This window comes from Coenobita brevimanus, chromosome 107, assembly GCF_032717465.1.
Source record: "Coenobita brevimanus isolate Jiangsu-jjx chromosome 107, ASM3271746v2, whole genome shotgun sequence".
Classification (NCBI taxonomy): domain Eukaryota; kingdom Metazoa; phylum Arthropoda; class Malacostraca; order Decapoda; family Coenobitidae; genus Coenobita; species Coenobita brevimanus.
The window spans coordinates 26,073,599-26,196,098 of NC_137060.1; the positions used below are offsets into that span (position 1 = coordinate 26,073,599).

Sequence of the window (122,500 nt, forward strand, 5' to 3'; positions counted from 1 at the left end):
GATGAGTGAAGGACGGAAACAAAGGGATGGAAGATATATAAAAAAAAAAAAAAAAGTGAAAAATGCAAGAGAGATGAGAACATGCAACTGAAGAGGAAATGGAGAGAGAGAGAGAGAGAGAGAGAGAGAGAGAGAGAGAGAGAGAGAGAGAGAGAAGGGGGGAATAAATCATGAATGGGAAAAGGAGGGCAGAAAAGGGACAAAATGGGAGCTGAGAAAGAAAAAGAAAATAAAAAAGAAATGATGACAAAAGAAAAACTGAAGTAAAAATTGAAAAAGAAAAACGAGAAACAAAAGGAAGCAAAGGAGAAAGAGAAAAGGGACAGGGAAGAGGAAGTAGAAAAAGAGCTAAAAATGGGAGAGAAGAAAAAGAGAAAGAAGAAAAAAAGGAGGAAGGCGAAGAAAGAAAGAAGATGACGAAGAAAGAAGACGACGACGAAGAAAGAATTAGAAGAAAGAAGGAAGAAGACGAAGAAACAGGAAGAAGAAAGGATATGGAAAAGGTGAAAAAGAAGAAAAAAGTAGAAGAAAGGACAAAGATGAAGAAGAAGAAAGGAGAAAGAAGATGAAAAAGAAAGAGAAAGATGAAGATAAAAGGAGAAAGAAGAAAGAAAGAACAAGAAGACGAAAGGAGAAAGACGAAGAGAAAAAACTAGGAAAATGAGAGTAAAGATAAAAAGTGTAGAATGAGAGAGGAGGAAGGGGAGTATGGAGGGCATTGCAATATAATACACAGAGGGGGCAAGGCTGGTACGTACACACACACACACACACACACATCCTTCTCTCCCTCCCTCTCGCTTTTTCTCTCCTTTCCCCGTTCCCACTACATTTTCTTCCTTCTCTCTCAAACTCCCTCTCTGTCCTCTCTTACCATTTCTTACCGTCTCTCTCCCTCTCTCTTCTTTCAGTACCTCCTTCCTTCTCTCCTCCTCTGGTACCCTCCTCCTTTCCATCCCTCCCTCCTTCCCTCTCCACTACTTTCACCCTCTCCATCTCTTCCTCCTTCTTCTCCTCAGTCACTATCCATTTTTCGCTTCCTTTTCTTTATTACTAAACCTCTAAGTACGAAAGATATGAAACTGAATAAAATCGTCTGGTGGTAACTTGAACGAGGCGGAAAAAAAAAAGAAAAAGTCAATGCAGCGAAGGAGTTGACGGAGACGCCTTGTAAAAATCTTCACCACGAGACAACTCCTTGAAGATGGATGAAATCGTCTGACGGCGGTAGGAATACAATTAATAAAGAAAAGAATTAAATACTCAGAAGATGAATAAAATCGCCATACTATACTGATGAGGTAGAGGGAGATTCTTTCTAAACCCTTCCCGTATGAGGTTTCCCATAAATAAATAAAATAAATCGTCTGACAGTAGGATGAAATGAAATAATATGTAATCGTAGTGGAAGGGTTACCAAATGCAGTGAGGCGGGGGGAAGGGGGGGTGCAGTATGTGAGGGAGGGAAGGCGTGACATGGGGGAGAGGGGATGTGGTGTCATGAGCCTTGAGAATCATTTGTCGAGTCAACCCTCTCACAGGATGCGACGTAAGGTATCAGATAGACAGACAGACAGATACATGGATGGATGGATGGGTAGATAGACAGATAGATAAGTAGGTAAGCAGGCAGACAGAGACAGACAAAGTTAGACAGATAGGTATACAAATGAATGGATGGATGGACGAACAGAAAAAGACAGACACACAGATGGACACAATGCTAGCTATCTACCAAGACTGACAGATAAACAGACAGACAGATGGATGGATGGATAGGCAGAGATCGATGCATGTGGAGATTGTGACACGTGGATGATTTGATAGTGACAAATGTATGGACATAAAGAGAAATATAGAAACAGATGAACATACAGATAATGAGACACACAGACGAACAACATTACCCCGTCTCTTCCTCCACCTCAGTACATTATCGTTTCAGCCGGTAACGGACTGGCAAGAAGACTAATGTTAGAGGGAAATATACCTAACCACACGATTTCCTGGTATTCCGCTGACCTTACTCTACTTCGTGACTATCCCAGCCGAGGTCAGGGTCACAAGGTCACTGTATTCTTGACCTTTGACCTCAGAACTGGAAATTGACGAGTATATATGCCACTGAAAAGGATTAAACTGAACTTACTGAGCGAAGACTTTTTTTCTTGATATCTCATGACGATTTTCTTCAGCCTGGGATAGATTTTTCGAACTCGAGGGGTTAAATGGCCTTGGTAAACCCCTTCAGAACGAGCTTTACTTATGTTGAATAAAATCACGTGGTAAGAGAAAAAGTAAACTACAATGGAAGTCACTTGGATTGAAGGGTGGCTTTCTTTTGTAGGGCACAACAGTAATAATGACAATAATTAAAAAAATGATGATAAAAATAATAATTATAATAATAACAATAACGACGACAACGATGATGATAATGATGACGATGATAAATATAATGATAAATAAAGCTCTTCACCTATCCATCCTCCTTGCTTCCTTTACTACCCCACCCAGGGAAATTCCCCCGCCACCCCGGTTTTCTGGTAAGGAAGGCGAAGGGCGGGAAATACGGTGCAAGGATACCATCAGATCACTTTACACCGACAAGAGTATAATCCTGCTTTCATTCGCTGACTGACAGAGAGACGCCCAGTAAATAAAATTAAATAAATAACTAAATAAAAATCATCAACAAAATACACAAGATAATCAGTGTTGTGCTATAATTATTTTTTCAGGATATATTTATAGAAGTCTTCAAAAAACACTATACTCTTTTCACCTTAGCTTGGCCCAAAACCTTATCTCTTCATCTTGAATTCTGAGCTGTAGCAACAAGAGATTAACACTAGAATAAGATGCTCGTCATGAAGAGGTTCTATGGATGAGACACGGTGCCTCAGTGTTGCCTTATTCTGCCAGTGAGATACGTGAAATAAGCAGCAAAAGGACGAAAATCTGTGCCAAGTTAATGTGAAAGAAGTACAGTCTCTGGCATGCAGTGTGAGTTACGAGGCTGCTTGCACCACACGTGATGGATGGCAGGGTGTGCACGTCCCTAAGGAGGGGGGGGGTTAAGTTCTCCACTCCCTCAGAGTCTATGCTTATCTGTCTTATGTGACATACTGAGAATATCATAGTTGACTTAGTAGTATCTGTTTTCTCCTCCGGATATAGAATTTGTAAAAATAACAGTAATATTCATAAGACACCCACACCCACCACACTCTCTCACCCAATCCCAACACTCTCTCCCACACCCACACTCACAACTCTCTCTCTCTCTCTCTCTCTCTCTCTCTCACACCCACACACGCACACACCACTCTCCCACACCCACACCCACACTCACACCCACGATTCTCATACACCCACACCCGCTACTCTCACACACTACCCATAAACCTTATTTTCCAGTTTCTCAATATACTGTACAGTGGCAACTATGAAGAAAATAAAAATATATACAAATAAAAATTGTAATTTTTTACCTAACAAAGACCCTAACTGAGGTCATTTGAAGACCAAGTATAGTCAGACTCGAGGGTGGATTTGACTAGTGATCAAGGAGACGCATTCATACCTCATAATGAAAGCCCATAGGAATATTATCCGAAAAGGTAGCTAAATCCTGAGGTGACCCGCAAATGTCTATCCACCTATCTATCTATCAGACGCTGAGGGAGCAAGGTGTCTTGAGGTGGTAGGGCCGACAGGTGTGGCAGACCAGGTGTTGTGTGGTCAAGGGCAAGACGATGCTATGGAGGGGCAGTGTTAGTAAAGTCCCCTTAAATCGGTACTCTATTATTATTATTATTATTATTACTAGCTACTACTACAATTATTATTATTAATTTATTTATTTATTACACAGGATGAACAGAAGGAAAAACAAATTTTAAAAAAGTAATAATTCCACACAACCAGCCAAAACAGTGCTTCTTGATTTCTAAGCAATTCGTAAGATGTTGTCATGGATCTTAAGACACACCTTGGCACTGATGGTGAGGAGAGCGAGGCGTGTGGTATACCAAGGTCCCCTAACACCTATTCCTTAGCGATTTATTTTTGGGTATGGGTGGTTAACATGCTTCTGTACGTCATCCATGCAAATATAGCGACACAGAAAAGATTTTACGTAACACGGAGAGGGACAACAAGGTGTAAGAAGCAAAATAAATGGCTTAGGAAAAGGTGTTAGGTAACTTCTTTAACCAAGCAATAAAATTCGTATACCTTGGCCTGGGCAGCGCCGGTATGAAGGTACGGACGAAGGATATTATTTACCATACCACTTTCAATCTAACCTGGCAAAACTCTGTCAGCTTAACTAATCACCAAGTGTAGTCAAACTGGATGGACGGAGCTGACTAGTAACCAAGGAGAATTCATGTGTCACTATGTGAAATGTACGTTTGCAGACTGACAGATAAACAGGTAGAGAAACTGATATTGTGTGTGTGTGTGTGTGTGTGTGTGTGTGTGTGTGTGTGTGTGTGTGTGTGTGTGTGTGTGTGTGTGTGTGTGTGTGTGTGTGTGTGTGTGTGTGTGTGTGTGTGTTCGTACTCTTAAGATGAAAGTTGCACAGGGTCCATTCATTCTCTCTCGCTGTGTGTGTGTGTGTGTGTGTGTGTGTGTGTGTGTGTGTGTGTGTGTGTGTGTGTGTGTGTGTGTGTGTGAAAGAGGGCAAACTGAAATAACTCAGACTAAACCAGAGAAAGAGAGAGAGAGAGAGAAAGCGAGAGCGAGAGAGAGAGAAAGGGAGACAGGTGTGCGTCTAGGGGTTTGCGCGCGCGCGTGTATTGGGCAGGTGGCAAGGTGAGGGGAGGGGAGGGGAAGGGAGAGAAAGGGAGGGAGGTTAGGCGGCCAGAAGGGATGGGAGGGGGAGGAGAAAGGAAGAGAGGCCAAGGGGAGGGGGAGGGAGGAGGGCAGAGGGAGGAGGGGGAAGTCTAGCGGCCTTGTGTGAGTTAAGGAGTGGTAGAGAGAGAGGGATGGAGGTAAATAAGGAGGAACAGAGGCAAAGGGAGAGAGGAAGGAAGGGAAGGGAAGAGATGGGAGGGAGGAAGGAAGGGAAGAAATGGGAGGGCTGGAAAAAAGAAGAGAAAGGGAGAAGAAAGGATGAAAGAAAAAATAAGGGGAAGAAAAGAAGAGCGAGGGAAGGGGAAGACTAGAATATGGAAAAGGGAGAGAGAGGGAGAGAGGGAGGGAGGGAGGGAGGGAAGGAAATGAAGGAAGGGGTGAATAAGTGAGAATGAAGTTCAAAGTGAGTAGGACACACACACACACACACACACACACACACACACACACACACACACACACACGAGGTAATGCCTTCAATATTAACGGTCTTACACTCTCACTATCTACCGCCTCACTCAACTCAAAAAAAGTAGTAATAGTACGGTAGTAATAGTTGTAGTGGTGGTATGGTGGTAGTAGTAATGGTAGAAGTAGTAGTAATTGTAGTAGCAGCTGCAGTGGTGGTAGAGGTAGTAATGGTAGTAATATTAGTGATAGTAGTAGTAGTGGTTTTCCATCTTCCTCTCCCTATCACTCTCTTTTCATCTTTCTTCCCTGCTCATTCTTTCTGTACCATGCCGGATCTTACCTCTTCTCTTCTTCCCTGATCACCTTGTCTGGTATTGTAATCTCTCTCTCTCTCTCTCTCTCTCATTCGGTGATGATGATGAAGATAAAAGGGACAATAAAAATAACAGCAATATTTCGTACTTACTAATTAACGTTTCACACCTACGAGAGAGAGAGAGAGAGAGAGAGAGAGAGAGAGAGAGAGAGAGAGAGAGAAGGTGGAGGGACAAGGCGGGGAAGTGTATGGAGGAGGGTGGAGTGTCGTGGGAGGAGTAGGTCGTTGCTGAGTAAGGAAAGTAATGTCTGGAGGGCATTCTGTGGAAGCGTCGTATTCGCAACACCTCTTCCTTGGCGACTTATTCAGTATATTACGCCTTAACTTTGTCTTCTGTGTTTACATCTTGTCTTCGTAACTGATGTCGCTTTAATATCGACACATTTATAATCAGTAATATACAAAGGGAAACTGAGTTGTAGTAGTAGTAGTAATAATAATAATAGTACTAGCTGTAGTAGTAGTAACAGTTGTAGTAGCACCAACAATAATATAGTAGTAGTAGTAGTAGTAGCAGAAGCAGTTATAACCTCAGGTTCATCTGAAACGTGAACTCAGTGGACTGCAGGCTGATGCTTCCCTCCTGCAGTTCACCATCCTCATCAGGGGGATAGGGAAGCAGTGGAGGGACGTTTGTGTAACCAGGCATATCGGTGCCACCACGTGAAGGCATCCCTCTCCTACACCACACTGAGCTGGAATGTGTAGAATTCTCCATGGCCACTTATATATATATGATTAAAGCTATGGTCTGTTGCAGATAAGAAAAACAGATCTCATTTATAACAAATACATATAAAAATAAATAAATAAGATGACAGGAAGACACAGCAGAGAAAAAATATCTACCTATCTATCTTATCTACTGCCGGATGCCTTAATCCCGTAAAGGTGGCCACAAACAAATCGCCGCCACGTCGTCCTGTCTTCTGCCATTTGTCTGCCCTTTCTCCAGTTCATCCCCATCTCTCATCTCTCCACTCCATCCCTTCATCTCATCCTTGGTCTCTCCCCCTCCACCCAACTCAAATTCACTCTCGTAGTCAGTCTCTCATTCTCCACCCTCTGCACAAGCAACAGGAAGTCAGTCTAATACTTCATCGAAATTAGCTACTTCAACCGTTACTTTCTTACATTCAAATACTTGGCAATACAACTTCGTCCTCTCTCTCTCTCTCTCCTCCACATAATTTTCTTTTAATTAATGTCTGCCAACTATATCACTCGACGTCTGGGGAAAAATAGAATTCTTGTTAATTAATATTTTTATCGGGCTATTTATAACCACCGCAGTTTGGCGAATCCGTCTCACCTTCACGAACGTAAACAATGCGTTCGGATTCCGGCCGAGGCTTTCTCTTCACCTCGCCACAGAGCCAAGGTCGGGCGACGAAATTACGGACAATAGGATGAACAAAAACGCACCTAAAGCCCTCTAGAAGCAGAATGTGCACACGGGACTCGCGTACATGTACACACGAATGCAAAATGATCGAAAATTTGTACACATTTACACAAGTCACGAACGCCAAAACGGACGACTGCTGCCATACCAAAATACCTACACGCCCGTAAAAAAAAAGATGCTGCGACGCACACACGTACGTACAGCATCACGTACGCACATACCACGCACGTGCAGACACAGGACGACACGCACACGGCCACGCACACGCACAAGGACACTGGGGTGCACACGGAGGGGCTATAATGACGCACATCCGGGGAACTGCCTGGCTTCAACCTCACACACACACACACACACACACACACACACACATACATGTACATACACACACTAGCATGCAATGGTTGGCACACGTACCCGTATACAGGTACACACAAAAGTAATGACATACACAGACACGGTCATATGCATGCACAGGTATGTACACTCATAAATAATAGACACACACCTCCACATGCATGCAAGGTAATGAACACGCGTATGTACTGTGCACACATACCCACATATACTACTGTACGTGCACATATACTTTTTTCCCAAGGTATATACACAATACATACACCATTCGCACACAAAAACATTCCAGATACGCACACACATACATAAGGTCACACACACACACACACACATACACACACACACACACACACACACACACACACACACACACACGCACATGAAAAGAGAACAAGTACACACAATACAAACACTTGTTTAAAAAGTACAAGCAAACATACACGGTAAAACTTAAAATTAAGAAGTTATGAAAAGATACATAATACGTTAATAAAGAGAAAAATAAAAGGAAATTAATAATAATAATAATAGTAATAATAATAATAATAATAACAATAATAATAATAATAATAACAATAATAATAATAATAATAACAATAATAATAATAATAATAATAATAATAATAATAATATCTGTTAAAAATAATAAAAATAACCAAGATAATTAGAGCACTGGTGTAGGTAATTTTAAAAGAGCAATCTAATGATAACGAAAAAATTAACGAAGGCAATATTAAAGTAATTAAAAATATGAATCAAATGATAAAATATTATTATTATTATTATGAGAGAGAGAGAGAGAGAGAGAGAGAGAGAGAGGAAAAACGCGTAAAATGGAGGAAGGGGAGACGACGGGAAGACATAAGAAGAAACCAAGGAAAAAAGGAGAGAAAAAGAGGTAGAGGAAAAAAAAGTGTGGGGGGGAGGGAGAAGAGAAGGGAGGAAGGAAGAGGGAGGAAGATGAGGAAGGAGAGAGAAGGAGGAAGAGAAAAGACGAGAGGAAGAAGAGGAGGGAAAATACAAAATGGGAGAAGGAAGGAAGAGACGAGGGGGAGAAGGAACAAGAGAGGTAAGAGTAAAACAGTGAGGAGGAAGATGATGGAGGGAGGAGAGAAAGGGAGAGTGGACGAAGAGGGAGAGAAAAGAAGTGGAGGAGGAAGACAGGAAGAGGGAGGTAGATAGTGGGGAAGGCAAAAGAGAGAGAGAGAGAGAGAGAGAGAGAATAAGAGTAAAGGAAGGGGAAGAGAAAAAGATGAGAAGAGGAGGGGATGGGAGTAGGGAAATATGTAGGAGGAGATGGGGGGAAGGGGTAAGGAGTAAAAAAATAAAATGGGAAGAAAAACGGAAGGAAGGGGAAGAGAGAGAGGGGGGGGAGAAGGGAAGGAGGAAAAGGAGAGTTAGGGAGAAACCGACAGGAATAGCCGAAGGGAGGGAGAGGAGGGGATGTAGAGATGGAGAGAAAAAAAAATAGTGTTGGAGGAAGAAGAGAAGGAGGGAGGAAAGAAGAGAGGGAGGAAGAGAGGAGGGGGGGGGATAAGAAGCAGCTGTGTAATGACTCGGATGTCGGGGGGGAGGGGGAGGGAAGAATGGGGTGGCTCATGTTTAGGAGAGAGAGAGAGAGAGAGAGAGAGAGAGAGAGAGAGAGAGAGAGAGAGAGGGGGGGGGAGAACCGGAAAATGGTGGAAAGGATGGGAAAAGGAAAAAAAGACGAAATAAAGAATAAAAGAAAAGGAACGAGAGAGAAGATGAAGAAGGAAGATGAGAAAGCAAGGAAGACGAAGAAAAATGGAAGAAAATAAGTGTAAAGATACGGAAAAAAAAAAAATCACTGCAATAAGCCATCTGCCCCAAACTACACTCTGTTCACTTTATCTTGGTCTAAAATAGCCATCTCTCTATATTGAATGCTAAGCTGTAGCAGGAGATCAACACTAGAATATGGCGCTAGTCACGAAGAAGTGCAATGGAGAGGATGCTGAGACGAAAATATAAGGTGGAGGAACTATATGCTAATCCTGATATAAATATTCGTTATCTTTATTATTATTATTATTATTATCATCATCATCACCAGCTTTCATTTTCCCATTATTATCATCACCATCTTTCATTCTGGCATTATTATCATCATCTTTCATTTTGCCATTATCATCATCATCCCGCCTCCTCCCGCCTTTCCAACAGAATTTTCATGTCTGATTTTCTATACTGCATGTAAATAAGTCTGAGGGTTTGGTGGGTGGGGGAGAGCCTTATTTGCTACCCTGAACCCCTTCCCTTTGATGACGTACTATACAAAATTATACTAAAATTCTGATATGTATCGAACTAGAGGGGTCTGATATAGCATTCATTAACTCCATCACTAAAACTGCTTTTTCGTACGTTAATTAAAATCGTCTGGTGGTATTACTAAATATATGAAGTAATTAAGTTATGGAAGGAGTGAGTGAAATCCACGTGCCAGCTAGCAAAGATCATATGGCACTATGTTTTGATGTGAAGGTAAAACAAGGAATAGGGAGGACACGACAAAGGATAATGAAAAACTAAAGGAGGGATTTTAGATTTGGTGAAGTCAGTTGGATGAAAGGCTTGTCTCAGGAAGAGTTGAAGGGTGGACGTCAATGGATATCTTTACACTGTTCCTGCTCTGAAACTAAATATCTAACTTGACAGTAAACAGAAAATAATAGGCCGGAAAAAACAGGGAATTATCAAGAAGAGAGGTAGGACAGAAGAGAAGAGAGGACAGTAAGGATAGGAAGGCCGGAAGAAGCATGGAATCATCAAGAAGAGTGGTAGGACAGAAGAGAAGAGAGGACAGTAAGGAAAGGGGGTCCGGAAGAAGCACGGAATTATCAAGGAGAGGTAGGAGAGAAAAGACAATAGGGAGAGAAAGGCCGGAAGAAACACGGAGTCAAGAGGTAGGACAGAAGAGAGGAGGACACTAAGGAAAGAAAGACTGGAGACACAAAGGCCCCTTTTAGTCGCCTCTTACGACAAGCAGGGATAAAGGGGAAGAAAGCTCCCCCCCCCCCTGCCCAGTGTGGTTAGATGCAGAGTTAGAAGTATTCCGTGATCTAGTACGCTTAGGCCGGAGCTGCTTACTATGGGCATACCAGCGTTCTTCCGCTATCGTTATTTTTTTTTTTTTATTATCATTTTATTAACACAATAAGAAGGATTTCGTAAAAGGGACAATAGGAAAGGCAAAGAAGGTTGTCCTACACCCACTAATCCGTCCAACCGAAACCGACAATAATAATAAATAATAATAATAATAGTGAAAATGAACACCATCCAGTACAATACATCAAACCCTCCATCCGAAACTAAATAATGATGATAATAATAATAATAATAATAATAATGTGAGAAGGAACGCTATGCAGTACAAAAAACTGATAGAAACTTGACAAGGACGAGAAGAAATAACGTCCCGGAATGAAAAAAAAAAAAGTCCCGCGCGTTTTCGTGACTCGTGACTTCCTAGCACTTTTTCCCTAGTACCCTTTTGCTAGCACTTTTTCCCTAGTACCCTTTTGCTAGCACTTTCTCCCTAGTACCCTGTTCCTAGTACTTTTTCCCTAGTACCCTTTTGCTAGCACTTTTTCCCTAGTACCCTTTTGCTAGCACTTTTTCCCTAGTACCCTTTTGCTAGCACTTTTTCCCTAGTACCCTTTTCCTAGCACTTTTTCCCTAGTACCCTTTTCCTAGCACTTTTTCCCTAGTACCCTTTTCCTAGCACTTTTTCCCTAGTACCCTGTTCCTAGTACTTTTTCCCTAGTACCCTGTTCCTAACACTTTTTCCCTAGTACCCTTTTCCTAGCACTTTTTCCCTAGTACCCTTTTGCTAGCACTTTTTCCCTAGTACCCTTTTGCTAGCACTTTTTCCCTAGTACCCTGTTCCTAGTACTTTTTCCCTAGTACCCTTTTGCTAGCACTTTTTCCCTAGTACCCTGTTCCTAGTACTTTTTCCCTAGTACCCTGTTCCTAGCACTTTTTCCCTAGTACCCTGTTCCTAGCACTTTTTCCCTAGTACCCTTTTGCTAGCACTTTTTCCCTAGTACCCTTTTGCTAGCACTTTTTCCCTAGTACCCTGTTCCTAGTACTTTTTCCCTAGTACCCTTTTCCTAGCATTTTCCCTAGTACCCTTTTCCAAGCACTTTTTCCCTAGCACCCTTTTGCTAGCACTTTTTCCCTAGTACCCTGTTCCTAGCATTTTCCCTAGTACCCTTTTGCTAGCACTTTTTCCCTAGCACCCTTTTGCTAGCACTTTTTCCCTAGTACCATGTTCCTAGTACTTTTTCCCTAGTACCCTTTTCCTAGCACTTTTTCCCTAGTACCCTGTTCCTAGTATTTTCCCTAGTACCCTTTTCCTAGCACTTTCTCCCTAGTACCCTTTTCCTAGCATTTTTTCCCTAGTACCCTTTTCCTAGCATTTTCCCTAGTACCCTTTTCCAAGCACTTTTTCCCTAGCACCCTTTTCCTAGCACTTTTTCCCTAGCACCCTGTTCCTAGTACTTTTTCCCTGGTACCCTTTTCCTAGCACCCTTTTCCTAGCACTTTTTCCCTAGTACCCTGTTCCTAGTACTTTTTCCCTGGTACCCTTTTCCTAGCACTTTTTTCCAAGTACCCTGTTCCTAGTACTTTTTCCCTAGTACCCTTTTCCAAGCACTTTTTCCCTAGTACCCTGTTCCTAGTACTTTTTCCCTAGTACCCTTTTCCAAGCACTTTTTCCCTAGCACCCTTTTCCTAGCACTTTTTCCCTAGTGCCCTGTTCCTAGTACTTTTTCCCTGGTACCCTTTTCCTAGCACTTTTTTCCAAGTACCCTTTTCCAAGCACTTTTTCCCTAGCGACTTAGTTTGCGTAATAAACCTTGTATGTAATTTATACCTTCTTAATATCAACACAGTATACATAAAAGGTGTAATAAGCTGAATAAGTCGCTATGGAAGAGGTATTACCGCACGTAAACTGTCACAATTATAACAATCTGGCGTTAAGGCACCAAGTAGATATCGCAACATAGTTTCTTTGCGATTCTTTCTGTCAATTTCACCTGAACATCCTTTCGTGTTATTAGTGAAAAATATCCGTATTAAGACAATGAAGGTGACACACGTGAATAAATCGCCCAGGAAAAGGTGCTACAGACTCCCATGCCTCCTAGAGTACATACCTCATATCCGCCATCCACTGCACTTATTATCCTAACCAGTTTCTACCAATCGCACTGAGAGGGGGGTAGTGGTGGTGGGGGGTGAGATGATGCATAGGAGAGATGACTGCATTGAGAGAGAGAGAGAGAGAGAGAGAGAGAGAGAGAGAAATGACACATAAAGATAACGAGAGAGAGAGAGAGAGAGAGAGAGAGAGAGAGAGAGAGAGAGTCGAAAAATCATCCCATTACATAACCAACACAGGAAGATGGGTCAAGGAAACAAGCATTAAGAAAAATAAAAAAGACGCAGTAGCCCTAAGCTGGTACAGAAAAATGCTTCAATACCTGAACTCTCATAATAAGCGGAGCAACAAGTTATCCCAGGCGTTATTAGATAATTATTAAGACCCGATTAAGCGGCTTCTCCCAGACACTAGGCCACCACGATCAAAATTACCGGACCTCCTCTTTTTCAAACATACAAATGCAAAGTCCGTCTGTCTATCTGTTTATCTATCTGTGTTGAGGGTGTAGTGTTGATTGGGAGTATTTATGCTGTATCTCCACCTCTCATTCATTGCTTCATCCCTTATCTCTAACAATCCTTACCCCCTTTCATCTTTTTCAAATGTCCGGCAAAAATTCGAACTATCTGTCTCTCTATGCTGGGGGTGTTGTACTCATTTGGTGTATTATTTTAGTCTGTATCTACAGTACACCTCTCATTCATTGCTTCATCCGTTCCCTCCATCCCCCTTCCCCAATCCCTCCCTCTCCTCCCCTCTTCCCTCCCCCCCTTTCATTCATTCTCTGAACTGTCGCGTTGGTCGATGTGGAAACGATGCCGGGAGTCGCTGGATAGGTCATTGGGTAAAAGACGGCACAAATCCATAAATTATCCATATTCTAGGGTACCCAGCTGGATTTTGGCAGTGGGGACTTGATCTTATGGCGTCTAACTACTATGGTTGAGACTGAGGTGAAGGAAGAAGGTTTCAATTGGCATTTTTTAAGGAGATATGTAGGAGGAGTGAAGGCTGGGATGCTCGCTAGATGGCAATACTGGCACTTCCCCCCTCTGCGCCTCCTCCCCCCCATCACCCCCAACATCCGCTCGCTCTCTCTCTCTCTCTCTCTCTCTCTCTCTCTCAGCGAGACAAGTGGCTGAGAGCATGGTGGGGGTTGGGGGATGGAGAGATCACACCCACCCAATTTTTCTCTCCATCACAGTCATGAAGAAGACTAGGGAAAAATAGTGTTGCAAGCGAGACTACGGCATCTGGCAACTCCAATGTGGCAATTTTAAAACGATAATATTCTCGTCTTGGTATATGGCACTCCCTTCCTCCCCTTCTCTCTCTCTCGATCTTTCCCCTCCCTCACTCTTTCTCTCCCTCCCTCGCTCTTACCCTCCTCCTCCCACCCTCCCTCTTTTCGCCGTATGTTAGTGCCACGCCAATTATATTTGCATACTTCTTTTAATATCTGTCTCCTCGTAGGGTTGATGAGAGAGAGAGAGAGAGAGAGAGAGGGAGGGAGAGACGTGAAGGGAGATAGTGGTTAGAGAAGACTACAGAAAATCTCTCTCTCTCGTAGTTAGAGACCACGTGGCCAGCCTAGTCACGTGATAACAAACAACCACCATCCCTACCACACTGCCACCACCTGTCAACCACATCTACCACAATCTCTACAACCACAACTACCACCACCCTCACCACACTACCACGACCTTTCACCCACAACTACCACCTCCCGACCACCACTATCACACCACCTGTCAGCCACAACTACCATCATCCCTACCACTATCACATTACCTGTCAACCACAACTACCACTATTCCTACCACCACTATCACCACCTGTCATCCACAACTACCACTATTCCTACCACCACCTGTCATCCACAACTACCACTATTCCTACCACCACTATCACCACCTGTCAACCACAACTACCACTATTCCTACCACCACTCACCACCTGTCAACCACAACTACTACCATCCTTACCACCATTATCACACCACCTGTCAACCACAACTACCACCATCCCTACCACTATCACACCACCCATGAACCACAACTACCACAATCACAACTACCAACAGCCCTACCACACCACCTTTCACAGTCACATCCACTACCATTCCAACCACCACACCCTTTCACAATCGCACCTACCACTATCCCTACTACCACAATCACCAATCATAGCCACAGCTACCACCAGTACAACAGAATAAGCACCACCACCGCCACGACCACAACTACCACCACTACCTCAGCTACCATAACTACCACAACAAAACTTTTCACTGCTACCACAACCAGGCTCTCTACCACAACTACCAACATGGCCTCACGTTCACTTCAGCTGCCGAGTTACGCGTTTGCCTTCAGGGTAGGGGGGGAGGGAGAAAGGGAGGAGTGGGAGGGAGGGAGAGAGAGAGAGGCAATGGAGAGGGGATAAGGGAAGAAGGGAGGAGAAATGGGAGAATATTATAGGTATACTCAGTACAAAGAGAGAGAGAGAGAGAGAGAGAGAGAGAGAGAGAGAGAGAGAGAGAGACGATATAAGAATAGCTACTACAAGTGTGGTGGTGTGACAGGTGTGGTAGTGTGTGATGGTATGACAGGTGTGGTGGTGTACGAGGTGTGGTGGTATGACAGGTGGTGGTGTATGAGGTGTGTAGATGACAGGTGTGGTGGTGTGTGACAGGTGTGGTGGTTTGACAGGTCGTGGTGGTGTGACAAGAGTGTCAGTGTGGTGGTGTGAAAGGTGTGGTGATGTGACAAGTGTGGTGGTGTGGAACGGGTATGGTGGTGTGTGACAGTTGTGGTTGTGTATGACAGGTGTGGTGGTATGAATTAATGCATAAGACAGTTGTTCTGGCATGATATATATGGGACAGGTGTGGAATATAATTGTCCAGGTGTGGTGTTGTGGGACAGGTGGTGTGGGGGCGCCGCGATGGTATAAAACAGGCACAGTGGCATGACTCAGGTGTGCTGGTATGGAACGTGTGTAGGACAGGTGTAATCAGACGACTCCGGGGTCAGGTCGGGGTTAGTCGGGGCGGGTCGGGTAAGGTCGACTTGGGACGGATGTTACTCTACCTCTCCCCCCCGTCCCCCTCCTCCTTCCCCCTCCTCCCATCCCCTACCCCCACTCCCCACCCCGGCCCCCCATCTCCCCCACCCATTTCCGCCCCGGGGAAGGCTTTGGTGGGGCGGGGCGGGGGCTGAGGGGCAGGTGTGCGGGGCAGGACGGGGCAGGTGTAGCAGGTGTGGGTTGCCGCCTTGCCCCGCCCCGACGAGTTCGAACACCTCCACTCTGTTCATACCTCTCCCTCTTTGCTCCCTCCTGCCTCCCTCTCCTCACCTCCCCTGCCTCCCCCACCACCTCCCCCCTTTCCTTTACCCCCACTAGATTCTAATGAGGGGAATAAAGGGAGGGGAAGGGATGAAGAGGGACAAGGGGAGGGGGAAGACACAGCCAAGGAATGGGATGGGAGGAGGGGGTGTCTCGCTGCCTAGCCAGACGCCGCCACCCGCCCTGCCTCACCCTGCCTAACCCTTCTCTGCCTCACCCTATCTTCTTATACCATGCCCTGCCTCACCCTACCTTCTTCTTCCTTGCTCTGCCTCACCCTGTCTTTATTCCATGCCCATCCTCACTCTGTCTTCTTATACGATGCCTTACTTTCTTATTCTTCTCTGCCTCATCCTGTCTTCTTATTCTATGCCCTGCCTCACCTTGTCTTCTTCTTCCATGCCCTGCCTCATTCTTTTCTGCCTCACCCTGTCTTCGTAGCCGCTGCCATACTTTTGACTTACTACAGCTTACAGTATCTCACACTTGTACACCAGCCAAACCCAATAATGCCTCTGTTCACCCTGCCTCACCCTATGCTTACTAAGTTCTGCCATTCCCCTGTAAACAATTCCACACTGTCCTAACCCTGCCTCGTCACCCAATTCCTCCACTGCCTCACCCTGTCATGTCCTACACTCCCCTACTCTTACCTTGTCACCCTATTCCTTCTAATTTCACCCTGCACTACCCTGTTCTGTCCTGTTGTGCGCTTCCCTTTCTAATCCATGCCATTCTCACCCTACCGACCCGTGCCCTACCCTACTTTGCATATCCCCACCCTGTCTCATTGTAAAGCACCTGACTCACCTACGCAACTTCAGTCTCTTGTGCCTTAACCAACCTTGCCTTATTCTGTCCTACCTCACCCTTCCCTGCCTCACCCTAGCCTGCTTCACTTTTCCTTGAGTCCTGTGTTACCTCACCCTTCCCAGCCTCACTCTACTCCGTTACCTGCCTTACCCTACGCTGCTTTATCCAGCTTTCTCACTTCTACCTGAACACTGTCTGCCTTACTCTTGCCTCACCTTATCCTTCACTGCCTTCCACCTTCTCACTCTATCTCCCTTAACTCTTTCTTGACTCTCCCCTCTTTCTCACCCTCACTGTTTCACTCTTCCTCGTCATACCATACTTCACTCTCCCTCATTCTATCCTTAGTCACTCTTCCCTACCTCACCCTCCTCTTCTCCATTTTACTCTGCCTATTCTTCTCTTAATTTCCCTCTTCCTCACCCTTCCTGCCTACCCCACTATTCCTCATTCTACCTTCCTAACCCCTCCATACCTCACCATCTAGGGTATGGTGGTGGCAGGGTGGGTAAGATGTGGGTTAGGCAGGGTGGGGAAAATGCAGGCAGGGTGAGGCAGGGTAGAAAAGATGAAAACAGGGTGATGAAAAGAGGTACGAAAGGGTGAGGCAGGGCATGGAATAAGCAGACAGGGTGAGACAGGGCAGGGAAGAAGCAGACAGGGTGAGGCAGGGCAGGGAATAAGCAGACAGGGTAAGACAGGCCATGGAATAAGCAGACACGGCGAGGCAGGGCAGGGAATAAGCAGACAGGATGTGGCAGGGCAGGGAAGAAGCAGACAGGGTGAGGCAGGGCAGGGAAGAAGCAGACACGGCGAGGCAGGGCAGGGAAGAAGCAGACAGGTTAAGGCAGGGCAAGGAATAAGCAGACAGGGTAAGGCAGGGCAGAGAATAAGCAGACAGGGTGAGGCAGGGCAGGGAATAAGCAGACAGGGTTAGGGAAATAAGAGTAAGGCAGAGTGAGGCAGGGCAGGGTAGCAGGTTAGCATCATAGGCAGGTTTGAATCCCTAGAGTGCCACAGTGTTGACCCACACACACACACACACACCTGCCTCACTTTGCTGCCACCCTGCCTCAGTTTGTCCTGCCTCTCACCTCGCTAGTGTTACCTGCCTCACCACGTTCTGCCTAACCATGCACCACCACCCTGCCTTCACTGACCCCTCACCCACCGTTAGCCTGGGGGGGAGGGGGTGCTTCGTGGGTGGAATGTGTGTGTGTGTGTGTGTGTGTGTGTGTGTGTGTGTGTGTGTGTGTGTGTGTGTGTGTGTGTGGTGGATGGGTGGAGCAGGTGCAGTGATTTTGGTGTGGGTATGTCAGTGGGAGTTGCAACTGGTGTGTGTGTGTGTGTGTGTGTGTGTGTGTGTGTGTGTGTGTGTGTGTGTGTGTGTGTGTGTGTGTGTGTGTGTGTGTGTGTGTGTGTGTAGGGGGACGGGGTGTGGGTGTGGGTGGGTGGGTCACATTACAAGAGACCATCCTTCCCTCTCCCTCCCTCCTTCTCTCCTCTTCTCCTTCCATTCTTCTCTCCTTTCCTTCTCCCCTCCTCCTCATATTCCTCCTTCCTCTCGCCCCTTCCTCCCTCCTACTTCATCTCTCCACTTCTCTTCCATCTCATCTATCCCTTCTCCTATCCCTCTCCTTTTCCTCCCTTCTCTCCCCATTCCTCTCATTTTCTCATATCCCTCTCTTCTTCTTTTCCTCCACCTTTTTTAGAATTTTCCTTCCCTCCTCATTTTCTCTCCTCCCTTTCAGTCTCTCATGCCTCTCCCTTCCCCTCCCCATACGCTTCCTTTTTTCTATCTTGTTTCCTTTCTCATATTGTTTCCTTTCCTCCCTTCCTTTAAAATTTTCCCTCTTCACATTTTTTTACTTTTCTTCTCCCCTCTTTCTCTACCTCGGTCTCTTTCCCTCCTCCTAATGCTTCTCTTCTTCTCTCCTCCCCACTTCATTGTCCTTCCTTCTTTCCTTCTATTCTATTTCCTTTCCTTCCTCATACTCTCATTCTTCCCCTTGTATACTTCCTCACTTCCATCTCTCTCTCTCTCTCTCTCTCTCTCTCCTCTCTGATAAAATATTCCTGACATGACATTTCACATCCAAGACTAACATTTCTGATAAAACGGGGATATTTACAGTCAGGTAAATGAATCACACACACACACAGACATAGAGAGAGAGAGAGAGAGAGAGAGACAGACAGACAGACAGACAGAGAGACAGACAGAGACAGAGTACATGTTTTCCAACTTAAACGAATCCCTTAGAAAAAACATTTTAAACTGAATGAAATCGTCTGTAAGCAAAAAAGAAACGTCATCATGGCGAAGGGGTGAATTTCGAAGCAGAATAAACAGAAACAAAGAATAAAAGGAAGTGTGATATAAGAAGAACAAAGAAGAAAGCAGAAAGAAGAAGAAGAAGAAAAAGAAGAAGAAGAAGGAAGAAAAAGAAGAAGAAGGAAGAAGAAGAAGAAGGAAGAAGAAGAAGAACAAGAACAAGAAGAAGAATACAAAACTTTGGGAATGAAGAAGGAAGCAGATGAGGAAGTGAGTTTTATAAAAAGCTGTAATCTGTGGTTTGATAATATTCTGGCAATAAAACAACAGCTTACAAAAGAGGGAAGAGAACATAAGAACAATAGCAAGAGAAAGAGTTTTTGGTTTAACAAGAAAAAAAGAAAGGAAAACGTAAAGAATAAAGTGAAAATTTTAGAAGCTGTAATTTGTGGTTTGGTAAATTGTGGGTATAAAACAAAGGCATAACAAAAGAAGGAAGAAGAAATAAAAACAATAGCAAGAGGAAGAATGTTTTAGGCATAACAAGAAAAAAAGGAAGAAATCGGTAAAAAATAAGATAAAGACGAAAACTTGAGGAAACTGAAATTTATGGTTTGGTAATACTGTGGCTATATAACAAAGGCATAACAAAAGCAAGAAGAGAATATAAATAAAAACAGCAAGAGGAGGAGCGTCTTAGGCATAACAAAGAAGAAAGGAAGAAAATGTATAAAGAATATATTAAGTTTTTAGATGTCGAAACTACAATTTAAGGTCTGCTCAATTATGCACATACACCTTTACACTTCCAGGATTCTGCACTCCTTCATTCACGTACATCCATTCATTCATTCACTGGTTAATCGCAGTCCTTCATTCATTCATTCCTTGGTTAATCTGTCATTCACTCACATTTATTCAATCATTTCTTACATTTATTCAATCATTTCTTACTTAATCTCAGTCAATCACTCATTCATTCATTGGTTAATCTCAGTCATTCACTCGTTCATTCATTCATTGGTTAATTGCAGTCATTCACTAACATTCACTCATTCATTCACTGGTTAATTGAAGTTCTTCATCCACATTCATTCATTTCTTGGTCAGATACTGTCCTCTCATTCATTCCTTGGTTAATCGTTGTACTTCACTCACATTCATTCATTCAGTCCTTCATTTCTCAGCCCTGTCATGCCGCCTTGCTGATATAGATTTAATAGCTAGTAGCACAAAATAGATACCAAGAGTACTGTAAATTAAAAGGCACTGATAAAAAACAGAATAAATACTTCCCAACCGATGACGTCTTTTTCATCCTTACCCTCCCTACCGTATTATCATTAAAAAAAAACACACACACACACACGGACATAAAACTACATACACACATACATAAAGAAACAGACACACACACAGGTCCCTCCACACTCTGATTCACACGGTCCACACACACAACCATATCCAACCTCCCCCTCCTCCTCCTCTATACACACAGAGCCAACACACAGACACGTATACACACCAGTCAAAACACAACACACATACACACACACGCGCATATCCAGGGCCAACCCCTTCCCACACACATTCTCATACAACCGTAGCCAAATCCTTCCTTCAGCGCACACACACACACACACACACACACACACACACAATCTCTCTCTCTTTCAGTCTCATCCAAACACAGCCAAACCCTCCCCCACCTCTCTCTCTCTCTCTCTCTCTCTCTCTCTCACACACACACACACACACACACACACACACACACACAATCCCCCTCTCTTTCAAAGTCTCATACAACCACAGCCAAACCCTCCCCAACCTTACACTCACACACCTTCACATAACCCCCTTCCCTCTCTCCCCACCTTTCTTTCTCTTCCCCTACCTTCCCCTCTCTCCCCACCTTTCTCTGTCTCCCCCTACCTTCCCTCTCTCCCCACCTTTCTCTCTCTCTCCCCCTACCTTCCCCTCTCTCCCCACCTTTCTCTCTCTCTCCCCCTACCTTCCCCGTCTCCAAATGTCAATGGTGTGTAAAGATCCACGAAGCATGTACGGGGCGAGTGAAGCAGAAATATACAATGGTTCTGAAAGGTCGTGCGAAATACTGAATCAATGTGCAAGACGAGATTGGCTTACCTGGCATCGATTGTGGGGGGCTGGAGTGCTGGGGGAGGTGCCGGGGGTGAAGTGGTGAGAGGGAGAAGAAGAGAGGTGGGAGGCTGGAGTGGGGAGGACAGAGGGAGATGGGGGTTAAAGTGGGAGGAGGGGAGAGAGAGAGAGAGAGAGAGAGAGAGAGAGAGCGGAGGTTGGAGGGGTAATGGAGGGAGGGAGGAAAGGGGGTGAAGAGGAGAGTGAGAGGGAGGTTCGAGAGGAGATGATAGAGGGAGAAAAATGTGGGAGGCTTTGAGGAAAGGGGGTAGTGGCATTTTAGTGTTTGGTGAGGAGGTGTTGTGTTTGTTAATGTTAGGTTAGGTTGGATTAAGTTTTTTTTTTTTTTTTAAATAACAGAACGGAGGAAGGAAAAACAAATGAATAAAACAAAAATAAGTGAGGTTAGATGGGTTAAATATTACAGTTGGAGGTTAGATGGGATCGTGGGTAAGAAGAGGGATGATGGTATGTGGTATTTGGCGTGGGATGAGTTAGGATGAGGTCGGATTAGGTTTGGTTTGGCTGGTTTAAGATTCAGTTAGGTAGTTCTAGTGTTTAGTCTGGTTGGGTTGGGATGGTGATGATGGGTTGAGGAATGAAAGGGAGTGACATTTTAGTGCGGAGTGAGTTAGTCTGAGGTTTGGTTTGGATTAAGTAAAGTTAGAAAAGTTAATTTTAGGTTTGTAAGTTTGGTGGAAGTGGAGGTGATCGGGAAGAAAAGGGATGCTGTTTTAGTGAGAGATGAATTAATGTTTAGTTAAGCTCGTTAGACTGATTAGGTAAGGGAAGGGAAGGAGAGGAAAGGTATGGAAAGGGAAGGAGAGGAAAGGTATGGAAAGGGAAGGAGAGGGAAAGGAAGTGAAGGGAAGGAGGGGAAAGGTATGGCAAGGTAAGGTAGGGTATGGGAAGGGATGGGAAGGGAAGAGAAGGGAAGGGAAGGTAAAGTAGGCTAAGGTAAGGCAATGTAACTTACTTCTCCCTTATTCCTTCCTTTCTCACACTCTCCTCTTTTTCATCTCTCTCTCCTCCCTTTAATAAGTTCTAGTATGAGGTAAAAACACACACCGTGAGGCAAAAGTTTGGACGCACCACAGGGGGTTTCTCAGCCGACTAAAATCGTCTGACGGCAGCAAGAGTAACAAAAAGACGTCATCGCACTGAAGGGGTTAATGGACGCTGCTTTCAACCCATTCATAGCAAGGGATTTTGTTTATCTATCAACCCCTATACCTATCTATCTCTCTACCTCAATCTATCACTGTCTACCTCTATCTATCAATCAATCCATCTGTCTATTTATAACAAGACACGTTAATCATTTATCTACCTCAATCTACCGCTCAATCAACCTCTATCTATCTATCCATCCATCCATCCACCTATCTATGTATTTATAACCTGACACGTTAATCAAGGATGGGGTGGCCACAAACAAATCGCCTCCATGTTACCCTGTCCTCCGCCATCAAGCTGCCCTCTCTCAAGCTCGCAAACCCTCACTCACAAACCTCTACACCCAGCTTGGAAAAGAAAAAAAAATCGTACAGGTGCAGTTAATGGCGGCTACATTAACCCCTCTCGTAGGGGAAAAAAATAATCACCCAAAAATAAAATCGTCTGGCAGCAGCAATTATAAACCCCCCCAAAAAAATCTTTAAAAATCATGTCACCAGCGATTATAAGCCAAAAAGAAAAACTCCCACAGAAAAAAAAGTAAATAATTAAAAAAGTCTGACAGGGACATAAGTTATAAACCCTCAATGACGTCACTCGGATGCAGGGGGTTGACAGGTGTACCGGAAACGAGAATAATCCACATATAAATTAGCCTAAAGGTAAAGGTAAACCCGGGGAGGCAAATTATATCACGTGGATAAGATAAAGAGGCCCATCTCGACTATCTTCCCCTTGCTGATAACAGGGACCCAGCACTGATTTACTGGCCCAAGATCACGTCCAGGTACCTTCTAGATTTTGTTGGTTAGACTGGGGAGTTGATTTGACTAGAAACCAGACTGGAGATGATTTGACTAGTATCCAAGGAGACTTTTTCCTGCCTCATACGTAAGGCCTATGGAAATTCACGCAACCACGACTTAGTATTAAAAATTAGGGAAATGGGCCAGTTCTAGCAAGCAAAAAAAAAAAAAATCTAGCTTTCCTAATCCTCCTCAGATTCTAGCTCTTCTAACAACTCTACTACAACTACCGTATTTACTTGTGACGTTCTTGTGGCTGTCACTCCACCTCTCTCTCTACTTTGTCTCTACACTTCATAGTCTCTCCACCCAAGTATCTCTTCACTTTCTTACTATTGTCTCTCCACCTCTTAACTATCTCTTCATTTTCTTACTATTCTCTCTCCACCCGTTTCTCCACCTCATGACCCTCTCTTCACTTTCTTACTCTCTCCACCCACTCAGACTGCTTTTTCTGTCTCTCCATCTCTTCACATCTCTTCACTCTCTTACTGTCTCTCCACCCATTCAGACTTTGCTTTCTCTGTCTCTCCACCTGACTATCTCTTCACTTTCCTACCACTGTCTCTCCACCTCTTGGCTATCTCTTAACTTTCATACTGTCTCCCCAGCTGACTCTCTCCACCTCTTGACTATCTCTTCACTTTCTTACTATCTCTTCACCAATTCAGACTGTGCGTCTTCTTGCAGCTGGACAAAACAACCTCCCGCAAACTAATATAACAAACTAAACATCATAGTCTGAATCAAATATACTGTCTCGATTAAACCCTTCCTTGTGGATGAACTTTTATTTCTTTTTTTTGCCAGACGATTTTATTCAGCAGAGCATATCCATAACACTCGAAAGATCAATCAACGTCTTGGTAGCAGGTTTAGGTTCCATCTGACTGTCAATTCTGTGGACTGCAGGATGAAGTTGCCCCGTTCCTGCAACCCACCACCCTCCTTTCGGGGGATAGGTAGGGAGATGAGGAAGGAACGTTTGCATAACCAGGCACTGGAGCCGCCAGGTTACATCAGTGCCACCACATGAAGGCACCCATCTCCAGCACCTAATCAACGCAACACAAATGGTATCATATTTCCCCCCCCAATTTTCACCACCGTCACAAAAATCACGCGACTACTGTTGTCTTCCTGGTGATATCAGTTCCACCACGTGAAGGCGTCCAGCTCCACCACCTAATTAACGTTGCACAAAGATCAAATATTCCCCCCCCCCAACATTTTCACCATGAGGGCACAAAATCACTCCACTTCTGTTATCTTCCTCGTGATATCAGTGCCACCACGTGAAGGCACCCATCTCCACCACCTACTCTACGCTGCACAAAGGGTATCACAATATTTTCTCCGCCAATTTTCAACACGAGGGCACAAAATCGCGCCATTGTTCCCCGCCATTGAGCCGGCCGCGCTAATAACACGTATGACAGGATATTAACACTTAGACACGAGAGCAGCGCCGGAAGTCGGAGGCGATATGGAGGAGTGGGAGGATGACTGGGGTACTTCAGGGGAACAAGGACGTCTCAGTTGGCATTACAGTTAGAGAGAGAGGGAGGGGGGGAAGAGAGGGAGTTTAGAGAGAAGTGGGTGGTGGGGAAGTGGGTATATCTGTTTTTCCCGTCTAATTATGTCTTTATCTATCTATCCATCCATCCACCCTTCTATCTATCTGTCTGCTTATCTATCTATCTACCGTCTACCTGCCAACACTAACTAATGCAACACATCATCATCGCAATCCCTAGCCTGATTTCCACCTGCAAGATGGGGTGAGGTAGATAGGGAAGTCTGTCTAGCTGTTCTGTAGATAGGGAAGTCTGTCTAGCTGTTCTTTTACCTATCTATCTATCAACCTACCTCTATCTATCTATCTACCTACCTACCTACCTATCTATCTGCCAACACCGATTAACTACTGACTTACCATCATCACGGGAAGTAGAAACTGATAAGAGCCGTACCCACAACACGCGAGAACTAAGATGTGCAATATATGAACCAACCTGTCTTGCCTAGTATACCTTAACACTGACATTCCTTTAACTTATTCTCAAATAAAAAAAGAAAAATCTGGTGCTAGGTGGATTTGAGCACCAGAGTTGTTCCGACCATGAGGGAGTTAATATCCTTAGCATCGGAATTATTCGTCTGACTCACTGTGGCTAGATGATGCTCGCTCTCTCTCTCTCTCTCTCTCTCTCTCTCTCTCTCTCTCTCATCTCTGCAGGAAGCGGGACAGACGAGGACGGCTGTAATAAAATACAATAAAAAACACACACACGCATGCGCAGTGGCCGGATGCTGCCTCTCGAACCCGGAAAAAAGGAGGAAGAAGAATATGAAAAGACAAGAAAAGGAAAAGAAAAAAGAAAAGGGAAAAACAAGTAAAAAAAAAAAAAAAAACAGGAAAAAAGAAAAAGAAAGAAAATAATAATAATGAAAAAAGAAAAAAACTATATATATTTTACTTTCAACTCCTTCACTTCGATAACATTTTTTTATTCTCGCTGCCACCAGATTTTTTTTTTTTTTGTGGGGGGGGGGCCTCCGAAGACGGCACTCCCCCCCCCCCCGGGCTGGAGAGGTCAGATACAGCCTTCATTCACCTCTTTCATTGACTTATTCTCGTCTGGTAAATGATCCGTAACCCATTCTCTCTTAATAGTAGGGATGTAGGAAAAATTTTGACTAGTAACCAAGGAGACTCAGTCCTACGTCACAACTACGAAGTTCATCTGTAACTCATATTCTCTTAGTTGACGGGATGCGGGAAGTTTTAATTGGAAGGGATGATGAACTGGCACTGAAAAACGTGCAAATCTAGATCAATGTGCGTATCAATATGCACACGCACACACATATGCACACGCACACACAAATGCACGTACACGCTAAGTCTATAAACGGTAACCTGTTGATATGCGCACATGCCGGCATACACATGTGGGCGTGTGGACCGTCACTGGCGTATATACTTACGTGGAATGAAGAGAGAGAGAGAGAGAGAGAGGGGGGGATCCAACCAGACCGGAAGAGGGATAATTCCGCTGTCATCTATGCATATTACTGTAATTTAAGGGGGGGAGGGGAAGGGTTGTTGGGAGGGGGGAAAGGGTGATAGGGAGGGGGAGAGAAGGGAGGGAATGGGGAAGAGATGGAGGGAAAGAACAGGGCGAGGAAAGGGTGGTGGGGAGGGAAGAGGGAGAAGGTGGATGAATGATGAGGATGGATGATATGGAGGAAGGGTGGATGGGATGTGGGAGGGAGGGAGTTAGGGAGAGGGGAAGCAATAGGTGGTAGGAAGGAGGGCGGGGTGGGGGAGGATGGGGAGGGACATGGGGGTGTGGAAGAGAGAGGGGGTGGGGGAGATGGAGGGGTGGGGAGGGGAAGGGGGAAGCAGAGAGGGGGTCGCGTGTAATACATGGAGAAGAAGAGGAGGAGGGAGAAAAGAGGAAGGGGATGGGGAACAGGAGGGGGTACGGTGAGGAGGGAGAAAAGAGGAAGGGGATGGGGAACAGGAGGGGGTACGGTGAGGAGGGGGGCAAGTGAAGGAATGTGGAGGGGAAAGGAAGAGGCAGGTGGAAGGAAGAAAAGAGTTGAAGGGCAGGAACTGGAGGGATGGGAGGGGAGGGAAGGAGTGAGGAAGATAAGGAAGAAAGGGAAAGGGATGGAGAGGAGAAAAAAAGGAGAGTACAGAGAACAGCAAACAGCAACAGACCTAATAGTCCTCTGAGGGTTGTTTGTTGTAGAGAAGACTATGGCCGGTATTCTCGTAGGTAAAGGAAGATCCCTAGCACCTCTTCCTTAGCTATTTATTTGATTACATACTGCCGTCCTTTTCTGTGTTATTTAAATCACTCTAGTATCATCTCACTCTGAATGAATAGCGTACAAAATGAGAGCCAGACCCATCCAGAAATAAATCGTTAAGGAAGAGGTGTTAGGGAGCTTCCTTAACCACCCAGAATACCTAGACTATGATAACCTCCAGTCGATGCCGGCAGGAAAAAATGATGAAGGATCACCATGCAACACAGAAAAATGACATGTAAAATTTTATACGAAAGAGAAAAGGATTGGATGGGAAGGGAGGGAGGGGGGAGGATGAGGAGGAATGGAGAGGTCAGTGAAGGAGGGAGGAGGAGCAAAGAGGGAGGGAGAAAAACGGAGGAAGGAGGAGAGGGGGAAGGAAGAGAAGCAGGAGTGGGGAAGAGAAGGAATGTGGATGAAGGGATGACAGGAAGGGGAGGGGAGGGAAGAGGGGCCTGTGGAGGGAGGAAAGAGAGAGGAAGGAAGGAGAGGATGGGATGGGGAAGAGGGAGCCAGGAGGGGGAACAGTGGAGAAAGGGGAGAGGAGAGAGAAATCAAGAGGGAGAGGAAGAGGAAGAAGGGGGAGAGAAGGCTGAGAGAGGGGAAAAGGGAGGAAGAATACAGCAGACCAAAGGAATGAGGAAAAGGGGAGGGAAAGCTACAGAAGAAGGGGACAGGGAGGAAAGAATAGGTGAAGAGAGGGGGAGAGGGGACAGGGAGGAAAGAATAGGTAAAGAGAGGAGGAGTGGGAACAGGAGGAGAAGGGAGGAGTCAAGGCGAGGGGGAGGATGACGGAAAGAAGGATGAGGAGATGAAGGAGGGAAGGCGGGAGGCCGGTGGAGGGAGGAAAGGATAGTTTAGGGAAGGGAGAAGGAAGGGGAGTGGAAGAGAAAGGGAGAGGGGAAAGGGAGAGGAGGGATAGTGGAAGAGGTAGGGAGGGAAGGAGGGAAAGGGAGGGGGAGACAGGGAAGGGAAAGGCCGATGGGTGGGGGAGTGAGAGATGAGGATGGAGATCAAGAGGGATGATGAAGGAAAGGGGAGGGTAGAGAAGAGGTGGAAGGGGTTATGAAAGGGGAGGGGAGAGGAGTACAGACAGAGGAAGAATGTGATGATACAGGAATGCAGGAGGTTGGAAGGAAGTGGGGAAGGAGTGAAGAAGGGAGAAGGGAAGGGGTAGGGCGGGAGAGAGGATGGGTAGCAGTAGAAAGGAAAAGGGGAAGTAATGAAGGAGAAGGGAAGCGGGGGGAAGCGAGGTGTTTGAGGAGGAGGAGGAGGAGAAAGGATGAGGGGGAGGAACAAGAGAGAATGGGAAGAGAAAGGAGGGGAAGGGAGACGGGAGGAAGGAAAATGATGGTGCGGTGGGGGAGGGAGGAGAAATGAGAGGAAGGGAAAGAAAGAAAAGAGAAGGGAGAAGGGAGGTAAGCGGAATGGAGAGGGGAGGAAAGGGAATGGTAAAATGGAATGTAAGGGGAAGGAGAACAGACGAAGGGGGAGGGAAGGGAGGAGTATGATAAGAGTGACAAAGAAAGAAACTAGGGAGGAAGAAGGAAGAAGAGGGAAGGACGATGACGAAAAGGAGAGTGAGAGGAAAATGGGAGGGAGGGGTAGAGAAGGAAGAGATGAAAGGAAGAAAGACTGGGAGGGAGGAGGGGAAAAAGGAGGAAGAAGGGGGGAGGAAGTGGAGAGGCTATTTGTTGAAGGAACGAGGAGGAAAGAGAATATGAAGGTGGGGAGAGGGAAGAGAAGATATGAAGGAAGACGAGAGAGAGAGAGAGAGAGAGAGAGAGAGAGAGGGGGGGGGAAGAAAGTAATGAAGTACAAACTGAGAAAACAAAGGAAGGAAGGGAGGTAAGGTAAAGAAAGAGAAATCAAGAGAACTGAATGAAGAAGGGGAAAGGAGGAAAAAGATTAAGGAGAGGAAGTGGAGGAAACGATAAAATATGAAAGGTGAAAGTTAATGAAATCAGGAAAGGAAAAGAAAAGGGGAAGTGAAAGAAGGGAAGAAGGAAGAGGCGGTGATAGATAATGATGAGAAGAACAGAGGAAACAAGAGATGAAAATGATACAGTAAATGAAAGGGTAGGAGGGAGGGAGGAATGATGATGACGAGAGAGAGAGAGAGAGAGAGAGAGAGAGAGAGAGACAGAGACAGAGAGAGAGGAAGCAGTGAAGATGGTGGTGATAAGGAAGGAAGGGAGGGAGTTAGCAAGGAGGCCACCCACACGCCCTCCCTCCCTCCCTCTCTATCCAGCGTACAGTCGCGGTAAATAATCCCTATCCACGTTTGGGGTTCGAAACTGATGAAGCGGAGTTCGAACCCTCTGAACCCACTACAAAATATAGGCACACTTTTTTCAGTCTAACTTGGTCCAAATTTCGCCCTTCTTGCAGTCAATTTTTCCGTAGCTGTGGCCAAAAGGTAAATAAAAAAATAAAATACTGCGACTCGACAACTTTCTCGCAGCACTTCTTCGTGACTGGCATCGAAGTCAAAGAATAAGGGGCTAAGTAATCTAACCTCGACGATTTTACAAATTTACTAAAAACCCCTATCCGACCCAGCTTAGAAAACTGCTTAGGTAGTAAAGGGGAATAAAGAATCTATATTAATCTTTTCAGTACGATGATATCCAACTCAGTGTATATTCATCCTGCCTTCAGACGATTTTTCAATGTTTAGCCTATTCGTTACCTCCAGACGATTTTACTCATCTTAAAGGGCGTATCTCGTGGTGGAAGACTAAATGTATAAAGAACAAGCATCTCTTAAACCAAAAACGCAGGGTGGAGGGTGAGGGGAGGTGAACTGAGGTGGAGGTGAGAATGGGTAAGATAAGGTGGGGTGAGGAAGGGTGATGGATAGGGAGAAGGGTGATGCTGGGTTGGGTGAAGGTGAGGTTGGTGAGGTAACGAGAGGTGGGGTGGTGGGGCAATGGAGTGGGGTAGGAGAGTGTGATGTAGGGATGGGTGGGGTGGTGATGTGTCAGGTTGACTGAAGATGGGGTAAAGGGGTATGGGTAGGTTGGGGGGGCTAGGGTGTCAGGGTTAGGTAGGGGTGAGTGTGGAGGCTGCTTTGTATATAGTAATCCAGTTATTTTGGGTTGTTCCGACGCCTGGCAGTCCACTCCAGACCAACTCCGCATCCACAAGTACTCCAATCCTTTAACATCCCTTACACTTTCACTCGCATCACCACTTACTTATATTTATCCTTGTCTTTATATTTTTTTATTTTTTTACTTATATATATTTTCTTTTCTTTTATATACTTTAATTTTTCCTATATTTTTTTGTTTTTTTTTTTCTTAATTTCCTTCTTACACTTTTTAATATGTATTTTATTTTATTTTTTCCTAATATTTTTTCTCCCCCGAACACCTTCAACTCTTTCTCATTCATTATCATTTCCTAATTTTATACTTCGTGTGTGTGTGTGTGTGTGTGTGTGTGTGTGTGTGTAATATATTTTCCTTTACTTCTTCAACACCTCACACTTTACCATGCATACTTTCTAATACCCACTTTTTCAAATTTCCTCACACCTTTACTTGATTATAATTCTCCTATTTTAACACCTCACACTTTCTCTAAGATGCCTATTACTTTCTTACGCCGCACATATTTTAAAACCCCTTTGGTCCGACGCCGTAATTTCTGTTCTCACTACCAGACGATTTTATTCAGCTTAGGAAGGAGATGTTGCAGTGAAGGAGTGAATTAAGGCTGTAGCTAACCCCTCCAGTTTGAAAGTCTCCCTTAGGCTAAATGAAATCGTCTAGGCCTAGGGAGAACTGGTGAATAATAATAATAATAATAATAATAATAATCTGTAGTTGTAGCAAGGGCAGTAGTAGTAGCAGTGGTAGTAATACTAATAAATTTTAATTGGTTTCAACTGGTTAAAATTTCAGAAAGGTCATCCACTCCATCCTTTTAAAAAATATAAAAAGATACGAACAATTATGCAAAAAAAAGCCAAAAACAGAAGAAAAACCTAATTGGCAATTATGTTGAACGAAGATTTATGCTTCCTGGGGTGAAAAATAACACTTGCTTCTGGCTCACGTCCACAAACTGGTCGAAAAGGAAAAACCAAATACTAAAATAAATAAAAAAATAAAATAAAATAAAAATAATGACAGGAAGAGCATTTTTCTGTACTATTTTTATTTCTTTTTGCTTTTCTGTACTTTTTTTTTGTACGGTCAATAGCGGGAGGAGTTGCAAGGTGTCGCCGGATGTACTTAGTTTTTTTTTTTTTTCCCCGTTTTTGGTTGGTGAGGGGTGTCAGAGAGAGAGAGAGAGAGAGAGAGAGAGAGAGAGAGAGAGAGAGAGAGAGAGGTCGTTAAGCCAAACAAAACCTTCAGGAGGCAGCAAGAATTAGGTTACGAAGGGGTTAAGGAGTACAAGTATAGGGAGTTACAAGGACAAGTAGTGGCTCAAAAGGTGCTACGACCCATGCCGAAGCCTTTTTTTTTTTTCGATGGAGGTAATTACAGATGGTGGTTGCGATTGTGGTTAGTACGACTGAGATTGTGGTGGTAGTGGTGGTGGATGGGTGGGTGATTGTGGTAGTAGTGTTGCCTAAGGGGGTGGTTGGTGGGTAAATTCTCTCTCTCTCTCTCTGTATGTATGTGTGTGTATGCAAGTATGTCTGTATGTATGGGTATGCAAGTATTTGTACGTGTGTGTGAATATGTATGTGTGCGCTTTGCCTTCCGCCAGACGATTTTAGTCAGCCGGGGAGAATATTAACCCACTGAATCCACTAATATCCTCTTCACTAACTCATCTTCAGACGATTTTATGCAGTCTGTTTTCATTCCTTTTATATTCAGACGGTTTCATTCGGCTCAGGATTTTTTCCCCGCAATACTGGTGTCTGATTTAGCGTTTATTAATCCCTTCACTGCTACCCTGTGGTCCTTCCTAAACTGAATAAAATCGTCTGGAGGCAGCAAGGACACACACACACACACACACACAAACACACACACACACATCGAATCAAAGCGTTAGCCGTTGCGATAGTGGGAAAACAAATTGGGGAATACGCATGAAGAGGACTACAGATACAAAAACAGGACGGAAATGCGTAGGAAAAAATGAGTCTAGGGTAAAATGGAGGAAAACGGAGACAGGAAATACGCAAAGAAAATGACGCAGGAGGCATACGGAACAGGAAGGAAATACATGAGACACATTAAAGAGGATGCACGATACAGGATTGCAATATTAGACCCGAATCAATGCGCAAAGGATTTAAAATTTACTAATACAAATAGGTTTCTCTCTCTCTCTCTCTCTCTTTGTAGCCGGGTCCTTTCATGGTTGTTTGGTATAAGGAAGGTTGTAACTATCAAAACTATTCAATCAGCTGAAGACAAGGACATAAAAGCAGGAAGGAATAAGTAGAAGGAATTTCGATGGATCAACTGAAGCCAACTTGCAACCTGGATATACAGCAGGAAAGGCACAGATATGACAGACTGAAAGTATACATGTGTCCGGGGAAAATATTGCACCCTCCCTCCCTCAGTGAAGGAACAATTAGACACAAAATAGAGCTCCAGAGTGCTTCATTCCTCCCTCAGTGAAGGAACAATTAGACACAAATTAGAGCTCTAACTTGCTGTAACCCTCCCTCAGTGTATGAACAAGAGGACACAACTTACATCTCCAGGTAGCCAAAGGAGTCTGAGAAAGCAACAAACTGCACGAGTCAGACTGGAACACCCTGCAAAGTCAACAGTTCAAGCACTCACCATAAACCACTTCAAAGGGGATCAGAGGCGCGAATGGAAAGACATCCCAGACCTATATGTGTATAAATTTTACAAATTTGCCTATTATAACTTTTTTTTCCTTTCCCCGCTTAACTTAGCCCAATTTTCATCCTTTTGCGGCCGATTTCCTATAACTCAGGGGCAAAATTATACAAAAGCCCTTCATCCTTTCCACTTCTTCGTGACAAGCAGCATATTCTAGTGTTAAGCTCTTGTTACAACTCGGTATTCAGTACAGAGCAATGGCAATTTTAGACAAGTTAGGGTAAAAAGGACAAAAATTCAGCCACACTCAACACTCTTGAGGGATGAATAGTTGGTGTCCGAGATGATTTACTGAGGAGATATGTCTTTTCATTCTTTATATTTAGCTGCTATCTTCTACGTGTGCTTATCATATTCTGTTCATTCTTGGTTGGCCTTCATCAATATTGTTTAACAGACTAGGGGGGTTGTGCTGAATGGAAAATAATAATAATAATCATCATCATCATCATCATCATCAATCATCATCATCATCATCCATACCTCTTTCACCCACCACAGGATGAGGTGCGGCAGGATCCATAAAGCAAGAAGAGATAAACATGGCCTGAACATTAAATAATCAAAATAACAAATAATGAAACAATTAACCATACGTTCAACAAAATGGATAACGAAAATGGAGGACGGAAGAAAACGAGATCTGGATAACGTTCACCTTTTTCATTAATATTTACATACATACATACAACTGCCAATATAACATACAGTAGCAGTCACGGGAAATTATACAGCAATAATATTTTTCTCTTTCTCTCCATAGACAAAAAAGAAGAAAAAAAAAATCTGTACAAGTTTGCTTTACAAAGAAACATTTACTTTTCTTTTAATCTATCATAAAATCCTATAAACACATTTGGCGAAAAGTAGGTCCAGTCCTGTGGGGGTAAAAGGGGGGGTAGGGGAGGGGGGAGTGTGTTTAGGGGGGCAAGATGTGAAAATGGGGCAAACCGACCCCCCCTTTATTTTGTATTTAAACTGGGATAAGGGGGTTTATGGGAAGGGGGAAGGGGGCGGTCGGCATCCCATTTTCTATAGTAATGGAAAAATATAATAAGTTTTATATTTACGATCCATATTTGGCTTATACAAACATAAACATTCTCATACATCCATATTTCTGGCCAAAACTCATCATTTAGAAAAAAATCTATAATATATTTTCATAAAAAAATAATGTCTGTGTGTATAAGGGGACATGTGATATGCAAACCTGAGGGTCTCTCGTACACAGTATATATAAAATTAAAAATAAAAATAAAATTAAAAAAAATCTTCCGAGCCTATTGGACATTATATTAAAAAATTACACCCAACTTTCCAAAATACCTACCATACTTTATGTCTAAATTTTCACATAAATCAGTCATGTGGTTTTTATTTTCGTTCATCATTCAATAAACCAATATACACACAAATCTTAATTACAACATGAGTACCATCGGATATAACAATAATGACCAATAAGGTCGTAACCCTGAGTCTTTGTGACCTAAGTTTGAGCCTCGTGACACTGTACCAGAAGACCGAGAATCGCATATCACATTCCGCTGTATTTTTTACGACTCTCATACCCATAAGTCTCTGCCTAAAATTTGACAAAATATATATGTATATTTCACTACACTTACTTCCATCAACAGTAACATTCATAAACCAACGAAAAATTTTTGTATATATAACGCGGATTTATTATCAATGTTTTTCATCTCACACTGGACACGAAAACTTCCTCTTTGCGATTTGTTCATTTTGCACTGCCATTCACTGCGTCACTGCCTCGTCACATCTGCCAACAGTTTCAGTTTATTTCTTGACTGCAACAATCCTCCAGTCTCGCTCTTAATGTCTCTCTTTTTTTTTTCTTTTTAAATATACGTTCTTCTTATCACCGTTTTTACACCTCGTCCTGTTTCCTGTTGTGACGTCACGCACAGACAACAACAATAACAACAACAACATGGAAGCCGGGTGGGGTGGGGGTGCATGTGTGTCTGCTGGGTGGGGGGTGTCAGGGGGGCTGCCATGTCCCTCACGCTGCTGCAGCCTCGGGGGCGGGGGGATAAGAGGGGGGGGGAGGGTGAGGGGGCCAACTTTTCGCCACAACAACTCTGAACAGAACTGGTCGACTAGAAGGTACAGTGGGCCCAGCCGCCACCCGCCTGGTCCGGGGAGGGGCGGGGCAGGGGCAGGGCGGGGCGGGGGCGGCACTAGCGGCAACAGGAGGTAGGGTGGGGCGGGGCAGATCAGGGGGCGCCCCGCCCTGGGTCCTCAACGGGTGAATAAATTAGTAACTGTGGCGGGGGGCCCCGCCCCGGCCGGCCTGGGTGGCCTTGATCCCTGAAGTGGTGGGGCGGGGCGGGGCTCACGCCGTGTCCTGCAGCGGCCGCTTCTCAGGCTGCGGGGGCGGGGGGGAGAGGCGGGGGGGTCGGCCCTGGGGACAGCGGCAGCCATGGCTGGTGCAGCGCTGGTAAGCGGCCTCTAGCAGGCGCCGCGCCCCCGTCAGCGGCCAGTAGCACAGCAGACACGGCAGCGGCAATGCGGCGACGGCCAGGCACGCCCACCCCAGCACTGCACCCCGCCCGCCGCTACACGAGCACGGGTGGTCCGCCGCGGCCGCCAGCCCCGCCGGGCCGTCCTTGCCGCAGTGGTACAGCACGCCCTTCACGCAGCACAGGCACGACGCGTAGTCCACCGCCGCCGCCGGCGAGCACAGGCACTTGTCGCGGCACAGCCAGGCGGCGGGCGGCGGTCGCGGCCTGCGGCATGCCTGACACCGGCATCGGCCGCACGCCGCACAGATGATGGACTCCTCCTCATTCTCCTCACGCCCGCCCTTCGTGAACGTCAACGCCGCCGGCTGTTTGGTTACCACGCGCCCTACGCCGCCGCTGCCGCTACTCGTGGTGGTGGCGGGGACGGGCGTGCTGGCACTGGGTGGCTTGCCGCTCCGCTTGACAGCGGTGCGGGTGGCGGCGTGGACGAGCGGCAGGTCGTGGTGGTGGCGGGCTGGGGCGGCGTGGGGCGGGGCGGGGCGGCGGGGCGCCACGCGGTGTTGGAAAGGCGTGTCGACGTAGAGGTTGGTGGCGCGCTGGTGCTCGGGGCGGGGCAGCGCCAGCGTGATGGGGCGGCTCTGGGGGCTGCCGGGGGCGCCACCCCCCCCGCACCCGCTTCCCCCGCCCGGTCCGCCCCCGCCCTCCCTCCTCCCATCCTGCGACATCACCGCCCACGGCCTCCGACCATCATGCTAGCCGCACCCCAGCCTGAGGACACAACCCATTACTACACTCATTGTACTACACTACTATACAGTACACTACACTAAAGCACACCATGCAGCACCACCACACCTCACCACAACACACAATACTGCCACTGATTTACTACACATATTCAACATAACACACACACAAGTATACACTGGAAGACCACACGGGCAGTATGGTATGGTGTGGCGAGGCAGGGCAGCAGGTATAGCGTGCAGACAGCGTGGCAACGTTACCACACCCTCAGGCACAGCTGGTTCACACACACACACACACACACACACACACACACACACACACACTTCCTACCTTCACTCTACCACTACCACGCCTTCTACTAGTGTTATTCATACTACACCATACCCCTCACACTACTCGTCATTGTACTCTTTTCTGTCACTGCACTTTACATTCACACTACCATACAGCTACAATCCTTCTGCAATACTCACAATATTATAGTTATGCTGCGACACTCACACTGCCATAGTCACTCTACACTCACACTGCCATAACAAATCACTGCACGTCTTCATACAATCATCCTAGTACTGTCACACTTTCATACAATCATCCAACTATACACACGGTACCATAACTATCCAACTATACATTCACACTACCATACAATCATAATACATTTCTCAGGAACATACAAACATACTCACTCACACTACCATATACACACTCACGGTACCCACCATACTACACTGACATTACCTCACCCTACTGCACACTCACACTACCATACAATCATTTCTGTTAACTCACACTACCATACACATTCACACTATCATATACACTCATACTACCTCACCCTAGTACACCCTCACACTACTATACAATCACTCTATTATTCTCCTATACATACCAGTACACTCTGATGCAAAAGCAGTATATTCAAACTACCACTACCATTCTACTATACTATCAGCCACACTAGCCACCCCTTACCACACTAGTCACACTATCAAACAAACAATTCCTCTTCTACACTATCACTCCTGCTGTCACACTACTACTGAGTCACACTACTGCATAAACATTCTGCCGCACTATCAATAATACCGCAATCACACTACCAGTCATACTAATATCACACTACCAGGCTATACTGATTCTACTACGCTACCTCACACTAACACAATGATTTTACCGCATAATCACTCTTCCTATCAGTTATTCCAAACATTCACTCACACTATTACGCATACTACCAAATAAAATTCAATTATCATTATATTATTATTATCATTTCACCGTCACACTATCACACTTATTCTCTTATCTGTCATCCACCCACTCACTGTCAGTCACTCTTCTACATTACCAGTCACTCTATCACTCACACTATCGTTCTGCTGCATGCTAAGTAAGACTACCACACCAGTCACAGTACCACATTAATGACTACATCACTCAAACTACCACGTTAAACCTCACACTACAACATGATGTCACACTACCACTCACACTATTTCACTAACAGTATTACTCACACTACCATAACAGCTACCACAAACAATCATTAAAACACTACCATACTACCACTAATACACTAAGAATATCACTCACACTACCATCATTACACAACCATGTATCACTTTACACCATCCTTCTCACACTAACCAAACCAGCCTTCATGCTATCACCAAAAAGTATGTAACTACCACACACACTACCAAACCGCCACCCCTGCCACACTACCACAACCAAACCATCACCACTACCACACCATCACTACAACCACATACACAACCAAACAACCACCACTACCACACACAATATTATATCATCACCATTACCACACTTACAACCAAACCATCACAACCACCACACACCCTACCATACCATCAATACAACCACATACACTACCAAACAACCACCAGAACCACACACCATATCATCACCAGTACGACACATATAATCAAACCATCACAACCACCACTACAACCACACACACTACCAAACCACCACCACTACCACACAAAATAGCGTATCATCACCAGTACCACACATACAACCAAACCATCACAACCACCACTACAACCACACACACTACCAAACTACCATCACTACCATACACATTACCACACCACCACTACCACATTCCCACGGCCAGATCATCACTACTACCACACACACTACCAAACAACCACAACTACCACACTGACACCGCTGCCATTATTACCACGAGTTGACACAATTAACCAATATACACTGTTGTGTGTGTGTGTGTGTGTGTGTGTGTGTGTGTGTGTGTGTGTGTGTGTGTGTGTGTGTGTGTGTGTGTGAGAGAGAGAGAGAGAGAGAATAAAGGAAGGAGGGACAGGGAAAGCAACAAAGAGGAGGGAGGGAAAGAGCGAGGGGAGGGGAGGGGAGGAAGGGAGACAGAAATATGAGGAGGAAAGCGAAGTGGAGGGAAAAAAGAAGAATGCGAGGGAGAGAAGAATGTGGAGGAGTAATGAGAGAGAGAGAGAGAGAGAGAGAGACGGATGGATGGATGGATGTAGGGTGAGGTAGAGAGAGAAAGAGGAGGAGGGAAGGGAGTGTAGGGAAGGGTGACAACGAGAGAAGGGGTGAGGGAGGGAGGGGGGTGATGGGGTGAGGGAGGGGGGTGATGGGGGGGAGACAGGATGTTCACTCAGTCAGGGAGAACATTTGACTTCCCTTCTCACACTCTCCCCAGGGCCAGAGGGGCGTAAGCAGCGGTAGGGGCGAGAGTCATGGATTACGGGATGGGACTGGCGACCTTATGATGCTTTGGTGTCGGGCAGGAAGCGTATATAGTCATGCTGCCTCCCATGATACGCCCATTGTACACCCACACCCACTGTACACCCACCCACACCCACTGTACATCCACCCACACCCACTGTACACCTACCCATCCACTGTACATCCACCCACACCTACTCACCCACTGTACATCCACACCCACACTGTCACCCATACTCACACCCACTCCCACATCATTGTACCTCCACATTGTACACCCACTGCACACACACACACACACACACACACACACACACACACACACATACACACACACACACACACACACAGTATCAATAACACGCCGGCGAAAAACAATCCATATATCGATCTGTTAATCCGCTAAGTATGCAGACGCCTTTGTTATCTTATTCCTGTAGTAGCAGTGAAAGGGAATCATTACTGGTACATAAAAAACAGTAGTAGTAGTAGTACTAGTAGCAGCAGCAATAGTAGTAGTAGCAATAATAGTACGATTAACAATAATAAAAATAATAATAATAATAATAATTCAAGAAACAGTAACCTGAAGATAACATGGGTTCAAATAACAATAACAATAATAATAAAAATAATAATAAAAATAATAATAATAATAACAATAATAATAATTCCGGAAACTAACCTGAAGATAACATGGGTTGGTACTCTAATCACGCTAATTAGTTATCATTTAGGTTATTAAAAAGTTGGATTAATTAATATCCGTCATACATTTTCCGGGTACGAATGACCATAATCTGAACGAAAATTGGTGTTTCTCGTGATTTAGTTGGTACATGGCTAGTAAAAATCCCTGTAATAAACAATGATAATAATAATAATAATAATAAGAATAATAAACAGTATCGGTAAACGTTTGACATATTTCAGTTATTTTCCTAAGTTACTTTCACATAAAACTAAATTCGTATCTATGGTAATCAAAATAATCCATTCAGGAATAACTTTTGCTAGTCAGAGAAGCCAAATCCATTATCAGATCAATAACACCTGCATTATTACTTACTTAGTCAACTTAGATTAGTCAATTATTCTCAACCTAGATTATTCAATTATTCTCAACTTAAATTATTCAATAATTCTCAACCTAGATTATTCAGTTTTTCTCAACCTAAATTATTCAGTTTTTCTCAACCTAAATTATTCAGTTTTTCTCAACCTAAATTATTCAGTTTTTCTCAACCTAGATTATTCAATTATTCTCAACCTAAATTATTCAGTTTTTCTCAACCTAAATTATTCAGTTTTTCTCAACCTAAATTATTCTCAACCTAGATTATTCAATTTTTCTCAACCTAAATTATTCACTTATTCTCAGTCACACGATCAAAACAACCGCTCAAATAACACTCATCAAAAACATACTATAGCACTACTAGCTACATATGGTAACAAAATACCTCACTACTAACTACTTATAGCAATTCTAACAATCTATGGCATCTCTAACAACCTATGGCACTACTAAAAATCCATGGCACTCCTAATTACCTGTCAATACTCTCTATGGCATTACTAACTACCTGTGGCAAGTCAATGTCACTTCTAACAAACTACTTCAAAACTGTCCACGAGTTCTAACAAGCCTTCGATATCACTAACAACCCAATTCACCTCAAACAACACGGCCTATATGGACGTCCAACTCTGATAAGGGCGATAATCTCACTTCACATCATTATGTAGGGATCCTTATCAGCGATACGGTTCACACGCCTTGGTATAATTAAAGGCGATTATGGTCAGCTGTGTGTGTAAGCTGGGTGATTACACGACCATAACTAGTCCACTTCTTCATTGTTCCTTGTTCTTCTTATTCTTGGACAATTACTATCCCACGTCGTCACTGTTCCTTGATCTTCCTGTTCTTCTATCGTGTGTGTGTGTGTGTGTGTGTGTGTGTGTGTGTGTGTGTGTGTGTGTGTGTGTGTGTGTGTGTGTGTGTGTGTGTGTGTGTGTGTGTGTGTGTGTGTGTGTGTGTGTGTGTGTGTGTGTGTGTGTGTGTGTGTGTGTGTGTGTGTGTGTGTAAATTGTGATCAAAATCCAACAACGCTCCCACTAAACTGTCTTGTCTATTTTTTTTTTCCTAACATCCTTATGGCAAAACTTGGCTTCCTTAATAAAACACCTACAATCCTCACTATTCACAGCATCCATTGCCTTCTCCACTCACTGACGATCTCCACACCTCATCCACTGCCTTCCTCACTACCTCCTCCACTCTTCTTCCCTCTTGATTGACTCCTGCTCATCTCACCACATGCCCATATCATCTCAATCCTGCTAACCCTGATCTTCTCTCAGGCTCACTCTACTTCCCGCTTCAATATTCCCAAGTCTATTATCTGTTCTCCCACATATGCACACGATTTTCTATATAGGAAGGACACGAAATACCGGTACTTACAAAACAAAATGGACATGTAATCCTTTTCAAAATTTCTGTCACTCAGGCTTAACTCGCTGAAATCTCAAGGTTCCATAATGATGATGAATTCTGATATATTTTCTTGAATTTCGAGGATCACTGATTGTCTTTTCACAGCAGAATGTTAAAGAATTGCTAATATATTTTCCTGAATCTGGGAGATACTTCATGGACCTATATTTTCAAAGATGCTAAACCACGGTCAGGTTTTTAGGTACCGTACAATGCATAATTTTATCAGCTCGTAAGATGATAAAAGATAACAGTTCATGAGGAAATCGTCCCTCCGGTTTCTTCTCAGTTTTATTCTTGCAACTCTAGGTAATTTTCTTGGGTCACTGTTAACTTCCTTTAAAGATTAAGTAGTTCGTCTAGAGTCTCGATAACACTACACAACTTTCTTTAAATTTCCCTAAAGAAAGTGATATGCAAATCTGGAATCTTAATTTCTCTTTAAATCCTCCTTAAAGAGTTTGAGCTATAATTAAGTCTCGCAAGATGTGTCCAAGAGTGTTAATAGCACCAGACAACTCCTTAAATTTTCTTTACGGAGTTAGAGGTACGTTTAAATGTCTTGCTAGATGTTGCGTTTAAGTCTTAATACCACTTGACTGCCCTCTTTAAACTTCCCTTCAAGAGTACGAGGTATGTTTAACGTCTTGCAAGAAACAGGACCAACGTCTTAGAAAAAGGAGCATTACTAGCACCTGCACAACTTTCTTCCACTCAAGACCCCCACCACTACACTTGCAAGAACGGGTGAACACAAACACAAAGCATCAATTCCCACTCTAACTTATATATCAGCAACAATGAGGCAATGGTGGATTTTATTTTCCCCCACATCTAGCTCAGGATGTGACGTAGTGAGATAAAACCTGGACCGCGTCACTGATCCTACTATCCTACGAAGTATATATCCTACGAAGTATATCTGTGTGTTTTACTGAGTTATGAAGCCAGTATCTATCATTCCACGTGTACAGATGAGGGCAAAAGGAAGAAACACGGCATGAAGTAATAACAGAAGGGTAAACCTAACAGAAATATAAAAGAAAATAATGATAATGATGATGACGATGATGATGATGATGATGATGATGACGATAATAATTAATAAAAATATTAATAACAAAAATAAGTGCCGTAATAATTCAAAAATTATACAGGAACAAAAAAAATATTACAAATACCAATAATAATTATAATAATAATAATAATAACAGCTACAAAAATCACAACACATTTACTCCAACCAGACAAATATCCCACATCCTTTTCAGCTCGGTTGATGGCCAAATTAATAGTCTCAGGCTGGAGGACCAATTTAACTAGTAACCAAGGAGACGCAATACTCCCAAAGCTCATCTAATTTCCAGTAACCACAGTCATTTTAGCAGCGGGAGTGACCTGGTTCCGTCTGATGAAGGGACACTAATTGCAGTCTATGGTGGTTAAGGAAGCTCCCTAATGCCTCTTCCTTATCGATTCATTTTTGGATAAGGCTCGCTAATATCGCTTTGTCCGTAATTTATGCAGGCGATATTAGAAGGACGTAAGGGTAACACAGAAGAGAACGGCACGGTGTAGTAATCAAAATAAATTGCTTACGAAGAGGTGTTACGGAGACGGACCTACGTGCCAAAGCTTTCGACATCATTACCACACTTTCTCATTTTTCTTTGGTGTCATTTCCCACGCGTCAAAAGAACGTCATAGAACATTGCACAACTACTGGGAGAGATCTACTGTTATTATTATTATTACTATTATTATTATTTCGTTTTCTTTTTATTATATCAGGTCACCCCAAGACGATTTTATTCAGCTTATGATAACCTCGTACTGGATGGGTTAAATGACAGTTATACATATTCCCCTTCAGGCCTAAATAAATAAATACATAACTCAAGCCTATATGAATCGTCTGCAGGAATAAAACGAAAAAATGTTACCAAATTGAAAAGGTTAAGGGCTCTACACCTCTCGCACTGAAGGGGTTAATGAAGGCTATAAACAACACCTTTAGTAAAAATAAAAAATAAAAATCCTTTGCCAAACCCCATGAAATTGCAAAATAATAATAATAATAATAATATACGTTATCAGGGTGAAATGGTTAACAGGTGCTCGGTGGCAATATTCGCGTGATATAATTAGGCTTGACGAGTAAAATTAAAACGTGTATATATTTCTTAAGTGGTAAGCATACATGTAATTATTATGACTGATGTTAAAAGTAATGAAAACAGGTGGGATCAAAAATGGTCATTCATTAAAAATATCAGCTATATAATAATTAAAAAGAGGTAAATTTTTCACATAATCCTAATTCTGCTGCTGTGTTCTCGCGTAGGTATTATTATATTCAAACTAATTCCAGTAACACAAGAAAATGTTCAGTCAGAGGAGGGATACCGGGTGGGTGTCTGGTGGAGATGAAAAACTAAACCCCTTCTACTCTAACTTGGCCTAACATTGTCGATCTCTCCACCTTGTATGCTGGGCTGTAACAGTAGATTAACACTGAAGTATGATGCTAGTCACGAAGAAGTGGTATGGAAACGTTCTGAACTGCAGTAGCGTCTTTTTCCTCCGCTCGTCTACGTGAAATAAGCTACAAAAGAATGAATGTCTGGGCCAGGTTAAGGTAGAAAGAGTATTGTAGGGTTGCCGAGAAACCCAATCATACCGTTAAACCTCTCAAAAATACATAAAAAATAAAAATAAATAAATAAATAACTACAAACACCTCCAGAACGTCGCTAGAAAAGGGCCGTAACAACTGGAAAATAGCCAAAGTTTTGCAGCAACCTTTAGAAAATAACTACAGACCTTTCACCTTAACTTGGCCCAGATTTTCCTTTGGTAGTTTATTTCAAGTAACTCAGTGGCAAAAAAAAAAAAAAAATTGCAATGACAGCTCCACACCCACTCCAAAGCACTTCCTCGTTACTAGCATCGTATTCTTGTGTTAACCCATTGTTTTAACTCAGCACTGAAGGGAGAGAGATGGTAATGTTCAGGCCCAGTTAGGGTAAAAGACTATATATATATGATGCCGCTTACCGTTAAAATCTGCCGCTAAAAGACAGTAAGTATCTCCAGATGTAGGAAAATAAATAAAATAACTAAATAATAATAAAACGCTAAACCGTCAACATGAAAAAGCAGACTGAAGGCACACTATCATTTTCATCATCTGTCTTAAGGAACTATCTATTGGTGACGTCACGCTAAGGAACGTAAATGTAAAGCGTTCTTGTCTTGGCTCCGTCTCCTCACGTTGCAGACGTATCCGTTCTCAGCGGAAGAGATAAACATACTTCACCTCATCCGGTACACACAGGCGCCGTGGTCCCTGCATGTTTTTTTTTTTTTTTAATTCATTTAACCCAAAACTATACATATATACATTAATACGAAAACAACTTTGAGAAGATATGTATGGTACGTATTATAAGGACACGGAGGGATAAATATATAAAATACTTAATATAAACATTTCGCCTAATATTTCCCCATTTGTACTTCCAACTTTCCTCTGCCGGCTAATATTGCTAAGCTGAGAGAGGGTTGGTGTGTTTCTCTGCTCATACTTGATTCCTTCTGATATGATGCGTCAGGGAAGGGGGGGTTAGGGGGGAGTGGCGGACATGCCTGAAGAATGAAGCAGACGCAGTGGAGTAGTACGGTAGGCGAATTTCTTCTCTGACAAACAAACACAAACAAATTCCTGTTATTAGATACGGTTCGTTTTTTCGGGACATCGGGAATACAAAAATATTTCCATGTCTCTTCTTCCCGCAAAATAAATAAATAAATAAAAATAAATATTATGAATGGAAAAACTTAACTCTTTTCAGTGGGTTTTGTAGATATTAATAAATGGCTAAAATTATGCAAATTAAAGCTGTCTGGCGGTAAAAAATAAGTAAAGTGATGCTAAAAATAAATTATTTTCGATGGCAGAAATAATTTAACTCCTCCTCGATCAATGACTCCCACCACCTCCACCACAATCACCACCACCATTACTCCTGCGCCCACTAAGATGATGATGATGATGATGATGATGATGACAATTAGGACGACGATGAAGGCCGTATTAATAACCCCTCCAACACTGACTAAAATCGTGTGCTGTTAAGAATAAACTCACACCCCTGCATCCAAACACTACTACCACCACCATCACCACCACTACGACACTTGCACAAACTGATGATGATGATGATGATGATGATGATGATGATGATGACGAAGACGACGACTACACTAACCACTCCGAATAATAAAAAACCCGTATCCCACCACCACCACCACAACCCCTGCACTAATATTGATGGTGGTGGTGGTGGTGGTGACAACTGTAAATAATCACCCCAAATCACCAAATCTAACCCCCGTACCCCACCGCCTCCGCAGCCGTCACCACAACGACTCCTGCGCTGACTGACCTTCTCTGATATTCCAGCAGTGCGACCTTGACTTTACCTTCCCCTGGCTTGGGATTCAAGTGTACCCTGCCAGACCCACACCACTGCTATTGGGTTAGCTCTCATTCACGCCTCACCAGGATTCCTATGACCCACTCTCGGTATATCTCTCAGCTCATAGGACTCATTCAGCCCCCCCCCCCTCTCTCTCTAGTTCCTATGACTCACTTCCAGGCTCCTACGACTCACTCAGCCTCCTCACCGTCTCTCTAGCTCCTATGACCCACACTCAGCGTCTCTCAAACTCCTATGACTCACTCAGCGTCTCAGGCTCCTATGACCCACTCAACGCCCCTTTCAGATTCCTATGACTCAGGTGTTAAATAGAATTAGAACTAGTCTCTCTCTCTCTCTCTCTCTATTCCACACCCTTCCATTCAGCTCAGGTGTAACTTCTCGAACTGAAAGGGTTAGAAGCAGCCTTCACTGACCACTATACTACTCTGGGTCCTTCCAAAGCTACCTGGTTTGTCTGGTGGTACCCTGACTAATATGAAAAACACGTCATCGTAGTGAAGGGATTAACACTTTCGCGCCCCTCTTAGGAGCGGTTATGGAGTACTCGTTCACCCTCTATATCAGGAGCGGTTATGGAGTACTCGTTCACCCTCTATATCAGGAGCGGTTATGGAGTACTCGTTCACCCTCTATATCAGGAGCGGTTATGGAGTACTCGTTCACCCTCTATATCAGGAGCGGTTATGGAGTACTCGTTCACCCTCTATATCAGGAGCGGTTATGGAGTACTCGTTCACCCTCTATATCAGACTCACTTAAGATTATTACTTTATTGCAAATGATGACAAGACTGATACTGTTTTACTGACAGAACTCTTAGCCCCTAGTAGATGTACTGTACATTCAAGCTGCTCAGGTACTGTACACAAAATTACAATGTCTGAAAAGTTGATTTGCTTGCATTAATATTTCTTAAGTGTACTGCAGGCTTCTGTTAAAACCTTACCATATCTACCTATCTATCTATTATTTGTCATTTTACAAAATCATCTACAGGCACCTCTACACTAAGCGCCATACTCGCCTAAAAATATGAGAAAACACACGTAAAGGAAACAGAAGTGAAGTATCGACCAATCAAAAATAAACACCCAGAGGAATAAGAGACGTTACTGATGACTCAAAAACTGCCAAAGAAAGGAATAAAATACGATAACGATGGCTTAAAAGTACCCAAATAAAGGTATACAAGACGTTATTGATGCCTACGAAACAGCCAAATAAAGCAATAAACGACAGTATGAATCACGAAAGGTACCCCCAAAAAGGAATAAATGACAATACTGAAAAATAAAAACCCAAATAATGACACCAAAATAACAACATGTACGATGAAAGTTTTTAATAATAATAATAATAATAATAATAATAATAATACCGGTAATAAGAATACCGTAACTTTACTTCGTCCAAAAAATACATACCTTAGTTACAACCGGAAAAAAGGATATTTATGTGTTGCATGTATATTACAATGGTGCAGATTATTTGAGAAAGTTTTTTTATTTACCAGTAGTAAAGTAGAGGAAAAAAAAAAAAAGCGGAAGAAGCCCAGACAATAATAATAATAATAAAAAAAAAAAACGACGGGCTCACTTCTCATTAAATAAAAATAAAACCACATATTTTGTCAAGAAATGCAACTGCTCCTCTGACAAACATCTTCCACGCTTCTACGGTATTTCCCACGAGACGAAGTGTTTGTGTTGTTTTGCTTTCTATATTTAATGAGCTGATTCTGCGTCTTTCATACACTTACTGAATTATTTAGCTACCTGGTTCACCTTTGTCTAACACTTTCGGTCGTATTCTCGTCAGTTAACGTCTTATAAACAGACTGCCTAGTTTATAATCAATTCTTGCTGCTACTATAATAATTCAATCACGTTTAACAAAGTTCCCTAACCTCCTTCAGCTTATTAATGACCAAATGTAGTCCGACTGGAGGATGACTAGAAACCAAGGAGACTCCTACCTCATATCTAAGACTAATTTTCACCCAACCACGACGAAGTATACAAGTTGTATGACTGGTCCAGTTCCCTCAGATGACAACAAACCAACTATTGACTTTTTTCTCTGCTTAGGACAGACAGCTACTCTGAAAAGGCCAATTAAATTTAACCCCACCAGTTTCAAAACCCACCCCGTCGCTGAGTAAAATCGTCTGGCTGTGGAAAGAATATAAAGTCCTTGAAGTTAAGAATCTGAAGTCTCTCAACCGTTTACTTCTCCGTATGATACGTTAACACTGTCTTTTACGTAATTTATGCACTGCAGGTCAATATTAAAGAAAGCAAATAAACAAAACATTCACCGCCAACACATGTATTCACAGTATATCTGGGTGTAATAATAATGATAATAATAATCATAATAATAATAATATATCGCAAACGAAGAGGTTCGAGACAGGCTCCTCTAAACCTGACAGAAATTCATCCTTTTTATCTCCCATGACTCAGCTCATAAAAAATAAAATAAATAAATAAAATCGTCCGGTGTTAGCCTGAAAAATGATAACCAGCAGCCAGAGCATCCAAAGGGGGTAAGTTAATCTGTATCTGCCTAACTATATCTCTAACGACTAACTCAAGTGTATATACAGTAGAGAGCTTCGTTACAACCAGTGTGTTATTTATACCGGTATATATTCTATACTAAGTCAATTTTCTAAGTGGTTTCTCTTTTATGTTGCGAAGGTGAGTGCACTGTGTGTGTGTGTGTGTGTGTGTGTGTGTGTGTGTGTGTGTGTGTGTGTGTGTGTGTGTGTGTGTGTGAGAGAGAGAGAGAGAGAGAGAGAGAGAGAGAGAGAGAATATCCTACCTTATGTAAACCCACACTCACAAAATCTACTCTTAATACACAGATAAGAAGATAACACGTAAACGATAACACCTTAATGAATGATGTATCCTTGTAAGACATATGGCATTACTTATCAAGGTGCTCTCAAGGTAAATGAAGCATCTTAGGGGCCTTCTTGCTTGTTCTAGGCAGCCGAAGAACCAGCAAAGATAATTCAGTTCAGTGAAAAATGGACGTCTGATTTTACTGAAGACTGGTTTATGAATATTTCAATGGCTGATTCACCTAACTGGCTGTTTCTGATTGCCGTCCAACTAATGTGTGATATCGAAAAATGTGGCATTATAATGATGATGATGAAATGGGAGGTGGAATGATGGAGAAAGAAGGGATATGCAACACTGTGGGAAGCTTGGATGATGATGATGATGATGATGAAATGGGAAGTGAGTGAAGGTGAAAGAAGGGACAGCGAACAATGTGGGAAGCTTGGGTGATGATGATGAGGATGATGATGATGAAATGGGAGATGGAGTGATGGTGAAAGAAGGGAAAATTTGGATGATGATGATGATGATGATGATGTACCGGAATAATTAAGGAAGCCTATTTAACCATTTCAGTACGAGGCCCTGCTTATGCTGAACCAAGTCGTGTGTCAGTATTCACAACACAAAAGCAATAAACTAGCAATCGTAATGAAGGGACTTAACTACACTTGTCTGTCAAAAACTTGCTGATGAGAAGACAGGTGTGGCGGGAACAGGTGTTGAAAGTTGAAAGGCTGGTTAAGTGACAGACAGCGAGAGTAATAATGTACCTGGGGTGGGGTCGGGTCAGGTCACACAGATGGTGGCAGTGGAGTTACGACACACACACACACACAAACGTGACTCATACACCAATGCTTAACACATTCACCTCCATGGCGTGTTTTTACATTAAATTCTTTACAGATCATAACCTCATTTATTAAAAGAATACGAAGTGCCTTAATTTCAAAGCACAGATCAGGTCCGTAAACATTTCAGAGATTAATACAGCACAGGCGGTGGATGTAAGACTTGATTTGGCAAGGAAATTCCAGCAGTGAAGCAGTTAGTGAAAGCCTGCACCCAGCCCCTCCTGTCAGAAAACGTTATGTCTTTACGAGAATAGTCACTAGAAGACCAGGACAAAGCAAAATACAATAAATCCTCCCCCTGAAGAAATTAACCCCTCTAATTCCGTGGAGGGTATATATAAATTTTGCTCCTACCAGACGATTTTTTAAGCTGAGAAGACCCAGTAAAATTCTGCTCTCTCACCGACAATGACCTTCGCCTTGACCTCTGACCTTTTCGCCCAAAATTTAATCACTTGTTCCTCTGATGGACCTGTCATTACTCGAAATCTGGTGTACTTCCAGCCAACAACGAGCACATGCACACACACACACACACACACACACACACACACACACACACACACAAAACTCCCCCCCTCCCCCCGAGAGAGAGAGAGAGAGAGAGAGAGAGAGAGAGAGAGAGAGAGAGAGAGAGAGAGAGAGAGAGAGAGAGAGAGAGAGAGAGAGAGAGAGAGAGAGAGAGAGAGAGAGAGAGAGAGAGAGAGAGAGAGAGAGACTGCAACTGGAGGTAGAACGAACGCTAAGACAAAAAGACAGGATGGGAGGAAAAAGGAAAGGGAAGAGGGAGGCATGGAGGGAAGTTCCTGTTTCCCTCCCTCCCTAATTTTCCCTCCACTGTTCCCTCTTCCTTCCTGTTACGTTGTCTCACTGTTTTCGTCAGTCACTTCAACGGGTGGTGGGTGTACTTAGGAGGCTCCCACATCACCCATTCCTTATCTTTTCTTATAACTGATTTAAAGGCCAATATTCTCAGGTAACAAGGCTCCCTAACACCCTTTCCTAACCGATTTATTTTGCCCACTACACCTTATTACCCCTTTCTGGGTTACATACATCATTTCAACATCGCCATACTATGAATAAATAATACATAAAAGGATATTAGCCAGCCATATCCAAAAATAAGTCGCTAAGGAAGAGGTGTTAGGGAGCTTCCTTACCTGACGCGAATCTTAAGTGCAACTGGTATTTCCTTGATGGCTATTTGTATCTTAACACCTTCAGAACAAGATCCGGTTATTTTTTTATTACTTTATTACTGATACTGACAAAACGATTATTGTCTAGTCTGGCGAGAGGTTTAATATTCGCTTACATTCTTTAATACTTGCATTTATTTTACTTTATTCACCTTTTTATTCATATTTCCATTTATCTAACTTGATTCACTTACATTTACTTACCGATACTTGCCTTTATTTTTAATCACTGACATATACTTGTACCGGTATTTATTTAACTTTATTCACTTGCATTTATCCGAATATACTTGCTTTATTAGTCTTACTATTAAAACATGGATTTTTATACATAGCTAATTCATCTTTAACCCCTTTAGTGCAATGACGTATTCTCTCTCTCTCTCTCTCTCTCTCTCTCTCAGGTGAAACTTTCCAATTTAAGGAGTTAGATAAAGCCTCCATTTACCTCTTAATCACCTGAGATCTCCCCCAAGAGGCATAACATCGTCTTGGGTCAGCAAGTAGGCAATATATACGCCTTGAAGGGGTTATGCAGCAGGTGCCTGGGAGGGGTGGCTTCCTTAGACCACGAGAAGACGGAGGCAGGTGAGGCCTAATCATTTTTTACGATCACTATTACAGGTAGGAGGTTAATTGGGTGTTGAAAAGAATGGTGTTTTAATTAAGATAGGACGGTAGTTGGAAAATGATGATGATGATGATGATACGTGTAATAATAATAATAATAATAATAATAAAAATAATAATAATACAGTAGCAGTAGTAATAGTGGTAGTAGTAGTAATAATAATAATAATAATAATAATAATAATAATAATAATAAATCAAAATCATAATAATGATACTGTAATAATAATAATAATAATAATAATAATAATAATAATAACAGATGCGATGGCTTCTCAGTAACATACGAGATCATAACTTTAATACTGAACAATCACCAATAAACTGAAACTTACAAATTAATATCAAATTCAATATAAATAAAAAAAATTAATTATAAAAAATAATTATAACCAAAACTATTAAAATAACAATACAGCCAATTCCTGAGAGAGAGAGAGAGAGAGAGAGAGAGAGAGAGAGAGAGAGAGAGAAATTATTTACTAAGAAGAAATAAATGGCTAACTTGTCCCAATCTTTTACAATACAGGATTAGGCTATGTAAGCGTTTTTATGCACCTACGTGAAGTTTATGTAGGTAGGGTTGTGGCTGAGTCCGGTAATATTTGCTTGTAATTGTGGTAGCGATGGTGGTGGTTATTTGTGGTTGCGCTGATGGCTGCAGTTGTGGTTGTCGCAGATGGAGGGATTGTGAAGGTGGTTGGTGGGGTTGTAATGGTGGCAGTTGTGGTTGTAGTTACAGAGATGGTGGTAGTTGTGGCTGTGATGGTGGAATGTGTGAGGTTATGGTTGTGGTTGTGGTGACTGATGGTGGTAAGTGTGAGGTCATGGTTGTGGTTTAGTGACTGTGATGGTGGTAGGTGAGGTTATGGTTGTGGTTTAGTGACAGTGATGGTGGTAGTGTTGGTTAATGCTGGTAGTTGTGGCTGTAGATATGGTTATGGTTGTGATGGTGGTAGTGGTGATTTCTGTGGTGCTAAATATGCATTAGGGATTATGGTGGGTGTTGTGGTTGATGTTATTTTCTTTTTTTTGTTAATGGTGGCAGTTGTGCTGATGGTAGTTATGAACAAGGTATGGTTGTTAGTGCTGGAAACTCAATATAATGACTACTGAAGTTTGGATAGTAGTAGTAGTAGTAGTAGTAAGCTAGTAGAGGTAGTAGTGTTAGTAGTCGTAGTTGTGGCAGTGATATGGGTGGTAGGCAATGGTAGTGGGGGAGAGAGTCGTGGTAGTAGTGGTGTAGGTTAGAAAATGGATGTGGTGATGAATGTGGTGACAGTATTAAGAAGGTGATGACAGGAGTGAATGACAGCAATGGTGGTAGTAATAACAGTAATAAGAAGAACGATAACAGCAATCTGATGGTGGTGATAGTGGTAGGAATGTTGGTAGAGTCTGTAGTGATGATGGTTGCTACAAGGGAGGATTACATGATGATTATGATGATAGTGATGATGGCAGGAATGCTGATAGTACTGAGTCGTAGTGGTGACAGAAATAATTGTAGTAGTGATGGTGGTAGCAGTAAAGGTGGAATTAATAGTAGTAGTGAGGGCAAATAATGGTTGTGATGAGGCTATAATGTTGACAGTGTTAAGAACAGTGATGACAGGAATAATGGTGATGATGATGGTGGTGGTGATGATGATGATGGTGGTGGTGATGATGATGATGGTGGCGGTAGTGGAGGAGGTGGTAGTAGTAGTGGTGGTGATGATGATGATGGTGGCGGTAGTGGTGGAGGTGGTAGTAGTAGTGGTGGTGATGATGATTATGATGGTGGTGGTAGTAGTGGTGGTTGTGATGATTATGATGATGATAATGGTGGTGACAGTAGTGATGATGGGTGGCAATAACAGTAATGGCAATAATACTAGTGGTACGGTAGTGAAGACGATGTTGGTAGTGGTGATGACAGCAATGGTGGTAGGGGAGCAATAATGGTGGACAGGATGCTTGGCTGTCAAACCGTCTTTATTGCGGATGTCGGGATGGTGGTAGTTGTGGTAGTTGTTGTAGGGGACGAAGGGTGAAAGGGGTGCTGGTAGTTGTGGTAGCTGTTGTGGTTGATGATTGCTGTAGTTGTGATAATGTTTATTCTTGACGGTTGTGGTAGCTGTTGTTTTGTTGACTTGCAGTTGTGGTAGCGGGAAGGAATGGAGGGAGTGTTTATTCCTATTTCGATGGTGGTAGTTGTGGTAGGTGTCTGACTACATCGATGGCAGTAGTTGTGGTAGATGGATTGTGGTAAACGTATACCGGTAATGATTTGGAGTGGTGAATGTGGTAACTGCTGAGTGAGAGAGGTTGTGGAGGTTGTTATTTTACTTCAATGGTGGTAGTTGTTGAGGATAAGATGATAAATGAGACGATAAAATGTGTCATCGGACTGAAAAGGTAAAATGGACACTAAGACTTGTTTTAGTGGGCTGATAATAGTAATAATTAATGTAATAATAATAATAATAATAATAGTACCACAATCCACTGAAGCGACAAGAAGGTCTCCAAGCACAATAATAATAATGATAATAATGATGATGATAATAATAATAATAATAATAATAACCTATACAATTATCCACCTAAGGTCATCAACCACTTCACTACAAGAACCTACCCCCCCCCTTTTCTCTCTCAACCTAGTCCAACATTTCATGGCCTGAGGCTGCTTCACTCTCTCCCTTTCTCTTAAACTCATCTCACTCATCCATACCTGACCTCTGATATCACTTCCACCCCATCCCTCCCTCCCTCCCTCCCTCTCTCTCTCTCTCTCCATGAAGTCACATAACACAGAGGAGAGGAAGTACCCGGTAGTTACATCTCCGTTCTCCTCATATGATATTATAATAATAATAATAATAATAATAATAATAATAATAATAATAATAACAAATAATAACAATATCCCTAAAAACAAGTCCACAAAACCCTCCCTTACTTCCTCAACAATCACGGGTCAACAGTGACAACAAACAATAAAATTAACTCACGCAATTCTAAGTACAAATTCACATACTAATACTCAATGTCGTAAATGAGTTCTTATTTGCATGAAGAACAAGGAGGACACAAAATCTCTCTCGCGGAATATTTTGTACTGTACTTTTCTTAATCCAAAGAAATAAAATGGTAAGTTATGCCAAAGAGAATATTCTACTCTTTACTTTCCTTGTCTGTCCTACCAAGAAAATCGTAAGTTATGGCCAATGAAGTACTAAGGACTCTCCTTTCCCAGTCTGCGCTACGAAAAAAATCTTGAGTTGTGATAAAGGAAGCTCTATTTCCCTTGCCTATCCTAAGAATAAAACCTTAGTTATGACAAAGGAAGTATTCGGCACTCGTGTACACCTTCCTTGTCTATCATAAAGAAAAAAAAATCCTAAGTTATGATAAAGGAAGTATTCAGCACCCTTGCCTTCCCCGTCTGTCCAGCGATATCACATCTTAATTACGCAAGAGGTCTTAGGTTTGTGAGTCAGAGTTCAGCCTTGGCCTCTATCGTCTTCCTGCCCAGCCCTCATCCTGCACACACACATACTCCACACGCACCGACAGTCTCTTAAAACGACTTGAACATTATCCCCTAAAGCAGAGTAAAATCTAGCTATTAGTAGTGCTGGAGAGGTTTTTCTTTCTACAACTAAAAACTGACCTAATCCTTACTTCTTTTTTCTTTTCAACGCATACATCTACATCTATCCATTCATCTATACATCAATCCCTTCTCGTATATATTATTTCATCTTTCCTATTTCCAGGTGACTGAATAACCTTTCACTCACAGCAAGAAAGCCTTCCCTGGTTAATTACAATCCGCTGAAGGTGGACAAATAAAAAGTGCGTCGCCACAATGAAGGAATTAGTGACTCAGAATAAATACCGTAAATAAATCCAGTAAGAATAAATGCCGTAAATAAATAAATAACTAGAGAATAAATACCAGATTTAAAAAATAATTACAGTAAATAAAATCATATCATAGTAGAGTAACAGTACGGCGAAGCGCTATGGTACACGACAATTAGACACTGAGTAACACCGTCTGATGGCAGCAAGCACAACGTGACTTAAAGGGCTAAAACAGCAGGAAAAACCACAGGAAAGCAAGAGGAAAGACTACAGGAAATGACGCTATGCTAAGGACGCCTCCCATCTGTGACCTTTGGCGGGGTTAACACTAAGAATACCACAACCAGTCGATTTTTTAAGCGAGATTGTTTTCATGTCTTCACCTGTTCACTAAGAGAATCACAAGCAGAATAAATTCGCATGGTGGTGGTAGGGGAGGAAAAAAAAAAAAAAAAAAAAAAGGCGTCATTCTGCTGAAGTTGTTTTAGTGGATGGGAGCATGAAGGGTGATTTGCTATACCGGCAATATTTGTGGTCGCCATCATCCTTTTCTCCATCTAATATTTTTTTTAGGAATTATTTCCCAATTGGGGTCAATATAACAACAACAACAATAACAATAGTAATAGAGTACGGTACTTATGTTAATGTGATCTTGGTAATTAAGACTTAGTAACCTAGCTGTAACCCTCATAATAATAATAATAATAATAATATATCTATCAATCTCTATCTATCAAACGTTTAATCCCTGAGTTCATCCAAAGTCGTACAAAAATAAAAATAAAAAACCTTAACCTCTTAAATCCAATGACCTACTTTGTTTATTCTTATTTCTAGACGATTTTATTCAAGGAGACAATTTTCCATCAACAGGAGAGATTTCTTACCTTTACCATCACTACAAATCCTCCCTAAGCTGAATAAAATCGTCTGGGGATGGCAGGAACACACAGGAGGCTAAAATCTCCTCCAATCACCACTATTCCTCAACCACTGCCAATCCACGCCGCCCTCCTCCATGTATGCTTCAAATATCTAAATTTCCTAAGCGATTTACTTTACTTATTACACCTAACTGTCGCTTCTAACACCTTTCCCTAAGCGACTTATTTTGCTTATTACATCTTCCTGTCCTATTCTGTTACCTAAATCCTTCAAACATCGCCATACTCAGCATAAATGACGCACAAAAGGATGTTAACCACTCCATATCCTAAAAATAAATCGCTATGGAAAAGGCGCCAGGAAGCCTCCTTAGCTGACGAGCTCAAATTACTCTGACAAGAATTAAAGTAAAATCTGCAAGAGTTTAAACATCTTAATCCAAACTAAATGCACGAATTCAAAGTAAACCTGAGTTCAAAATAAATATAGCTACTCTAGTTCAAATTAAATCCACAAGAGTTCAAATTAATCTAATTTCAAATCAATCTATTTCAAATTAAACCTACGAGATCAAATTAATTACACGAATTCAAATTACTGAAAATGTATGCTACAAGACTTCAAATTAAATGAACAAGAGTCCAAATCATATGTACATGAGTTCAAATTAAATGTACACCAGTTCAATTCAAGTTCAAATTAAACGAGTTCAAATTCAATCAACAAGAGTTAAAATGATGCAGTGGAAATTTCTAGACACTCGACATACTGTATTAGGTAAACAAATGAGCGCTTTACTGAAAACACGTATCATTAACAACAAATAAGAGAGAGAGAGAGAGAGAGAGAGAGAGACTAATCTACTTTAGGTATCCATACGGTACATAAATACGTTTAATACTGTCACTTCTCCAGCACTGACATATAGATAGACACAGACAGATAGATAGATAGATATAGATAGATAGACAGACTGAGAATGACAGACATATACTGACAAAATCCATACCGGTATACAGATGAATAAGGCACCGTTATGCATTTATTCATTTACCGGAACAATGAATGAATTACATGCAAGGAAAGGAAGGCAGGGAGAATATATTTAGACGCACCGAAGCACCTCACCCTTAGCGATTTATTTTGCATATTACACAAACATCCTCCTGTATTTGTACCTTAAATATCGACGGTTTGTACCAGAACACAGAAGGGGATACTGAGACGTACTTTCTGGGGCAAGTCGCTAAGGATAAGATGTTAAGAAATATCCACAGTTACTTAGAAAAACGTCTGGCTTTATATCTTGTATCTAGAAAGTATATTTAGAGATGCTAAGAGCTAGGCTAGAACGGTATTAATAATAATAATAATAATAATAATAATAACACCGGTAGCTAGTATAACATCGCAAATAATAATAATAATATTAATAATAATAATAATAATGATGATAAAAATAACAGGAAATTATACTCAGAAGTATTAAATATTCCCTCAATAATTATACAGAAAAAATACACAAAAATATCGATTATTATTTAGAGTAATTGGTCTGCCTTGCCTAATTATATGCAATCATTTTTTAATTATAGATATGAAAGAGCTGGAATGAATGGTAGTTATGGTACCGGTAGTTGTGGTTATCAGACAGCTGTGGTGGTAGTGATGGTGGTTATGGTTGGTTTATGTGCTTTGGAATGAATGGTAGTTACGGCAGTTGTGGTTATAAGAGAGTTGTGCTGGTAGGAGTGATGGTGGTTATGGTCGGTTTATGTGCTTTGTTTGGAATGAATGGTAGTTGTGGTGGTAGGAATGATGGCAGTTGTGGTAGGCCTGTGTATGGTTTGGAATGAATGGCACTTATGGTACCGTAGCAGTGGTTATAGAAGGGTTGTGGTAGTTTTGGTTGTTGAAGTGATGGTGGTTGTGGCAGTAGTGGTTATAACATAGCCTACCGTACTGTAGTTGTGCTGGTAGGCCTGGTAGCGGAGATAGTACCAATACTTATGGTTGTATTAGTACAAATAGTAGTGGACGTTGTAGCAAAGCGTGGGTGTAGTAATGAATACAGACTTAGTGAATGAAGTGTATTGATTACAGCAGCGAATGAATGGTAGTAGGTGTGGTTGTAGTGAATAACAGATGTGTAGTAAATGAAGTGGTGAATGAAGAATTAATGAATGGAAGTTGTAATGAGGAGAAATAGCAGTGACTGAATTGTGGCAGATGTGGCTGTGGTGAATAACAGTAGCAGTGTAGTGAATGGGGATGTAGTGATGAATGAAGTGAATGAAAGATGCAGAGGAGAATATTTGGTTGTAGTAGTGAATGAATGGTGGTAGGCGTGGTTGAATAACAGTAGCTCTGTAGTGAATGGAGGTGTATTAACGAATGAAGCCAGTGAATGAAAGATGCTGAGGAGAGTAGTTGGTTGAAGCAGTGAGTAAACTGTAGTGTGACTGTAGTGAATATGAGTAGTTCTGTAGTGAAGGAAGATGTAATGTATAGTAGTTATGGTGATGAATAGTAGATTTAGTAGACGGCGTTATATTTTAGTTGCTGCAGTGAATAATTAAAGAGAAAAATTATGGTGAATGATGTCTGATGTGAATAAGAGTTGCAGTGAATGAATGGTACCTAATAATACCGTAGTACTGTAGTTGTACTGGTTCATACTGGTTGTGTATAGAAGTACCGGTAGTAGTCGTAATAGTAGTAGTGGTGATGGTAGATAGTAGTAGTAGTATAGTATCGGTACCGTAGTAACAGTTGCATGAGTAAATGTAGTAGTAGTCGTAGTGATAGTAGTACTAGTAATGAACAGTGGCTGCTGTAGTAAAATCGAGTTATGGATGGTGTTTTAGTTAAGGATGGTACCGTACAGTGGTAATCAGATGTTGTAGGCTAGTAGTGAATGATAGTTATAGTGAAGAACAGTAGTTAAAGACAGCTGTAGCAGTAGTACTACATGGCTGGTAATAGCAGTAATAAGCTAGTAATAGTAAAAGTAGTAGTAGTAGTAGTAGTAGCAGCAGTAATGGTAGTAATAGTATTTTAAAAGTTTATAGTGAATGATGGTTATAGTAATGAATGAAAATGCTGCACTAAATGGAAGTTGTGGTTACAATAGTGAATGGTAGTTGTCATAGTAATGGTCCCGTAGTAAGTGACAGGAGTGAGTCAGAATGGTACCCTGTCACAGTGAATGTTGTCAGGATAGGTGGTTGTAGTGGTTAACTGTTGAAATAGACTGGTAGGCCTATGGAAATTGTGATGATTGGGATGGTAGTGGTCGTGGTAGTGATGGATGGTTGTAGTGACTAAATGTAGAAAAATATCATGGTAGAACTATGGTAATGGTAGTTGTAGTGATGGTAGTGGTTGTGGTAGTTAAAGATGGTTGTAGCGGCTAAATGTAGACAATAATACTTAGGACTATGGTAATAATGGTAGTATTGTAGTGATGGTAGTCGCTATGGTAGTTACAATACCGGGATAAAACCACTTCAGTACGATATCTAGTCTTAGGAGATGCCTCAGAGTGAAAGGGAAAGGAATACATCACTAGGGAATTATCGTACTTTTAGAATTAGGAAAACTGGTAAAGGAGTCACAGAAATAAGATGATTCTGGTAGGCAAGTAGCAACGCAAGGTAGATGGTGATGATGATGATGATGATGAATAACGGTACGATATGCATGTCACAATGGAGGGCAGGTACCGGTAGTGATGACGAGTGATTAATAAAAATAATATTTAGCTGGAACAATAACCAGTAATAATAATAGTAATAATAATAAAACAATAACAATTCCAGGATGTGATAATGGTGTGGTTGATGTGAAAGTGATAATGGCAGTGGTAATCATGGAGAAACAGCTCTCATGGTAATAACGAAGAAAATGTTATGGTATGGCAGAAATTGCAGTTGAGGTAGCTATGGTGAGAAACGGGTCATGGTAATCTCGTCAGTAATGGTAACAACAATGGTACCTCCGATCATGGTAATAGGAATGGTGGTTATGGTAACCGTAAAAAAAAAAACTGGTAGACGTTAAGACAGGGTTAAGAATGCAGTAATGGTAGCGGCTGTTGACACATATGGTAGGAGAAGCAATCATGGTGGCGGTGCTGACATTAGGTGTGGCAGTGACATGCATCACTTACTGATCACTCATATCACACACACACACAATTACCATACAGTCCTAACTCGTTCCACACTAGTCATAAATACGACAAAAAACATTCTTGGCAAACACCCATACAATAATACATGCACATACATAACACACAACAATCACCATATAATCTTACCACACACACACGTTCCCAGCAAGCACCATTTCACACAGAATTTATAAGAATACTTAACACCACACACATGAATTCATCATACACACACGCACACACAATCATTAGCTAACATCATACCACTTAAGCCTTTATAACACACACACACACACACACACACACACACACACACATTCTTAGCTAACATCACACCACATAAGCCTTTATAGCACACAATACTTAACACACAGACAATAATTAACATGTTCATAATATACATTAGAAAAAAGAATGAGTACAACATACAACTCATCTCCTTCTGTAATAAATGAGGCCTAAATTATTAACAAGAATAATGATAATCTAATCTAATCAACTTAATAATTGTAGAAGACAGCACCCATTTCACACACCTGCTTAACAAAAAAATAAAAAAATTAAAAAATGTTCCCTGAGCGTTCAGAGAGAGAGAGAGAGAGAGAGAGAGAGAGAGAGAGAGAGAGAGAGAGAAAGAGAGAGAGACGAAAGTTGGAGACAAAAATCAATACCCACTTCACTGTCGATCTTTCAATCATTCACTGCAGTTCGGACATCGTATCTTCAAGTTCTCATCACATTCATTTTTCTTTTTCACTTTCACTGAGGAGAGTTTTCGTCAATTTTTTTCACTGCCAAGTTTTGCACGTGTTTCCCATTTTCTAGCACTCACTGTCTCATCTATAAATCAAGGGAGGGGGGACTTCAGCCTTTCAATCGATCAACATTCGATTTTCTTCACGGGATGTCTTCAGTTGGCGTCGGTCTTACAATTTTTCTTTACGATGGAAAGCCAAGACACAGTGAAAGTAGCTAAGGAATGTATGTACGTGTGTGTGTGTGGCTCTTAGTTTTCACAATCACTATTCACCGTCATTATTTGGGAGCAGTGGTAGTAGTAGTAGCAGTAGTAGTGCGTCACAGTACCTTCCATCAGTTTCATCGTCTACCACAACTACCACCATCACCACAACCACCTTCACTGGCGACGCACCTCCTTCCCTTCTCTCTCCAACCCACCCTCCCCCTACCCCCCATCACAACCAAAAACACACATGCCAAGTTTTCACCGATTTTCGTCCACTAATTCACTGCCATCGGTCCTTTAATTCCTCCACTGATGACTTGAAGCTGAGACACTGCTCTTGGAACACGTTCAGGGCCCCACGGGGAACGTAGGGGTGGCAGAACGGCGATGGAGTGCAAGTGAACGGGGGGATTTATGAATGAAGAGGGGGTGAAGGCGCCAGGGAACTACAGCATTGAATGAAATGGCTGCTGCCTTTAAACCTCTCGCTCCCCCTCTCTCCTCACTTACCTATTACTGCGAATTCTCATCAGTGTGGGGACGAAGACTGGTGCGGAAGGCGGTGGAGGGTGTAGCCGAGGATGCAAAGAACAGATCGGTTAATCCCAGGTCGATATATCCGTGAGAGAATAGCAGATATGTTAAAATCCTGGACGAGAGCACCGAGCAAGAGCAGTTCACCCTCTCACAGTTGGACCAAATATGGACCCGCAGCCTCAGCCCAGCCCAGGCGCGAGGACGGGGCAGTCCATTCGGCGGCCACGGGGGAGTCCGTCGCACACCACAATCTCACATTTTCGCCTATTTATTGATGTTTTACGTTATTCATACCCGTTATGCCACTACCCACTGTCAGCAGAAATTCTAGCACACCAGTTACTTCAACCTGTGCGAGGCAAAACCATACTTTCACACGTAAAATCTATAAATATTGCGATGATTTGCGTATCATCACTATATCCACGTTTACGCATCACAACAGGCAAAATTCAAACACCGAGTCACTAGCCATACACCCATGGGACTCACACGTGCCTATTTCAACCAAGGAAGCCATCGGAAAGTGACAGATAGTGGGCAAAGGGTTAGGAAAGCAGGCGATGGAGAGCAACAGGCGAGAGGTTCATTCATAAGAGCGGATACAGCATGGCGGACGTACGATTCACGCTCCCTTCTACCGGCAAATTACGAATACGGCTCCCTGCTAAGGATTCTGCCCCCGTTCCGCACCACTTCAACGCCAAATGACAGGATCCGGGTGTGATGGGGACCAGGAATGCAGAAGAAATACGTAGAAATGGCCGAAAATGAGTGAAAATGCCCTTCACCAGGCGACAGGATGGGGGTGTGGTGGCTGCCGGGTCGCGAGGCCAGAGTGTCGTACGGTATTAATGCGCATATCTTAAAATAATAGAAATAACGCCAAATTTCGTACTAGCACAGGCGGTAATGGAGGAGGAGAAGCAGCAGTGCAGACAGGAAGGACGCAGGTTAATGGGAAGGGGGAAAAAGCAATGAAATCAGAGACACATCTACCTACCACGTGACCCCACATTTCCCATTCATTCATTAACGCTTTCCGGTCTTCCCAATTAACCCCTTCACTACGACACGCCTCTTCTGGGCTGAGTAAAACCGTCTGCCGGCATGAAAAATCAAGTACGGAATGAGGTCTTCGTACTGAGAGGGTTAATGGCGACTGCTTTGAGGATTGGAAGTGACCTGGAAGCCTTCTTAACACTTCATCCTAAGCGATTTAATATTGCATGCTAACCCTTAATATTTTCTAGCAGGTTATTTATATCGCTTTAGTATCATGTCTGCACTAATCACTACTGACTGTGCAGAATGTGTCGCTACAGAACAGGTGATACGGAGCTTCCCTTTGCCTTCCATCCACTACCAACTCTGCCCAGCTACTAAAATCGTCCACCAATAGCAAGAATTAAAACAAAAAACAAAAAAAATCTTCGTACACATGGATTTTTCATCTCCCTCTGAAGCTGAATAAAATCGTCTAGATGCAGCAAGAATAATCGTCTTCGTACTGAGTGCCCTCATCCCCCATAAAGCTGAATAAAATCGTCTGGAGGCAGTAAGGACATAATAAATAATCATGTCAATTGCTTGGCATTTCAGAGACGTTATGATAAACAAGGATAAACCGACTGCAATTATTAACCTTCGATAAATAAAAAACAGAGATTTTATAATGATAACATGTATAGGTGGCGAAGTTAATGAATAAATGAATGAATGAATGACTAAATACATAAACACACCCCCAAGACTCAGGTAAATACGCCATGGTGCTGAAGGTGGTAAAGGTAGACAGGATTTTTAACACCTGGCTGAGATAGTTAACAGTTATTAGGTATCAAGGATTTAATTAACCTTTATTACCTGATATAAGATGTTACATATGGACTTTTTTTTTTTAATCTATCTTACTCCCATTTTCTCCAATACTTATCATTTTTTTCCTCCTTCTCTGGCATCACATTTTTCTCATCTTCCTCCCCTTCTTCCTCACCCATTTCCTTTTCCTCCTTGTACTTAAGTTATTTTCTCCTCCTCCTCTTTCTTCACCTATTCTTTCTTCCTCTTCCTTCTACTTCAGTTATCTTCTCCTCCTCCTCTTTCTTCATCTATTCTTTCTTCCTCTTACTCCTCCTCCTCCCCCTCTCAAATATTTATGAACACGAGGAAAGAAATCTCATCCGGTGTCGACGTGAGAGAGAGAGAGAGAGAGAGAGAGAGAGAGAGAGGTTGTAAAGATGGAAAAGATAGAAAGAGCAAAATCTCTCTCTCTCTCAACATTGTTTACGCCCTCTCTCCTCACACATACACTCCCTTCCCACCTCTTTCCCATCCTTTCTTTCTCACTATATTCTCCCTCCCTCCCCCTCTCTCAACTGTAACCACTTAACATTTCCGCAAAAAAAATACAAATGTCATTCCTAATCCCCCTCTTCTCTCTCTCTCTCACACACACACACACACACACACACACACACACACACACACACACACTCACCAAACCCTTCAGTACAATGACTGCTCCTGTAACCTTCGCATGATTTTATATATATATATATATATATATATATATATATATATATATATATATATATATATATATATATATATAAGTAGTACAGAACCCCCCACCCCGGAGGGGTTAGAAGTTATCTCTTAACTAATCTAATCGTAACACAAACTATTCAACTGTCTATCCTACCAGTCAGGCTAAATTTACTTCAACCTAACCTATCCTAATCTACAATAGAACCTACCCAATTGGCCACAATAACTGCCGAACGACCCCGCACTGCGAAATGGGACGCAGGAGGATCGTCACGTCAAGCGGGTTTCACGAGAGGAAACTGAGGAGAGTAAATTGCCATCCCATCTGTCTGACTTCCGGTGTGACTGAGCTGATGAAAATACCGATGAGAGGCCTGTGTTTGTTTGTTTGTTAGTTGGTAAGTTAGTTACGTTCGATAGTTTTGGTGACGGATTTTACTTATTCTTTTTAGTAATGGATTATTTTTAATTCATATTATTTACCAATGGATTATTTTCTCTTGTTTTGGTTTTTATTCTATTTACCTAATTTCTTTTTCTTTCTTGATGCTATTTACCAAAGGATTATCTTTGCTTTTATCTCTTCTTTTTTTCCTCTATTCAATTTACCATATTATTTCCCTTTTTGGGTTTATTTCCTTCTGTCCCTCTTTTTCTTTATTCTGCTTCCGAATTGATTTTCCTTTCTTTAACTAATCATCCTAGTCAAAAAATCAAGTCACGAAGCAAAATACTGATCTGGTTCGAGAAGTCTCCCCTAAAAATAAAATTATTATAGGTGATGGCGAGAACAGGTTTAAAGCCCTTAGACAGAGAGAGAGAGAGAGAGAGAGAGAGAGAGAGAGAGAGAGAGAGAGACAGACAGACAGACAGACAGACAAACAGACAGACAGACAGACAGACAAACAGACAGACAGACAGACAGACAGACAGACAGACAAACAGACAGACAGACAAACAGACAGACAGACAGACAAACAGACAGACAGACAGAGAGAATGAGCTGTCACACGTAGTACTAGCGCCAGAGGAAGTGGAAAATGAAAAATATACAATACTGGCTAATTATCCGAGCTCTGTATATCCGTATTGATTAAAAACACAGATAAGGAAGCGATTAACGTGATTTTTGGCACCGACTGGGAAAACTATGATTAAATTACGGAAGGATTTTTTTTTTTTAAACTTTAACCTACTCAAACCAAAATATTATCATCTCATTCACGTGTCATACGGAACATCCTCCCTAAAATATTTCATCGTAATTCACAACAACCGGGGTAGTTATCTCAATTATGCTACGTGCGGTCGATAGGTCCACTCGCTGACATTTAACAGTGGTCTCGCTATCTACAGACGATTTTATTCATCTTAAATTGGATTTTTTTTTTTTTTTTTTTTACCTGGAAGGGGCTGAAGCCTTCATTAATACTCTTTTTTTCGTGGCCTAAAATTTCTCTCCACCTTGAATGCTGAGCTGTAACAATAGATTAAATAAACATTTAGAATTTAAAAAGGTAGTCACGAAGAAGTGTCACGGATGGATACAGTGCAGCGCTGCAGTATATGCCTGTTTCTCTGTTACTGAGGTTACGTGAAATTGAAGCTGCCAAAGGAAGAAAATCTGGGCTAAGTTAAAGTAGTAATAACAGTATAACACCTTCACTGAAAAAAAAAAAAAAAAAATGCGCTGGATAACATTCGTCTCGTTAGCAATACAATAAAAATACGTCCATACTGAAAATGTTGTTATTTATTTACTTATTTATTTTATTACTGTACTTCGCACGGATCCATCTCACTCTTTCCCGCCAGCATTGACTGGAGCGACAGGATGCAATAATGATAACAGAGATTTTTCCACACTCGCCTTGCGTAATTACTCTTCATTATTATCCTCAAACTTTTTCTTTATTACCGCTAATCACTTTTTTTTAAATTACATTATCACTACCGGTATGTTTCCCAGAGATAAGGTACACTTCTTCCTGGCCAGCGTATGTATGACGTTGGTGTCTGAGATGCGTCATTTACATTGCTAGTGATTTTACTTTCCTGCACGCAAATTTGTAACTTTCCTTCGCTGTACCATTTTGTAACTTTCTTTTGCTGTATGATTTTGTAACTTTCCGTCGTTGTATGATTTTGTAACACTCTTTCGCTGTATGATTTTGTAACTTTCCGTCGCTGTATGATTTTGCAACTTTCTTTCGCTATATATTTTGTAACTTTCCTTTGCTGTATATATTGTAACTTTACTTCTCTGTATATTTTGTAACTTTCCTTCACTGTATGATTTATAACTTTCCTTCGCTCTATAATTTTGTAACTTTCCTTTCCTGTATGATTTTGTAACTTTCCTTCGCTGTACGATTTTGTAACTTTCTTTTGCTGCATAATTTTGTAACATTCGCTGTATAATTGGAAAAAAGAGTATTTTGATACATATTTTTATTTACCCACAGATTTTCCTTTATATATACGGTTTTATAATTTTCCTGTAAGCAATAAAATAAAATGTGCAGGTTCATCTTTCCACTTACCTTTTTTTTTTTTTTTCACTTCAATCCGATGACGTATTTTCTATATAATGCGCTACTTTGAAAAATCAGATTAGGTAAAGAACAAATTTTGAGTCAAAGCAATTAGGCACATCCTTCCAAACTCCTTCAAGACAAGAGGCTTTTCTTAAACTGAGTAAATAAATCGTCTGGTAAGTCTGAAGAAAATGAGAAATACATCATCGGCATGAAGGCATTGAACCAGTAGAGGGCCAGCATCTTACCTTGCCTGTCTTCCTTCTTCTCCTTTGCCTTCTTCCTCTCTTCTCTCCTCCTTCACCTTTTCAGAACGATGACATCTTATTTTCATTCTCCTTAGTATAATAGTTTTGATTTCAGGGGCATTTTTTTTTATAAGAACATACAATGATGCTATAAATTATCTGACGCCTCTACCAAATGTCTCTTTATTGTAGTAGTAGTAGTAGTAGTAGTAGTAGTAGTAGTAGGAGGAGGAGGAGGAGGAGGAAGAGGGGTGGTGATGGTGGTGGTAGTAGTAGTAGTAGTAGTAGTAGTAGTAGCAGCAGCAGCAGCAGAAGCAGTAGTAGTAGTAGTAGTAGTAGGAGGAGGAGGAGGAGGAGGAGGAAGAGGGGTGGTGGTGGTAGTAGTAGTAGTGGCAGTATCAGCAGCAGTTAAGTGAAACCGTCAAGTGATAAGAAGGAAATCTTAAAGACGTCATCGCACTGAAGGGCTTTAATTGGCCACTTACCTGCAAAGAGAACAAAATTCATTAATAAAAATTGAGATTTTTCCTGTTCTTTTAAAAAAATATATAAAAATTTCAACATTAGAGATATATATTATTTAAAGTGAAAAAAACTGATGAAAAATTCTTAATTACTAGGTAAGATTAAAAAGTCTGGAAAGAAAATAGATGAAGAAATGGAAGAATATGGTGAGATAAGAAAATGTGGAGATAGACAGATAGGTAGATAGATACTAGAGAGAGGGAGAGAGAGAGAGAGAGAGAGAGATTAGTACACAGTATATCCTGCGGAAATAGGGAGGTAGAGAGGAAGGAAGACAAGGAGGGAGGAAGGGAGGAAAGAGGAAGGAGGAGGAGCGTAGGAAGAAGGTAGGAAACCCCTTCTCTCTCTCTCCCACGGTGGAGGAGAATGAGAGAGGAAGTGAGGGAGGCGGAGGAAGGAAGGGGGGGAGGGAGATGGAGGAAGTAAGAGAGGAAGTGGGAGGTATGGAGGAAATTAAACGGAGAGAGAGAGAGAGAGAGAGAGAGAGAGAGAGACGGAAGGGAAAGGTATGCGTGGGAAACTCAGGGAGGGAAACCTGTCCATATTTACCTCCCTCCCTCCCTTCATTTTCTCTCCACTTTTCCCTTTCCTCCCTCTTACTTTCCTTCTCTCCTTCAGTTGCCTCCTCTTTCTCTCCCTCCTTCTCCCTTTCCTCCCTCTTACCTTCCTTCTCCCTAATTTGTTTCATTTTCTTCTTCCCTTTCTCCCTCCTCCTTCATTTTTTCTTTTCTCCCTTCTTTCAATTCTTTCTTCCTTTTCTCCCTCATCTTTCATTTTCCTCTTCTTTTTCTCTCTCCTTTCATTTCTTTCTTCCATTTCTCCCTCCTTTCATTTTCTTCTTCCTTTTCTCTCTCCTCTTCCATTTTCTTCTCCCCTTTCTCTCTCCTATTTCATTTTCTTCCTCCCTTTCTCCCTCCTTCTCTTCCATGTTCTTCTTCCTTTCTTCTCTATTTTCTTCTTCCTAGTGATAGGGAATGAGTAAAAGATATTCCACCACCCAACAGCAGCAGCAGGAGGGAGAAAGATAAAGAAAGTGAGACAGTGGAAGACAGTGAGAGATACGGTGAAAGATAGTGGGACAGTGAGACAGTGGAAGACAGAGATAGCAGAAGGTAGTGAGACAGTAAATTGGATAGTGGAAGATGGTGAGACAGTGGGAGAGAGAGAGAGAGTGGAAGAGAGTGAGATAGGGGGATGAGCAAGACACATTCCACCACCCAACAGCAGCAGGCGGAGGGAGACTGACCGGAAGTGAGGTGAGGGAGGGAGAGGAAACACGGGTTGCCAACTACTACCATTTTTTTTTACCCCCCCCTCTCTCTCTCTCCTTTATTACTTACATTTCCTTCTTATTCCTACCATTTTCTTCCCCCTACCCCCCCTCTCTCTCTCTCTCCTTTATTACTTACATTTCCTTCCCCATTTCCTTCTTATTCCTACCTTTTTCTTCCCCCTCCCCTCTCTCTCAAATTTCCATTCCTTCTTTTCTTTACTTACTTCTACTAATCTCTTCAATTTTTCTTTCCCTTCCTTCATTCCAACTTTCCTTTTTTACCTCTTGTAAGTCCCATAGTCCTCTTTAATTTCCTCTTATTTTCCTTAATTTAAATCTTCCCTATTATTGTCTTTTCCTTCTCCTCCTTCTATGCTCCTCCTTATAGCATCATATGTATATCCTCTTCCTTCCTTCCCATCCCTTCCACATTTCTCTATCTCTTATCTCATACACTTTATCTTCTCTCTGTCCGTTTTCACCCGACAGAACTGGGTAATTGGGGACTTGGATCTTCAATCACAAACAAGGAGTGCAAAATCGAAGTCTTTGAAGAAATAAAAAAAATGAAAAAATAAATAACTGAGCAAATAAATAAAATAATTCAATAAACAAAATCACTTTTTGAACAAATAAATCAATAAAATAAATAAAAAATTCGTTTTCATCTGAGGGAACTAGGCTACTCTCACAGCCATAATGTCGTGGATGCGTATGAGTCTCCTTGGTTACCAGTCAAATCAACCCTCTAGTCTACCTACACCTGGCCATCAACCGTGCTGACAGGGGTTAAGAATCTGTCAGGTGAGAACGAACCGACTATAGTTATAAGAAGGACGGAAGGAAGGAAGGAAGGAAGGAATAGGAAGGAAGGAAGGAAGGAAGGAATAGGAAGGAAGGCAGGAAGGAAGGAAGGAAGGAAGGAAGGAAGGAAGGAATAGGAAGGTACAGAAAAGTTCCCGTGTCCTTTATTTTTTCCCAAGTTCTTGTTCTTTTCCTCTCTTTCATTTTCTTCCTTCCTTCATCTCCTCAACCCCAATTCTCCCTCTTCTTTTGTTCTCCCTCTCCTTTTATCTCCTTTTCCTCCCTTTCTTTCTCCCTACAAATCTGTTCTCCTTCCCCTTTCCCCTTTTTTTACGTGCTTTCTTTTCCTTCCCTCCTCATTATATTTTCTCTCTTTTCATCTCTCTCCTTGTATGTTCCTCCACCTTTTCTCCCTTATTATCTCTCTCTTTCTCTGCCTTTCCTCCTCTCAGTCATATTCTTCCCCCTCTCCTACCCTCTCTTCCAATTTCCTTTCTCTTCTGTCTCCCTTCCCTCTTTCCCAATTCTCTCTCCCCTCCTCCTCCTACTCTCCCCTCCTTCCCTCCACTTCTCTTAATACGTGGCATACAAGAGGAGCCGTTCACGAGGGAGGGAGGGAGAGGGATAGGAAGAGGAGGGAGAATTGCGTTAGTCTGCCTTGTGGCGTAAGAAAAACAGAGAGAGAGAGAGAGAGAGAGAGACATTCACTCAATTTTACAAACTAGATAATATAGACTCGGCAGGAAAAGAAAATCCCAATAGTAATGATGATAATAACTGATGATAATGATAATAATAACAATAATAATAATAATAATAATAATAATATCGGTAATAATAGTAGTAGTAGTAGTAGTGGCAGTAGTAGTAGCGGTAGTTGTAATAATCTACCAATCTCTCTACCATCCATTCCCGTCGTTAGAGTTGAGTCCCGCGCCTAAGGTACTCAATTTCAACATGTAAGTGAAGGGTGACCAGCCTCACTAACCCCTGAGTGGCATTACGTGAGCAATAAACATCAACTGAACCCTCTGATGGAAGCCCTTATTGACCCCACCGGGCATCCTTTAGGTTACATGGTTACCACCCAACGTAAGCAATGGTCTCAAGATTACAGGAACCCATTTGAATTATCATTCAGCGTAGAGTCACCTGAAGGGAGCACTATATCAAGTGAGTGGACGGTTGGCGCCCCCATTTACTACTACTATTACTACTACTACTCCTACTATTACAACTATCTACTTTTACCCACATTTACCCCCGTCTGTTTTTCCAAGACGTGAAAATAGGGATGTGGATGGAACAGTGATGGTTGAGTCATGTTTTGGGGTGACTGGGTGCTTCGGTGCTAGGTACGGGCTTACCCCTTCCCCCCGATGACGTACTTTTATTATATTGGTGCATCTTTCGATTTTTATTTATTTTAGGAGAAACATTTAGAACAAGAGGAGGTGGAGAGGCCGGAGCGTTAATTTCTCCAGTACTTATATGCGTTAAGGGGAGACGTATTTTTATAGATAGATAGAATGAAATAGAGAAAGATAAGATAGAAAGAATTGCAGACAGATACGAGATATGGATACATGTATTTGTATTTTTTTTTTTTTTTTACTGGAAATTATGATTGGGGAAGTTGTGAAAGAGAAGGGAGAGAAGAGAGGAGATCGAAGGAAACGGAAAGGAAGGGGAAGGAGGAAGGGAGACAGGGGGGAGAGGGAGGAGGAGAGAGGAATAAAGGGAGAGGAGGGGAAGTAACGGAAAAAGGGGAGAGGGGAAACGGAGAAGGAGGTAAGGTTGAGAGAGGGGACGGAGTATGAAGATGGGATGGAGGGAAAAGAGCGAGGAAAAACAGGGAGAGAGAGAGGGGCAAAGGGCAAGAAGAACTAGGAGGGGAAGAGAGGGGAGAGAAAGGGGAAGTGAAGAAAGAGTGGGAATGAAGAGAGGACAGAAGGAGGTGGAAGCAGGGAGAGGAGGGGGAGAGGGAGGGAAGGGAGAATTGCGTTAGATTGCGTTGTGGCGTAAGACAAGCAAGGGGGAGGGTGGAGGGAGGGAGGGAGGGAGGGTGGAGGGAGGGAAGGAGGGAGAGAGAGAAGGACTTAAATATACAGAGTTATCATTCATGGGAGGAGTGGAGGGAGGGAGAGAAGAAGGGAGGCAAGGAAATGAAGGAGGGGAGGGAAGGAGGAGGGATGGGAGGGGAGAGAAGGGAGAAGAGGAAGGCCAGAGGAAGAAAGAGCAGAAGAGGAGAAAAAAGAGTAAGAAGAGAACTGAAGATACGATGAGAGAGAGAGATGGAGTGAAACAGAAGTACGAATGGAGGGAGAGAGAAAAGGAAAGATGTAGGGGAAAGAGAGAAATGAAGTGGAAGAAAGTATGAACGGAGAGAAGGGAAGGAGAGGTGGAAACAACAGGTTGGAGAGAAAGGAAGGGGAAAAAAGAGAGTATGAAGGAAGGAAAAAAAGGACAAAAAGGAAAGGAATGAAAGAAGGGAAAGAGTAAAAGGAAAAAAAAAAAGTGAGCAGCGAATGGCAGGAAGAGGAAAATGGACATGTGATAAAGAAATGGAAGGAACAAGTAAACACCGAAGGAAGGAAGGAAGGAAGGAAAGCAAATTCCAAGATTAGAAATGAGGAAGAGAGAGAAGGGAATAAACATGAATGAATGGATGGAGGGGAGATGAGACGGAGAAATAAAGGAGGAAGATTGGTGAAAGATGAATGAATGAATGAAAAGAAGTTGGGATGAAAAACGAAGGAAAACGAAAATGAATGGGAAAGGAGGAAAAAGACTGAAGTAACTGCAGAGAGAGAGAGAGGGGGGGGGATCTAAGGGAGAAGGAGGAAGGAAGAAGCAAGGAAGAAGGGAGAGGGAGGGAGGGAGGGAGGGAGCGAGGGAGGGAGTAAGGAATGCACCACTCCCTTATTTTTTCTTCCTCCCTCTTTTTCTCTCCCTCTTCCCTCATCTCTCCTCTTCCTGTCATACCTCCTCTTATTTTTAGCTTTCCCTTGGCCCTCCTCTTTCTCTCTTAATCCCTTTCTTCTTTCTCTCTCTCTCTCTCTCTCTCTCTCCCTGAACGCAAATAAATTCTTCCTGTCCTCCTCTTCTACCCCTTTATCCTCCTCCCTTCTTCCCTTTCTCTTTCCCTCCCCTTTCTTTTCTTCCTTCCCTCCCTCCTCCCTCCATCCAATCGCTCCATCTCTCCACCAGCCTTGCACGTAAAGTGATAAGGAAGATAGCCGTTATCAGATGAGAGAGAGAGAGAGAGAGAGAGAGAGAGAGAGAGAGAGAGAGAAAGGGGGGGCAGGGAGTAGGAGTGATGGGACGTGGGCGGCCTGAGAGAGAGAGAGAGAGAGAGAGAGAGAGAGAGAGAAAGGCAGAATGGTGAAAACAAAACGATAAACAGACAAAAAAGGAAGATACAGAAATAAGCAATTCCATGGAAACCCTGAGAGAGAGAGAGAGAGAGAGAGAGAGAGAGAGAGAGTAGCCTATACACATTTACATATGTACTGTATAAAGGCAGAACAGTGAAAAACAAAACGATAAATAACAGACAAGAAATGAAGATACAAATAAACAATTCTATGAAGACCTGAGAGAGAGAGAGAGAGAGAGAGAGAGAGAGAGAGAGAGAGAGAGAGAGAGAGCATGAGAAAATTCAATACCTAAAAATAGAAACGGGAGAAAACCGAAGAGAAAAGCAAAATAAAATTGGAAACGGAAAAACCTCGATAAATGACGACGATGAAAAAAGCAAAAAACGATAAAACAAACAGCCAAGCAGACAGACATTACCCAAACAAATAATAATAATAATAATAATAATAATGATGATGATGATGATGATGATGATGATGCCCGTGAAAAGAGGCGGGAAAACTTTAAATAAATCCAAGGTTGGAAAATTTAAACTAGGATGGTAACGTTGGCAGCACCGACCAGCTCTTGTGAATGGCGACAGTGGTACCAACATCCGCGGCACTACGTATCTAACATCTCCCCTATTTTTACCCCCTAGACCCCTAAAACTAGCAGGTATTCTAGTAGTTCTGGCTAAGCTTGAGGTCTGAGTGTGGATGGGTGCAGTGGATAGGGTGGATAGATGGGTGGATAGGTATGTGGATGATCGGAAGGGTTGGCTGTACTGCGAGTGAGGCCCCCTCATTCATGACTCGCACGCACGCATACACGCACACTATCCACCCACCCACGGGCTAGACGCCGGGATGGATGGATGAATGGATGGTTGGTTACGTGAAGGATGGATGGTTGGATAGGTGAAGGCTGGGGCACAGGCGGGCTGGGAAAAGTAGGATAATTTGATGGCTATGTCGTGTTCATTCATCTTATCATACTTCATTCATTAACCGACTGAGTGGGTGGATAGACAGAAGGGACAGATGAAGGGTGATGGATAGAGAAACTGGCATAAATAGACTGACTGGAGGTTTACGTTTATCTGTTCATCATTAAAATCTATCCTTCATGCTAGATAAAGGGATGGATGGATAGATAAGGACAGATAAAGGCTGGTGTATGAACAGCCTAACAAAATTATATAGCTAAATGGTAGTTATTTTTTAATTACTTTTCATTTCTTCCCTATGTACGTAAAATCTATACCCTAAGCGAGAGAGAGAGAGAGAGAGAGAGAATATGTGCACGATAACGCGTAGATAGATTGCGATAGATTGACAAGTAATGGTTAGGTAAGCTTCTATCCTTCGTCTATTATATTCATTTAATTGATCCGTAAGGTTAGATGGATGGGTGAGTGGATGGACAAAGAGACGAACAGAGAGAATGAGCAGATGAGATAGACAGTTATATAATGCATGTATTGTATATGTATCTATCTGCTTTTCATCATGTGTTCATTTTATCTATCCTCAGGCTGCCTGGATACATAGACAGATACATACAATGGATAGATACAGACTGGGATGGAGTGAGATGGATTAAGGTCTTCATTCCCCTTCATCTATTCACTTTATCTATCCTTCGAGCTGGACACCTGGCTGACATGACAGATGGACGGATAGGTGGATACATGATGGTTAAGGTACTGTTAAACTGGGATAGACAGACAGATAGATAAACAGATATAGAAAGATAGATGCAGGTAGACTGATGGTTAGATATAGAGACTGGCAGACTGACTGATAGATTGATACATGGATAAACGGATGATTGCTTTACCTGTCAGTTCATTCATTCTCCATTCATTACATAGATCCCTACGGCTAGAAAGATACATAGATAAATAGACACATAGATAGGCACAGGATAGACAGGGAGAGATATATACGTTACTGAATAAGGTATGTATTATTTTTTTTTTATTTATCCCTCTGTATCAATCATATCTATCTCAAGGACTAGACACATGGATAGATGGATAGATAGAGAAGTGGACAGGGATAGCCAGTCGATTTTCTAGGTAGGCATCAGTGTCTTCAGATGTACTAGAATATTCATTACATCCTATACACTGCATCTATCCTTATATCTATTGCATCTATCCTCACATCTATTCGTAATCTAATGAATGGATAGACGAATGATGGATAGATGGGAAATGGGGGAGAGAGAGAGACGGGGGGGGGGGAGGAGCAGTGCCAGAAGGAGTAACTTCCGGTGGGAGGGAACCTTCAAAGATTAGTCTCTCTCTCTCTCTCTCTCTCTCTCTCTCTCTCCCTTTTCTATCCATTTTCAGCTTCACTTGCTTTCCTTTCTCCTCCCTCTTGCCTTCTCTCTCTCTCTCTCTCTCTCTCTCTCTCTAATCCCCCCCAGCTCTCTCCCCCTCTTCTCGCTCTCCCTGACTCACTCTCTCCCCCGTCTCCCCTTTCCCCCTCCCTCCCCCCTTCCCTTGCCACTCCCATCCTCTCTGCCTCTCTTCCACCCACTCCCTAGCTTTTCTCACTCATTCAGGTCACTCTCTCTCTTTCTCTCTCTCTCTCTCTCTCTCCTTAGTACCACAGTCTACCACAGTTATTTCTCAACGCTGTTCACCACCACAATCACTCATATATCCCAACAGCCACCACTACCATCACCTACCACAATCACTACCACCACCTTCCACAACTACCATTCACCACCACTACCACAATCACCATCACTACTACCACTACCTACCAAAGGCACCACAATCACTACCACCACCACCTACCACAGCTATCAGTTCTACCCCACTATCACAATTACCGGTACCACAACCATCTCTAACCACAACTACCCACATCACCACCACCACCACCATCACCATCATCGCATCATACCCTTTCCACCCACACCACCACCACCATATCCTTACCACCACCACCATCATCATCATCATCATATCCTTACCACTATCACCACCACCATCATCATCATCATCATATCCTTACCACCATCACCACCACATCATCATCACCCTTATCTTTATCTATACTTCCCCTACCATAATATCATCTTCATGCAGCTACCACAACTACCACCACCACCACGAAACCCACAACAATAACCACCACGCCACCATCACCATACCAAAGGTCGTCTCTTACTCACCTACCACAACTACTACCACCCGTACCTTACCACAACCACCATACAAAACTACACCATCACGTACTACCACCACATACTCCTCTCAGGCCTACCACCATCACCACCACCTACCACAACCACCACCATAATCCCATCTACCACCACTACCAGCACCTGTACCCCACCTACCACAACTACCACAGCGCGTCTCCTGTCACATTTCTCTGCATTAACCCAGTCATTATAAAATTCAACCCGTCAACCAACATTGCACCCCGTCAACCACAATTGCCAACATTACACGCTAAGTACTTGTCCCCCCACGCCGAATTTTTGTTGCCATCGGTCTACCACAATCTACCACTCTACCAGTCTCCTACCACAATCAACCACAGTTCACTGGCCTACCACAATCAACCATTCTACCAGTCAATCAATCCACCACAATCAACCATTCTACCAGTCAATCCACCACAATCAACCATTCTACCAGCCAAGCAATCCACCACAATCAACCATTCTACCAGTCAATCAATCTACCACAATCAACCATTCTACCAGTCAATCCACCACAATCAACCCTTCTACCAGTCAAGCAATCCACCAAAATCAACCGTTCTACCAATCAATCAATTCACCACAATCAACCATTCTACCAGTCAAGCAATCCACCACAATCAACCATTCTACCAGTCAATCGATCCACCACAATCAACCATTCTACCAGCCAAGCAATCCACCACAATCAACCATTCTACCAGTCAATCAATCTACCACAATCAACCGTTCTACCAGTCAATCGATTCACCACAATCAACCGTTCTACCAGTCAATCAATCTACCACAATCAACCAATCTACCAGTCAATCAATCCACCACAATCAACCATTCTACCAGTCAATCAATCTACCACAATCAACCATTCTACCAGTCAATCAATCTACCACAATCAACCATTCTACCAGTCAATCAATCCACCACAATCAACCATTCTACCAGTCAATCAATCCACCACAATCAACCATTCTACCAGTCAATCAATCTACCACAATCAACCATTCTACCAGCCAAGCAATCCACCACAATCAACCATTCTACCAGTCAAGCAATCCACCACAATCAACCATTCTACCAGTCAATCAATCTACCACAATCAACCAATCTACCAGTCAATCAATCCACCACAATCAACCAGTCAGTTACGGGTATTAATCAACCAACAAAAACAAATCTCCTCACCATAATCAACCAACACTATTATTTTTCAGCCAACAGGTCAACCAAAATGCAATTCTTTTTATTATACTCAACCATAATTAGTCAACCACAATATCAACCACAAGTACCACATTCAACTGCATCTTACATTACAGTCAACCAGTTTCAACCAGTCAACCAAAATCGTCATCCAGAAATTCTACCATAATCAACCAGGGCTACTACCAAAATCAACAACTACCACAATCAACCAAAATTTTTCCATGGTCAACCACAGCTATCATAATCAATCACAACTTCAATAATCAATCACAACTTCCTGCCAACCATAACTTCAACCAAAATGAATCATAACTTCTACCAAAACCGATCACTACCACAATCAGCCACAACTTCTACCAAAACCGATAACTACCACAATCAACAACAACATCTACCAAAACCAATCACCACCACAATCAACCTCAATTTCTACCACAATCAACCACAATTTCTATCACAATCAACCACAATTTCTACCACAATCAACCACAATTTCTACCACAATCACCGGCAACCCCCACAACCTCCTCCAGCATCTGAACTATCCACAAAAGGTCAACCAAAATCAATCGCCGTGGCTGATTACCGAGTCTAACACAAACAGACTGCACTAAGCGATTTATCCTACCACACTCAACCAGCCCACCACAATCTGCCACCCTACCACAAACACTCATCCAATCACAATCAGACAATCAACGACAATCACCCATTTTCCAACACTTGGTCCACTTACCGTAATCAATCACTCACAATCAATCAATCTACCACAATCAACCATTTTGCAACAGTTAACCATTACACCTATGTCACAATCAACCAGTCAACCGTATCAATCAACCAGTCTAACACAATCAACCGGTCTACCACAATCAAATACGGTCGGTCAGTCTACCTGTCAACCACAAAGGGCCACCTCATTTAGCCAGCAAACCAATTAATCACAATCAATCACAAAGGGCCACCACATTCTACCACAATCAGACAGTCAACCACAATCAACCAGAGAACCACCACAATCAGGCAGTCAACCACAATCAACCACAGAGGACCACCACAATCAACTACAGAGAACCACCACAATCAACCAGAAAACCACCACAATCAACCACAAAGGACCACCACAATCAGGCAGTCAACCACAATCAACCACAGAGGACCACCACAATGCCTCTTTATGGTGGTGAGTTTGGCGGATGTGAAGGAAATGAACAGAGGGAGGCCTTGTTCCTGACGAGCAGCGAGGGAGAGGGAGGGAGGGAGGAAGGGAGTGAGTGAGAGGAGGAAGAAGGGAGGAAGGAAGAGAAGCAATAAGGAAAGGGTAAGAGTCAGGGAGGTGAAGATGGAGGAAATGGAGATCCGGAGGAAAAGGTGAGGGATGAGAAAGAAATGGGGAGTATAAGGGAGGTAAGGAGAGAAGAGAGTATCGTTTTTTTTTTTTTCTTTTTTAAGTATCGGTATCGGCAAGGTAAAAATATAGCCGATACTGCGATATTTTTCTGGTTTATTATGTGATTCAAGACACTCATGTTTCACGACACTGATAAACAGATGGTTATGATATTATATTACATTATAATTACAGGTAAGACGTAACATTATCATATATTAATATTATATATCGATCACTATATTGCTCCTGCATTAAAAACACCCACGTTACCGGCATCAAATACATCAAAATAAAATCAAATCAATAAAAATAAAAAAGCATTGGTATCGGTATCGGCAAAATATCGGCCATTTCTTAGTATCGTATCGGCCGACATCTTGATATCGGCACATCTCTAAAGACAACCAAAAAGGAAGGATAAAAGAGAGAGAGAGAGAGAGAGAGAGAGAGAGAGAGAGAGAGAGAATGGTTTGGAAAATAACTGCTATCTACCATCTTCCCACTCCGAATGCTATGTTATACCGATTGACCAACACTTAAGAGGATGATGCTAGTCACGATGAAGTGCTAATGGAAAGGACGTAGAATCGCAGTATTTTTTTTTTTTTTTATCTGCTTTCTTATTTTTTGCCACTGAGCTACGTGAAATAAAATGCAGAAAGGCGATATAATTTGGACCAACTTAAGGTGAATGAACTATAACGCTTCGGTTACCACAACTCCACTTTGCTGCTACCATAATTAAAACCACCATAACTACTAACATTACAAAAACCACCACAATTATTATCACACCTACCACACACCACGACCACCACAATTATTATCTCACCTGCCAAAAACCACGACTACCACAATTAAAAAAAACAACAACAACAATAACTATCACACCTACCACAACTACCAAAAGCCACAATAAAAAAATATTACAACCATCATAATTGCCACGACAACCTCCAAAAGCAACCACAATTACCACAGCTAGCTACCACAATTACCACAACTACCAGCATCGTGTAACTCCATCCTGGCTTTGAAGGGATAATATGCTTGGGTGGGAGGGAAGAAGGAAGGATGGAGGGAGGGAAGAAGGAAGGGGAAATCCGGGGGTGGAGGGAAGAGGGGGAGGGAGAGGAAGAACGGAGAGAAAAGGGGGGAGGGAAGAAGGGAGAGGAAGAAGTAGAGAGGAGACGGAGAGGGAGAGGAAGAAGGAAAGAGGAGAGAGGAATGGAGGGAGGGAAAGAAGGGAGGGGGAACAGGGAGTGCAAGAGGTATGAGGGAGGAATGAAGAGGAAGAAGGAGGAAGAAAAAAGAAAATGACATGGAGAAAGGAAGGCAGAGAAGGGAGGAAGGGAAACAGGAAGCACAGTTGGAGGAAAAAGCAATGAGAGAGAGAGAGAGAGAGAGAAACAATCGATTTTTTTAACTACTATCCTCTAAAATAAACACAAATCCATGTCAACCCCTTCAGTACGACATCAAATTTATTCCTGCTACCTTCAGACGATTTTATTCAGCTCAGGCCAGATCTCCCGTCAGTTATGGAAGCTCCCTAAACACCTCTTCTACAGCGAATTATTTTGCTTATTACACCTTGCCATCCTCTTCTGTGAAAAATCATTCTAATATCACCCTACACTTCATAAATAACGCACAAAACTTATATTAGCTGACCATATGCACAAATAAATCGCTAAGGAAGAGGTTATAGGGAGCCTCCTTACCTGACAAGAATACGAGTCTAAGAAATGCCCCAGAGATCTCCCCCAAGCTGAAGAAAATCGTTTGAGGATAGTGAAGAAAACTATAAGACACTAAATGATAAAATAAATAAATAAATCGATATACACATTACCAGACTGAGAAGCTTAACGTTTTCAGTCCCATGACCTATACTGTATTTGTTTTTAGTCTCCACTTATTACATACGTGGACTATTGTTTCTGCTGGTATTATATTACTACCGCCTCAGAATCTCGCGACGATTCCAGGAAAACCGGAGACTATGCAAGGAATCTGAAGGTTAGGCTATGTGTCCTGGGATGGGCCACTGCTGATTTAAAAAAAAAAAAAAATCCAAATCGTTTGCGCGGGCATGTCATAAAGTCATATCAGTATTATGTTGTGAACGAGATAAGTTGGTCGTGTCTGCTGGAATTTCAATGCGACCTGTGCAAGTAATCTGAACGGCCCAGGTTATGTGTCCTGGCATGGGCCACTGTTGATAGAAAAAATTCCAAAAATCCCCAATGGGGTCAAGGTCATTGTAAGAAACATTTGGTGGAGACTAGTGACTGTCCGTGGGACATCTAAAGTTTTGGTTTACTTTTTTTTTTTTTTATCAATCCTACAATATCGTTTTTTGAATTTGGGGCAGTTATATATACGAATGAGCCCGTATTCTCGTCGGAAAAGGAAGCTTCCTAATACCTCTTTCTTACAGATTTATTTTCCTGGATATGGTTGGTTAATACCCTTTTGTTACGTCACTGATGCAGTGTATGGCGTTGCTGAAAGGATTTGTGTAACACAGAAGAACAGAGTAAGGAGTAGTAGACAAAATAAATCGCCTAGGAAAAGGTCTTAGGGAGCTTCGTTAACCGACGAGAATACAAGCCTACGACATCTTGACCCCTTCAGCCCGAGTATGTGATTAAGGAAAATAAGGGAGAGAAAAGGGGGAGGGAGGGTGGGAGGCAGGACGAAAAATATGGAGAGAAGATTACGAGAAACAGGGAGGATAAGGAGGGGAGAGATGGAAGGAAGAAGAGACAGAGGAAAGGAGGAAGAAACGATGAAGGAGGGTAGGAGGGATAGAGAATGAGAGGTAGCTATGGAAGGAGCGAAGGACCACGAAGATATGGAGAGAACACTGAAAGAGGGAAGGAGAGAAGAAGGGAGGGATGTAGGAAGGAAGTATGGAAATATATGAGGAAAGAAGGAATGAAGCGATATTCGACAGAGATATGGAGAGAAGGAGAATAAAGGAGGGAGGGACGAGAAAGTTATGGAGGAAGGAAAATGAAGGAAGGAGGGAGGAGATATGGAGACGAAAAATGAAGGAAGGAGAGACGATAATGAAATGGAGGAAGAAAAATGAAGGAGGGAGGGACGAGAATGATATGGAGGAAGGAAAAATGAGGGAGGAGAAAGATATGGAGGAAGGAAAAGGAAGGAGAGGGAGGAGAAAGATATGAAGGAAGGAAAAATGAAAGAGAGAGAGGAGAAAGATATTGAGGAAGGAAAATGAAGGAGGGAGGGATAGAGGGAGAGATAGAGGGAGGGAGAGAAGCCAAGGTGACTCTTAACTCCATAAAGGGAGAATGGACAGGTAGAAGGAGGGAGGGGAGGGGGAGAGGGAGGAAGAGGTGAGGGAAGAAAAGGGAGAAATGAAGAGGAGAAACAAGAAAAAGCGTAGAGGGAAAACAGAAAAAAAAAGAGAAGGAAAATAATGGAGGAAAGAGAGAGAGAGAGAGAGAGAGAGAGAGAGGTTCGTCCGGGGGAAGTGAACATCCGGCCCAAGAGGGAGGGATGGGAGGGGGAAGGGATAGGAGAAAAGAGGAAGGGAGGGTAGGGTAGGGGAGAGGAGAGGAAGGGATGAGAGAGAAGAGAGAGAGAAAAGGAAAGACGAGGAAAGGAGAGGTGAGGAGGGAATAGAAAGGAAGGGAGGGGAGATGAGAGAGGGGAGAGGGAAGAGAAGGGAGGGGAGAGGATAGTCAGAGGAGGGAAGAAGGGAAGGAAAGATGAGCGAAGAGTGAGGATGGGAGGGACCCTAGGAAAATATGGAAAAAGAAGGGGTACGGGAGGTAAAAAAGGTATGAACAGTGGAGGGAATGGAGAGGAGAGGAAGAAAGAGGGAAGCAGTGAAGAGAGAGGAAAGGAGGGGAGAGGCAAGGAGAGGAAAGGAGAGAAGGGCAGGGTAAGGGAACGGATGGAAAGGGAAAGGATATGAGGGAAGGGAAAGAAAGGAAGAGAGGAGGGTACGGGAGACAATGAATAACCTTACAGAGGAGGGGAGAGAAGGAACAGGAAAAGAAAAGGGGAGAAGAGAAGAAAGGAGGGAAGAGGAAGACTGAGGACGAAAGACAGAGTTAAAAGGAAGAGGAAGATAAGAAAGGGGAGGCGAGGAGAGGAGGGAAAAAGAAATCTAATAGATGGGGAAGGGGGAAGAGTGAAGAGACCACCTAAGTTTTAACCTCTCCCAACCCCATCACACACCCCTGTCTCACTCCAGCACTGATAAAGACACCCAGTTACTCTCACACATACATCATTCTCATCACAAAAACCCTACAACATTCACCTCTCCATCCACACCACACATACTTAAACCCATCCACTAATCCCGGTACAGATAACTACCTACTCTCACATACCGGTACATCACTAGCACAAAAGCTCTACAACACTCAGCATTTTTTCATCCTCACCAAACATACGTAAAACCATCCACTAATCATGACATAAACAACCACATACACTAACACATACATCACTATCACCACAATAACTACAACATTCACCCCTCTGTCCTCACCAAACGTACGTAAAACCATCCACTGACCCTCTCTATCCAACTTTTCATACGCTTCTTCCACATCCACAAACTCCTTACCATCCTTCTCACAAGCAATATATATCTTACTCCACACATCTGATCCACACATCCCTTGTATCACCTAAAGCTTCTGAAAAATATAATCCTTGACTTATCTTGGCTGGAGTTAAATACAGCCTGTTTTTTTTTTTTTTTTTTTTTTCGAAGTTGGCTAATATTATCTATACGCTCTTCACTTTAGCTTGGCTGAAGAAATGATCATCCCATAATCTTGAAAGCTGACCTGTATGATCTGAAATAAGGTGCTAGTCACAAAGAAGTGCTATGGAAAGGCTGTAGACCCATTCCCTATAAATGGACGAAAATCTGGGCCAAGTTAGAGTAAAGGAGTATAGCAGTAGTAACAATAAATACACTCAAAAAAGACCTCACCTAACAAAACTCTTACATCCATAACCCTCATGAGCTACGAGGTGAACATGGAGTAGCGGAAAACACACTTTATCCCACAGTGTGACCGGCATGAAAATCGAACTCGGGATCCACCAGTTACGAGCTGCATGTGCTGACCAATCGTTGAAGAATGTGACTACTATATACTTCTCTCTCTCTCTCTCTCTCTCTCTCTCTATTGCGTCTACTTTCCTTCAGTCTTGACCTCTCCGTGTATGTGAAGTTTGAAAGTACCAGACATGAGAAGTGAAAGAGGTTTTTCACTCCCCCCCCTCTCTCTCCCTCTCTCTCTCTCCTGCACAGGTTAAGTAAAAGTCTCTCCACCCTTTCTACTATAAAAATCTCTCTCCTTGTTCACCTCCCATTCTGCCATTTCCCTCCCTCTTATTTCCTCGCCCTATCCACCCTTTGGCTTGTCTCCCTAACCTCTTCCTGCCTACTCTCTCTCTCTCTGTAAAAGCATCTTCTACCTTTCTACCTAAAGTTTTCTCCAACTGTCTACATCTTTCTCTCTCTCTCTCTATCTATCTGTAAAAGTAACTTCAGCCTTTCTACCTAAAGTTTTCTCCAACTGTCTACATCTCTCTCTCCCTCTCTCTCTCTGCTTGTCTGCCTGCCTGCCCACGCGCCAAACTCTCCTCTCCCCCTCTCTCCTCCAACCCCACCCCCCCCGGCCGCACCTCCACCCCGCCACCTGTCCACAAGCAAGCAGATTACCGATAGTGTATCTCCGATGGCCGACCCCAGAATCCAACATGGCGGACGGTTTGTTGACATGGCGCCCCTGACCGAGCATGACGCGCCCTGACCGAGCACAACGTCATCACCCGCGTCCTTCCCCTTTTCCCCTCACTGACTCGCTTGATTCAGGGGGTTTAGGCGATTTTCCAGGGGGAATTATGGTAGAGGGGTTATATAAGTGTGGAGGGAAGGTGGAGGGATTCGTGGAGGGAGGGAGGGAGGGAAGGGAGGGACGCCCACTCCCTACAAGGGCTGCCTTCACCTCCCCAGCCTCATTGAAATTCCTAGAGTCGCTTCTCCCGGCTCGAAACATGCATTTTACTTCTTCCCTTCGTTTCCTTTATCGCCGTTGCTTTCTTTACCCCTCCTTGATATGTAAATGACAAATAATAAACCGCCTTCATGTGCGAGTGAATGGCCCATCAATAAATTGGTTACAGAACGGAGAAATGTTAAAAAAAAAAAAAAGTGAGGCGGGAGGCGAGGTGGCTGCCCGCTGCCCCGCTCCATATTGGGCTGAAGGGTAAGAGGCAGGCTAGCAGGCAGGCAGGCTGGCGTACAGGCAGGCAAGCAGGTAGGCTGGCTATGAGGCAAGCAGGTAGGCAGGAAGGTTGGATATACAGATAGCAGAAAGGCAGGTATAAAGTTTGCATTAAGGTAGGTCGGCAGGATAGTATTACGGTAGGTAGGTAGGCAGGTTAGTTTAGGACAAACAGGTAGGTAAGTAGGTAAGCAAGTAGGAAAGTTTGTGTTATGGCAGGCAGGCAAGTCAGTACTAAGGCAGGAGAGGTAGTGACAAGGCAGATGGGTAGGTTTGGATTAAGGCAGGTAGGTTGGTATTAAGGCAAGCAGATCGGCTGGTATTAAGCACGCTGGTATTACGGAAGGTAGGCTGGTATTAAGGCAGGTAAGCTGGTATTAAAGCAAGTAGATAGGCTGGTATTAGAACAGGTAGGCTGGTATTAAGGAAGGTTCACTGGTTTTAAGTCAGGTAGGCTGGAATTACGACAGGTAGGCTGGTATTAAGACAGGTGGGCAGGCATACAGAGTGGAATAAAAATAGCCATTAGATGTGACAGAGGAAGACAGGCAGGTGTGAAGGAATGCGTGAAGGTGAGCTGGGAAGTATTAGACTGAAGACAGGTAGATAATGAAGATAAGGGGAGTGGCAATAATGATAGACAGGTAGACAGGGAGGAATAAATACAGGTCAGAACTGAAGACAGGTGGATTAAAAATAGAAGCTAGGAAGGAAAGTAGGATGTAAGGAAGGAGGGAAAGAAGCTGCAGAGCTGTGGAGGGAGGAGTTAGAAAGTTACCGGTATGAAGAAGTCAGAAAGTAAGGAGTGAAGGAAAGAAGTGAAAAAGTTAGGATGGAAGGAAAGTAGGCATTTATGAATGAAGGAAAGAATTTAAAAAGTTAGGATGGAAGGAAAGTAGGCAGTCAGGAAGGAAGGAAAGTCAAGAAGTTAGGAAGGACGGAGAGAAAGAAGTTAGAAAGTTAGGAAGGAAGGAAAGTAGACAGACAGGAAGGAAAGAAACTAGGAAGTCAGGATAGAAGGAAAGATAGAAAGTTGGGAAGGAAGAAGTTACAAAGTTAGGAAGGAGGGTAACTGGACAGTTATGATGGAAGGCAGTTAGAAAGTTAGGAAGAAAGGAAAGTAGGATGTTAAGGGAAAAAAAAAAGCTAGGAGGGAAGGAATGGAGTCGGGAAAGTTAGAAAGGAGGGAAAGAAATTAGAAAATGGAGAAAAGGGAAGAAGTTAGGAAAAGTTATGAAGGAAGGAAGCAAAGTAGGAAGTCAGGAGGGAAGGAGTTGGGAAGAACAGAAGTTAAAAAGTTGGGAAGGAAGGAAAGAAGTTAGAAAGTTAGAAGAACGGTAGGCTAGGAGGGAAGTAGGCAATGTGGTTAATAAATATACAAGTAGACAGACTGGTATTAGGTAGAAGAGGCAGAATGAATGAAGCCGAACTAAGCAGACTGTGTGGCATTAGAGGATGGCTGGTGAGCAGGCAGGAAGGTATGAATGTAGAATGGGAACTCAGCAGGTAAGTGCAGGTAGATACAGACATAAGAAGGGTTAAGACAAATCATCATCATCATCACAATCATCTTCATCATCACAATCATCATCATCACCACAATCATCATCATCATCACCCAAATCAAGATGCAATAATAGGTGGACTTGAAGTAAATCACCACTATCATCACCATCATCAAAAATCACAATCATCACCACCACCACCACCACCATCATCATAATCACCACCACCACCACCACCATCATCATCATCATCACCACCACCACCATCATCATCACCACCATCACCATCATCATCACCACCACCATCATCATTCCAACCCTAAATTCTTAGCTTAAAAAAAGGTGAAAGGAAGGATTTAGTTAATAAGAGAAATAAGTAGGGATGAATGCAGGATGGAAGACACGTTGGTTGTCCGGTAAGTAGGCAGGGAGGTAGGTTAGTAGGATTACATGGAGGCAGAGAGGTAGGTAGGTAGCAGGCAGGTAGATCACAACTGGAAGTTAAGGCAGGTAGACAGGTAGATAAGGCGAACGCAGTCATGTAAGTAGGCAGGGAGGGAGGTTAATTAGTAGACTGATATTAGGGTAAGCATGTAAGGTGAAGGTAAGCAGAGAAGTAAGTAGGCAGGTTAGGTGGTGTAGGTGAGAAGGTTGGAGGTACGTTGTTGGGCAGGTAGGCTCATATTCAGTAGTCGGCTGAACCTAGGTAGATACCGGTAAGTAGGTAAGTAGGTAGGTAGATGGGAAGGAATGTAGACTGGTAAATAAAGACAGGTTAGTAAGTGGATACGTAGACAGACAGCTTATAAGAAGGATGACAGCCACACAAGTAGGCAGGCAGGTAGGTAGGAAGATGTGAACAGACCAGTAGGTTGGTAAGCAGGAAGACAGACAGACAGGGTGGTAAGTAGTAGACAGTGAGAAGTCGGTAAGCAGACACACACAGGTTCGTTAGTAGCCAGAAACGCAAGTTGGTATGTAAGTAGACAGGTAGATAGGTTGGTAAGCTGACAGACAGACAGACAAATAAGCAGGCAGACAGACAACTTGGTATAAAGGTAGGACAGACAGACAGACAGACGGGTATGAAAGTGGAGATGAGAGGAGCAAGGCAGGTGGGTAAGTAGACAGAGAGGCAGGCAGGTTAGTGAGCAGCAGGACGGGTTGGTTAGCAGGTAGAGACGGGCAGCTCATTGAAAGACTGGTGGCTAGGTAGGTACGTAGATGGATGGATGGATGGAGATAGACAGACACAGACAGATAGATGGATGGATGAATGGATGGACAAGTAAACAGATAAATATGTGTGTAGACGGATGGATGGATGGAAGGATGGACGGATGGATGGATGGATGGATGGAAGGATGGACGGATGGACGGAAGGATGGATGGATGGAAGGATGGACGGATGGATGGAAGGATGGACGGACGGATGGATGGATGGATAAACAAACAAACAAGCAGACCAACAAGTTCGCAGATGAACAGTGAATGGATAGAGAGACAGATAAAAGCTAGACAGGGTAGACAGCCGAACAGACCGACAAACACAAAGATGAACTGATAGATAGACAGACGGGCAGGTAGGCTGGGCAATTAGTGGAGAGCTATATGACAGAATTACACGTAAACAATTAGACACGAGGAAAGGTGAATAAGCGGACACATAGACAAACAGATAGGTAGAAGTAGACAGAAAAGGCATAAATAAGCTGATACGTACAGATAAACAGAAAGACAGAAATTGACAGAAAAGACATGAGCAACCACGTAGATAGATGGACAGATAGAAATAGACATAAAAGACAGAGGCATGTGGAATATTGGTGAACAGACTATTAAGACGGCAAAGAAGGAGACAGAACGGTGAATGATGGAGATAGATACAGAAAGACAGACAAATATATATATACAGAGATAGACAGATCAGGGTAAACAGTAGTCGAAGTTGTTAGGTCAATGATTAAAGATAGACAAATGCATAATCCTAAACAGACAAAAATAGTTACACTGAAAACAAACTGATCGAATGACAGGGTAGACAGTCAAGTACGGTACTGATTAAGTAGTGGTCATATACAAGTGTCTATCGATCTATCTTGCAATCAATGTCTATCTATCTACCTATCTCTAAAAATCAATCATTATTTATCTATCTATTTATCTATCTATAGCAATCCACGTCTATCTACCTACCTGTGTCCATCTACTTACCTAGCTACCTGTCTGTTTATCTATCGACCTATTTATCTATCTATCTATCTGCAGACGGTGGATATTAACATCTAAGTAGTGACACGTGAAGGTGTGAACTATTAACTGAGCACGAGGTAAGTAGGAAGGAACCGAAATGTAAGTGGAAAAAGGGGATAAATTTACCAAAATGGAACAGACAAGTAAGCAGGTAGGTAAGGCAGGTAAGTAGGGCGGTAAGGACAGATAAGAAGGTAGCTATGTGACAGGTTAGAGGTAGGTAAGGCAGGTAAGTAGGTAGGTAGGTGACAGGTAAGTAGGTAGGTAGGTGACAGATAAGTAGGTGGGTAGGTGACATGTAAGTAGGTAGGTAGGACAGGTAAGTAGGTAGGTAGGGCATGGAAAGTAGGTAGGTAGGACAGGTAAGTAGGTAGGTAGGTGACAGGTAAGTAGGTAAGTAATCGACAAGTAAGTAGGTAGGTAAGATGGCACGTAAGTAGGTAGGTAACTGACAGGTAAGTAGGAAACGAAACAGGTAACAAATGAGAAAAAGAAGGTAAGTAGACAAGAAAGTGACGTAAGTAGGAGAGAAACAGACTGCTAAGTGAGAAAAAAAAAAAAAAAAAACTGGTGGGTAGGTAGGGAACTGACGGGTATGTAAGAAGAGAAACACTGCTAAGACAGGTAAGCAGGTAGAGAACTGGCACAAAAGTAGGAGCAGAAATGGGTCATTAAATTAGAGATAAGTAGGTAGGGAACGGACGTGTAAGCAGGAAGAGAAACAGACTGCTAATGGAGAAGAACAGGCAAGTATGAACAGATTTACTGGTACGTACCATAAGAAATAGACTGGTAGCACCTCTTCCTCAGCGATTTATTTTTGGACATTTTTGTGCGTTATTTACTGGAAGGATTTTTGTAACACTGAAAAGGAGAGGAGGGTGTAATAAACAAAATCGCTTAAGAACGCGTGCTAAGGAGTTTCCACAACCTATGAAAATACGGGCTTGGGTGTTGTATGGAATTATGTGAGAAAAAAAAAATCTAGTAAAATGGATTAAGATATAGGGAGATTATTTTGCCTCTTAATAAAAAGAACAAAAAAGACTTTAGTCAGAATATAATGCCTTGTTCAATGTGCCAAAATATTTGAAAACTGGGCAGAGTTAAGCAATCGACATGTACCTCAGCTGCACACAGACAGACAAACAGAAAGAAAATTAGACAGCAAAAAAACAGACAAAGACATAGGGAATATCATAGGCCTACAGACATAACAAAACTGACAGACAGGCATACAGACAGAACAAGAACATAAGGCACGAAACATACATACATACAGACAGACAAAAAGACACATAGACAGACAGACAGATAGACACATGAAGGACATAAGGCACAGCAGACAGACATACACACAGGCAAGATGGACATAAGGCACAGCAGACAGACAGACAGGCACACAGACTCAAGGCGGGGCAGGAGTCAAGCCTCTCACTACACCTGGTACATCATTAACCCCTTCAGCACGAAACCTCTTAAAGAAACTGAAGAAAATCGTCTGGGAATGTTAAGGAAATGGTAAACAAGGACATCGTCTTAAAGGAGATATTAAGAAACACCAAAGACATCACCACAAAGAGTTGATGAAGGCTGTATCTAACCCACCCCTCCTTAGATGTTACATAAAAGCTGCATTAAACCGAAAGAAATTGTCAAAACAGTACAACCGAAGGAAAAAAAAAAAAAAAGCTGCATATAACTGAGAGGAAACATCATAAAGTCAAATAAACCCGAGAAGAAACTGCAAAGTTGAATACAAAAACTGCAAAATAAATAATGAATAAATAAATACATAAAATTATCGTTTGTGTTTCTCGGAGGACGAAAAAATATGAAAAATCGTATTCTAACTGGCTTTCCAGTACGAGGGAGCTTTCCTAAATTAAAATGAATAAAAATGTATGGAGGGTAAAAAAAAAAAAAAAAAAAAAAAAAAAAAGCCAGGGTAATATAGGGGTTATGGAAATTATAAATCTCTCTCTCTCTCTCTCTCTCTCTCTCTCTCTCTCTCTCTCTCTCTCTCTCTCAAAAATTCGTCTGGAGGTTGCCGGAATAAAAGGCAAAACATCGCCATACTGGAGTTAACTTGTAATATGCAGAAGGCTGTGTGTGTGTGTGTGTGTGTGTGTGTGTGTGTGTGTGTGTGTGTGTGTGTGTGTGTGTGTGTGTGTTTTGTAGGTTATGTTTGTGTATGTATGTATGTACGTATGAATCCGTGTGTATCTCTCCCTGCAAACTGTGTGCGTAGGTGGCCTGTTCCTTGCCTCGCTAATTGAAGAGGATGGTTTAAATGTCTGTGGTTTTAAATGCCCTGTGGCCGGGCGATGAGAGGGATTTAACTCCGGTCCACGAGCCGGTCAGACTGTGATATAAAGTTTGTCTTCCACTCTTCCTTCTTTACTCATATTTAAAAATGGGAACCTTGACGCAATTTCGACTGTTGCGGATCGTATTCCTGGCAAGATAGGGATTTTATTATTATTATTATTATTATTATTATTATTATGGTTATTATTATTATTGTTGTTGTATGAATGTGAGTGAAGTCGCTCCTTTTTTTTTTTTTTTTTTTTGCGCTGCCCCGCTGGAGCAAAATAAATCATGCATTTAAAAAAAATGAGGATAAGGGTTCCTATTTCCTTTCTTATTTCGCAACTAAGAAGTCCTGGGTCCGATTCCTGGGCTAAGCAAGAGTAACAACAGAAACAACTTGTAGTACTAGTGATAGTAGTAGTAGTAGTAGTAGTAGTAGGAGGAGGAGGAGGAGGAGGAGGAGGAGGAGACAACAAAAACAACTAGTAATAGTAGTAGCAGTTGTTGTCGTTGTAGTAGTAGTAGCAGTTAGTAGTTGCAGTAGTACTTGAAACCCTAGGTCTATCTGAACGTAAACCCGGTGAACTGTAGGCCGAGGCTGTCCTTCTTCCACCTGCCTTCCAGTCTCCCATCCTTCTATTGGAGGATAAACAGGGTACCGTGAGCAGTATGTTAGCCGGGCACCACCACCGCCCGGCCAGATCGGTGCCACCACATGAAGGCGTCTCTAGAGCACGCCACACTGTCCAGAAATGGGTAAGTACCAGATAATGATAAGGTGTAGAGGCGGGTCGTTCTCAGTGACGTAACGACCCCTGTAGTGGTCGTTAGGTTGTGTACTACCCCTAACCACCTTATTAGGGTCCTATCTAGTGATCTAATTACTGGCGGTCCTGATAGCAGAGGCAATTATCGGTCTGGGCAATTAGACTGAACCACCCTTAACTCCTAAACGACCCTTCACTCCATCAACACCTCGCCCTCTTGAAATCCTTCACTTTGAACAGTTTTCCTTTGGTTGTGGTAAGTGGGTGCGCTCATCATCCACTCACCCGATGCACTGCTGTCTTAAGGTGACTCTGCACTGAATGACAAGCCAAATGGTTTCTAGTAATCCAGGAAAAATTTACTACGCCGGGTGGTAACCATATAACCAAATGACATCTGGTGGTCCAGTGGGTTCAGGTGCGCAAATCGGATGGGATCCGTACAGGTTTACATCGGGGGGGAGGGTGAGTTCACCGATCACCCGATACCGCTCAGGGACGAGGGTGGCTGGTCAACATGGTCTTAAATGTTGCGAGTTGCCTTGCCCAGGGTTCCTACGCTACTGAAGAAAAAGAGGGAGGAGGAGGAGGAGGAGGAGGAGGTGGAGGACTTCTTCGTGATTAGCACCATATTCTTGGGTACATTTGCCACTGCACCTTCGGAAAGTACAAGTGTGAGTCTGTATAAAATAAAGATCGTGATGTTATAGTTGGAAGAATTAAAAAAAAATATAATATAGGTATTATAAAAGATAAATGTCTTAGAACTGTTAGAACTATCCAAAATTAAATTAAACTGCAGGTACTATTAGTGATATAATAAAGTTTAGGGATAAAGTAGCAGAATAGTGTCACGATGGTTGCAAAAGCAGTTGCATTATCAAGCTGCATAAGAAAGCTGCATGATGATTTCAAAATAAATAATGAAGAATAAAGTTATATTTGAAAGTTGTAAGATGAAGCTGCAGAATAAAGTTGTAGGATAAAGTTGCATGATAAAGCTGCATGACAAAGTTTCGGAATAAAGTTGCAGGTAGTATTAGAGGTATTTATAGTAGTTGCGTCCATTCATCTCTGCCTTGCCCCATTCACTTCCCCTTTCTACTCCGTCTGGACCCCCTCCCCCTTCTCCCCTTCACCTCGTGCCTCCCTGTCTGTCTACCTGCTACTCCTTTCTCCCCATCTCTCTCTCTCTCTCTCTCTCTATGTACCGGACTTCCTCTCCTTCACTCTCCCTTGCTACGAACTCACTCTCCCTAGATACGAACTCACTCTCTCTCTCTCTCTCTCTCACACACACTTTTCCCTTAATCACACACACCTGTACTCCCCTAATTACCCTCCTTCACCTGTCATTATCTCTACCTTCCCTAGTTAACACTCACAGGCTCCTATGACTCACTCTCTGCTGAATAAAATCGTTTGGCGTTAGTTGGAAGGGAATACTAGAGTTGTCTTCACCACGAGGGGGGCTGATGGTGACTATTAAAATTTAGGCTCCTATGACTAAAATCGTCTGTCGTATTAATTTTATGACAGCTGCATCCAGACGATTTTATGCAATTTGGAAATCACCTGAAGGGGTTATTGAAAGTCATATTTAACACCTCAAGTAAAAAATCACCTAACAATAAAATCGCACTGGAATGGCATTTAAAAAAAAAAATCCACTTCCTTCCTTCATCTCTTTCCATTATGTACTTTTTTCCTTCCTTCATCTCTTTCCATTACATACTTTTTTCCTTTCTTCTTCTTCCAGTCTCTTCCTTTCTCCCCTCTCCATTTCCTTCCTTCCTCTCCTCTCTCCTGATATCTTTCATCCTTCATTATCCTATTCTCTCCTTCCCCTTCCTTCATACCGTACTCCCTCTATTTCCTCCCTTCGTCTCTTCCCCCTACTTTCTATTTCCAATTACTTACTGTATATCTTCACATTCATCTCATTTCCTCCTTCCATTTCTTTGATTCTGCCTCTGTCCACTCTCCACTCAATCTGCTTTCTCTCTCCTTCTCTTTTCCTTCCTGTTTCCTCTTCTTTCTTCTCTCTTCTCACACTCCTTTCACTCTCACCTGTAAGCTTTCCTTCTCTCTTTCTTTTCTCTTTTCCCTTTTTACTTCTCCTGCTCTCCCACTTCCTCTTCCTTCCTCCATTCTTCTTCCCCCACTTCCTCCTCTCCCTTCCTCTGTTTCTCATCCCACTTTTCTTTTTCTTCCACCTTTCTACTCCCTTCTCCAGTTCTTCTTCGCTCTCTTCTTCCCACTGCATTTCCTTCCTTCCTCTCCACTCCTCCCTTTCTCTTCGCTTCCTTCGATGTCTATCTTTCCCTCCTTCCCTTTTTCTTCCTCTTATCCCTCTTCGTATCTACCCTTCCCTGTTCCCTTCATTCTCTCCTCCCTGCTTACTCTTATCTTACAAGTATTTTTCTCCTTATCTTCTCTCTTCTTCCTTATCTCCAGCATCTTTCGTCTCTTCCTCCAATCCTTCCTCCTTCCCTCTCCTTCTTTCCCCGTCATTATTTCTCTCTCTCCCATTTCCTCATCATTCCTACTGCCTTCCTTCCCTCCAATGTTTACACCCTTTCCCTCCCCCCATTCTCTCTCTCTCTCTCTCTCTCTCTCTCTCTCTCTCTCTCTCTCTCTTCTCCTCCTCCTACACACCTTAACCATCTTCCAAATCTTCCGTTCCTACTTTTCTTTTCTCCTCCTCCTCCTTCTTTGTCATCTGTGTCTTCTTCCACTCCCCTCTTCCTCCCTTTCTTCCCTCCTCCTCCTCCCACACACCATAATCATTTTCCGTATCTTCCTCTTCTCTCTCTCATCTTCTACCTCCTCGTCTTCCCCCTCTCTCTTCCTCTTTTCCTTTCGTCTCTCCTTCTCTCTTCTCACCACCTCCCATCCCCCGCCTCCCTCTCTCCCTTTCCTCACCCCTTCTGTTTCCTCCTCCTCTTTCTTTCTCTCCCTTTCCTTACCCCTTCTTCTTCACCACCTGTCTTCTCCCCTCCTCTCTCTCTCTCTCTCTCTCTCTCTCTCTCCCTCCCTGTAGTGGTAAAGGCGGGCCCTACCTACTGTAAGGGGGGAGGGTTGCCACATTTTACCTGTCTGTCTCCTCACCTGTATCCCCCACCTGTACACTCTCCCCCTAATTTCACCCCTTTCCTCACCCCTTACCCCTTAGATCACCCCGCCAACCCTTAGGGGGACCCGTAATTTAGGTCTGGGTACAAGTGAAATCCCCGCAACCATTCCTGTTCGGTCCAGGTCCCTAAAAACTCCACCTTGCCCAAATCAGGTCAGGTGAATACTTAATTTTGGGGATTATTTTTTAGGGAAAGGGATGTTAGTTAGATTAGGATGTTAGGGGAAAAAGTGAGGAACTGGGAAGAATTGGAGAGACAGAGGAAAAGAGAGGAGAGAAAGAGAGAGAGGAGTGAGGAGCTGGATGGGGGATGGGTGTGGGGGAAGGGGAGGCGCCGTACTGAGAGAGAGAGAGAGAGAGAGAGAGAGAGAGAGAGAGAGAGAAAATGATATAAAAGAATATGGAGGGAGAGAAAGGGAGTGAATTGGAAGAAAGGAAGTGAAGGAAAAAGGGGAGAGAGATGGATAGGGGGACAAGGAGGGAAGAAAGGTGAGGAGAATGGAAGGAGGGATCAAGAGGAGAATGGAGGTAAATGAAGGATGTAAAGAAAGGGGAAAGGTGGGAAGGGAGTGAGGGGAAGAAAAAGGGGGGAAGGAAGAGAAGGATGGAAGGGAAGGAAATAAAGTAAGAGGAGAGGGAGAGAGAGAGAGAGAGAGAGAGAGAGAGAGAGGGGGGGGCATGAAGGAAAAAAGGAGAGAAAGGAAGAAATGGGGAGGGAGAGACAGCGAAGAGGGAGGGGCAAAGAAAGGCGGAGATGGAAAGAAAGGAGTAAAGGAAGAGGACGGAGGGAAAGGAAAGTGTGGAGGGGTATGAAGGGAAAGACAAGGAGGGACAGAGAAAAGACAGAAAAAATAGGGAAAGAGGAAAAGGAAGAAAGGAGAAAAAAATTTGAGACTTGAAGGAAGGAGAGAGAGGAAGTGAAAGGAGGGAAGGGGAGATAAAGAGAGAAGGAAAGAAGGACGGAGAGAAAAAATCATGGATGGAAGGACAGAGTGAAGTGGAAGGATGGGTAAAATGGAAAAGAGAAGAAGAGATGGGAGAGAGGAAGAGTAGGGAAGGAAGTTGAGAAAGGAAAAGATGGGAGGGAAGAGGAAAAACGAAGAGGGAAGGAAGGAAAAGTGTGGAGTATGGGACAAGAAAGAAAGGGTGAAGGAAGGCAAAGGCAAGAGACAAGGGAGGTCGAGGGGAGTAAATCTAATCCATACCTGCATGAAAATATACCTGTTACCTTTCTTCCGTTCTTCTTTCCTTCCTTCCTTTTTTTCTACCCTCCCCATTCCTCTTACTTTTGTTTCTTTTTTTTTTCTTTCCTTCCCCTTAGTAAGATCCTGTCCTTCTTTCCATCTTCCTTTGGTTTTTATTTCCTCTTTCATTCCCTCTCTCTCCTTCCCTACTTTTCCTTTCCCTCTCATTATTCTGATCCTAACCTTCCTTCCATCAATACCTTTACTTCATTTCCTCCGTTCCCCGATTCTGTTTTCTCACGGTACATTTTCTTCCTTCCACCTTTTTCTTTCTTCTTTCATCGTCTTTCCTTTTTTCCTTCCCTCTCTATATTCTGATCCCGTCCTTCTATCCATCTTTCATTCTATATCTCATTCCCTTTCTCCTTCATTTGCTCTTTACTTTCCTCCTATGTACCTTTTTCCTTCCTTCCCTTTTTTTTTTTTTTCAATTGATTTTTTCTTTCTTCCTAACCACTTTTTTCTTTTCGTCTTACTTTCTGATCTCTTTTCTTCCATCCTCTTAATTCTCCTGTTTTTTTTTTCTACTCCTCCCTTTTCGTCATTTGTTTTCTTTCTTCCACTTCCTTTTTTTTCCTTTCTTCCTCTTTCCTTACTTTTTCATCATCTTAACAATTTTTAATTTTCCTCATTCCTCAAAATCGTGTTTTTCCTACTTTTTCCTATTCCTCCTTTATCTTTCATTATTTTCGCTGTCTAGGAAATCGTAAGCCCTTTCACGGTCAAGACAGTCAGCTTGAGATTTTTACCTGAGACTTATCTAATTCATGTCTCCGATTGCAATTAGAGGGGGCGTTGCATTTCATTACCCATTCACGTGAACTTAACAAACTGACATGGTAAGGGAAGTGATGATCTAATAACAACGCTACTAATGTGTGATAAACATACACGCCACCATGTAATTTAAATGGGGGAAAAATTACAATCAGTACGGTACGTTTTTAAGTACGTTTTCTAACCCATGAAGATCAAAGTCTCATACTAAATAAGAATGAAGATAAGTCGTAATCTAAAGGAAAAAAGCTCACAATTCCTTCAATCTTTAATTAACCATTGACCATTACTATCGATAATCTATCTATCTATAGCCCGACGCCCTAATCCCGCAAAGGGTGGCCGCAGACAAAACGCCTCCAAGTCACTCTGTCACCCACCATTTGACTCCCCTCCCCCCAACTCACCCCCCCCTCCCTCATATACCTCTCAACTCCATCCCTCCACCTCATCCTCGGTCTACCCCTCCCTCTTAGTCAGTCTTTCATTCTCCATCCTCTCCACATGTCCAAACCACCTCAGTGTATTTCTCCTAATCTTTTCAACCACATCCACATCTACCCCACAACGTTCCTTCACTTCTTCATTCGTCAACCTGTCCCTCCATGTCACTCCACATGCTCCTCTCAAGTAACTCATTTCCACTGCTCTCACTCTTGACTTGTTCCCCTCTTGCAAGGTCCACGCCTCGCTTCCATACGTCAGGGTAGGGATCACAATACCATCATGCAGTGACTTCTTAACTTCCATACTCACCTCCCTATTTCTCATCACTGCTTTCAGTGTGCCAACAACCTTCCTTCCCTGCTGTACCCTTTCACGTACTTCATCCCCCAAAGTTCCATCCTTACTCATCACACTACCCAAGTACTTGAATGCACTCACATTCTCCATATCCTCACCATCCAACCTCACTGCACACTCTGTGACTTCATTCCTCTCAAACACCATAACTTTACTTTTGTTTACATTAACTTTCAGCTTCCTCCTCCTACACACTGTCCCAAATTCATTCACCAAACCTTGCAACTCCCATTCATCTTCACTCAACAATACTGTATCATCAGCAAACAGCAACACCGGAAGCTTCCAAATCTCACCCTCATTCATTAGGGCCACCCCCACATCCACTGCCCTACCTTGTACCTCCTTTACGACCCCATCCATATATATATTAAACAGCCATGGAGACATTACACACCCCTGTTTCAGTCCCACATTGAGATCAAAGAACTCACTCAACTCACCATCCACTCGCACCGTAGCCCTAGCTCCCTCGTACATACTCTTCACAGCACTCAACAATTTCCCCTCCACTCCATATATTCTTAGTACCTTCCACATACCTTTCCTATCTATTCTGTCATAAGCTTTCTCCAAGTCCATGAAGGCAGCGTACACTTTCCTTCCCTTCTCTAGATACTTCTCCACTAAACATCTTAGAACAAATATCTGATCTACACACCCTTTTCCCTTCCTAAATCCCCCTTGTTCTTCTCCAACTAGCTCCTCTGTCATATGCCTAACCCTATCAATGAGTATTCTACCATATATTTTACCAGTCACACTAAGAAGGCAAATACCCCTATGGTTACCACATACTTCTCTCTCCCCTTTTCCTTTGTACAGAGGAACAATTATACCTGATTTCCAGTCCTCTGGAACCCTTCCCTCTTCCCAAGCCAATCTACACAACTTCCATATCCACTCCACAACAATCTCACCCCCATACCTAAGCATTTCACCACACACTCCATCAATTCCTGGGGCCTTTCCCAGCTTAATCTTCTTCATCGCTTCCACTACTTCCGACCTACTGATCTCTTCCTCCCTCCTCTCATCTCTTCTTCTCCCAGCCATTCCCCAACCACTTATACTCACACTGCTCTCACTCTCTACATTCAACAAATCCTCAAAGTGCTCCTTCCATCTCCTCAATTTCTCTCTCTTCTCCACCAACAATCTGTTATTCCTATCTTTCACTCCCCTACTATTTCCCCTTTCACACTGCCTTACTTTCTTTACCTCCTTCCAAAACAATTTCTTACTCTCCCTCCATTTCACACTCAGATTCCTCCCAAACTCTTCATCCACTTTCTTCTTACTCTCCTTCACCAGTCTCTTAACCTCCCTTCTCCTGCTCACATATACCTCTCTCTTCTCTCTCTCATCTTCTCCCCTACCTCTACTCGCCAACCATTCACCATATGCCTTCTTCTTTTGTTCCACAGCTCGTTTCACCTCATCATTCCACCATGCTGTCCCTTGCACACCCTTGCATCTCCTCCTCACTCCACAAACCGCCTCACACGCTGCGCTTATCTCTATAAATTTTAATACCGGTAACTGAATTTTTGAGAAACAAATAATTCTTTCTATATCTAATGACACTACTTAAAATCCAAAATTTTTTCTAATATTTTACTTTTTGTTAGTTTTTCCTTTTCTTAATAAATACTGCAATATTTACATCCATAATCACAATCAAAAATTTAAAAATAATGTATGTATGTACGTCTATAGTTCCTTCCTCCCTGCTACCCCCCCCTCTCTCTCTCCCCTTTTTGTCTAAGTGTCTGTCTCCCCCCTCCCCCCTATCTCGTGTTTATCTGTGTATCTCTCCCCCCTCTCTCTCGTGTGTCAGTCTGTCTCCCCCCCATCTCTCTCTCTCGTGTTTGTGTGTCTCTCTCCCTCCCCCCCTCCCTACTGTGTCTCTCTTCCCCCTCTCTTTCTCTCTCTCGTGTCTGTCTGTCTGTCTTTATAGTGCCTGTCCGTCTGTGCCCCCCCCCCCAACTCTCTCTCTGGTGTTTGTGTGGATGTCTGTGCCTGTGGGGTGGAGCCAGGAATTGTGAAGGTCTGAATGATGAGTGTATAAAGGTGTGGCCAATTTTACCTGTGCATTCCTGATGAGACACTATCCTACCTTTGTGCTTTCCTTCGCTCTCTCTCTCTCTCACTATCCCGCCTTTGCTTTCCTTCCTTCCTTCCTTCCTTCCTTCTCTCTCTCTCTCTCTCTCTCTCTCTCTCTCTCTCTCTCTCTCTATCTATCTATCTATCTTGCGATGGTTCGATCCCCCAAGAGGCAACTGAAGGAGTTTCGACCGTGTAATCAAAAGTAACAGGCAAATGCAGCCTAGCCTCGAGACCCTACCCTTTAAAGGACTTGGCTTTATTACTACCCCTGTTTCACTCAATTTTTGCTATTTATTTTATCATACCACCTTCCTCCCAATCTTTCTTCTCTACCTGTTCCTCTCTTTCCATTCTATCCTTTTTCACTTTCAGCTTATTTCCTCTCCACCCCTTCTCTCCTTCCCCCCCCCTTTTTTTCTTCTTCCATCTCCTCTTCTTTATCTTTTTCCTTTCTCCTCCATCTGTCTCTCTCCTCCCAATCTCTTCACCTTCACTTTCAACTAACTTCCCCCCCAACTTGTTCTCTCCTCTCCCCCCCTTTTTTTTTCTTCCACCTCCTCGTCGTCTCTATTTCTTTCTTCTCCATCTGTCAATCTTCCTTCCATCCACCTTCACTTTCAACTTACATCCCCTCCATCTGTTCTCTCTTAGACCCTACCCCCTTTTTTTTCCTCCAGCTCTTCTTCTCCTCTATCTTTCTCTTTTTCCTTCCTCCTTCACCTGTCTCCTCCCATTCTCTCCACCTTCACTTTCAGCTAACTTCCTCTCCATCTGTTTTCTCCATTTCTTTATCTTCTTCCATTTTCTCTGTCTTTATTTTCTCTGCTATAGATCTTTTACATTAACCTGGCCTAGATTCTTTTTTTTTTTTTTTTTTTTCCCACGTAGCTCAATGATAGAAAACGACATTGATACGGTTCTACATTCTTCCCATAGCACTTCTTCGTGACTACCATCATGTTCTGATATAAACCTATTATTATAACTCCGAATTCAGGATGGAGAGACGGCAGTTTAAAGTCAAGTCAGGGTAAAAAGAGTACAGTAATTTTAAGTACAGTTAGCGTAAAATTAGTATTGTACGTCAAATTAGAGTAAAATGGAGTATAGTTCATAAAGAGGCAATTAAATCGTCTTATACCGTCGCAACAGTATCTTTTGAACATCTTTAAGAAATCTATTAGTCTCGTATTCATTCCTTAGCCTCCCTGACACCTTTCCCCATCTCCTTACTCCAGTCTTTCCCGGATCCTTGTGACTCCTCCGTGGAATCTTGAGAAAACTGGTTCGCTTTCTGCTAGTTCATCACGGAATCAGTTTGGTGCTGAGGGTATAGGGGGGCTTGGCTGGATGGCATATAGTTTTTTTCTGTACCTCTGTTTGTTTTTTTAGTAGCGTGTGTGTGTGTGTGTGTGTGTGTGTGTGTGTGTGTGTGTGTGTGTGTGTGTGTGTGTTAATAAAGGAAGGTAATCTATCACTAATTTTACGGGTTTATTATAAGTATTACCGACTTCATTTGATGGTAAAACGCAAGGACGCACAAGAAAATACTAGCTTGGAAAAGTAGAGGGGGAAGCATAAAGAAAATAAATGTGGTCGGACAAAAACCCAGTAAAATAACACATGCGAATGTGATCATGAAAATTAATTAACATATACAAAACAGCATATACATGGTTAGCGATAATTTCATGCCTGGTTAACGTCTTACTTATCAGGTCTAAGAAATTATATACCAAACTTCATTGTCTCGTATTACTCCTTTTGAGACGTAAGGGTCCAGAGTGGAGGCTATAGTGGTCTTGAATATTTACAAGTAGAATACAGGTCTGCGCCCTTTGTGGCATGAAATAAATAACTCCGACAGTCCCATACAGATTCGGCCCTGCATGTAATATAAGACCCGTTAAACCTCTGACTGGTGCACTTAGACCCCTAGACCACCAGGCTTCCTAATTTAATAGTTGAGTATTACTTGGTGACTTTTGCATGGTCACTCATTTATTCACGCCTTCTCACTCTTTCTTCTCTCCCGGTTTTTCGTCTCTTATTCCTCCCTCTCACTTCTTCACCTTGCCTCCCCGTCTCTCATACTCTCCTCTTCTTCCTTTCACTATTTTTACCCTTTTTACCGAACATCATCGTTCCTTTCGTCGTTTCTCTTCATTACTTCTAACTCCTCCCTCTCATTTTTCTTGCCTTGCCTTTCCCTCTCCTAACTCTCCTTCTCATTGTTTTCACCCATTGCTTCTCACAATCATTCCTTTTCGATTTTCCGCCTTTCCTTGCTTACTTCTTCCTCTCACTGTTCTCTTGTTTTATTCCCCTTTTCCTTAATATTTCCTACTTTCTCTTCTTCCATCTTCACACCATTATTAACAGCCTGCTCTTCTCTCACCATCTTTCCCCTTCCTTCCACCGTTTCTTCTTTTCTTAATCTTCCCCTTGCTGTAAACTGATATGTCTCCGAAAATGAATACAATCGTCGAGCGGCGCAGAAACGTCATCATCATCGCCATCACCATCATCATAATGTCACCCCACTTAAGCGAATCTGAATAATTTAACGCTAGGGAGAATTAAAAAGTCATCGTACTGAAAGGGTGAGCATTTCATAGCCATACCAGCCTAATTATTACAATGGCATTTTTTCCCTTCGGAGGGCTCTCTCTCTCTCTCTCTCTCTCTCTCTCTCTCTCTCTCTCTCTCTCTCTCTCTCTCTCTCTCTCTCTCCTGCTTCAGTTATTCTTCCCCTTTCTTCCTCCTTCCCTAGCCTCTTTCTTTCTTATTATACCTCGTCTTCCTTCTCTTGTCTCCCCCATCATTCCTACTCTTTCTCAATTCCCACTTCTTTTCACTCCATTTCCTTTGTTTGTCATTTTCCTTTTTCTCTCTTATTCCTTCCTTTCTCCATTCTTCTCTCACCTCCTCATTCTTCCCTCCTCCCACATTCCATTATTCTCTCCTTCCCTCCAATTTCCTCTGTTCTTCGTCATTCTCTATTCACTTTTCCTTATTCTTCTCTTCACTCTTTTCATTTTCCCTCTCCGTTCCTTTATTCCTCCATTCTCTCCTCTCCTTCCCTTCAGTCATCCTCCTTCCCTTCTTCCTCACCTCTTCGTCTTACTCTACTTTCTCTAATTCTTTCCTTCACTCACTCTTTTAGCTCTCTCTCTCTCTCTCTTTCCCCTTCCCCAGTCTCTCATCTTTACCAAGTCCCTCATTCTTATTACTTCTTCGTATTTCCTTTTTGCCTCTTTCTCTCCATCTTGCCTCCTCTCTCTCTCTCTCTCTCTCTCTCTCTCTCTCTCTCTCTCTCTCTCTCTCTCTCTCTCTCCACACAGCCTCCATCTGGACAAAAAGGAGGGAGAAAACTAAAGCCAACGGAAAGAAAATAAAGAGATGAAAGAAAGATAGCGAGAGACAAAGGCAGAAGAGACTGTACCGAACAATTATAACCATTAATAAAGGGATAAATAAAGGAGATAATTGGGAAATAAGTGACATCTGGCACCCCACCTCTCCGGGCACTTGTGAATGGAATAGCTTTTTTTTTTCTTTTTTGGTTCTCTCTCTCTCTCTCTCTCTCTCTCTCCTCTCTCATAATATTCATCTCACTCTCCTCTCTGTCTCAACCAATATCTCTCCCTCCTAACTTCTATCACACCTTCTCTCCCCTCTCTTTCCTTTCTCCCTTCACATCTCTCTCTCTCTCTCTCTCTCTCATATCTACCCCACTTCCCTCTCAATTATATCTTTCTCCCATTTCTCTCCCCCCTCTTTCCTCTCTCTCTCTCTCTCTCTCTCTCTCTCTCTCTCTCTCCACCTGTTTCATTTCCCTGTCACTTAAACTCTTACTTCTCTCCTTCACTTCTTTACTCCTTTTCTGCTTCCCTCCCTCCTCCTCTCTCTCCTTCATTTCCCCTTCACTTCCTCATTTCCTCTCTCTTTACTCTTCCTGATTTTTTCTTTCTCACTCCTCTTTTCGCCTCTCGATTTCCCTTTCATTTATTTCACACGTTTCCTCATTTCACTTTCACTCTCTCTCCCTCCCTCCTCCCCTACCCCTTTCCTCTCTCTCTCTCTCTCCATTTTTGTCCTCATCCTTAATTCTTTTTACAATTCTCTTGTATTTTCCAATTCCTTCTTTTTTGCATTTATTCTCTCTCTCTCTCTCTCTCTCTCTCTCTCTCTCTCTCTAACAACTGCTTCTTTTTCTTCTCTAAATTCTTTCTCCCTCTGGGTTTTCTCCCTCCACCTGGCCTGTCTCCCTCTCTCTCCCTTCTCTCCACTCTCTCCTCTCCATCCCTTCTCTCTCTCCCAGCTGAGGGTGAGTAAGAGAAAGAGAGGGTGACAGAAAAGAAACAGATTGGAGAGAGGGAGGGAGGGAGGGAGAGAGAGACAGAGAGAGAGAAATACCACGTAAAGCTTGGTGAAAGGATGTGTGTGTGTGTGCGTGTGAGTGTGTGCGTGTACCCATCCATCTGGAGGAGAAACGTACACACAGACGCGCACATGTGTACCTATTCACTGCTAAATCGGATACAGAGATAGGAAGATCGTTAAACGGTCGTGTAATGAGGGTGATAGATCCAGATAGATGTAGATACAGGCAGATAGATAAAGATAGATGTACGGGTAGATAGAAAGGTTAAAAGAACGAACAGGTGGATGTGAAAGTGAATGGATAATTTATAAAAAAAAATACAATATAGCAGAAACAAATAGATAAACAGATAGATGCAAAGATAGATGAAGCCAACAACCACATGACTGATAAATATATGTGTTTTAGTGAGTAGATAAAAAGTAACAGATAAAATGAACTTACAATATAGCAGAAACAGAGATAGATAAACAGATAGATGCACAGATAGTTACCGTACATCTCCTACATGACTGATACCGGTCTATATGCGCATTAGTGAGTTAATAGAATGTTACACATACCGTAAAATGAAACTACAATACAGCAGAAACAAACAGATAGATGCAGATAGATACATTACATGACTGACAGATAAATATGCTTTAGTGAGAATATAGAAATTTGGTTATAACTGAGGCTCATAATGGCAGATAAATATAGATACATAGATATATACCTTGCCTATTCACGTAACTGAGATACCCGGTATATAATAGATACAGTGATAGATAAATCCTCTACTCTCGCACCTCACTGATGTAGGCTAAACGTACGGTATATCCAGAGATAAATGAATAGATAGATAGATAGATAAATAACTGATAAATATAAGCTCATGTTATGTTGACTAGTAGATAAAGATAAATATAACTGTTAAGACCTACCACTTATATATGTAGATTCATGCCTAAATAAATACATCTTATATTCAGTCTTCTCTATATATTTATCCATCTATCTACGTCTGTCCAACTACGGTACCTATCCGCCCACCTACCTATGTACGACTATTAATCTATTTGTCTATCGACCCATCTACAACCGCCTATGTATTTGTCTATCTATCTATCTACATCTCCCCCTAACTTAGATACGGTATATAAACAGATTCTAAATAAATGCATGTGATGTTCATAGAAGTTAGATTTAGAAATTAGACACTGGTGAATGGAGAAATTTAGCTTTATATCGAATAGAGACTGTATATATTTTGGATCTAGTTATCTATATCTATCTGTTTACCAATCTATCAATATGTCAACCTCTATGTTTACCAATCCATCTATCTATCTATATCTATCCATCCAGCCACCCATCTATCACTACATCTTTACTGCCCCCATCATGAGGGTAGAGGCCCGGGGCTAGGCTATTTAATCCCGGTAACAAGACGACAGTAAATTTAACATAAACGCACTGATAGATATATCCTTACGAACATATTCTGCGATAGATGTAAGCCTATGCACACTTTCGAATAGACAGAAATAGTTAAACACGTGCCCGGATAAGAAAATATGGCAGAAGCATTGATAGATAAGTTTAAAATTGATATATAGGCTTACTATCACAGCAGAGAGGGAGATTAACTGATAAGGAAAAGTGACAGACAGAAAAGGCTGTACTGATATTAGAAATGGGAGTGTTATGATAGATAGATGGACATAAAAAATAGACAGACTGGCTAAGATACACGTAATAAGAGCCAGGCAGACAGGTGTGGCGAGAGATTTAGAAAGACTTTCATCTCTCTCTCTCTGAATGTAGACAGACGGACACACACACCTAAACAGACAAAAATTCCCCTGCCTCTCACTCTTACCCATTAACACAAAGACATGCACACCTACACGCAACACGGGAGATAGATAGACCGATAGATAGGCTAGCTAACCCACCCCCCCTCTCTCACTCTCCTATCCATCGACATTTTCCTCTCCCTTTTCTTGTGTCAACCAACTCCCTCTCCTTTTATCCATCTACATTTCCCTCTCTTTCTTGTCTGTCAACCATCTCTCTCTCTCTCTCTCTAATCCATCCACATTTCCCTCTCCCTTGTCTTCTGTCTGTCAACCATTCTCTCTCTCTCTCTCTCTCTCTCTCTCTCTCTCTCTCTCTCTCTCTCGCAGTCTCACCCCTTACATTCCAGCCAAGGACGTGCGGTTGCTTACATGCCCTGCGGCGGCGGCGAGGGGGGGAGGTGCTGAGAGAGAGAGAGAGAGAGAGAGAGAGAGAGAGAGAGAGAGAGAGAGAGAGAGAGAGAGAGAGAGAGAGAGTGAGTGAGAGAGAGGAGGTGGGAGAGCAAGATATTTGGAGGGAGGGAGGCGATAGTGTTGGAGAAGGGAAGGTGTGTGTGTGTGTGTGTGTGTGTGTGTGTGTGTGTGTGTGTGTGTGTGTGTGTGTGAGAGAGAGAGAGAGAGAGAGAGAGAGAGAGAGAGAGAGGTGGGTAGGATAGTTGGAGAGAAAGTTGGGTGCAGGAGGAGAAAGGAGAGAAAGGCTGGAGAGGAAGGAATTTAGGAGTGCTGGAGGGAGGGAGGGAGGGAAGGGGGAATGTTGGAGGAAGAATAATGAGGCTTGGAGGAGAGAGGAAGGTAGGAGAATTAGAGATGGAGGAGTGTCAGAGAGAGGGAGGAAAATAGGAAAGTTGGAGGACGAAGAGAGGAAAGTAGGAGTGATGGAGACAGGGAGGGAAAGGGAAGGAGAGAGGAATAATGGAGGAAAGTAATAGTGTTGATGAGAGGAAGGAAAGCGGGAGCGTTGGAGAAGGGAGGGAAAGGTAGGAGGGATGGAGAAAAGAGGGAGGAAGATACTAGTGATGGAAGGAGGGATGAAGGTAGTATTTGGGGAAGGAAGGGAGCGAGGGAGGAGTGACGGAAGAAAGTATCGGTAGGTGTGAAAAGGAGGGAGGAATAAAGGTGTGTTGGAGAGAGGGAAGAGGGTAGGAGTGATGGAGAAGGGAAGAAGGTAGCAGTGTTGGAGGTAGGAGGGAGGGAGGACGGAAGGTAGAAGTGATGATGGGAGGGAGGGAAGAAGGAGGGATGGAATGGGGAGGGATGGAACATAAGACGGGAGGATAACTGCTGTAGTCCAGTTGGCTCATGGTAGCTCCAAGCGATGAGAGTACAAGTAGGTAAAGATACCGTGTAATTATTGACAGCAATAAACAGATTGAAGAAAGGACCCCACCTCACACTCATTAGGTGGGAAAAAGAGGTTTGAATAATGATGATGCCTATTCCAGAAGCGTGGTTTAATGATAGACCTGTTTGTTTACAAGAGCACTGCTGATGGGAACATGATTATGAGAAGTCCACCATATAACCAAACCATACATGGTCCCTATGTGTCAACAAGTGGGTTGGTGGAGGGTTAGTGCCCCTCCCCGTAAAACAACTAACTCAAAGTCAAATGGCCACCCCTTACGGGATTATGGCGTCTGGCAGAAGAATAAACAGATTGATGCCTATATAAATGCATCTTATATATATATTAGCCATCGATCGATCTACCAATCTGTATCTAGCTATCTAGTAGAAAAATATAGATAATGGTACCAATAAAGAATCACGCCTATATAAATGCATCTCAATACTATCGATCTATCAATCTATTTATATATCTAGTATAGTCGGTATCATTTTAGATAATATATGGATTCATGCCAAGATAAATGCATCTTCTCTTAGCACTATCTACCGATCTCGATCGATCGTCTATATACTGTATCTTTCTTGTCTAATGTAAGTTGTCTGCCTCCTTAACATCAACTTTGGTAAATAAACGAGAATAAAGCGGCTAGGATGTGGTGCTTTAGCGACACCTTGGCTTACCAGAATACGTGCCAGGACAGCAGTCGAGCAGCCACGTCTCTCTCCTCCCAAAAAACGAGTTCCCTACATTTTAGCCACTGTTTACTCTTACTGGTGTATTTCGGATACTAGTTTGTATAATTATATTCACTGAACACAATAAATAATGCCACCTACACTCAGTTGAATCGAGGCAAAGATGCAATTGACAGGCTGATGATGATTGGCTGTATGCAACATGTCCGAATTACATCGTTGTATTTCAATTACCGGTAATGTGAATCGAAACCTATTAATTAGCTATCTGAAACACAACGATGTTATTTGGACATGTTGCATTCAGCCAATCATCACCAACCTGCCCAGTGCATCTTCGCCTCGATTAAAAAAAAAAAATGGTAGCAATATTTGTACGAATAAACGAAAAAAAAAAAAATGAAAACAGTACCACGGACCATAACTTCCCTAACTACTGAATTCGACTAGTAATCTATAATTTCTATATCCACTATGCAAAGAAATTTAACGAGGAAAAAAGAACACGTTTGCCCTACTCGTACGAAACCAAATGAAAAATAATCACGAGAAGACGGACAACAGCGCGTAATCTGTGTATTATTTTTACCATTATTATTAGGCCTCTGCTTAAAAATAGTAGTAATAGTAGTAAGTAGTTAGCAGTAGTAGCAGTAATAGTAGTGGTGGTGGTGGTAGCAGTAGTAGTAATAGTAGTTGTTGATAGTAAGCAGTGGTGGTAGTTATTCGACAAAAACATGGCATAAGGCTCTCTTAACACCTCTTCCTTAGCGAGTTGGTTTCTATGTATGTGATTTATATCGTCTAAATATCGACACGTTACATAAATAACATAAATTATGCTAAAACAGGAATACACTAGTAAGTCTGTGATTGGCGTCTTCGAGAACAAGGAGTCAACAATTTCTTACTTTATCTTCCACGGTATCTCCAGTTTCAGGCTATCTCCTCCTCTCTATCGTCTATATCCTTTTCACGACACTATAAGCTCGCTGAATACGTACAGTTTTCACGTACCAAACGCAAATATCCGGAGATAATGGTGAAAAATACGAGATGGCGCTACACGTGCACCATTTGAACACAGTTTCCCACCGACACTGACGCGGAGGAATACTTATCACTCAGGCGGCGATATCTCAACCTCCCAAAAGAGTTCCAATACATTTTATGGCCACTTTTTATCCTTTTTCAGGCGTATTCCTGCTATCAGTCTGCAATGATGTATCAATTGTGCATAGATCCTTAATGAAAACTGTCACAGAAGCAATGTTTATGGAAAAATCGCCTGAACTAGCTATTGGGGAGCGGCTAGTATTACAAGGGAGCGGCAATTTTAAAACACCTGTATACCGAAGAAATCTACTGCTCTTACTTGTTATTTATTATGTTTATTACACCTTACTAGTCAAACATATGCTGTTTATGACTCCTTAATATAAATTTATATTGCATTTAGACCGCAGACGGGAATATAAAAGCCCCTTGGGAAGAAATAACGTAGTAAGATGTGGTACTTGCGCGACATCTTGGCTTACTAGAATACGTGCCAGGACGCAGCACTCAGGCGGTCACGTCTCTATCGGCCAACAAACTAGTTCCCACATATTTGCACCAGTTTTATCTCCCGGTTATGGTATATTTCCGGTATTAGTAAGCAAAATTATATCCACTGAGCACAGACGTTTGACAAGTAATACCGCTGAGCAATGTTTATGGAAAAATCGCCTGAACTGAAAGGTGGCGAACGGAGCGTATTACTAAAGGAGCTGCTGTTTAAACCGGAGTCTACCAAGGTGTTTCTCTAATCCTGTTAAGTAGGATTTATTCCGCTTACTACACCTTACTAGTCTTATTTACGCTGTTTTTGTCTCCTTAGCATCAACTTGGATTGCATTAAGAACACAGAAGGGAATATAAATGCCCCGTGGGAAGTGAACGTAGTTGGGATGTGGTTCTTGAGCGACGCCTTGACCTACCAGAAAACATGCCAGGACGCAGCACTCTTTAGCGCCCAAAAAACTAGGTTCTATACATTTTGTTCCTTTTTTTAACCCCCTTTATCATATATTTCGGGTACTAGTTTGTAAAATTATATCCTTTGCGCAATGGTTTAATGAATACCATGTTTTATGCAAGGAAGATGGAACCAAAGGCCAGAAGCCCGCAAGATTGTTCCAGCTAAAAATGAAAAGATAATAGGGGCCAAATTCAAGATCTGTTCATTCCTAGATGCCTGGACACTGCGTTTGAAAGATTGGAGGTCACAGGCAGTAGGAAAAACAGACATCAGGGAGACAATTACAGAGTTGACCTGTTGCATACATGACAGCTGGGAATAACGATTAACTCTTGCATTACAAAATTGGGCAGATGAGGATTTGCTGCCACACGGGTGCTACGCGTCCGCCGTAGTGATGGAGGGATGCAAGGAGGTAGTTCAACAGTGCCATTGCAGTAGCGAAAGAAAATATAATGATGCAACAGTCTTTGTCTTTATCTGTCTATCTATCTGTCTGTCTGTCTAAGGCGAGAGTGACCAGCCGCCCATCCTTGAGCGGCATTATGTGAGCAATTGAACCAAAACAACCCTTAAATCTCAGCCTATAAGGACCAGAATCGGTTGGGGCGCCTTGATCCACCAGACCACCAAGCGCTTATTACTACCTCTTACCCTTATTAATGTCAAGAAAACTTATATTTATCCTGTAACAACCATCTTCCCATTACCGTCCGAAGAAGATTTACAACTGGCGAAATGTACTGAAAACCCTATGTCTACCAGCGCGATTTTCAGATAGTTTCGATTGTGTCCCTATGTATTCGTTCAGGCTTTGACAGAGAGAGAGAGAGAGAGAGAGAGAGAGAGAGAGAGAAAAAACAGGATCCAGTCCAATGATTTCCTTTTTTCCTCTCAACAGTGACGTAATAATTCAGACAGTGACGTAATAATCCAACTAGTGACGTAGTTATTCATCCAGTGACGTAATAACTCAGTGGCGCAATAATTCCATGACACTTCTTCGTGACTAGCACCGAATTCTAGTGCTACTCTAGTTACAACTCAGCATTCAAGAGGGAGATATGACGATTTTGGCCCAAGTTGAGTTAAACAGAGTATAGTGTTAATCTTTTTGTTACAGCTTAGCATTAGAGAGAGAGAGAGAAAGAAAGAGAGAGAGAGAAATAAACAGGTCAGAGATATGTGCTACGGAACCTCCTTAAGCAACGAAAATATGAACTAAAATCCTGCAATTGCTCATGTTGCAATCATTGTACCTTCTTATGGTGTTTGCAATGGAGCTCTGCAACATCTCTCTTCCTTCTTAAATAACTAATTCATTTCTTGGCTCCTATCTTGTACTATGCTCAGGTGTGCGCTCTCCTCTCAGTCCTTACCTGGAAAAAGCGATTATAATGATGATAATAATAATAATAATAATAATAATAATAATAGTTGTAGTAGTAATAGTAGCGGGAACAGTAGAAATAGTAGTAGTAATAGTAATGGTAGTTTTGTGTGTGTGTGTGTGTGTGTGTGTGTGGTCATTCGACACGGCGTCTTATTCCTGTGCATTCTGTTTTTGTCTTTCCTTGCGTCTTGAAGGTAAATTAATTCCTTGAAGACGATGGTAAAGAATGTCAGGAGTGAAAGGAAACGTACAATGACAACTAAAAATCTTTAGACAAATAATGAATCTACCTGTCTACCTGTATGTATATCTACCTACACACACACACACACACACTCTCCAGGTGATACATGATTGACTCTTTTCTCCTTTCACACCTTCCTATAAGATGTCCACGCCAGTTTTTCTATACTGCGTGGTGTTCATTCTAACTTTTTCCTGCCAGTTTCAGATGGAGAGCGGGAGAGAGAGCCAGCTTCTTTACTCTCCTTATCTCATTCTAGGAGTTCAGTTACTCTTGTAGGAGCTGGCCAATTGAAGTTATCCTCTCTTCTGGTGTTCTCATGTTTTTATCTATTGGTATGAGGGTGAAGGGTGAGGGAGAGGAGGGAGATGAGGGTGAAGAGGGAGATGAGGGTGAAGAGGGAGTTGAGGGTGAAGAGGGAGTTGAGGGTTAGGGATGAGGGTGTAGAGGGTGACGGTAAGAAATGAGGTGAGGGTGAGGGTGAGGGGGGTGTGGGAGGTGAGGGTGAGGGGGGTGTGGAAGGTGAGGGTGAGGGGGGTGTGGAAGGTGAGGGTGAGGGGGGTGTGGGAGGTGAGGGTGTGGGAGGTGAGGGTGAGGGGGGTGTGGGAAGTGAGGGTGAGGGGGGTGTGGGAAGTGAGGGTGAGGGGGGGGTGGGAGGTGAGGGTGAGGGTGAGGAGGGAGGTAACCTTGAGTTCCTGCCTGACCCGCCATCCTGACGCCTGCCTCTCACTACGCCTACCTCACCCCCCTCACCCCCACACACTCTACGCCACCCTCCCCCCTGCCCCTCTCTCTCTCTTCTCTCCCCTCCCCCACAATCCTGCACATCTACCTGCTCCTCCCTGTTTCTCCTCGCTCTCCCTCCTCCCTCCCCACTGTCACTCCCCCCACCCCCACCCACTAAACCCCCCTTCCCTAACCCCCTCCCTACACCCTACCCTTCCCCTCATTTTATTTTAATTCACTGAGTACGATAAAGATATAATTGTCTGCCACCATAAGATTTTTATTATTATTATTATTATTATTATTATTATTATTATTACTACTACTACAACTACTACTACTACTACTACTACTAAAGAAAGGGCTACCTAAACCTCCATCTACCCTCTATGGCTCAAAAACTCTTAGCTTATCTTGAGAAAACTGTCTTGAGATTTTAAGAAGAAAGTAAAAACGACTTCAAGGAATGGAAAGAGTTAATTGTGAGTTTAGGCGGAAGGAAAGAGGTTAGAGACGCAAGGAAGTTAGAGAAGGAAGGAAGGAAAAGCAGGTGAGGAAGACGATAGTGATAAGAGGACAGGTGTAAGATTAGGATGTCTTGCAAGGGTGTAGGTGAAAAAGGAAGGAAGTAGACGAAGAAAAAGGGAAGATGGTTGGAAGAGTGTTGATTGTGTGGAGGGGGTGTATAAGACGATTTTTGGTCTCTTCAGCACGAGGACGCCAATCTTATTAGCAACTCGAATTAACACACACACACATCCTTGGCGCCCATACTCATTCCTTTTCTCTCCCTTTCCCTCTCCCTCCCCTCTCTACGCTTTTCCTCCTTCCTCCACCCTCTTCCACACGCCCTGCCCCCCCCCTCTCCTTCTCTCTCCCCCACCTACCGTCTTGCGTGCATGCCTACTCCTTCCCTCATATCACCTCCTCCTCATCCGCCTACACTCCTTCCTTCCTTCATCCTCCTTCTCCCTCCTTACACACACACACACACACACACACACTTCCTTCCTTCTCCATTCTCTTCCTCTCTCCTCACACACACACACCCTTCCCTCCTTCACCATTTTCCCCCTCCTTCCTCACACACACACACACACACACACACACACACACACACACACACACACACACACACACCTCCATCCTCCTCCCTCACTCTCTTCCTCACACACACACACACACACACACACACACACACCTCCATCCCCCTCCACACACACACACACACACACACACACACACACACACACACACACACACACACACACACACACACACAACAATTCCAACACCCTACCACCCAGTCACACCAATCCATCACGCCGGGATCTTTATCACGTCTTTATCAGCGTTATCGGCGGCGTATCGCGAAAAGAGCGCCTTCCCTAATTTACGGCGGGGTTTGTGGCGTCGCGGGCAGTTTAAGGCGCCGTAACTGTCGGCATCGATAACCCTTCCGCTGCGGTACTTCCGTGAGCGATGATGATGATGATGATGATAGTGATGATGATGATGATGATGATGATGATGATAATAATAATAATAATATGATGATGATGATGATGATGATGATGATGATGAAGGTGATGATAATGATGATGACGATAATATGATGATGATTATGACAATGATGGCGATGATGATGCTACTACTACTACTCCTGCTAAAATAATAATAATAATAATAATAATAAGATGATGATGATGATGATGATGTGATAGCACTTGTAGGCTTTGACATTTGAGAGAGAGAGAGAGAATCAGCCTACAATCCAAAGTAGTGTCAGGTGTCGCCAGGTGAGGGAGGGAAGGAGGAAAAAATGGAGAGGAGGGAAGAAGGACAAAATGGAGAGAAGGAGGGAAGAAGTATGGAGAGAAGGAGGAAGAAAGGAGGAAAGATAGAAGGAAAAGGATGCTGGAGGGAGGGAAGAAAGGGAAGAAATATGAAGGAAGAAAATAATGACAAACGAAGGAGGAAGGAAGTACGGAGGGAAGGAGGGAGGAAACGAAGGAGGAGTGACGTTTGAAAGGAAGGAGGGAGGAAACAAAGGAGGAAGGAAGTACGGAGGGAAGGAGGGAGGAAACGAAGGAGGATTGAAGTTTGAAGGGAAGGAGGGAGGAAACGAAGGAGGAAGGAAGTACGGAGGGAAGGAGGGAGGAAACGAAGGAGAAAGTGAAGGAAAGCAAACAGCAACAGACCTGGGAAGAAAGACAGGAGTAAGGAGGAAAGAAAATGAGGAAAAATAAGAGAAGAGGGAGGGAAAGTAGAGAGGAGAAGAGGAGAATGTAGAAAGGAGGAGGAAAAAGAGGGAGGGATAAAGAAGGAAGTAAAGATGAAGGAGGGGTCGTTACTTAATAGGGACACTGCTTGTATATCCTTTAGTCGAGGCCAATCCCTTAACAGGATGTGGTGATGGGTAATAGACAGATAAATAGATAGATAGACAGATGGATAGATACGGAGAGACAGATATAAACAGATAGATGGATAGACAAACAGATAGGTAGATGGAAAGGTAGAAAGATAGACAGACAGGCAGATATTTAAAGCTAGGTAGACAGACGTGAATAGATACATAGATAGATTGACAGACAGACATAGACAGATAGTTAAACAGAGGCGGAGACAGATATAGATAGATAGACAGTTAAACAGAGACAGAGAGAGACAGACAGACACAAATTGATATTAAACAACAGTAAGGGCAAAGAAAGTGATGAAACAGGGAAGAACAGACCTAGAGAGAGAGAGAAGGCAACAGGGGAGAGAAGAAAGAGAGAGATAGGGAGGAAAGATGGAGGTGAAGACAGGAGGGAAGGAGGAAGTAGGGAGGGAAAAGGAGATGACTGTGGGAAGAGAGAGGGAAGAAGGAGGTCAGTGATGGAGGAAAGGAGGAGGAGGAGGAGGAGGAGGAGACCAAGAAAAGACCGAGGAGTGACGTGTCGTGGGAGAACTGGGCTGAAAATACCTGAGTGAATCCGACTGTCGAGGTCGCCCCTCACAGGATGCGGCGTCAGACAATGCGTAGAGTTAAATTGGCAGGCGAGATAAAAAAAAGAAAAAAAAGAAAAGGACAAGAAAAACTGAGACAAATTGGGAGACTTGTTATTAAGATTTTGTTTTTTCCTTTCGTCTTAAATAATTTCTCAGACTCTCTCAGGCTCCCATGACTCACCCTTAGCTGTGTAAAATCGTCTGGCTTAAGATGGCATAAGGAACTAGAGCTGTCCCAGGCATGAGAGAGGTAATTAGACCCAGCCGTCATTACCCTGAGGAAATACAAGGAGGAGGAAGAGGAGGAGGAAGAAGAGGTTGGGAAAAAGGAAGAGAAGGAGGAGGAGGAGGAAGAGGAGAAGGAGGAAATAAGTACAGGAATACCGAGCCAGAGATTACAAAAGGAGGAAGAGGAGGAGGAGGAGGTGGAGGAGGTGGAGGAGGAGGAGGAGGAGTAGGAGGAGGAGAAAATGAGTACAGGAACAGCGCGCCAGGAATTACAAAAGAGAGACACAGTGAATAGGCCAAGAACGTGTTTTGTAATTGTGGCGCACAGGAGACTCAACATTATCCGACACAGATTGAACTAGGACTATCTATCAGTCTATCTATCTATCAAATTATAACAAAAAATAGTATATGATTAGTTGAGAACTGTCATCATTATTATTCTTATCATCCTCCTTATCATCATCACCATCATTATCCTCATCATCATCATCTTCCTCCTCGTCACCATCATCATTATCCTTCTCCTCACCATCTTCTTCCTCGTCATCATCATATTCCTCATCCTCATCATCATTATCATCATTCTCAGCAGCAGCATTACCATCATCATCATTATCCTCCTCATCATCAACTTCCTTCTCCTCATCATCATCATCATTATCAGCAGCAGCATTACTTTCATCATCATCATCATCATCATAACCCTTTCAGTCCGACGGTGTATTTTGCACTGTAGGCAGTTCTTATCTCCACATTTATTTATATATTTATTTATTTACGTGAGGGGGTATTTCTGGACCTGGAGGGACTACACGTCATCTTAATGAAGAGATCGTTCGTGAGATGAAAAAAAACAGTCTGGCGGTAACACGAAGATAAATAAATAAATAAATAAATAAATGTGGGCTAACGCTATTTCCCGCTTATGAATGACATGGCTCAATTACTAATAAAAACTAAGCCATTTAATTACAACATAAAAAAACAAGAAAGGATGAATACAATGGCAGAGAAGATAATACATATAATCCGAGACTTATCAAGGAATATGAGAGATTGGAGTATATTTGAGAGAATAAATTGCGTTTCCAAGACTGTCATTTCTAGAGCAATTAGCCCTAACTACCCTTCACCTGTACACCTTCCTTTGCCCTCACCTGTACACCTTCCATGCCCTCACCTGTGCAACTTCCTTGGCCTCACCTGTACAACTTCCTTGGCCTCACCTGTACACCTTCCTTGCCCCCACCTGTACACCTTCCTTCCCCTCACCTGTACACCTTCCTTGCCCTCACCTGTACACCTTCCATGGCCTCACCCGTACACCTTCCTTGGCCTCACCTGTGCACCATCCTTGGCCTCACCTGTACACCTTCCTTGCCCTCACCTGTGCACCATCCTTGGCCTCACCTGTACACCTTCCTTGGCCTCACCTGTACACCATCCTTGGCCTCACCTGTACACCATCCTTGGCCTCACCTGTACACCATCCTTGGCCTCACCTGTACACCATCCTTGGCCTCACCTGTACACCTTCCTTGGCCTCACCTGTACACCTTCCTTGCCATCACCTGTACACCTACCTTGGTAAAAGACTGGGAGAGATAATGTGGTGTCTTTTGGGTATGCTATAAGAAAACAGTGGAGAAGCAGGAACACTGGCCGAACACTTCAAGGTAACTAACTCATCCGTGACGCTGAGAGAGAGAGAGAGAGAGAGAGAGAGAGGGGAAAATGATACATTAAAACGATACACTGATTGCTATGACCCTGCACACACACACACACACACACACACACACACACACACACACACACACACACACACACACACACACACACACACACACACAGGTATTAAAGCACCAAACTAAAATGGCAGGACATAAAAAACAATAATAAACGAAACACAATAGAAAAACGATATTTGTCAAGGATGAAACTAAAAAAAAATACTGTGATACAAAGACTAAGATAATAATAATAACAACAACAACAATAGTGATAGTAGTAGTAGTAGTAGTAGTAGTGGTAGTAGTAGTAGTAGTAGTAGTTGTTGTAGTAGTAGTAGTGCTGGTGGTATCTAGAATAGCATCACCTTCCTACTCATAATAATAATAATAATAATAATAATAATAATCGTAATAATAACAGGAATCACTTAATGCATACGGAAGGGAGGTGGAGGTCGCATGATAGCCTCTCTCTCTCTCTCTCTCTCTCTCTCTCTCTCTCTCTCTCACACACACACACACACACACACACACACACACACACACACACACACACACACATTTTCACTCTTTTGCACATATTTTTTTCCACGTAGCTCAGTGGCAGAGAAAAGAAAGTACCGTGACTCTACATCCTCTCCATAGCACTTCTTCGTGACTAGCATGATGTTCTGGCGTTAATCTATTGTTATACCTCAGCATTCAAGATGGAGGGATGGCAAGATGGAGGGAGGACAAGAAGGCAAAAAAAGGAGGAGAAGGAGGAGGAGGAGGAGGAGGAGGAGGAGGAGGAGGAGGAGAAGAAGAAGAAGAAGAAGAAGAAAATGAATAAGAACATAAAAAAAATAAAAAAATAAGAAAAAGAAAACATTAACCAAAAAAAAAATTAATTAGCACAACATAAGCCAAGAAAACCGAAGCAAAATATATATATATATATATATATATATATATATATATATATATATATATATATATATATATATATATATATATATATATTAACCCTAAAAACGTAAAAAAAAATAAATAAATAAAAAAAACTCGCAATCAAGCTTCTTCCTCCTTCCCTGCAGTGTTGCCAAATCGTGTGGGTTACGCAAGGTGCCACTCCCCTCGTAACCCCAGGAAGTGTGGCAACAGCGCTTCCCTACCCCCCTTCCCCCTACCTCGGTCTGTAATGGTGATAAATGATTGGTGATTGGCACTGATAAGGGACTGGGGACGATGGTGGTGGTGATAGGGTGATGATGATGATGATGATGATGGTTTGGGGACGATGGTGATAATGGATAAGATGATGATGATGATGATGATGATGACGATGGTTTGGGAACGATGGTGACAATGGATGAGATGATGATGATGATGATGATGACAGGCTGCGTCAGGTCATGGAGAAAGATCGCGCTGTGTTAAGTTAGGTCAAGGAGGTTATGAAGTCAGGTCAGGGCACTATACGTCAGATTAGGTTAGGTAAGGTCAGGTTAGGGTATTACACATCCGAGGTCATGGAATCAGCTTAGGGCAGGTCAAGGCACCAGACGTCTGATTAGGTCAGGTGAGGAGAAAGTATCAGATCATGTCCTTCATCCCATGCAGAGCTGTCCCAGGTCATGCAAGGTGCTTATGAGTCATGCACACGCCATCCCCCCCCCCCCCATGCACGGACTTGCTGCGTATGATGATGATGATGATGGGAGTGGTTTTGCTTTTCTGAAGACGATGATAGTAGTAGAAGTAGTAGTGGTAGTGGTGGTGGTAGTAGTAGTAGTAGTAGTAGTAGCAGTAGTAGTAGTAATAATAATAATAATAATAATAATAATAATAACAACAATAATACTAATAATAATAACAGCACATAACACTTACACTGCCACTCCCACCCACCTCTTCACACCTGGCCTTTCCCTTATCGCCTCAAGGAAGAACACAGCACCTTACAAGAAATTAGGGAGGGAGGGAAGGAAGGAGGGAAGAAAGGGAGGGAAGGGGGGAGAGAAGGAGGGGTGGTTTCTCTCTCTTCCTTATCATTCACCTCTCCTTCCCTCTCCTCTTTTCCCTTCCTTCATATCCTCCTTTTCTTCTCTCCCCTCATTCCTCCCCTTCCTTCCCATCTCCCTCTCCCCCTCCCTCCTCTCCACCCTGTCCTTCACCTCATACTCCTCCTTCCCTTCCCCCTCCTCTTGCATCATAACTTCCTCCCCTCCCCTACCCCCATTCCATCCTTCACCTCTCCTCCCCTCTCCCCTTCCTCTTCCCTGTCTAAAATACCTTACCTTCTCTCTCCCTTTCCTCTTCCCTTTACTTTACCTTCCCCTCCCCCTTCTTCCCTTCCTTTCCCCCACCCCCCCTCCGTCAGTGTAAGGGAGGGACAGGACAAGACACATGTTAAGATATCCTCTCTCTCTCTCTCTCACACACACACACACTTCCTCTTATTTTTTTCTTTCTTCCCATCTATCTTCATTCTTTTCCTGTTACCCCACCTTTCCCTCCCCCCAACACACACGTCATTCTCTCTCTCTCTCTCGCTCTCTCTCTCTCTCTCTCACACACACCTCCTCTCCATCTTATTCCTCCTTCACTCTTTCTTCCTTTTTCTCATCCCTTCTCCCCTCCTTCCTTTCCCAATCCTCATTTCCACCCCCCTCTTTCCCCCCCCCTCCTACCAAACAATCCAGTACACCATGACCAAGACGCTATGCAAAATAAATACCCAACAATTACCCTTCTAAGAACATCCACAGTCTCTAGAAAGCCAAGGTGCTGAGTGCTAGGAAATGGACTCAGGTAGTTAGAAGAAAAACATAGGTCGTAGCAGTGAAAGATTCTTAGCTAAGTTCTCCACTAAATAAAGTTTTCATTAAAGTTAACTATTATTACAGAATCTTTATTTATTTATTTATTTATTTATTTGTTATTTCGTCACAATTTTGTTTTTCGTATTTTAATTGTGATTTTTTGGGGAATTAGAAATGGAAAGGGCAGCGTATGCATAAATAAACTTAACCTTAGGAGAGTTTGTGAATACGCCTCTCTCTTCCTCTCTCCCTTGTTCTCTCTCTCTCTCTCTCTCAATTCATTCTTTTCTTCTTTTATGTATTTCTTTTACGTATTTCTCTCTCCAATGTCCGGTTATATGAACGTCCCTAAACTCCCTCCCTATCCCCCAAAAGGAAGATGGTGGACTGTCAGAGAAGGGTTAATTCAGCCTGCAGTCCACTGGGTTCACGTTCTGATAAGTCTAGGGTTCTATCTACTACTACTATTATTACTACTACTACCACCACCTCTACTACAACTACTTCTACTGCTACTACAATTTTACTCGTCACAGGGTCTTTTAAGTGGCTAGACCCTTTAATGATGTGGGTAAGTCTATCATGAATGTCCGAAATAAAGATCCACGTGTAATCAATAGGTGGTGATCGATTTTACATATGTAGCTCTAGGAACGCATAACTCTGAGACGGAAGTTGTTAAGGGACGGTATCAAAGGGACGAGAATCAATGAGTACACACACACACACACACACACACGCACACACACACTTTGCACGCTTCTCCCGACAACCTACACACACACACACACACACACACACACACACACACTTTGCACTCCTCTCCCGACAACCTACACACACACACACACACACTTTGCACGCCTCTCCCGACAACCTACAACACACACACACACACACACACACACACACACACACACACACACACTTTGCACGCCTCTCCCGACAACCTACAACACACACACACACACACACACACACACACACACACACACACACTTTGCACGCTTCTTCCGACAACTACCAATATTTCTTGACCCTACCACCATTCCTACGAACTAGTGACTCACCAAACAACCCACCAACATTTGCACATAACAACCACCATCCCCCCGCCACCTACCAACATTTCTAGATACACTCCATTTCGACAACTACCACTATTTCATCAGCTACCAACATTCCAGGGGCTTTGCCATAACTACCAACATTCCTAGAGCCATCCCATTTCGACAACTACCACCATTTCCTCACCTACCAACATTCCAACCACCATTCGTATGGCTATCCCTATTTTCCGACAGCTACTATCTCAACTACCAACATTTCAACCAACATTCCAGCAGCTATACCCACTGTCGACACCTACCACCATTTCACCACCTACCAACATTCCAACCAACATTCATACAATCGCCCACAACTTTTCGCACAACTACCACTATCAGATCAGCTACCAACATTCCAGTAAGCATCCCCATTTTCGACAACTACCACCATTTCATCACCTACCAACATTCCAGCCACTTTCCATCAACTACCAACATTCCTACAGTCATCTCCTCTTTCAATGACTACCACCATTTTCTCAGCTACCAACATTCCTCCGGCCACTACCAACATTTTCCCGCAACTACCACCATCGCCTCAGCCACCCCCTCCTTCCGACAAACTACCAACATTCCTATAACCACCCACACTTTCCGATGATCACCAATATTGCCCTGCCTACCAAAATTACTCATTCTTTTCCAACAGCAACCAACATTCCGACAACCACCAACATTGCCTCATCTACCACCATTCCAGCAACTACCAACATTCCACCAACTACCAACACTAGATCACCTACCACCATCCTCATAATCACCAATATCCTGACCGCTACCAACATTCCGACAGCTACCAACATTGCATCTACCACCATTCTGAACACTACCAATATTCTCA

The 122,500-nt window shown here is 42.8% G+C and overlaps 1 protein-coding gene across 1 annotated transcript; it reads right to left on the reverse strand.

Moving 5' to 3' along the window:
* Nucleotides 1-34,896: 34,896 nt before the first annotated feature.
* sty (sprouty signaling antagonist) lies at nucleotides 34,897-61,946 on the reverse strand. The gene is made up of 2 exons (XM_080285525.1): nucleotides 61,774-61,946; nucleotides 34,897-36,103 (listed from the first exon to the last, which is right to left on the reverse strand). Exon 2 carries the CDS (start codon nucleotides 36,058-36,060, stop codon nucleotides 35,206-35,208), a length of 855 nt encoding a protein of 284 aa, XP_080141651.1. The 5' UTR covers nucleotides 36,061-36,103; nucleotides 61,774-61,946; the 3' UTR covers nucleotides 34,897-35,205.
* Nucleotides 61,947-122,500: the final 60,554 nt, after the last annotated feature.

Coding starts and splice junctions, on each gene's coding strand:
- sty (XM_080285525.1), bottom strand. CDS start 36,060: ATGTCGCAGGATGGGAGGAGGGAGGGCGGGGGCGGACCGGGCGGGGGA.